Consider the following 144,179-nt stretch of genomic DNA (forward strand, 5'->3'; position numbering starts at 1 on the left):
TGATGTGTTGTTCTATTTGAAATTCGCCTCCCAATTCGCGAACACCTGATATCATCACTCTTTTACAGTGATTCATGGCTGCATGCCATCACAGCTGTAGATATTCCACTGAGCTTGAGTGGCTGTCCTCTAGCGGGCGGTGCAAGAGGGATGCAACATCCTGTTACGGATCTTCTAGGGGAGTGGATGTCTTCCTAAGGACAAGCACCTTTTAGTGGATCATGGAAGCAATCAGGACTTTGCCCAACAATCGTTTGACTCTGCCTTGTGCAGGGATACGATTTTGATATCAGAATACGGTTTTGTCGTTCAGATTTACAAGTCAGTAAGTCGCCAAGGAAATCTAACCCATGGTGATCATTGTAATTCTGATTTTTACTTTTAGTTCTGATCTTACTTTTAAGGTTAACATCTAGCTTCACCACATTATAGCAACATCTACTAATCCAAAATAAAGCATACTTTACTTTAAAATGTTTCCACTTATAGAGCCTTTTGAACTCATACATTATACATCATTAGATATTCTTCCACAGAATATCAATTTCTATATATTCAGTGTTTTTATGGGCGTCCTAAATGTTGGTAGTGGTTCATCCTACTAATATACATTTTTTTCGAGAGGTAAAATTCAGTTGCGGCAATTACACACATTAGGACGGCCAGAAGTATACTAAATATACAGGCGTTAATATTTTAAACAAGAAATGATATCCGAATATTAGGGTTTTTTTCCTTCATTTATTTTAAATGATTTAGTTTGATCTCACTGGGTTTTTTCTCTTTATTAAAATTACCAATGTCTTGTGAACATATTAGGCCCGTCTTGGCAATTTAATTATCGAATTACCGTAACTTTAATTTGAAAAAGAAAAACCGTTAAAATACTCGCCTATCTTTTGTTGTTCGGTATATTTAATATGTAATTTTAGTCATTAGAAAGTCTCTACTAGTTCAAAACATGTTACAATGGCAGCGAACTCAGCTGAAAAAATTGGCAGTATATTATTTTAGACATTTTTCTTTAAGTATGTTCATAAATAAAATAACAACAAACAGAAAACCAAACCCCCACACAACACCAACTTCGTTCGTTGTAACATGGCGTTGTGAGATGTTCTTAAACATAAACGATTTAACAACAGGTTAGAGCAAACATAACGACAAGTAACTTTATGAATCAACAACGTTTGTTTTGTATAACGACACCACTAGAGTACATTGACTAATTAATCATCGGCTATTGGATGTCAAACATTTTGTATTTCTGACTCATAGTCATCAGAGTAAACCCGCTACTGTTTTCCTAATGCAGCAAGGGATATTTCACATGCACTTTTCCACAGACAAGGAAACACGTACCACGGCCTTTGACCAGTTGTGGTGCACTGGTTGGAACGAGAAAAAATCCAATCAGTTGAATTGATGTATCGAGGTGGTTCGATCCTGCACCTCAAGCGAACGCTTAACCGACTGAGCTAAATCCCGCCCCTTATGGATGACCATGTAATGAATCTCAGCCCAATGACTTCAGTAGTTTTCATACATACACGTAAAAACAACAGTGTGCAAGATGTTTGTGTGTAGCATTGGTCAGATTTTCGCGAAACAATGGTTAAAAGTCATGTGTGATCAAAACTTGATAAAAGAATATGACACTGGCAAAGAATTACCAACAGTATAATGGTATTGACTGTGTTGATTATAATAAAACATGAGAGAGAGAGAGAGAGAGAGAGAGAGAGAGAGAGAGAGAGAGAGAGAGAGAGAGAGAGAGAGAGAGACTTCAGCTTTAAAGTCGCATATCCTAGTTTCAACAAGTGAACATGAAAACTAAGTTTGGTGAATCTACAAACTTGTAACATTTGGATAACGTTGCAATAGAGTGAAACCAAACTCTCTGACGTTGAAACGAGAAATGTTCCAGCCAGTGCACCAGGACTGGTATATCAAAGGTGGTGGTATGTGTTATCCTGTGTTTGATGGTGCATATAAAAGATCCCTTGCTGCTAATCGAAAAGAGTAGCCCATGAAGTGGCGACAGCGGGTTTCCTCTCTCAATATCTGTGTGGTCTTTAACCATATGCCCGACGCCATATAACCGTAAATAAAATGTGTTGAGTGCGTCGTTAAATAAACCATTTCCTTTCTTGAAACGGGAAATACCCTTTAAAATACACTAGACCTCGTCTACATAACCGTTACTTCTCAGAGGCACGTGCGTTTTCAAAAATATGAAAAATGCATTTCGTGGTATTAAAAACACTAAGATGACCAGAAACACTTCAGATGTATGGAAATGTTTCATCTAAACAATAAAATCTAATAAGCAATGTCAAAAATGGCTCTAATAGTGAAAAATACACCGTGGTGTTTAAAATATAGTGTCCTTCACTGTAAAATTAGCATAGCCACCATCGATATTTGCGTAATGAAACATTCAACATTACAGAGGCATACTGATAGTGAATAGTTTCGTCAAGGGCCTATTTCAGTCGCTGACTCCAGTAATAGTAATTTGTTCATTAAGTTAAATCGATTTATGACTGCTGGCGAACAGTTGGTTCTATGTGCTATAACGTACACTTATGAATTAAATACGTTAACTGAATCAGACATGACACCTCTAGAACTAACGCGATGTTTGGTGCAATAATGTAGTAGATAAAGAAGCCCTGTCTGTGGATGGCACCGACGTGGTAGTATATGACCATCTTTGAGTTTTATTATTGATTTGTGACCGAGTTTTATTTATTTATTTACGCAATAAAAGAATTGTGTTTCCAGGAAAAACAAATAAATTAGGTACGGTGGATCAGTTTTCTTCTCCTTTTTTTTCTTTCTTTTTTCTTTTTTACTTCATTTTTTTTCTATTTTCAACTACATATTAATAAAAAAAAAAAAAAAAAATGTATTAAAAACAAAGGGGCGGCCCTTGTTTTCCAGCTACGATCGGATTCCCGGAAACGCACATTTTTAAGCCATGTTTTTCCCCCTTTTTTCTCACGTATGCAGCGTATTCATGATTTTATCTTAGGATGCTACCCACATTGGTGACGACACCCCTACACTGTCTATTAATTGTGTTTTGGGGCAATAGACAACTATTAAATGTGGTGGTAGGGGAGGGGTGAGCATTGGTTAGGGAAGGACCTGGCCCCAAGCCGCAAACAAGGATCTTGTTTTGCATGAATATTTAATACACTCAATTTATTTTTATATCAAGGAATCTATACATTGCTTCCAGGTAAGATCGCAGGATCATGTCATGTTAGCACAAATAATTTTATATACATTACAATGTAAAGCTAGTATAATGCATGGACAAATATACGTCCGAAAATGTCGGGTCCAGATCCCGTGGACGCCCATGAACTGCTTCTAATAGTTATACAGAAATAGAAGGAAATGTTTTATTTAACGACGCACTCAACACATTTTATTTACGGTTATATGGCGTCGGACATATGGTTAAGGACCACACAGATATTGAGGGAGGAAACCCGCTGTCGCCACTTCATGGGCTACTATTTTCGATTAGCAGCAAGGGATCTTTTATATGCACTATCCCATAGACAGGATGGCACATACCACGGCTTTTGATGTACCAGTCGTGGTGCACTGGCTGGAGCGATAGATCCCAAACCGACCGCGCACCAAGCGAGCGCTTTACCACTGGGCTACGTCTCGCCCCCAATACAAAAATAGATTGCAAATGGATTTGTATGCTCGACCTTTGTAATGAGCGTTGGGTTCAACGGTTGGAGCAATGCAAGGGGGATAACTCATTTAAACAAAACCATTCAGTAAAAGTAAGTTACATTTCTCATTTTGACAACAGCTCTTGCAAAAAATGACCGGCCTCGGTGGCGTCGTTGTTAAGCCATCGGACATACGGCTGATAGGTACAGGGCTCGCAGCCCCGTGCCGGCTCCCACCCAGAGCGAATTTTAACGACTGAATGGGTAGCTATAGGTGTAAGGCCACTACACCATCTTCTCTCTCACTAACAAACACACTGTCCTCGAAACACAACCCAGCTAGCTGAGATGTGTACCCAAGTCAGTGTGCTTGAACCTTAATTGGATATAAGCACGAAAATAAGTTGAAATGGAAAGAATGAATATTCACTTTAATGTCATGTACATACTGTATAATATTATAATGTTATATAACAACACCAAATCTAAACAAAAATACCTGAAAAGAAACCTCGTCCTTCCCATAATATAAAGGAGACTTTTCTTCTTGCCCCCTCCCCCCCCCCCCAGTTATAGGGGCGGGACGTAGCTCAGTGGTAGAGTCCTTGCCTGAGGTATGGTGGGTCGCAGGACCGATTGCCATTATTTTCCACCCCTGCCACGACGGGTGTATAAAGGGCGTATTATGTACTTTCAAAGTTTCTGTGTGACGGAAGCGGGTTTCATTTCTGAGATTTCTGTCTATCTATCAAGGCTACATGCCCATTAGATAACCATTTTTGTTTTGTTCAATAATTTAATAATACATTATGTTTTGTGTATTTATTGTTAATTAAAAAAGAGAAAATATGTATGTACAGGTATCCTATGGTTTTTGTTGTTATTGTTGTTGTTGTTTTTCGTATTCGAGTTTCCATGCTTAATTACTGCCCTGCCACTCCAAAGAAAGGGAAAACACGCTGCGAACTAGCTTTGAAGCAAAAGGTGAACTTAATAAACGAGAGTGCAGGAAAAAGTCAACGCAAGCTTGCAGATACATTTGTTATTGGTAAAACTGCAGTCAATACCTGAATTATTTTCAGGGTCTGTATCAACAAGGTGTTTGTTGTCGTCCTAATGTTTGTAGTAGCCGAAACCGCATTTTACATTCCAATAATTTCGTACGTAGAGAAAAAATAGATATGATTATGTAAAAAGAAAAATGACTGCTATAAGCATTAGCATACGACCACTAACACATTGGGTATACAGACACTGGTATTCGTAATAAGACAATGTATATACATTATGTAATAATAATAATAACAATTAATATGTAATTTATGACACCAAAAAGACTCGGAAACATTTTGCAACGACTACAAAGCCTGGGTTGGGTAGCCTCTTTAAAATAGCATTCCATTTGTACGTGTCGAAATGAAGAATAAAATCTGTTTCATTCTTAATGATTAAACAGTAAAATATATTCGACATAACCGTGCGAGATTGATGGGCTAGAGCAAATCCTCAAATTCGTACAAAAACATTAGAGATTAGAGATATTCAGGCAAAATCACCTTATATATCCATCATTCCAACCACAATATCAGTTGTAATCCACACAGTGGAGGAACGGGGGGGGGGGGGGGGGGGGGGGGCATGGGTGCAATGCTCTCCAATCAAACCTTTATTTAGTATTAAATTTATAAAATCATACATACATACATACATACATACATATTGCCTCTCCCCCCCCCCCCCCCCCCCCCCACCCCCGCCCCATAAAATGCCAGTGAATCCATATAAAATGGCGTAGTGTTTAATTTGCAGCCCTGTATAGCTGTTAGGCAGTAAGTAAATGTTTCATCCAGATTTGGGAAATAATCAGCCTGCTTCACCCTCCATCCCCTCACCCCCACGCCTATGTGACGCGAGACGGCAGCTTTAGACTTAGAGTATTTTTACATCCCCCTAAGGTTTCAGGCATGTCCATCCAGGGTCCGGCAGGTTTAACGAGTTACTGGCTACAGAGCTGGCAGTCGTTTGCCGTCTTACCGTTATATCATTTGACCTTGGTTTTCATATGGTTACTGCACACCACGGTATATCTGAATGCTGTCGGCTGTCCACTGTTATAGTACACACGACAGAGTGTTGGAGGAATAACAGCACACCAGGGTAAGATTACAGCCATTAGCGTACAGTAACACACCTAGCCAGGTTATGGCCCGCGAAGTCGACAACTTGTATAAATGATCTTAAAATTGTGTCTACTTAGCGGGACAAGCTGAAATGTACCAGTGATGATCTGTCGATTTCCCGGTACTCATTAATTGCCGTTTTACCTGGTTGACGGTGTGCGCAGTCAAAAGGTAACAACGAGATGATACTGTACCGCAGCTATTACTACTACTACTACTACTATTACTACAATTCAATTTCAGTTCAATTTATTTATTTGCCAAAGTCAGCATGACTATAAACACAAAACAGACAAGAATACAGTTATAAAACAGAAACAGTTGTGTAATACAGGGCCGTACCCTGACCAAAATCCATCGGGGGGGGGGGGGGGGGGGGGGGCACTAAATTTTATAAATAATTTTTAACATACTATAAAGATTAAACATTTCTATGCTATTACTGGAGATATATAAAAAAAAAAAAAAAGGACAAGATTCTCGGGGGGGGGCAGCTGCCCCCCCCCCCCCCCCCCCCGGAGGGTACGGCCCTGTAATAGGTTACAGTATACAAATACAGGGGAAAAAAATAAACATAAGAATTAGGATAATAAAAATATAAACATATAGTTGTTATATATATGTAGTTACAAATTGAATTACATATTTATCAAGATTCCTTAAAGTTTTTATATTTTCTGAAGACAAAAGATTGATTATGTTAAAAGTAGATGGTCTTGTATACAAATATTTCTTTAAATATGATACTCTAATATCATTATAAAATAAACATTTTGATACAAAATGGAATTCAATTTCAATGCCTCCACTGTCACACACACTCACACACACACACACACACAACAAAAAACCAATGGGTCCACTAAGGAGGTTTGATCCTATGTGTCAAGTATCCCACGCGAACGCTTTACCGATCGACCTTAATCCCGCACCTACTAGTACGAATTCATATCGCTGGTTACGTTATGGGTATTACAGTACTAATAAATAAATAAATTAATTAATTAAATAATTAAATATATTGGCGTCACACATATGGTTAAGGATTACGGAGATAATAATAAGAAACCCGCTGAATGGGCTACTCTTACCAAAAAAAAAAACAGCAAGGGATCTTTTATATACAGTTTCTTTATATAGATTAAACCGGAAAAAGAACCAATGCACGCGCCTGCTCAATATAAGAGAAAGATAAATTTACTACCCAAAACAGTAATCCTTTGAATTGGTAGAGCATAATACGAGCAAATAAACAAAAAACAAAAACGCACAGGTACCTACTCAAATTAATGGAAGCGTAATTACAAATTCTACCCATGACAGTAATCACATAACATTCTATACCGTTGAAACAAACACGGTTCATACCACAAAGCAGAACATGCAAACCAATTAGATCCGTCTACTTCAGGGTTCTCATCTCGTTGTTAACAAAAAAGGCGGCTCGTAACTGCAGCGCAGATCTTACAAACCAATTAGATATGTCTCCGTCCCGGGACTTTTATTATTCTACGTCCCGGTACTAGACAAAATAGATTTGTCAACTTCCCGGGCCGACACCCCTAGCCACACACACACTCACATTCTGTCTGTCTGTCTGTCTCTGTCTGTCTGTCTCTCTCTCTCTCTCTCTCTCTCTCTCTCTCTCTCTCTCTCTCTCTCTCTCTCTCTCTCTCTCTCTCTCTCTCTCTCTCTCTCTCTCTCTCTCTCTCTCTCTAACGGACATGAATGTATTATTCTATTTTTTACATATCCTTAAGAACAAATATCAAATATCATAACAAAACCATATACCACCCTTAAAAACCAGGGGCCTAATTCACAAAGGTCTCTTAGGCTCTGCTAGACAACAAAGCATCCTCTTTGCAAGTCTTTTAGCATTGCACTGTGAGATCGCAAAGTTACGAGAGTTTAGTGAATTAGGCCCCAGGTTTTAAGCAAATTTTAACATGTTTTTTACTAAAGTTATTTATTGCCGTTGCACTGGTAGCTAACTTACGCGTCACAGACCCATGATTGTCAGGTTAACTATACGTCGTAAAGGGCGGGACGTAGCCCAGTGGTAAACGTTCGCTTGATGCGCGGTCGGTCCAGGATCGATCCCCGTCGGTGGACCTATTGGGCTATTTCTCGTCCCAGCCAGTGCTCCACAATTAGTGTAACAAAGACCGTGGTATGTATTATCCTGTCTGTGGGATGGTGCATATAAAAGATCCCTTGCTGCTAATCGAAAAGAGTAGCCGATGAAGTGGCGACAGCGGGTTTCCTCTCTCAATATCTATGTGGTCCCTAACCATGTCTGACGCCATATAACTGTAAATAAAATGTGTTGAGTGTGTCGTTAAATAAAATATTTCCTATACGTCATAATGTATCGATTTCCATCGCGTAGTTTTTCATTGGATGTATGGCAGTGGTGACCTGGGCCCGGTAACATAAAGCACTCGTAACACTTACGTCAGACGTACACCATGCATAATGTGAGGCGTACGTCTGACGTAAGTGTTATGGGTGCTTTGTGTTACCGGGCCCAGGTCATCACCTAGAAGCAGCCAGTCGTACGTCTTGAAATGTATGTAACACTGCTATTACAAATTCTGAATTCAATAACAAACATATTACTCTTTTCACATTTTAGTAGGCTTGTTTTAGTGCACATCGATGGAGAACCAGCTGCTGAAAGGAGAAGACTACAGCACCGTGTTCGAGCCTCTGGTGTACCTGGCTAACTATGTGAGAGACATCACGGGGCACGAAGACCAGGGACACTTCATGAAGTTTGCCATGGACGCGTTTCATAAAGCATTCTCAAAGGGTACGAGCATAGAAAGCAGTATATCCATCGCCTATTGTCAAGTCTACAGTGAGTGCGCGAGTGCGAATATGTTTTAACGTGTACATATACCACGAAGGTTTCGCGAACGCTAGTCAGGGGCTTAATCTCTGACATCGCCAGTGACTAAGTCCGGGCCAGGAGGGGGAGGGGTAAGTTTGAAGTGGGCTGAATTTGCAATAAAAATTAAGAAGTTAGGTCTGAGACCTAAGACCAAAATAAGCTGATTAATTTTGCTCATGTTTGGACAAAAAATTAAATTCTAAAAATAAATCAGAGTGCTCGGACAAAAAGGTTTTGAGGTGATTTGAGCAATTTAGACGGGATGTCAAAGTAAAGTGCGTCGGACTGTTTACAAAAAAACATAACACTTTGAACCGCGGCCGAATTGTTTTTAGAGTCCGACTAAGCCTAAAAAGGGAGGTTACCTATCCTACGGTGAGCTTGTCAGGTTCGGGCCCTCGTACTTCCTGTCGAATAACTTCACTGTAGACGGCGCTGAAGACAGCCTTGACGATCCTGTGGATGGTCTAGCTATCCATCTCCCTTAGCAGGATCGCTTGTCTGTAGGAGTCTCGGCGCCGTTGTGTCACCACTAGACCCGAGTGGCCAGTCTGCGTCCTGATGTTGTGTAGCTCAATCTGTGTTCCATCTGTCAGTTCTGTCCACGCTTGGTTGAGGAACTTGCCCATCAGCTTCGTCGGGTCGGTGATGTCCCCCTGCAGAACGCAATGCCAGAAGTTGGGTCTGATTTTCTTGACTTGTATTTTCCAATCATCTTCCGGCGGGGTACGGGGTGGGGGGTAACAGTACGGGCTGGCGGTCTTTCCCTGGCTGGCAATTAGCTAATCGTATATGGTGTATATGCCTTAAACGCAAGCCGCAGTCACCAGACGCAACATTCGGATGGCTCGCACGCGCTGCATCCAGTCTATAGGAGTCTTTTATTTAGTTAGCCGTCTATCAGAGCAGTTTTCTACCATTTTGGCGCGGAATACGGTTTTAGACGCAGTGCGAGCGTGGTTATATATATAAAAGAAACGCGCATGTATATGGAAACACTGCTATTGATGACCACAGAATTGAGGTTTTGATGCCTCCGATTTCCTTTTCCACGCCCGCGCCGCTTCTGGGTCATTTTCCATGTGCGCGGTTTATGGAGCGGTGCGGGCGCAAAAAGTGGAAAACAGACGCATCAAAGAGTAGATTCCTATGGTTATCAGTAGCAATATTTCCATAAAATAATGTCCGTATGTGAAGGGCAGTTAATGTTTAGAAATGAGCGGCGCGGTTTTTGCTAACCATGCCCGCGCCGCATAAAAAACGACGCACCTCGAAACGGCCCTAACAAAAAGGAAAAGTAGAAGGCTTTGCGTCACACTTTGGTGTGTTATGCACGACACTGCTTTGTGCTATATATTGTTGTATTTTTCCGGTCAGGGGAGGTGGTTTATTTGTTTTATGTGATTTTCCTTTACTTTTTAATGTTGTTCTTATTTAAGGGGGAGGGGTTGCGGGCTGCCACGCTTTCCCCCTGATAAACAGGTCTAAGGCCCTTGCTGGCATGAATTGTTAATACAGTAATTGGATTTCACGTTTTACTGTTATTCAGCAAACACGAAAGGCAGGCGGCTTCTAGATGTGGGAACTGGACCAAGTATTCATTCTGTGATCAGTGCCAGTAAGCACTTTGACGAGATCTACCTCAGTGACTTGTCCACGCGGAACTTGAAGGCCCTGGCGGAGTGGAAGAACGGGACCCTGCAGCACAGCTTTCACACATTCTTCCAGTATGTCGTAGAGAAAGAAGGAGAAGGGTAATTTCAATTGATCACAGTCATTCAGTGTATTAATTACAACGCGATTTCGTAAAAAAAAAATGACTCGAGCATCGTGTACTGAAGAGGTTTCATGCTTTCAAAACTGTATCCAAATGGTTTAATATTTTCTTTTGGGACCATGAAAGACATTTACTATGTAGAGGAATTGTTGTACATAAGTAGGTCATGCAGACTTGAAGTGTGCAGCACACTGATACTCACATATGGACCTGACGCTTTCTAATTGGTAGCGTGTTCACAAATAATACACTCAACTGCACACACCTATGTCAGCATAGGGCAATAGTCTGCACATCAGCAGCACAAAATTTGAACTTTATAGCCCATCAAGTGCGTCTGCAGTAAATTATGTAGTGGGGTCTAGACTGGCGACCCCCCCCCCCCCCCCCCCCCCCCCCACACACACACCGCACTAACGCCTGTAAATTATGTATACATAGGAAAAGAATGGACGTTTTAGCTAATGGATTAATATACGTTTGGTAAACTGTCCACAAATATATCTATAAAGAGTATAATACACACGTATGTAGAAGACTAATATTGTTCTTTTTCAGCGAGGATGCCACTTCAAGAGAGGAGGAAATGAGAAACAAAGTCAAAGATATATTATTTGTGGATCTGCTTTCGGATACTTGGTCAGAGCTGTCCTCCAAGCAGCCTTACGATGCTGTAGTGACGTCATTGTGTCTGGAAGCGGTCGCTCCCAGTACGGAAATATACAAGTCCATAGCGGGGAAAATAGTCGCTTTACTGAAGCCAGGTGGCGTTCTTGTCGTCACGGGTGTTTTGGGACAGTCCTTTTATATAGTAGGGGATCATGAATACTACTGCCTATCTATTAAGGAGCAAGACATTAAGTCCGTATGGACAGGCTGTGGTTTAGACATAGAACTCTGGGAGTGGAATCCAAACAACGATAGACGTCCTGGAAAGAGATCCGATTATGAAGGAATCTTTTTAATGATGGCAAGAAAAAAGTAGTAAGCCGTTGGCATGATGTCGTTATTTAAATATGGGCATATGCAAATGATGACCGTTCTTTGCTGGGATCACATACAGCGGACAGTTGTGGCATATAATGACCATGCACAACACTATTTATTTGGGATAACGAACAAGTTTTTCCTCTTTCAGACATTATACGTAATTTGTTGTCGATACTTGTATTCTAGGACATTTGTGGTCCTAAAAAAAAGTTTGTTTTGTTTAACGAAACTACTAGAGCACATTGATTTATTAATCACCTGCTACATTTTTCCATTAGTAGCAAGGGGTCTTTTATATGCATATCCCATAGACAAGATAGCACATACCTTTGATGTACCAGTCGTTTGACATCCAATAGCCGATGATTAACAAATCAATGTGCTCTAGAGGTGTCGTTAAACAAAATAAACGTTTTTTTTTTTTTTTTTTTTTTTTTTCTTAGTGATAAATGTAGTCAGGATCATAGTTATACCCTATGAACAAGTAACCTGAGCACTACACTGGGGTTTTCTGGTTCTTTTTTTTTAAAAAAGGAGCTGATAAATGAAAAGATTGTATTGACTATTAATGTAAAAGACAGAAATATTATTTAAGTTTTCATGGACCCGGGGTTGGGGGAGGACGGGATGTAGCCCATTGGTACAGCGCTCTAGAATCTATTCCCATCGGTGGGTGCATTGGGTTATTTCTCATTTCAGCCAGTGCTCCACAACTGGTGTAACAAAGGCCATGTAATGTACTATCCTGTCTGTGGGATGTTGCATATAAAAGATCCCTTGCTGCTAATCGAAAAAGAGTAGCCGATGAAGTGGCGACAGTGGGTTTCCTCTCTCAATATCTGTGGTTCTTAACCATATGTCTGATGCCATATAACAGTAAATAAAATGTGTTGAGTGTCTTTAAATAAAACATTTCCTTCCTCCCTTCCATGGACCAGATAGCTTATGTATGAAAAATAAGCTTGATATTCAATGTTCTCATTACTGGACAATAGAGGCAATTGAAATAACACAATTTGTATATCATAGTTAACAGGTATAATTAGGATTTCGAATATCTATATTCAGGTTAAAAGTTTGCTTTGTTTAACGACACCACTAGAGCACATTGATTTATTAATAATTGGCTATTTTCTAATATTGACATATAGTCATTAGTAGTAAGGTATCTTTTATGTCGCTGGACCCATTGGGCTATTTCTCGTTCTAGCCAGTGCTCCACAACTGGTGTAACAAAAGCTGTGGTCTGTACCATCATGTCTGTGAGATGGTACATATAAAAGGTCCCTTGCTGCTAATCTAAAAGAGTAGCCCATGAAGTGGTGACAGTGGCTTTCCTCTCTCAATATCTGTGTGGTCCTTATCCATATGTCCGATGCCATGTAACCGTAAATAAAATGTGTTGAGTGTGTCTTAACATTTCCTTCCTTCCTTCGTTTATGTGCACCATCCCTCAGAATAGCACATACCACAGCCTTTGATATACCAGTCATGGTACACTGGCTGGATGAGAAATAGCCCAATGGGAATTGATCCTAGACCAACCGCATATCAGGCGAATGCTTTATCACTGGGCTACGGTGCTGAGGTTAGTGTGGAATTACGATGTACATAAAAGAAATGTTCAGCATTCAAGCTTGGTGGAAACCAAATGTACCCCATTTTTTTAAGACATGACAGAAAATCATATTTTCTCTGATTTTATTAAGGCAAGGAAATATAATAATGATATTTCATATTCAAGGTAATAAATATAGTTAATTTGGTGTAAAATGTATTCTGATCATATCAACACTATTAATAACATGCAAAATGTAAGATAGTTCTAAGAAAATATGATGGCTGAAAAACACATATTATACACACCATTATCATAAGGTACTATTTAATAAAATTGAAGACGTATGTTATTATTATTAATTTATTATTATTATAAAAATTATTTTATATAAAAGGGGATGTGCATTTCTGTTTGGACTGGGATAATTTTCATGAGCTTGTTGGATAATTACATAAAATATTAGTTTTAGAAGCCTTTACGAAACAATATTGTTATTATAGAGAAAGCATTTCTATTGGATCTAACCTTATAACAAAAAATATGGCGAGTCATTTACTAAAATCACAAGTAACAAGTCATCGAAAATGCTCCAAATCCCTTCACAGTTTGGAATAAACATAACTGAAAAATGATGAAGTCTGTAGTTGTAATTTCTATTATTAGTGACGGTGACCCAGTGGTGTAGCATGGGTTGCCAGCACCCGGGGCAAGGCAAGTATTGCGCCCCCTAACCAGTGGACCATTAGCACTCTCCAAGTCCCTTCCACCAGTCCAGAATTTTGTGCCCGGGGCAACTGCCCTGGTGGACCCGCCCATGCTACGCCACTGGGGTGATCTTAGTCTTTGATGTAGAGAGGCAAATTGTTGCCTCGTCCAAGATTAAAAATAAACAAATCTACAAAACAATTTAAGTATAACGCCATACCCGTTTTACCCTCTGGCAGAAACCCTGTGTATATATAAGTACATATGAACTGAGAAATGTCACTACAGTATATTAGCATGTCAAATAAAAGCATTCACCTGAGGAAAGTTATTCAGCTCATTTGAATAAATACAATTAATTAATGCAATATTTTTTTCACATGTAACTCCACATGTAAATCACAACACATATACATAATAATCGTATGAAACAATCAGTACAGCTGGTACGATCTATGAACCAGTAACATAATGAGGTAACCGTTGAGCATGATACTCTTCAAAATCGTGACTGAATACAGGAGTCTGGAATATATGGAAGTTTTGTTATACACTCAAAATAAATATATTTTAAGAAATACTGGAGTATTTAGTCCAAATAAAAAACAAAACATATGCACATTAAACAAGCATTCTAAGAGTACTGCTGAAGCAATACATGGTGCCGACAAGACCCAATATAATTTTCTTATCTCCTAAGTTTAAGTGCCATAACTCTGTCAAAAATGGGTATGAAAGTCAAACTTGGTCTGTAACAGTACATGATAAAGCTATAGGCCTACATAAAATTTCAGCTCAATATCTCAAGGCAATGTGAAAAAAAAACATCCACAAAACTACATATGTGACAGATGACCGGACAGACAGAAGGACGGAGCTGACACCTATAGTTCCATCTGGTTGGACCGGTAGGGGACTAAAAATATGACAACTATTTTTTTCCTACAAACGTTTTAATACAGTAAAACCCCTGAAAACGAAACCCTCTATAAATGAGAATTCCCTCAACCCTGGACGTTTTCTTCATGGTCCCTTTATAAATATTAGTAGAAAACATAACCTCTGTAAATTGAATACCTCTTAACATTGGCCTTTTTACTTTGTCTCGTGAGTGTCCAGTTTAGAGGGATTTCACTGTAGTCACAAGTGTTAAATTCATTGACCTGCTTGTTATGCTGTAGTTAAAGGGAACCTGCTGGATATAAACATAATGCCTTTAATGGTGTTGATACGTTTAATGATGTTAAGCACATACTTTAACATACATATAATGATAACACCAACATCGCTTCACTTTTCATTGACATTTAATTAAACTTAAATGATACACAAGTTTATTCATAGGGCAAATTATTAACTTTGAATGTATTACTGTATATTGTCGTGTATTAGCCGATTTTTGAGTCAAGTCGGCTTATACACGGAGGCAACAAATTGGTTATCAAATTCTACCAAATTACTATATAGTTTTTTTTTTTTTTACTATACACACAGATATGTAATTAAACTATGTTTTCTCATTACAAGTAAATAACAACTTATCCACTATAAAATGAAACAACAAAGTTGTAGAGGTAGATATTACAGGTAAATGTCTGAGAACCATCCAATAAAGATGATTAACACACATGTAAACTAAATGATCTATCACATAGCATTTTATTGACTGCTGTTGTATCTTTTGAATGAGTGCAAAAGACAATATATTTAACTGTATCCAACTGCTGCAAGACAGTTTCACACCAAAATGGATGTTTAAAACAAAACAAGCTCTGAAAGTATACATGTACATGTTTAACAAAGAAAACCGCATTACACATTTACTGCCCTGTCAGCTTCTTGTCATTGATCAAGTAATCTCCCCTTTGTCCACCAGTTTTTGATACTAATTTAACATCGCTGATGACCATTTCCCTTGTTACTGCCTTACACATGTCATAAACTGCGAGTGCCGCCACAGATACCGCTGTCAGAGCCTCCATCTCAACTCCAGTTCTACCATATGTCTTCACTCTGGATTTTATAAGGATACACTCACTGTCTTCCAGCAAAGTCAACGAGACATCAATTTTCGACAAATTAATGTTATGGCAAAGTGGAATCAATTCTGCCGTTTTCTTTGCTGCCATGATTCCTGCAAGTTGTGAGACAGAAAATACATCCCCTTTCTTCATTTTGTTTTCCTTCACTAAACGAAAAGCTTCCTTTCCAAGGAAGACAATTCCCTGTGCTTCAGCTGTACGTTGTGTGTCTGATTTAAATCCTATGTCGACCATATTTGCTTTGCCCTGGTCATCGGTGTGAGTTAAACGTGGTTCTGTCTTACCTCCATCAGACTGATGATATTTTGAAGAATTTGTGCCAAGTGATGCCGACAAAAGATCAAAAGGGAACTTGTATTCTGCTCGGCCATTACAGTTTTCTGTATCAGCATCTTCAATAGTCATTTGTTCTTGAAGTCGTTGCTTTCTGCTAGTCTCCCAGTATTTCATGCTGTCATCAGACATGTTGCTTTCATTGTTATCCTCTTCCCATTTATTTTGTTTGTGGTGTAATTCCTCCAGTTCAGTTATCTCCCTTCTGTCCGTCTCCCAATAGTGTGTCAGATCATTCACACACAACAAGTGATTTTCACCATCACAACATCTTGTTCTCTTACCATTTTTGACAAGAAAGTTTTCAGTACAATTTTGCTTGCCTGATTTTAACTGCCATGATGTGGTACTAAATGGTCTAACAGAAATAACATTCCTGGAAGACATCTCATTGGTAAAAATGAAAGACTTATCACCTTCTAAAAGACTATGACCATTCTTCAAAATGGAATGCAAAGTCGGTTTCAAATTATTGCTCCTTGTTAGAATATGAGAAGGTAAAAGAACATTTGGTAAAACTGAACATGGCAGTTCAAAACATTTGTGCGATATCACAGTCTGGGATAAATAAAATAAATTACTAGCCGAATAATATGAATCTGAAAGACAAGGTTATAATACAATGAAAGCATAATTTATCAGAAAATCAAAACAGTCATTCAAGTTACATATGGATGGAATGATGATTAAGCTCCGATAAAGCTCAGTTACAGTGACTTTAAGTACCATCACAAACCTAACATACTAACTCTGTACAATTCTGTTCTCTAAAACCACAAATGTAGGTCAAAATGTTACTGTTGACATCTTGTCTCAAAGTTGGTGAGCCAATTGGGCTATTTCTCATCACAGCCAGTGAACCATGACTGGTATATCAAAGACCTTGGTATATGCTATCCTGTCTGTGGGATGGTGCATATAAAAGATCTCTTGCTACTAATGGAAAAATGTAGCAGGTTTTTTCTCTACGAACAGGGCCGTAGCTAGCAGAAAAAAATCCGGAAAAAATTATAGACACTTACAAAAAATTCTCTTTTTAACCGTTTCAGGAGTTTTAGACTATTAACGTATTCAGTTGACCCCCAAAACAAAAAATCCTAGCTACGGCACTGATGACTGTGTCAAAAATAACCATATGTTTGACATCCAATAGCCGATGATTAATAAATCAATGTGCTCAAGTGGTGTCATTAAACAAAACAAACTTGTCCGAAACTGCACTAACTTTGACATTCTGACATTCACCAACCACTCACAACCGAAATAACTTAAAGGGACTGCCCGGAGTTTGCTGCCATTGTTACATGTTTACGATTTACACTAACGGCTCCTTTTTGATGACTAAAGTTAAATGTTATTTTCCTGTTTCGAATACCAGTAACTCTATAAATAAGGTGGTTCTTGTTGTCCTAATGTTTGCAGTACCTCAAACCAGATGTTATCTTCCAATAATTTTGTATGCATGAAATATATATATATATATATGTATAAACAAAAAACTAAATAAATTTGTGGTCTCTGGTCAAAATGCATGTCAATTTTGACCTTGCACGTCTAAATTGTTTTTTCGTTTAATTTCCTGCAGTTGATTTTTGTAGCAGTAACCTGTGGGTTGTACAGAACCCACCATGCTACTGTTTAGGAAACTATTTAGACTACCAAGACAAAGGAGGGGGAACCATGGCCATTGAGGATGGACCAAGGCAAATGAGGAGGACATAAAAAAACTAAATATACCAATCTTTTCTGTGCAATCCATGCTTAAAAAAATTAATAAATAAAATTTAAAAAACCGCATCAATTCTGGAACTTTGGTTTGACCAGAGACCGACTTTTTTCCGGCCTTAGTCGGAAACATCTTATAATGGCTGCAAACTCACTAAGATCTACTTTGAACATACATACTTGACTGACTATAAAGACTTCACCCACCAATGAGAATCATGGGTCTGTTCTTCATCTTTGATAAGTTTAGCATGCCTGTGGTTAAAAACAACAACGTGTAAATAAAAAATTACTTTACTTTATTTGCTATGAAAAACTATTCCATTATTGGTTTATGTGAAAACCACACACTTTACTTAAAAAACTCTTAATGTAAGTTAAACATCCAGAATTTAATTTTGAGGCTGATTTCACAACCAATGTTTTGATTTTACAACACTTTAAGTATATAACCATCAATGGAAGAAAAAAAATCAAGAAAACACAGTATAAATATCTATTACAATGCAAAAAAATCAAGAAATTCAACCCTAGACCGGGTCTTAAATATAAAATTTTTACAGACCTGCACATAAAAGATGCATAGCCGCTAATTGAAAAAGAGTAGCCCATGAAGTGTCAGCAGTAATAACCTCGGTGTTTGACACCATATATAACTGTAATTAAATGTGCTGAGTGCATCATCAGATGAAACACTTTTTTTTCTTTCCATACCTGCGTGTTGTTTTTTCTTCCTTTTGACAGCTGCTCCAATAATATTAAGCATCTCTTCTTCATCTGTCCCACTTCTTAATGCATCCCTGAGAGAAACCTCTGCATTGCCATGGAGACACACCTGAAATAAAGTAACATTGCTATTCAAACAGTAACAGTGATAATAGGCATACTTTTTGTTGATAATTGCTTTTCAAATGATGGCATTGATATCAGTTGTGCTTTTTGTTGTTATCACAATTCATTGTGCTGTAAGAACTTAAACAGAAGTGTTCCATTACTATACATAATTCCCTTTTTTATCTTTTGACGGACCGTTCAAAATTGCGCCTAACTTCCTTCACAAAAATGCACACCATTTCTCTTTGGCTTAATCTTACAGGACATTCCATATTCCATAGCACCATACCACCCTCCACCTGCTGGTGCTCCCTTGCACCTTCCAGTGCAGACGGTCCCCCCCCCCCCCCCCCCCCCCAACCCATCACACACCTCTGCTGTCCTGGACGGAGGAGCCACTCAGGACAGGTGTGCGCTACAACAGCTTGCTCTGAATGTGTACGTTAAACTCTGACTTGACCTGACCATATTAACGATACTCCAGCCTGTTTGATATGTGCCTGCTACTGAAAGTAAACTGCAATAGGAAGATATGTAGAAACTGTACTGCCTAATTTTACAATTTTACCATCTTGTGCCGTTAAATATAAAAATCATACCCAGCTGTGATGTGGAGTACATAAAAAATCTTACCTTTAAATTGCCATCCGGTTTTATGCAGAGTACATCTATCACACATAAAAAAATCTTGCCTTCAAATTACCATCAGGTGTGATGCAGAGTACATCTATCACATGTCAAATATCATACATTCAAATTACCATCAGGTGTGATGCAGAGTACTTGCATCTATCACATGTCAAATATCATACCTTCAAATTACCATTCGCTGTGATGCAGAGTACATCTATCACATGTCAAATATCATACCTTCAAATTACCATCCGTTGTGATGCAGAGTACTTGCATCTATCACATGTCAAATATCATACATTCAAATTACCATCCGCTGTGATGCAGAATACATTTATCACATGTCAAATATCATACATTCAAATTACCATCCGCTGTGATGCCGAGTAAATCTATTACATGTCAAATATCATACATTCAAATTACCATCCGCTGTGATGCAGAGTACATCTATCACATGTCAAATATCATACATTCAAATTACCATCCGCTGTGATGCAGAGTACATCTATCACATGTCAAATATCATACCTTCAAATTACCATCCATTGTGATGCAGAGTACTTGCATCTATCACATGTCAAATATCATACATTCAAATTACCATCCGCTGTGATGCAGAGTACATCTATCACATGTCAAATATCATACATTCAAATTACCATCCGCTGTGATGCAGAGTACATCTATCACATGTTAAATATCATACCTTCAAATTACCATCAGCCGTGATGCGAAGTCGGTTGCAGGTTCCACAGAAATGTTCACTCATGGAGGTGATGAACCCAAACTGACCCTCAAACCCAGGAACCTTGTACGCCTGCAATATTACAACTTCATACAGTCCTCATCTCATTTTTACTGTCCTAATGTGGAACTAAATTTTTTAACAGATCTAGTGTTCTTGTAACAGATTTCATTGATGCAAGTGAAATATTTGTTGCCTTGGTTATTACTATAACTATTTATCAAAACAGAATTAAAACAAGAGTTTACGGTTATTGAACCTTGATGAATAAAAGCATAGAAATCAAGTTAAAATGAAACTGTTGCTCTATATTAAAAAGCATGAAAGTAAACAGAATTTGGAATAATATGGTAAGCTATATCTGCGAAACCAAACATACAATAAAGTACTGAGGGGGTTTTCATTATGTGAAACCAAAACAAAATATCCAACACATCAATAACTTTTTTACTCATTTTTATGACAGACAGAAACTAGAATGGCCGACATGTTACGGAGCATAACTCAAAAGAGTAAGTCTAAAACCACACTAACCCTGAAAAACTACAATATAACATTAGATAAACATGAATACCAAACAAATAAATATGTTCATATTCTTAAGCTACAGAGCACACACTAAATGATAATGCTAATACGTCAAGGGAAGTAACTCCAACATATTTAAACAGACTGACAGTCAATTGCATATATGTGCATCAAGAGAGAAAGAAAGAAATGTTTCATTTAACGATGCACTCAACACATTTTATTGACGGTTATATGGCGTCAGACATATGGTTAAGAACAACACAGATGTTGAGAGAGGAAACCTGCTGTTGCCACTTCATGGGCTATTCTTTTCAATTAGCAGCATGGGATTTTTTATATGCACCATCCCACAGACTAGTACATATCACAGCCTTTGATATATCAGTTGTGGTGCACTAGCTGGAATGAGAAACAGCCCAATGGGCCCACCGATGGGGATCAATCCCAGACCGACCACGCATCGAGCGAGCATCTTACCACTGTGCTACGTCCCACCTGTGTATCAATACAACACACAATTTACAGCTACTTATTTTGGAATATAAAACAATTTTAGACGTACATCCTACTTTTATTACATATAAAAATTATTTTGTTTTTCTGTTTCTAAAATGGATAGTGCTCCATCAAATATGCCTTTAGGTTAAAGGGACATTCCTGGGTTTGCTGCACTTTGTAAAATGTTATTGACTAACAACATGCCTTCTAGAATTAAATAAAATTCACTGGCCATAGATCAAATTTCACTTGCCCAATTTTTAAACACTAATGAAATAAAAACACAACAAATTAACTTAAACCACTGTTAACTTTATGATATTAATAAATAATTAAATATGTGATACATTAAAATATTCAAAATATAAAATGTTCATTAGTACAGGGTTTTATCACCTATGACCGGCCTCGGTGGCGTCGTGGCAGGCCATCGGTCTACAGGCTGGTAGGTACTGGGTTCGGATCCCAGTCGAGGCATGGGATTTTTAATCCAGATACCGACTCCAAACCCTGAGTGAGTGCTCCGCAAGGCTCAATGGGTAGGTGTAAACCACTTGCACCGACCAGTGATCCATAACTGGTTCAACAAAGGCCATGGTTTGTGCTATCCTGCCTGTGGGAAGTGCAAATAAAAGATCCCTTGCTGCTAATCGGAAAGAGTAGCCCATGTAGTGGCGACAGCTGGTTTCCTCTCAAAACCGGTGTGGTCCTAAACCATATGTCTTACGCCATATAACCGTAAATAAAATGTGTTGAGTGCGTCGTTAAATAAAACACTTCTTTCTTTCTTTATCACCTATGTTTCTAGACTCCGATAATGGGCACCATTCCTCACCATTCTCGAGAGGCCATGGCGTTTTTTATTCAAAATTTAGAAGTAAAATTCCCAATGTTAAGTTAAAGTAAATCTCATTCACTTGACAAACTTTCTCTCCCAATAAAGTTTTGTAATGCACAGTAGATACATTTATTTGAATAAACACAAGTACATGTATAGCATTACTTTTTAAATTCTAACTTAGATTAATAAGATGTTTTTGAAATGAAACTGAAAATGTCCAATCTTTGGTAAAATGACGCTAAAATTCCCAATGTCCAAGACATGGTTGTCAAGTCAAATTTTAGAAATAAAACCATGTAGTAATAATAACCCTAAAATAAAAAATATTATTAATTTAATATTTATTTCATAATATAAATTTATTCCTAATTAACTCAAACTCAAAATTAAGATTGTATTAATGTATGAATAAAGATCTACATATGTGATATATAATGAAGGGGTGGGGTAACACTATTTGTAGTACAGCGCGACTTTACTCCCCTTGAAATTATCGCACAAGTCTTAACCAACCCATGTCCCTGCATACATTTGTCCACTCGCACCGAAACACACAAACACAGTTTCATGCATGTACCACAAAGTGTAAGCTTTATTATAAAGATAACCTGAATAAGTTTTTATTCTATCATTCAACATTGTAATGCAAAGTCATCCATTCATGTTTACAGAGTCATGTGACATACACATTCTAACATGATTCACTAGCGAATTTGTTTCTACGATATCAAATGCTCATGGAAATTAACAAACCCAGTTTAAATGCTGAACAAAAACGTATTAGTAGCAAGATTCTTTCATAGGTGTACATCGTTTTGACAGAGTTTTCATATTGATTACAAACACCTCCCACAATAACAGTGTTACACTTCACACAAAGGAAATCGTGTTTTGTAAGTCCAATACATGGATCAGCGTAAAGTTATTACGTACAAATTTAGCGATTGAAATAGGAATATAGGCTAATTAAAATTGTGATACATCTGCTTCACACCGCTAAAGTGTGCTAAAGGTAGTACTAAACCAAATAACTTCCGGCTGGGTCAAAGTTCGAGGTGCACCGAACTTTTGATAGAGAAGTGAACACCACAAGTCCTGTGATTGGTTATAAATGTGAGTGTGTTGGTTGTAAAAAATAATAGTTTCATCTGGGTAAAAAAAATGTGCAATTTTATTTCATCTAGTACCAGTGTGTCAAGTAGCCTTGTGCTTGAAACATGTATGGGGTACCTGTAAAAAAAAGTACTAAAATTTTGTGCGAAACTAGGGTAGTCATAGACGCTACCCGTTATCTCAGAAACGAGCAGCTTGACCCCCATTTTTTTCTGATTCACTTAAAGTGTAAGGGGTGGTAGTATTTATATCCGTGGCGTTTATGTCGGTTGATACGTTGCAGGTAGGAGTTTTAGCCACATATGTTACTATTGTCGTCTATGGGATTTGATTTGGTAGTATACACCCTAAATGCTCTTCTAATACGTGGGCAATCTGTGTCAGTTCTCTCCGTTGTTTTGGCGAATAGTGGTAAAATTTAAAGATAGACTTGATGTTTGATTACAGTTGACATTAATTAATTTGCTGTTTCACATTGTTGTCAGGGTTGAATTTATATTAACCTGACTAACCGGAACAAATATGGTGACAAATCGAAAGTAGCAATTCGTTTGAATTTTTTTTTCTTTTCGGGGTGTTTGATTCGGGATTTTTTGTTGTTGTTGTTGTTTTTTTATTATTATTTTTTTCTGTCTTTTTTATTACTTGCCATCAGGAACAGGTAAATACATTTTTACACCGTATTCTAGAAGGCCTGCTAACAAAGACTTTTTAACAATGGTAATTACATACATCAAATAAATTTTTCTGCATAAAATATCAGTGACTGTATATTAAACATGTTTCTGATCGTTCTAATATTTGTACTACCGTATATCTTCGCCTGTAAGTCGATCTCGGCTATAAGTCGAGTCCCTAATTTCAAGCCCTGAAAACGTATTTTTTTATTGACCCGTTTATAAGTCGACCCATGAAAAACTACTTATAAATATTGAAATATTTCTTATTTTCAGCACATGAGAACAATAATATTTGAACAAAAGAAAATTATTTTACAAACTACGGTTTTCATGTTTTGTACATCGCAATATAATCAAGACTATTCCAATCAAACTATCATTATTACATAGCATCAAAACGAAATATTTCCTTAGTAGAGAGTGAAAGCTGTTTGACTGTTACTGTATAGTACTCTACAGATGGTTTTGTGCACAGACAACAACTTTATTTATAAACACTGACAACAGATCACTACGATAAAACTGAAAGTATCACGTTTTGCCGCCATATTAATACATGTAAGGAGGATAACTCTGGAAAGTACACTGGTTTTTGTACCAAATGATGTGTGTCCCATTTGTTCTAGATAGCGAACTGCAGAGATCAGTCTATTTTAAGGGAAAGCTCAGTAGTATTCATGAAGTTAATCACCGCCAAAACATTGTTTGAACAACCATTAATGCCAGTGACCAGATTTCAAAATAAACTCAGGCAACAGGTAGTTAGTATTGTTTACATTTTTACTATTAGTGATGACTGTTAATTTAACTAAGTGGACTGTTGTCTTGGCATGTGAGTGAGATCGTACGTCTTTTCGCATAACCAAAACCGTTCTAATGCCAAAAAAAATAGGTTATAAAAAATAAATGTGTCAAATTAACATATTTGAGTATAAATACATGGCATACTTCAACAATAAAACTTGTAAAATAATCCCCAAAACAGTAATTTTTTTGTTGAATTTTTTTACCCTCTTATAAGTCGACCCCCCAAGTTATAAAATAATTTTTGGGTGAAAAAAATTCGACTTATAGGCGAAGATATACGGTAGGTTAAATTTCATTCTATTTCCTGAAAAAAAATATTTTTGTACGTACAAAATTAAGTTTGGGCTTCTTATAAATATTAAGAGGACCAGAAACACATTGAATATACAGACACTGATATTCTAAACAAGAAAATATACTTAATATGTAAGTTTAGTTGTAGAAATATTTGATTAGTCGGAAACATCTTACAATGCAGCAAACTCAGGAATGTCCCTTTAAGTATCAATATCTCAAATTAATATTTCAAAGTCTATAACTTCTGAAGTTTTTTAAGTGTAATTGTGAGCCACTTTGTTCAGATGAACAGATGGTCAGACTACAATACCTTGGTGGTATCATTTGGATGGTCCTGTAACTTGTACATATCTGGCCACCTTGCTTTAACCATGTCTAACATCTGCTGATAGGAAAGCATCTTTTTGAAGTTCCACTTGTTTCCACCAAACGGCATGTATTCAATAAACCGCACATCAATATTCTGTCAAAGATAAACATTACGATGAAAGAAAAAATTGTCCATATACTTCACATAGTGTGAATAATAATCTTCATTCCATTCAAGCTATTGGACAATAATATGTTATTTCAATATGATTAATTAACACTAATGTTATGTCTTAACACTAATGTTATGTCTCTTGTCAGTGCTGAATACCTTGTCCATCTGTTGCTTCTGACTTATTTAATATTTCAAGAACAGTTTGTAAAATGCATTTTAAAATCAAAATCAGAAAAATAAATATGTGTAAATGCATTATGTTGTAATTTTGATAATACTAGTCGAAAAAGGAAGATAACAAAAACCTGAATGTATGTACCTTATTTTCAGTCATTGCAACAAAATCACAAATTTCATCTTCATTGGTTCCTACCATTGCCACACAGTTCAGCTGAAATATACAGAATCAACTAATGAAACAAAACATATGAGTGAACAAACCAAATCCTGAATATTATCATGTGTGATGTAAGTTGGGGGAATAGGACAAAAAGGAAACTTTTCAAAGATGGTCTTTCAACAGGCATTACATTTGAAGTTTATGCCTTAGATATTCACACTAGAGCTGTAACGATAAGGCGATACAGTATCGTATCACAATACAAGGGCCATGGTACAACACATCAATACAGGACAACTATGTCATGATACAATACAATACATTCATGTTTTGTTAAAAAAGCTGAAGCAAACATTTACGAACTAACGAACATGCACAGTAGAGCAATGAAAACGTAATTTCGACATTCAGTTGCTGGAATTCTGCAGCAGTTAAGGTGTTTATTAATAGTGCTCAATGTTGATATTGTTACATACACCATAGGTTAACATTTTTTTTTACGAAATATACTAAGCTGTCCTTTACTATGGTGGAAGACCAATTCAGTGCACTTTCCTATGCTTGCTACAAGTTGCCAAAACATATCTGTGTGTTCCCTCTATGTCTATTCCATCTCAAAGGGTTTTCAGTACAGCAGGGGTCTGTACTGAAACTTAAACATGTTACCAAAACATATCTGTGTGTTCCCTCTATGTCTGTTCCATCTCAAAGGGTTTTCAGTACAGCAGGGGTCTGCACTGAAACCTAAACATGTTAACAAGTTGCCAAAACATATCTGTGTGTTCCCTCTATGTCTGTTCCATCTCAAAGGGTTTTCAGTACAGCAGGGGTCTGCACTGAAACCTAAACATGTTAACAAGTTGCCAAAACATATCTGTGTTCCCTCTATGTCTGTTCCATCTCAAAGGGTTTTCAGTACAGCAGGGGTCTGCACTGAAACCTAAACATGTTAACAAGTTGCCAAAACATATCTGTGTGTTCCCTCTATGTCTGTTCCATCTCAAAGGGTTTTCAGTACAGCAGGGGTCTGCACTGAAACCTAAACATGTTAACAAGTTGCCAAAACATATCTGAGTGTTCCCTCTATGTCTGTTCCATCTCAAAGGGTTTTCAGTACAGCAGGGGTCTGCACTGAAACCTAAACATGTTAACAAGTTGCCAAAACATATCTGAGTGTTCCCTCTATGTCTGTTCCATCTCAAAGGGTTTTCAGTACAGCAGGGGTCTGCACTAAAACCTAAACATGTTAACAAGTTGCTTTTTCTCAATAAAAACCTGAAATTCCATTGAAATGCATTGAACAAGCATGTCATGTTCATTTATATTTTAAAACATTTTTATTTTATTTTATTCTCAGGTGACAATAGGTTACACAAATATTTTAGGCATATTCCCTTTTCAGATTAATAAAATCTTGAATTTGTAGAGGCCTCCTGTTCAATATAAGAAAACTTACCTTAACAGGAGAATATCCCAACTCCAGTGCCTTATCGATTGCCTGCAACACCCTGTCAAATCCCTTCCTCCGCGTGATGAATTCAAACTTGGCTGGTATCAACGTATCCAGGCTGATATTTAAATAGTCAAGACCAGCTTCCTTCAGTTGTGGAAGTTTACGAGCCAGCGTAATTCCATTTGTTGTCATAGCAATGGATTCCAGTCCTTCAGATTTTAAAGCATTGAGTCCCTCTAAAATATAGCAATATTGTCACGTTTTAAAACTGGTTTTGTAAAATAACTATAAATGCTGAAGAATAATGAAACAGAATTTTAAATAATCAAAATGTGTAATATAATGCAATACAGTTACTGATTTAATCAAAATTAGAATATATTGTAACTTGATATCTTCATAAAAATCACTTAAATACACCTTTATTAAACTCCATATTCTAGCTAAAATAATTATGCATGTTTTGTTCGGCTAAAATAGTAGTACATTTGCAGCAGTGGATGCTGGCATTAAGCCAATGCTAGTGAACAAACAGGTGTTCAAAACAATGTGTGAATTCATTTTATATGCTTTACTCCCCATATATGGGGTTTTTGAGAACATATATAGTAGATAAAACTATAAGTAATTGTTACCATTAGATGTAAAATTTAAATATACCGGTATGTATGAAAAGCTGTTTAAATTTTATTTATGTTTTGTAAAGACAAAGTTTAACACAAATCATAGTAGAGTAAAGTTTGTTTTATTTAACGACGCCACTAGAGCACACTGATTTTTATCTTATTATCGGCTATTGGACATCAAACATATGGTCATTCTGACAGTTTTTTAGAGGAAACCCACTGTCGCCACATAGGCTACTCTTACGACAGGCAGCAAGGGATCTTTTATTTGCGCTCCCCACAGGCAGGATAGCACAAACAGTGGCCTTTGTTGAACCAGTTATGGATCACTGGTCGGTGCAAGTGGTTTTACACCTACCCATTGAGCCTTGCAAAGCACTCACTCAGGGCTTGGAGTCGGTATCTGGATTAAAAATTCCCATGCCTCGAATGGGATCCGAACCCAGTACCTACCAGCCTGTAGACCGATGGCCTAACCACGACACCACCGAGGCTGGTCACAAATCATAGACAAGACCTGTTTCATCTCAAGACAGTATGACGTTAATTGGCACCACATTATTGAGTCATGGTGCAAAGCTATGCTAAAACTCACTACGTATAAAACATTGGCCTAATATTTCAAACATCACGTACTAATAACATTGACAAGGTCCGGCCTGACCAGAGGTTCTCCTCCTGTGAGCCTCACTTTGGTGATTCCCTGTCTGACAAACAGTCGGGAAAGTTCGAGGATTTCGCTCGTAGACAGCAAGTTTTCTTTTGACGTCAGGTCCACCCCTTCAGCTGGCATGCAATACTGGCCTTGAAAATACAACAGTGTATTTCTTGTCTATAACAAACAGGTTCGTAGAAATGAAAACATGGAATAAAGCTAGAACCAGATATAATTAATGATGGGTTAAAAATACTCTGGAAGTGGTAAATGTCTGTAAAATCCAGTTTGATCCACTAACAGAAATAATTCTTTAACAAGCATTATCAGACTGCTGCTAAAGCAATACATGTCCCCTACCTGGCCCAACAATTTTTCTTATTTCCTAAATTCAAGAACCATACCTCTGTTAAAAGTGGGTAAATCACCATGAAAGTTAAAAAGCTGATCTGTAATACTATGTGATAAAGCTGTATCTTCAGGCATTGTAAAACAAAAATTGCAGAAATACAGTTATTTTTTAATAAAATATCAATTATGACATGCAGTGTTTTCACCAGATTTAATTAAAATTCACCAACTATTTTTAAAATTTTCATTTGGCGAAATTGGCGATTGCCAGACCTAGCCCTGCGTACATGATTGTACCTGAATGTTTCTCCACATCTTCATTTAGACATAGTTCATATATTATTTGTTTTACATACTGTATTACATGATTACATGAGAGCAATGAGCTTGAGTATACATATATATATATATATATACCACTAGAATATTTACATCTTAAGTTACATCTCTCAGTCAGCGATATTCTCAGATATGTGTGCTGTCGACCAAAAGTATCAGTCAAGAAGTCAGAAAATGGACGAATAAAAGTTCCTTCTTTTATACGCTGTTTCTCCAATTCCAAATCATCAACCTACAAGAAAACAAATGAAAATTAACAACATATTAATTCAATTATATGAACACTCAATAATTACATATGTTCCTGCTGGTTGCACACCATGGGTGTATACACATACATGTATGTATGGAGCTTTCCATCAAACATGTCTGTATATATAGGGAACGTATGTACATTTTTTCCAGTACTGTGGAGTTTCATTACAAATGTACTATTTTCATAACATACGTACAATACAATCAAACCAAAAGGAAAGGACAGGAATGAAAGTTTAATGAAGCCTCAACACATTTTAACATTTATACATTGTTATGTCAATTGTGCATGAGTGAGAAAGCAAACCTGCTCTTTTCACAAAGACTAATCCTACAGAATAGCAGGGTTTAACAATGTTTTTGAAAAGTCACAGGGCTAGTGGGTTTGTAAATTCCACTAGCCCACCAAAATAAAGCACTAGCTAAACTTTATATAAGGTGGAAAAACATGTTTCTGGGAACCCAACCCCTATAGTATCTGAAAAAAAAAAGGCTGACTTTTTCTTCTTTATTTGTTGTACTATCCTATCTGTGGGATGGTGCATATAAAAGATCCTTGCTACTAATGGCAAAATGTAGCTGGTTTCCTCTTTCACACTATGATAAAATTACCAAATATTTGACATCCAATAGCCAATGATTAATGAATCAATATCCTCTTATGGAGTCATTAAACAAAACAAACTCTTTTTTTTGGTGATTGTCAGACACTTGTTGTATTCTCGTATGAGACGGCCCCTGGAAGATGGAATGGCTGAGTTGGCGATCATGTGTCACTACGTCACGATATAGGTCAACAAACTTAGAATTCTGCTGTCCAGAGTTTGCCAAATCTTAGCTGAATGTGGGTACTGTCAGGTTTCTGTCTGTAGTGTGTGTATTAGTGATTAATATCTGGATTTTGTTTAATTAAGGAACTTGAAAAAGATCAATGTAAATATATTTGACGTCAAGCATAGGATTGTTGTGGTCTTAAGAGTGGGGCTTTGACCACTCTTTGGTGGGCAGCGACTGAAAGAAAATTACATAGCTTGGTCTTTGACTGTAACGAGAGCATATAACTGTCCAAATGTCTGTTTAGCTCTCTTACAGTCAGAGTACTCGGACTAATGGATTTATTAATGATCGGCTACTGGATGACAGTTTGGTCATTTGACATATAGTCTTACAGGGGAAACTCACTACATTTTTCCATTAGTATAGAATGCACCATTCCACAGACTGTATAGCACATACCACAGCCTTTAATATATTAGTCGTGGTGCACGCAGCACTGGCTATGATTAAAATTAGTCCAATCATGTACCAATGACCAATGACTCAATGAGCCCACAGACGCGGATCGATCACATACCGACCACCATCAAGCAAGCACTTTACTGCCCCCAACGTCAATAATGAAATATGATTCAAATACCTTCTCGTTTTCCTGCGGTAACGTGGATGTTCCATAAATCGACGCAAGTCCTCTACAACACTTCAAAGTGTAACTTGAACTTCTAGACCTAAATAGTGGGGAAATATTTCCAATCTTACTAACCCAAAAATAAACCAATTTCGACATTTCTAGTCAAACAATTAAAAACTAACACTAAAAAAACGTAAATGGCAGCAAACTTTGTGATCTGAGGGTGTATTAAAACACTAAAAACAGCTGTCACTTAAGTTAAGAATGTTAACATTTTGTTCAACAACACCCATACTGAAATAAAACTAGCGAACTTTTCTATCCGCTGTGAAGCCAGCGAACAATAAGAGGTTATCGGATGTAATGTCTTTCCAGAATATAGTTCCCACTTTGAATAACTTTATTTTCTTTCTATATCAATAGTTTTATAGTTCTTTGCAATAAACAATTATTTCTTCCACAATACAGTGACGAGTAATATATTACACTTCTGAAATATGGTTATTAGTTTGGGTATTAATACGATATCCGGCTTCTCACCCCCTTACCTCTGCCATTTTGTTCGCTAGCTTCCTGGTTTTGTTCGCTGGGTTGAAATTGATAGATATAAATATAAAACAATTACTGCAATATTAATTTGTCATCACTTTAAGTATTTTAAATAATTTTGCTTTAGAATTTGTTTATTGCATTGTTTAATACTTAGTATAATATTGTTGTTTTTGTTAAATTAAATTGTATCTAATCATACTATTCTTTTTTCACAGCTACTAATATGTTCAGTCCCGCGGTTGCGAGGAAATTTTTTTTTTCTTGCAGATGCCAGCCGATCTTTCTCGCGACTGATCCCCTCATTTCGACGGATACAGAGGCCTACCCGGTTTACTGCTAGGAATCGACTTCAGCAGGCTCAGCCTTTCAGGTTACTTAGAAGCTATCTCTATCATATATGAAACTGAAATTGTCTTTTTCATCAGGTATTGCATCAATGCATGGTATGACATAAATCCCTATGTAACTAAATGATGTGACATGAGTCACTATGAATGGCTGATACCCTATTATAAGGTAGAGTTAGGAACTATATAGCCAATATTATCACGAAAACAGGTTTAAGGGCTGTAAGGGTGGGTATTGGGGTTGTATGGGTCCCAATTATAATTAGTTGTCGCCTATTTTCAGGCTCTATTTACAGACAGAACTAAATTATGTGACATCAATCACTGTGCATGGCTGATACCCTATTATAGGGTAGAGTTAGGAACTATATAGCCAATATCATCACGAAAACCGGTTTAAGGGCAGTAAGGGTGGGTATTGGGGTTGTATGGGTCCCGATTGTAATTAGTCGTCGTCTATTTTCAGGCTCCATTTACAGACAGAACTAAATCATGTGACATCAGTCACTATGTGTGGCTGATACCCTATTACAGGGTAGAGTTAGGAACTATATAGCCAATATCATCACGAAAACCGGTTTAAGGGCAGTAAGGGTGGGTATGGGTCCCCATTACAATTAATCGTTGCCTATTTTCAGACTCCATTTACAGACAGAACTAAATTATGTGACATCAGTCACTATGTGTGGCCAATACCCTATTATAAGGTAGAGTTAGGAACTATATAGCCAATATCATCACGAAAACCGGTTTAAGGGCAGTAAGGGTGGGTATTGGTGTTGTATGGGTCCCCATTACAATTAATCGTTGCCTATTTTCAGGCTCCATTTACAGACAGAACTAAATGATGTGACATGAGTCACTATGTATGGCCAATACCCTATTATAAGGTAGAGTTAGGAACTATATAGCCAATATCATCACGAAAACCGGTTTAAGGGCAGTAAGGGTGGGTATTGGGGTTGTATGGGTCCCGATTGTAATTAGTCGTCGCCTATTTTCAGGCTCCATTTACAGACAGAACTAAATCATGTGACATCAGTCACTATGTGTGGCTGATACCCTATTACAGGGTAGAGTTAGGAACTATATAGCCAATATCATCACGAAAACCGGTTTAAGGGCAGTAAGGGTGGGTATGGGTCCCCATTACAATTAATCGTTGCCTATTTTCAGACTCCATTTACAGACAGAACTAAATGATGTGACATCAGTCACTATTTGTGGCCAATACCCTATTATAAGGTAGAGTTAGGAACTATATAGCCAATATCATCACGAAAACCGGTTTAAGGGCAGTAAGGGTGGGTATTGGTGTTGTATGGGTCCCCATTACAATTAATCGTTGCCTATTTTCAGGCTCCATTTACAGACAGAACTAAATGATGTGACATGAGTCACTATGTGTGGCCAATACCCTATTATAAGGTAGAGTTAGGAACTATATAGCCAATATCATCACGAAAACCGGTTTAAGGGTAGTAAGGGTGGGTATTGGGGTTGTATGGGTCCCGATTATAATTAGTCGTTGCCTATTTTCAGGCTCCATTTACAGACAGAACTAAATGATGTGACATGAGTCACTATGTGTGGCCAATACCCTATTATAAGGTAGAGTTAGGAACTATATAGCCAATATCATCACGAAAACCGGTTTAAGGGCAGTAAGGGTGGGTATTGGGGTTGTATGGGTCCCGATTATAATTAGTCGTTGCCTATTTTCAGGCTCCATTTACAGACAGAACTAAATGATGTGACATGAGTCACTATGTCTGGCTGATACCCTATTATAAGGTAGAGTTAGGAACTATATAGCCAATATCATCACGAAAACCGGTTTAAGGGCAGTACGGGTGGGTATTGGGGTTGTATGGGTCTCGATTATAATTAGTCGTTGCCTATTTTTAGGCTCCATTTACAGACAGAACTAAATGATGTGACATGAGTCACTATGTGTGGCTGATACCCTATTATAAGGTAGAGTTAGGAACTATATAGCCAATATCATCACGAAAACCGGTTTAAGGGCAGTAATTTATTTTAATTTTTTAGAATATTTACAGGTGCTGTATGTGATGTTGCAGAAGTGACTTAGTGTTTTATGTTATACACAACCCATTCTGAACATTGATGTGTATCTTGTTGCAGAAGTGGGTTGGTGTTTCATTTAATTGATACAAGTCATTCTGAACATTGCCACTTAGTAATGTGTAAGTTGTATTTACCATAACATTATAAGATCAAAGGTTCTTTTTCTTTTTTTTTAATATTTGGAGATACCTAAAGATGGGTTGAGAGTCTAGCTGGGTTACAGCGACCCCAAGATGATCAACCTCTTGATACATAACGTGTAAAATGTGTTTTTAGTTGCTTTTCATAATATTGCTATTACGTTTTTTGGGGGGTATTACTTGATTTAATTTTTTTAGAATATTTACATGTGCTGTTGGTAATGTTGCAGAAGTGACTTGGTGTTTTATGTTATACACAACCCATTCTGAACACTGATGTGTATCATGTTGCAGAAGTGGGTTGGTGTTTCATTTAATTGACACAAATCATTCTGAACATTGCCACTTAGTAATGTGTGAGTCGTACTTACCTTAGCATTCTAAATTAAAAGTGGTTTGGGGTTGTTTATTTTTCATATTTGGAGATTGCTAAAAATGCAATTATCCTTAAGTTCATACCCTGTGTCACATGCCTAATTATAGTTTTTATATTTCAGGACATTGGCTACAATTATAAAGTGAACTTGGTACCATACGTTGCACATAATATATATGTGTATTGCTATTCGAAACGAGTGAGAATTATAGATGAGCAATAAACACCTGCGAATTGAAAGGAGTCATAACCATGGAATAATGACATTCTTCATTATTTCATTACATTCTTCATTATTTGGGTTAAAATGTTTACTCCTGTACAAGGATACATATATAATTGATGTGTTTAATTACATTATTGAAATATTAAAAACTTATAACACCTACAGATACTTTATATATATTTGCAAACATTACATTTCAAGTTCATATCATTTGGCAGTGTCTGCATATAAAAAAAAATATATGCAGGGCTTCTACATTATGGTAGCCCCACTCCCATGGTTAGTAATATTCAGTGTTGGGCTAGCAAATAACTACTGTCTTATTTTGTAAATATGAATATCCTGCCCCCTCTTGTCACCCCCAATCTAGGGGTTTTTAAGGTCTTATCTGTTTAGACAACATATATGATTATTACTATTAGTGAAATTGTATATATTTAAAGTGGGGCTAGTTAATTTTTAATCATGGATAGTACATTTTTAAAATCACTGATCCATGGCTAAGGGATTTTTTTTATAACATTCTAGAAGCCCTGAGTATATGTGAACAACAGTTTCACTAATTGTTGTATGGATAATTAAATAATTAATTATTAAATGTAATGGTTGAAAATCTAGCTGGGTTACAGCGACCCCAAGATGATTGACCACATTTTATAAGTCATTGGGAATCTGGGTTTAACTACTTTCAGTTAATACATTATCGTTCTGTCAGTCAAGGTGGCACTAGAAGAAGCGTCTTTCTTCTTGAATGCAAAATAAAACTTAGTAATTAGAAAAACCTTTTTGTTCTCATACCCTGACTGATGACCAGTTATGGTTTTATGTATAAAAAATTACATGAAAGGCCTATTGAGAACAAAAATTATTTTAGAAATGCTGACAATTAGGCCGAAACCTTTTGGGTGACGCAATATTAAAAGAAATTGAAATTGAATGTGTAGGTAATATTTTCAATTTTCTACAATATAATTGTTTTTAAATTAAAAAATTCAGTACTCCATAAATTATTCAATGGATTGTCTTTTCTATAAAATTAAAGTAACAGTATTGTACTTTTAAGTTAGTGTGTATGTACACTTGACTTACGTCACCACAAAGGTATCAGGGTTGATGCATTTCAACAACAAAAATATGTAACGAAAAGTTTAATACATACAAGATGCAGAAGGTGAGTCCCACCCCCCGACATAAACACACCAAAAAACACCCCTAATCAACAAAAACAAAAAACAAAGCAGAAATACAAAACAACCAAAGGTTACAAATTAAAACAAACAACATGTATGCTTTATTGCTAGCTAGTAAGCAAGACGTATTGGATTGGGGGGTTTTCAAACCAATATAAAAAGGGGAAATAGTAAATTTATTTGATATCAAAGAAATTAATTAATAAACTTGATAAATAAATTTTAAGATAAATATATAACAATTACAGTACGTTATGTTCATATACAAGGTCTCTTTATATTCATTTGTACGATATACCATTAAACAGAGCTCATTATTGGTATTGGGACAATGTCGAAACATTTACGCTGGTGCTCCAAATAAAACAGATGAATGTACAAAAGTAATAAAGAATTGTCTCCCTTGACAAGCTTTTTTGTTTTACCAAGCGATAACTTCCGGTCAAAAAAGTTCGCTAGAATCACAGTAGGCCTCCGACCACAATTAATTTCGCTATATGTTTCTATATAGCCTTAGTGGCTATAACATTTTTATTAATATCAGCAGGCCCGTGAAGTTTTGTATGTACCTTTGCCTGCATGGGGGACACATACCCTGAAAAGGACAACCCCTGTTGTCCAGCTCTTTCTCCCAGCATATTGGTTTAAACAGACACACCCTCTAAACCAGGCCGGAGTACACCCATTTTACACAAAAAGCACTACTTTTGCATGGGCCGGAATTACCACAAACAAGTCTTCAATGTCAACAAGTTACACATGTTTACAAACTACATGCTATCCCCTGTCACTTCAGTCAAACAGTTGCCACTTCATAGCTGTCTGCCATGAAATAATCACAGTCAAACAGCAGACTACTTGCGCGGTGAAACTTCCGGATTTTGGACAACCAAATGGGAAGATAACTGTAATCTGAGGCCAGTAGCAACACCCATCCATAGCGGATTGATTATTTTTATTTTCCTCCTTCCTTTAGAGCTCATTATTTTTCTCTCGCAGGTCAAGCTCCACGTAGAAGTTTGTTTTGTTTAACGACACCACTAGAGCACAATGATTAATTAATCATCGGCTATTGGATGTCAAACATTTGGTATTTCTGACTCGTAGTCATCAGAGGAAACCCGCTACATTTCCCGTAATGCAGCAAGGGATCTTTTATATGCACTTTCGCACAAACAGGATAGTACATACCACGGCCTTTGATATACCAGTCGTGGTGCAGTGGCTGGAACGAGAAATAGGCCAATGGGCCCATCGACGGGATTGATTCACATCGACCGCGCATCAAGCGATTTCGAGCGCTTCACCACTGGGCTACGTTCCCCACCCCCACCATGTAGGAAACGTCATCAGTTCCTTTTTATTATAAGGTCCCATGTCCATTGCACCCGTGTCACATTGTCTATAAGGTGAATGTGTTGAGTACCTTTTCTAATGACCAACAAGAAAACATTAAACATAGGCATATGATAACAGGGCTCGAAATAGAAAGTAAAAGAAAAAATATGGCCTGATGGAAATAAGACAGCACAAGAGGAGGGAAGGGTTAAGGACAGTGTGGAAAATTAGGACCTCTGGCTCTGAGGTGTATTTCAGAGCATTATGGAATTAATATATAACAGAATCACAAGCTAAATAGCAGTTGAGATAATTCAACTTACATAATTATGTCTCTTGAAAAATTACCTGCGATTTTTTGTTAATTTTAGCAGTATCATTGAGTTATATTTGCCGTTCCATCAATCTAATTAAAATTAGCTCCACTATTACATGTGGATCTAAAGACAGCCAGTTGGAGCTCATGTCCACCAATCAAAACCTTACTTGCAGAATCCTGCCAGTGGTTTAAAACTAACAACACTGCGTAGTCCCCAATGGCCAGGTAACATTTCGTCTGTAAATAATAATTTAAATATTGACCAATCACACTTCGCCTTTTATAACGTTATTTGGGAGCATACAAATTCTAAAAATATCGGGCGAGTCTATTTTAGTGGCCGCAGTACAGCGAACCATACCAATACGTACGGGCTGGGTTATCAGTCTTCAATTTTACATTAAAAATTATTTATTTATTTATAAAATTAAAAAAAACTAAATCAGTCTTCAGTTTTACATTACAAATTATTTATTTTATAAAATAAAACATGTTTTAAGGCATTCGTAATTCACACAAAACATGTCGTATACCCTCAGGATAATTCGGAATGTTTTCAAATTATTTTTAAATCACTGGCAGGATTCTGCAAGTAAGGTTTTGATTGGTGGACATGAGCTCCAACAGGCTGTCTTTAGATCCACATGTAATAGTGGAGCTAATTTTAATTAAATTGCCGTTCCATACAATGCGCCACAACTGCCGTAATGTTCAAAGACCGTGGTATGTTCTATCCTGGCTGTGGGATGATGCATATAAAGATCCCGTATCGCTACTGAAAAAGAGTTGCCAGAGGAATGGTTGTGTGTTTACCCCCCCCCCCCCCCTCTCTCTCTCTCTCTCTCTCTCTCTCTCTCTCTCTCTCTCTCTCTCTCTCTCTCTCTCTCTCTCTCTCTCTCTCTCTCTCTCTCTCTCTCTCTCTCTCTCTCCATTGGCGGATCGAGGGAGGTCACAGAGGTCCCGTTACCCACTTTTAAATATTTTAATATATACAGCACTAAACACACACCCCTCCACCCCCACCCCCAAACGCGTCTCTCAGTATCTTTATTAAAAAAAGAAATGTCCAGGAAGCATGTCCCCGAATCCTCTTACAAATATTGCTCCTTTGAGAGCTCGGATCATTAAAACTTACACTTGTCAGAATTTTGCGACGCCCTTTACAAAATCCTGGATCAGCCCTTGCTCTTATAAATTCGGCAAATGTACACAAAATATTCCCAATTTAAAATATACTAGAATGATGTCTGTAAACACAGAGGCCAAAGCAGAAGTGGAAATGTTGTCATATGGCCACTTAAGCCAAATGTTGACACTGACATTATGGAAATCGTCATTAAATGATTTTATTCAAATTGACTCGCATTGCATGCAAACCAAAAAGCATGCCTTAGTTTTCACCCTTGGCAAGCGGGGCGTTATGATCATCTTACAGTTAGATCTATTCCCTTGGATTCTTTCTTGTAATTAAATATACGATTTTAAATGTGTTAATAGTTTTGTAGTTTGGATTATAATAATTAATTACATTTAAAACATGATCTGTACGCAGGATTTTAATTGGAAGGGGGGGGGGGGTGCGAATTCCTCGTGATGGGACCAACAATGGCAAAACAAAAAAAAACGTTTACGCCTACGTAACGTTAACCGTTGATAGAAAAAGGTGGTCCCCCACCCCACCTCCCGCGTACGGGCATTATTTAGACGATGCAATGCCGAACATATTGCAAGACCCCAGTCTTTTGAGCCTTTTGGTTCAGTATTTTCCGAACGCAGTCAAATGTAAGGGAGGTAACCACTGAGACCTTAGAACCAAACATTGCCATAATAGGTCTACAGTATTTTAACGAAATTAATACTTTTATGTTACATTTACCACATTCTTCATGAGTACAAAATTGTTGATTTAAGATTAAAATATTTTAAAGACGTCAGAACAGGTTATATGATGGTCTATCCATGCTATTTCCGTTTTAAAATTGAAGAATATTTCAATTTACCTAACAGGGGATGCCTGCAGTCTTATTAAAGAGACTACCACGAGTTTCCTGCAGTTGTTAAGATGGCGCTGACTAGCAGACACTTTTAACTACTGTAATTATTTATTAAATATGTATTTTGCATAAAATATTACTGGCTGAATATTAAATGTGTATCTATTTGGTCGACTCGTACGTATAAATTATTTGGAGACCAAATTCAGTTTGGGCTACTTACAAACATTAAGACAACCAAAAACTCATTGTTCAAATATACAGTCACTGATATTCTAAATAAGAAAATATATTTAATATGTAATTTTAGTCGTTAAAAGATTTTATTAGTCGCAAACATCTTATAATGCAATAAATCAGACAGTCCCTTTAAATGTACATTTGTATTATAAAACACTGTGCAGTATTTTTCACTAATAAGAAATTGTATGGACAAATTAAAGTTTGTTTGGTTTAACGACACCACTTAGAGCACATGGATTTATTAATCATCAGCTATTGGATGTCAAACATTTGGTAATTATGATATAGTCTTAGAGAGGCAACCCGCTACATTTTTCTATTTGTAGCAAGGAATCTTTTATATGCACCATCCCACAGACAGGATAAAACATACCACAGTCTTTGATATACCAGTCGTGGTGTACTGGTTGGAACAAGAAATAGCCCAATGGGCCCACCGCAAGGGATCGTCCCCAGACCGACCGCGCATCAGGCGGACGCTTTACCACTGGGCTACGTCCCCTCCCTTTATGGACAAGATGCAGACAAATAAAAATAAGAAGAAGACGAAGATAAATACATAGTCAAAGAAAATGAAGACGAAGAAGAAGAAGAAGATGATGATGGTGTTGGTGGTGGTGATGATGATGATGATGATGATGATAATGATGAGAGTGTCATTAATTATTGTCGTTTTAATGTGTGTAAAAGTAGAAGACCAAAACAGTGTTTTCACTTCAATATAATATTATATTAATATTATGACACTGCCGTATATTTTCCCCAGTCACAAAGCTTTAAGTATGTCGCTATTAAGTAAATCACAGACTTCCGTTATCCGTTTTAAGCATTATTTATATTATTTATCCCTCGTGAAACCCCTACCCTCACACCGTTCTGTTAAGTCGATTATATTTGTTTTGTGTATTTTTCTTAAGTATTAATAAATATTTGATTTTTGAAAAAATATCATCTGTAATAACAAAAACGTGGTTATGGTTACAGGTGCATGTACTTAATTAATGAATAAAAACTGCATATACGGTGGCTTTGAAACTATCACGTAACTAGTAACACCTTCCTCTCTCTTCTACCTCATGATGTTTTACAGAGTATTTCATGACCTCCTCACCATAATTGTTGAACTATCTCCAATTGTTAAAAACAAGAATATGAATACCAAGATCATTACATAGGAGTTTATGTTGTATCAAATGTATTACACAGGCGTTTGTGTTGTATGGAATTTATTTCCCGATGCATCCTGCGTGAGAAAGTCAAAACACATTTTACGATATTTATTGCACGCCTGATTTTGAACTATAAGAATAATATTGTTTGAAGAGTCGAACGACCTGTCAGAATAGCTGAGTTGTATTTAACGACCACATTATAGATATAATAATATTAACAAGAAAATGAACGAATTGAAGAACGAATGAATGAACAAACAAATGAACAAATATATACATGTAATTGGATTATTGACATTTTAATCTTGGAAGCATTAAAAGTTACAGTATTAATATATTTTGAGCGATGTACTCTTTTTTAAAGGTATAATACCTTTTAATTGTGAAACATGTAATATAAACAATGTGAAAGTGATAAAAGTATTAGACTTAAAGCAATATTATAATCACATTATTAAACTAATTAATCTGTCATAAAAATAATAGTAACCAGTCTATTTTACCCCAAACGAAACGTATTTAAATCAACAATGCATAAAATTAAGTAAAGCCGCCTGATGTGTTCTTGTTTTTGTTTTTTTTATCGAATCGATACCCACCTTCACCAACTAACTTTTCTCTGTTCCAAAGCGGTGATGAAGTCCCCCGGGTGCAATCATCTCCCATTCTCGAAGTACATTATTCTATGAGTTTGAAAACGTATTTTAAAATTTTCATAAAACCAATGAGCCAAAACAAAATCATTTTCCATAATACATTAAAGTTACATCAGAGTGAGATACATATTTGTATAAATGACGTTTCTAAATTTAAATTGGCTATTTTCAGGAACAAGTAATTTTTGTAATATGATATCTAATGAAAAATGCTTTTAAACTGATATCCTTGATCCAAATAAAGCATCTGTCATGCAATAATATTTTACACAAAAATTAATACCATGCGTCATAAACATTTAGCTAATACGTTCTATTATAGATGTGACGACGATTAAATATTATGGGTTCACGTTATTTCTCAGTTACTAATTTTAGCAAGTAATGTAAATCATAAAAAATAAAATAAAAGGACAAACTATTTATTACACTGTATTGTTGTTCGAGGTTATTCTTAAGGTAACATATTTCATATACATGTAAGTAAACAGAAAACAAATTTTGGGGGAGAAATAGAGAAAACATGAAAATAAAAACCTAACAGATTATTCTTGAAAACCGGAGGAGAGGACATTTGTTAATGTAGACACATATATGGAAGAACTTCATCCTGTTTTAAACAGGTCAGGACAATTTTCAAAGGATGAGACACTTGACAAATGTTTCACAATTATTAACACAGTTTTGAGATCCACTTTAGGCCGTAAGCATAAATTCGAAGTCAAACTGTAATCTTTGTGCCTCACCAGCACGCTTTTTTTAATGGTCTTGTATACATGGTTAAAAAACCCTAAAAAAACAACAACAAACAAACAAACAAACAAAAACAAACCAAACAAACACCAGAAACAAAACAAAAGAAAACAAAAGAAACATGATAAAATAATTGCAAATGTTTACTATACATGTAGTTTAAATTACTATTGAGAGACTATATACAGTTAGAAATAAGCTAGCATCATTGTATTACATGTAGTTTAAATTACTATTGAGAGACTATATACAGTTAGAAATAAGCTAGCATCATTGTATTTCATGTAGTTTAAATTACTATTGAGAGACTATATACAGTTAGAAATAAGCTAGCATCATTGTATTTCATGTAGTTTAAATTACTATTGAGAGACTATATACAGTTAGAAATAAGCTAGCATCATTGTATTACATGTAGTTTAAATTACTATTGAGAGACTATATACAGTTAGAAATAAGCTAGCATCATTGTATTTCATGTAGTTTAAATTACTATTGAGAGACTATATACAGTTAGAAATAAGCTAGCATCATTGTATTACATGTAGTTTAAATTACTATTGAGAGACTATATACAGTTAGAAATAAGCTAGCATCATTGTATTTCATGTAGTTTAAATTACTATTGAGAGACTATATACAGTTAGAAATAAGCTAGCATCATTGTATTTCATGTAGTTTAAATTACTATTGAGAGACTATATACAGTTAGAAATAAGCTAGCATCATTGTATTACATGTAGTTTAAATTACTATTGAGAGACTATATACAGTTAGAAATAAGCTAGCATCATTGTATTTCATGTAGTTTAAATTACTATTGAGAGACTATATACAGTTAGAAATAAGCTAGCATCATTGTATTACATGTAGTTTAAATTACTATTGAGAGACTATATACAGTTAGAAATAAGCTAGCATCATTGTATTTCATGTAGTTTAAATTACTATTGAGAGACTATATACAGTTAGAAATAAGCTAGCATCATTGTATTTCATGTAGTTTAAATTACTATTGAGAGACTATATACAGTTAGAAATAAGCTAGCATCATTGTATTTCATGTAGTTTAAATTACTATTGAGAGACTATATACAGTTAGAAATAAGCTAGCATCATTGTATTACATGTAGTTTAAATTACTATTGAGAGACTATATACAGTTAGAAATAAGCTAGCATCATTGTATTTCATGTAGTTTAAATTACTATTGAGAGACTATATACAGTTAGAAATAAGCTAGCATCATTGTATTACATGTAGTTTAAATTACTATTGAGAGACTATATACAGTTAGAAATAAGCTAGCATCATTGTATTTTATGTAGTTTAAATTACTATTGAGAGACTATATACAGTTAGAAATAAGCTAGCATCATTATATTTCTGCGTTCAAACGTGCGTGGCTTTTAATCAAACCGCTAATGGTTGTTCCAGGTATGTACTGTAATATAGATTTTGTCACAGTATTATTGCGGACATGTAAATGCATTAGTTACAAGTTTCCCATTCACCACAGAATGACTTCGTACGATCATGTGCATTAACTAACTTGACGGTTCTTGTTATTCTGAAATATGCTATTTTGCAAGTTATTTTTTTTGCGCTAGACTGGAAGAGGCTTTTAAGGCCAGAAGTTTGCAATAAATGATGATAAAAAAAATCGCAGTATTGACAACGCATGACGTATTAAGATTATGTATTCACCGTGAGTCAACATACTTTACTTATAGTAGCATCGTGATTTACATAAATGTGAAGTTCTTGAAAACAGTTTTAAGAGGAATACCTCTTCTAGTGTGCTTTGTTTATTTTTTAATATTTCAGGGAAGTGGGAATCAGAATAAGCTCATTAGTTCATCAGTATCAAAATATTGTCTTCATATTTATCAGCAGTTAAAACTTCCATACTAATTACGATCGGTAACTGAACATTTCCTTCACCTCAGTAAGCCTACTCTTAGAGCAATATTTAAATGAAAACTAAAGACAGGATCTAGAGTACTGTTTTATTTAACGACGCACTCAACACATTTTATTTACGGTTATATGGCGTTAGACATATGGTTAAGGACCACACAGATAGTGAGAGAGAAACCCGCTGTCGCCATTTCATGGGCTACTCTTTTCGATTTGCAGCAAGGGTTCTTTTATATGCACCATCCCACAGACAGGGTAGTACATACCACGGCCTTTGATATACCAGTCGTGGTGCACTAGCTGGAACGAGAAATAGCCCAATGGGCCCACCGACGGGGATCGATCCCAGACCGACCACGCATCGAGCGAGTGCGTTACCACTGGTCTACGTCCCGCCCCAGAGAGTACTATTGACGTTATTTAATACTAGAAGAATAACTCATTGGCTCAATTACCTCTCCAGCATTGACAAACACCGTTCATTGAATGGTTATTTAAATTAATACCTTAGGATTGTTAAAGAAATACCTAAATACACTTTTTAAAAGGAAAAGTTTGTTTTGTTCAACGACACCACTAGAGGACATTGATTTATTAATCATCGGATATTGGATGTCAAACGTATATAAACTTCTTCCATTAATAAAAACTGAAACGAATTGATACTGTTGTAATGGAGTAATATTGTTATGTTAATATTTTTATATAGATTTATTGAAATAATCATTGAGACATTGACAATATTATCAAGATTATGAGTCGGAAGATGCCAGCAACGGGGATGGGTGCCATACATATACCCTTCGCCCCACTCCCCTCCGCTTTCGACGCTTATAATAATACTTAGAAGATGATTTATTTATTATTTACAAAACCACATGGCCAACGTAGTTATGTTAATGTATATGCGTAGATCAACGTTTTCTGATTATATTTTGACCGTTCTATTATTTGTTCATACTCAAGAAGTTTTATTGTAAATAGTAATTGTAATAATAATAATAATAACAATAACAATAACAATAATAATAATAATAATAATAAATAAATAAATAAATAAATACTAACCAATTATGAAATAAATGAATGAATGAACATATAGGCCTATATGTATAAATATATTTTAAAAAACATCGCTGCTGCTAAAATGTGGGTAACCCCCACCACCCACCCACCCACCCCACCCCACCCGCTTCCTACGCCAGTGAATAAATACATAAATACATAAATAAATAAACAAAACAATAATAATAAAGAAATAAATAAAAATAAGCAACACACCGTTACAAACGTTTACGAGCAAATCGAAAATCATAGCCCAAGAATTTTGTTCGCATTTTAGAAGGTTATGGTCAAAATGTTTGGAAATCTGTAACCTATAGAGTCAGGCGCGTGTGCAGGGGTGTTTCGGGGCGTAAAACCAAGTAATGATTTTGTTCATTATGTTTTCCGGTGGATTACATCCACTTTGAATGGCACTTCGATAATTTCCGTATATTGCGGACGTTGCCGAAAACATACCTATTACGTCAACAATACGATGACGTCAATATGTTTATGGACGCCAAAGTAGCTCTATGAACATTCATCTGAAATTAGCTTAAATTCGGATATATTATGTGAACGGTATCGCTATTTGACGTCTATGAGCATATTCAACGTGTGGAAGAGCATTAAATTACTTTTATACTATATTAAAGATGGCGAAGCTGTCAGCACAGTTTAAAGTTCTACAACAATATGAATATCACCAAGACTCTTCAAGGGCAAGACAGGTCAGTGCATTTTTTATATACATCTTAAGCTAGCAACAAATATATTGGGGCCGTTCAAATATTACGTTACGCTATTTTTGTCAAAATTAGACCACACACACACACACACACACACACACACACACACACACACACACGCACAAACACACGCACACTCCCATTCATAAACAAGTCATGCGATGGGTGTAATGTAATTTTAACGTACTGTTTTGCAATATGGAAAAGTGCAGATACGGATTTATAATCCTTGTTGTATACGTTTACTAGACTAGATATAACTACCTAGGCCTACGTTAAACATTGTCGCTGTGACAGAGAGTTTATATAATAATAATAATAATAATAATAATAAAAAGTCATAATTAAAATAAAATGCGTTACGTAACGCTGTTAAAGACACCTACCCACCCCATGTAATGGCATATAACGTTTGGACATACATCCACCCGCCCCTTCGAGCGTTACATAATATTTCAATATCCCCAATCCGTACACTGATCCGTTTATCGGATTAGTTTAACAGTACGCATGCGTTAAACGGATACGACAAATCATAACACATATCCGAAATCATGGCCGTAAAATATAAATGCTAATTGTGAGTCTTCACAATTAAATGATAGCAATTCCCCAGCCATTGTTTACCGAGACTGGAAGACTACAATTTCCAAATACAGGGTTTTCCCCAATATGACGTCATAATATGGGAATCCTTGCTCTTTTACTGTGTGACAATCGGATCCGACAAATAAACGTTATAAAATATTTATTAATGAAATAATAGTATTGTTATTTACCAGTAAAGATACCGTTTCAGGTACGGATACAGGATTTTAGAGAGGGGTGTAACGTTTAAAAAGGATTCCTACAGTATTCGGGGAGGGGCCCAAAGTTTAAAACGGGCACCTACACGGGAACCGGAGAGGCGATACTATGTTATAGAAGGGAACCTTCAACATACAAAAGTAAACCACAATGCATTATATATTGGGGAAGTCTTCCCTAGGTACACAATCCGACCAATCGAACATATTATTTTGCAGAGTTGTTTGATTTAAATCATTGATTTAAATCATGATTTAAATCACTGCAAAAAAAAAAAAAGCATGCTTTTTTTTTTTCGCTTTTTTTAATTATTATTATGTTTCATTTGATTTTTATGATTATTGCATTTATTTTTATTGATTATTTTGTAAACATGTGATTTATCAATTAACTTGCAGTACAAATGATGAAGTGTCATTTAAAATCAATTGTTACTTACGCTAGATAATTATTTTTACATATATTTATAATTGAATTGCAATTAGATTTCAATACCATGTAGTCTAACAAGTCATACTGATCAGTGACAATTCCCCCAAATCTATGGTTGGGATGATCCTGGGAGATCAACACAATAGAAGGTGCCAAGTGAAGCCACTCTGCTTCAATGTGGTAAATTGGACGAATTTGGGGATGCTCTAGAGTCAGATCTAACAGATGTGACTTGAAGTTACTGACTTCACGTGTCAAATCACCTTATATAGCCATCCTGGCTAAACACCAAGTACTTAAACATTAACTCAATAATCCCCAAAATGCATTTTGTTGCCTCATTTCTAGATGTTCGAGGTATTTCCTTTCAGAATGCAGTGAAGCTTCCAAATCGTGTATTTAATAGGGAGCAAGTATTCAATTCAGAAGCTCCAAATTAAAGTAAAAATTTAAAAAATCAAATAAATGTGATTTAAAAAAAAATAATCAAGATTTTTTTCAACCCTGTTATTTTGTCGCCGACTAAACACAATCATTGTCTTGTAATCTTTTGCATTTTTCGAGGCACTTCGTGGGGGATGTGCACCCCCCAGAACCCCTCTTCCCGAATCCGCGACTGTTTTTGTTGTTTATTTTCTCGTAGAACTTCGTAATGATGTCTTCATTCTTCCTAAAACCTCCGAAACATGCTCACCACTCGAATGTTTTCTACATGTCCCAAATTAACAAATTATTCATTCCTCCTAAAACCTCCGAAACATGCTCACCACTCGAATGTTTTTCACATGTCCCAAATTAGCAATAATGTTTCTAAAATATTTTGTGTGGATATACATTTTTAATATATACAATGTCATGCACATGCAATTTTCATTAGATTTTGTCAAGTTACTTCAACTCTTTTTGGCGTTCATGTTGATTGCTCATTTTTATGTATCGTATTTAATAAATATTAACAGGATTAACGAACATATCTAATCACGTTGGTAATTATACGAATAGTTTAAAGGATGCAAGAAGGAAACAACAACAACAACAACACATTTTGGCGTTCCGGAACAGAAGGGCCATATTTCAATTTGCAAGATACGAACAAAACACAAACAGGATTTATCTTTTTGTGACATGCAGAAGTACCCAAATAGTGAAGCCCGTTTGTTACACGAGGCATCCAATCAGCATAGACCAATAATTAACAAATGCTTAAAGAAAATCGTTCTTTACACGGTCGATTGTTTGGAGTAATGGACGAGACAGGTACAAGCAGCGGACCAATTCATAACAAACCAATGAATAGCCTCGTTTTGGGTTCTGTGATAAATGAGAATCGTCGATTGATTACGCTTGTCTCCAAGGACCTAACTACGTTAACTTTGGTATGTAGAAATGGGCGATGTCGATACTGTAGTGTCAAAGGTCACGGACTGCATTTGCCTCAAAACACTTGGCGCGTTCATCATGGCAATACAGATGTTTACAGAAACGCCACTATTAATAACAATTAATTTGCTGACAAGCTGAATTTTCAGTCTCGAAATCGAAACGAACGCTAACTGATTTTGAAAATAATTCAATCGGTTATGTGTGTCAGATGTGCTTGTTATCACCTGACACACATCTCGGGTTCAATTATCATTAATGCGAAACGAGACAAATATAATTAAGGATCACTTTATTGAGAAATTTATGAGATAAAGCTGAGAGCAAACACATTAACAAGTCTTGAACACGATTAGGGAAATGAAGAAAATATATTGTCGTAATTAATCACAATAAGAAACCATATTATTGATGCATCAACGTAATAGATCTTATTTACTGCTTGTGTGTGGGGTGGGGGTGGGTGGGGGTAGTGCGTATAGCACTGGATCACAACTGAATATCTTAGATTCACTTAATAATGTTCATATAAATATAAAGTGACCTTTTATAACAATAGCCTGCCGCATATTATAGATCTGCCGGATACGAATAAGGCGACTTCTTACGTTAAGGGACTATTTTATAAAAGGTGCCCTCCCCCCCCCCCCCCCCCCTTTGAAAAGATTTAACATTATATTGTTGTTGTTTTTAGACTACACATTTTACAAGTGACTGTATTTGATGATTGTGATTAAGATTTACAACTCGTGATGTGTTGTAGTGTAACGAGATATTGTTGGCTTTCTTGCATTATACACTGAACCGTCGTTCCAGGTATCATGCTTGACACTAAAGCTTAGTAACTGGGCTACTTTTAATTCCAGCCAGTTCTCCACAGCTGATATAACAAAGGCCGTGTTATGTATTATCCTGTCTGTGGGATGCTGCATATAAAAGATCCCTTGCTGCTAATTGAAAAGAGTAGCCTATTGCCTGGCGGCAGCGAGTTTTCCCTCTCATCTATTTCAAGTTCAAGTTCTTTATTGCTTTAGGTTTTAACAACTTATCAGCAAAATACAATCTACAACAAAATAATAAATATATACTGGATATGTACTGGATTATGGTGGAGAATGATTTAGTAACATAACAACAATAATAATAATAATAATAATTGTATTAATAATAACAAATAAATATATTAAGGTTCTATTGACTTATATTATTTAATACATACAAGTCATTATTAAATATACTGAGAGATACATGTATTGTTGATTTAATATACTTTTAATCGAATAGTAGTATACTGAAAACATAAAAGTAATGTTAATATTAACCAATTTTCCCCAATAGCTGATCTCTAACAGCATTTGCTCTAAGTAATTCTCCAAGATTATTAAGATCTTTAGCATTAATCGTTGACCGTATGTCCGACCCCATATAGCCGTAATTATAATGTGTTGCATCGTTAAATAAAACGTTCCTTCTTTCCTTCACAATGTGCTGGACTCATGTTCAACATCAAATCCTTGAGGTTGGCTCCCTACTTGGCCATCTTACAACATTGTACGTTATATATGTTTAAAACTTGGTTCCTTGTTAACCTATATGAAATAACTGTTTTCACATCTACTGGTGCAATCTCAAACATCCACACGGCTTTCTAGAACCTGGTATTTTAAAATCTCATCTAGAGTCGCTTGAATGCTCATGTTCGTGATCTATTGACATGTTCCTAATTAACACCGTCCTCGTGATTCAGCAGGAGGTATTTCTAAAAGATACACGCAAACACCCAGTATCATTAAAGGAAATATCCTGGGTTTGTACCCATTTAAAACGATTTTCCTTAAACTAAATATTTTTGCATTATTAAAATTACAATTTACTTGCATTTTCTTGCTTAAAGTGACATACCCTAGTTTTTAAACACTGCGGCGTATGTTTGACAATTATAGCCGTTTTTGATAACTGAAATCATAATTTATTTAGATTTTATGGTTTAGATTATCCATTTCCGTACTTTGGAAGTGTTTTTGGCCATCCTGGTGTTTTTAATATCACAAAATGCAGTTCTCATATTTCTAAAAACGCACGTGAGTCTGAGAAGTAACAGTTATGGAGTCGAGGTTTAGTCCATTTTTAGACGGCATTTCACAATTTCAAAGTCACAGACTCAAGTTTCACTCAATTGTAACTTTATCCAAATGTGTTACAGGTTTGTAGATTAACTAAACTTAGTGTTAATTTTCACAGGTTGAAACTAGGGTCTGTCCCTTTAAAATATGAATATCTCCATAACCAATGCATATCGTAATCTTTTGTAACATCTCAGTGTCAATTTTTGTCCAAAATAATTTCGTATGTACGAATTTATTATTTCATCTAACGGCTAAACGGAATTTGAAACACTTCAGCCAAAGGTAAATCCAAATATATGTATTCTTATAGTTTTATATTTAAAAGATGTCTCTAAATGGATAGTCTCATAAAAACTGCCCTAACCTTTTGTAAACATTAGGACTGCCAAGACCACATTGGATGGACAGAAATTAATATTCTCTGTTAGAACCTACCGGCCTCGATGGCGTCGTGGCAGGCCATCGGTCTACAAGCTGGTAGGTACTGGGTTCGGATCCCAGTCGAGGCATGGGATTTTTAATCCAGATACCGACTCCAAACCCTTAGTGAGTGCTCCGCAAGGCTCAATGGGTAGGTGTAAACCACTTGCACCGACCAGTGATCCATAACTGGTTAACAAAGGCCATGGTTTGTGCTATCCTGCCTGTGGGAAGCGCAAATAAAAGATCCCTTGCTGCTAATCGGAAGAGTAGCCCATGTAGTGGCGACAGCTGGTTTCCTCTCAAAATCTGTGTGGTCCTTAACCATATGTCTGACGCCATATAACCGTAAATAAAATGTGTTGAGTGCGTCGTTAAATAAAATACTTCTTTCTTTCCGTTAGAACCTAGCCTACGTTCAGCTAGTCATTTCCCGCTAAACGTTTGCAAACTATTTTGACTGGTTCTCGAAATGGCTGTTCGGTTTAATGTGTAGCGCAAAAATCAGTCTTGCAAACGTTAGTGACAAATGGGGGGGGGGGGGGGGGGGGGCTGAATTTACCCTCGCGATGTTTAGTCAGAGGTGCCATGTATTGTTTTTATTCACCTACGTACCTTTAATAAGCAACATCTACTGAGAATAGCGAAATTACTGATAATGACCGACTGTACCTAGTCTATTGACTGTACACACATTCTACCTTCTGAAACTAATCTGACTGAAGACTCCTATCTACCAACAGTATAACCGCAGCACATCAACTAGAGGCTTCAACACATCTGTTCTGTCCACACTGATCTCTGCCCATTATCTGGTACGCTTCCGCTTCCCTCAAACAGCTATTCAAGCAGGCCTGTTGTGGGTATAACCTCTGACTTGGTCAGAGTGTTCTGTCCAAGGCAGGAAAGGTTGATTCAGGGCCATCGTACTTATCTAGCAACGTACCATATCTTCCTAAGGTTCAGGTACGTCTAACCCGGGCACAGCCTCTGATTCGGTCTGTAAACTACCTAACTGTGTCACCGTTTGGTGATCTGAGAGAAATGACGTTCTGTTCTGTTCTGTTCACAACAGTATGTCCAATCAAGCTTTGCAAAACAGAAATGCTTGAACCTTAATTGGCTATAATCAGAAAAACCAAATTATCAGCATGTACCGAATCCACTCTAGACTGGTGAATGTACATTTTATGCTCATTACACTCTCGTTGATGACTGTACTCAGTCGGTGAGGTCGCCATCGCTGCCACTACCGCACGCCCTGTTGAAATCAGTTATTCATTTAACGGGCTCTAATTTGTTTTGAGTATTCCAATTCCAAACTTAATATCTTGCCAACATTCAGCCCCAGCATCGTTGGGATGCTGCTGAAGAAGATATTGTTCTAGCATTAGCATTAAACGAAAGCATCTTACATCACATAAACAGGCTGGAACTTTAAGGTAGGCACTTAATTGAAATCCAATTTACAAACCAGTGGGTAAATGACTTAGAGTAAAACCTTTTAGCTCCCGGCATCATTTGATTGAAGTTCAATAGTTGTGACTGTGGATTGGTTCCAGCCCCTACACGCTCTGTTGGCACTAAATACCGCAAAGTTGGCCCATAAAGCTGATGGTAATTGTTTGAAAGCAGCGGCTGTTTTCAGCTAGAAAGCCAGTTAAACGATTTCTATGATGGACACTGTTCCTATGTCCATTTTTCATTTGCAGCTAATATTGGAGACTGGGTTAATTTTCAGGACAAGCATTAAGGTATCAGTTATCCAAACATACAGAACAGTCCGAATTTTACTGGTAAATGTCTTCGGGTTTTTGTCGATTCAAAGTTACAATACAGTCCAGTCAAAAGCGTGTTTTTGTTTGTGCTTTTTTTTCTTTTCTTTTTAAACTTATTATTTATTATAGATTTTTCTTAATGAAACCAAGGGTTACATAGGGGCAGCATGAGACAATTTATGATTTTGTCTCATGGGTGTGCAGAACTATTTTTATATGTATACTTCATTTAAGAACATTTTATTAGTGATTTTGAAATTAAAGATTTGTTTTAAAAACAATTGAAACAAAGGTTTTGTTTGAACTAACATTGATTCTTAATACGTTTTAATATAATTTATATTTCATATAGAGTGGTTTCTATGACAGATACTTTGTTGGAAGGTGTCGTTTTGTTTTTGCAACCACCAAAAGACAGAAAATTACTAAGTATAAAACCTTGAGGTACTAATATTCCAATTATTATTCGACCTATATACGTTCTTTCTTTTCTTTTTTAATTTTTGTTTTGTTTAATGACACCACTAGATCATATTGATTTATTAATCATCAGCTATTGCATGTCTCACATTAGGTAATTTTAAAGAGGAAACTCGCTACAATGTTCTATGTGTTGAGTGCGTCATTAAATAAAACATTTCCTTCCTTCCTTCGCTACAATGTTCTATTAGTAGCAAGAAATGTTTTAAATGTACCATCCCAGAGACAGACTAGCACATACCACGGTCTTTGATAAACCAGTCATGGTGCACTAGCCGGAACAAGAAATAGCCCATTGGGTTCCTACGACGAGGATCTATCCTAAACCGATCGCGCCTCGTGCTAACGCTTTACCACTGGGCTACGTCCCGCCCCCCCCCCCCCCAGGCATACATATTGTTTTGTCATAGTGTCGTTTTTTAGAATTAAAACTTGAAACACAGGTAACACTACAGAACGTCAATTTGTCATCAAAGTTTGCTTAAACAGATGAATTGCTCATATTAAGAGATGTGTGTGTCTTCTGTTGATCGTTGGGTTTACTTTTGTAAAAGCTCAGTTCGAAAAAAATAGCACACTCTGCAGTTTTGCATCTAATTGGCGTCTGCAACTAATGATGTCATGTTAAGAAAAACAAAAGAGGTTGGAAATAAATCACTACCGAATAGCCAAACTATGAAAAGATTTATGAAAAATCCTTAACTTCAACTAAAGAAGGTTTTTAGCTCCCTTTATATTACAACAGCACGTGTGTAAATTAAACAGCACTCTCATATTCTGTTATGAAAAGCAACAAAAGATCTACGTATTTACGCGCTTGAGAGAAAAAAAATCTAAACTTTCATAAATAAATATGCGTCTAATTCCGGTTTTTCGTCTGCGTTTACTTTTAAGTAAAAACAAACTTTCAACACAAAACCATCACTCCACTTGAGAACACGAACAGCACGTGCATGTTGGCGGACTCGGCGGATATGCATGCTGGTTCCGTGCACGAGTTTGAACGAACCGTCTCTTGTAAGATCACTAGCGTGAATCAACTCACATGGCAGTTAGAACCAGATTCAGATCCGAAATGGAATCATTGTTCGCGTTTGGCCTGAATATATTTATGGATGTTTGAAAACATACTGTTGCGTTTATACCTGACAGCACATTTCCTGTGAGTATGTATCGAGTCGCAAACGACTTCGCTGCCATTGTGTGGGCTAACCCGGCTCTGTGACAACTCATGTACCGGATCTCGCATTAAGGAAGCGCCGTTTCTGTCATTAATAAATCGATCTAGCTAATACATAATCCTTTGTAATGCAAGCCTTGGATTTCTCTCACATTTTGTATGCGCTTTAATGATCAATACATGTTAAATGCTTCGCTTCTTTTCTATGAAAATCTCTTTTGAATGCTAACATTTCGTGGCACAGGGAGTACAGTTGATGGTCATGAATCAAAGATTACATATTAGCCGATGTATTTTAGTTTATTAATGTCCATAATGTCTATAAAGCTGAGAAAAAAAAGCAACATGTTTACAGAACTGCAGCCAGATCAATAGATAGATATGCTGGGCTTATCAAAGTAACGTGTTTGTTTAGTCCACCCAACAAAACATACCGTTAGAAGAATAACACATTGTGTAGCCAAATACTTTTTAAATGATAGTATATCTTATAATGTACTATTTAATGCCATGGAATATTAAGTTAGATAAGTTCGGTAAAAATAACAAGAAAACAAATCACACTAAAAGCCACATACAAACACAACGAATGAATATACATTGTTAACTATTTTGGAATTATGTTTTAGTATTTTTAAAGTCATAATCCACAATATACAACACTAAACTTGGCCTGAAATCACGTCTCTGAGTATCTTTATTTGAAACATTTCTGAGGAGCATGCTCTTAAACCCCCTTTCATATATTAGTCCTGCAAACAGGGCCACCTAAATAGGGGGTGTACCGGTACCGGCAGGGTAACATTAGTTCTCATTGCTAGACTTGTTCATTATGGGGTGAGGAACATGTAACTATGATGACACGTTCAAAACCGTGCGTTTCGCACGGCGGCCATTTTTCAAGATGGGTGCCGCCACATTAAAGAAAGCCATATCTTTGCCAATTCTTCACATATTGAGGTGATTTTGCTATAACAACATACGTTTTGGGGGGTGAAGAATATGAAAACATGATTCCAGACCAATTATATGTATTTTGAACCATTTTCACAACAATTAAGCACTTATCACTGTATTCTAGACACACTAATATACTAACAATGCTATATACAGATTAACATTTGCTATTTAGAAAATTAAACAGTTCCTCCATATAATTTTAAAATAGGTTTACTTGAAGCACGTGTTTCAGAGAGATCTGAATGGGTTCAAACCCAGTGACCGTAATAGTACAGAATCTGGTATATTATACAAGCTAAATTTAGTCATGATGGTTTCTGGGACTGTTCTCTCATAACTTCTGGTATATTCCTATACACCTAATTTTAATTTTGATATTTCCTGTAATTGATGAACCTTATTATATCAATTATTTAGTCATTGCGGGTGATTACAGTTAATATTTCTGCGACAGTCAATTATGGAGTTTCTTAATCGATCACCATACCAATAAAGCCAAACTTGAGGTCGCGAAGACTGTCCATGTATGCTTAGTGGGAGTATAATTCCCGCTAAGGTGTTGGCTGCAGGGCCCGTGGGCATAGAAATTAGGGCGATGAGTGAAGTGGCTGACGAGAGACTATTTCTAACGGGGGTGGTACATTGTAGATATAGGGTCAAGGGAAGCCTCTATTGGGGGTAAGGCGGTATTAGGGACAGCTCAGTTGTGAGTGGTGTCCGTGATGTTGCGATAGCTGCAGACGGTAAATATAAGGATAGAGGAGGTTGCACATCCCAATCTACAGGATGTAGGGCCCGTAAAGTTTGTCCGGGAAAGGAGGGGAGGGTGCATAAACTGGAGGTTCAGGGGTTGACGGTTCTACGGATTCAGTTGTATGCACCAGTCATCAAGCCTAAACCAGTGAGGTATTGATCACATATACTTGGTGCATGTATTGAGTGCTGGGTTGAGTCCAGAGTAGATTCTGTCAAAATGGCGGGTTATGAGTTACGAATGGAGCAGCCATGTTCGACCTTGCCCAGTTGACCTTGAGTGGGAGGGGCTTTGAGAGTCAGTTGTACGTGACACACATCAAGGACAATATATTGTGGGGTCTCAATTTTTAGTGCTTGTGAAGCAACATTAGACTGTTGTTTTTTTAATTTGGGTAAAAGTTACACCAAATATATATTCCTAGTTGGAACAGCCACCGAGTTATGAATGTTAAATTTTGAGACATACGCCATCTTGAAAAATGGCTGCTATTTTTTTCGCACATCTTTCCGTGACCACCTACTCTTTTATGGCTCCGTTTGTAGGACTATATATATTTATTTATTTACCATATACATGTATTAGCTAGCATATCCAGTGTAATCACAGATCACATACTTTCAGAATTTGATAATTTTGCAAATTAGATGTAAATTAATCGAGGTCACGGCACTACGTTTATTGACATTTAAGCAAACTGCTACTATGCATTCATAGTCATCATTCAAAAACATTTCAATAGTAACCTTATATTGAAAACTGCCCGGTGTTCAAAAAACAAATAACGTTAAACACAAGTTTATTTTTATGTAAAGATATCCAAAATTACGTCATTCAAATTTGACGTCATTTCCATTCAAAAAGACACCGCGTCACATATTCATACGTATTTGGAATATCTAGTAATGGCGGACTGGAATTAAAGTTGCGTGTACAGTTTACAAAATCACGTTGTATTAAGCTTGAGATTATGCTCACTGGTAGATAAATAACGTCCTCCGCTGAAATTTGCCAACAGGAGGGTGCTTGTATTGCGTAGTAACGAAAATGCTTTTGCTAAATGTTATGAGCAAGAGCAATGGCATCGACTTTCGTTGCGGTCCTTTAACCAACTTCCACAGTCTATGTGGAGAGGTTGCAAAGATGTGGAAGTTTGATGGGTTCATACATGTCGATAACTGTAAATGTCTTTCTTATCCAGACTTTATGACTTTTGAATTTGTACACCTCGTGACGTCATGGGTGCCTGTTGTTAATATAAAGTCATGGAAATCCATACTATTTTGGCGTTATTGTTTTTATACCCAAAGTAATACAATAACAGAGAGGTGTTCTTCGTTAATTTCTTAATTCATTGCTGAGTCACATGCAGTTCAACTCAAGTTTCTTTTTTGTTTCAGTATATGTGCATGTAATATATTTTATCCAGCCATGTTTACAGTATAGGTTGCTCGAGTGCGTGACACGTACGTCATTTTAAACGGCATAAATTTGCACAGATTACTTTGAGCTTTGCCAATATAGTTCACTGTGATAACAGCTGCTTGAACAGGTCTTAAATGTATTAATAAATATAGTGTCGCACCAACGAAAATATATCTCGTTCAGTGCGGTAAATAACACGAGCTACAATATGTGCATGTAGCAACCTTTCTTGCATAATAAATTTAATATTTAAAATACGTTTCTCAAGGTTTGTCAATCATTTTCAAAACTGGCCACGTGTTTGTGCTGTTATCTACAGAAAAAAAGGTTATATAAACATGTATGTCGTTTGTCGTGTCCACTAGTATAATCGCCAATAAAAAAAATAAAAATTCACAGTAAATTAAAATTAAAAACATAATTCTTGGTTACGGTAACATTTAGTAAAATAAAACAATAAAAATATTTTTAATATCTGATGACAACAAATAATATAATATAAAATTGTGCGTCATAAAAATGTAAGTATTTGGAAATATTATTTATACAAGTATGTAAATACACAGTGTAAAGAGCTGTGTGGACGAGTACAATACAATACAAATATCACGTTAAGTATATTTTTAAATTTTGTATAGAAATCAATGTGTTTTAAAAACTTTAAAAATTAATTCAGGGTGATATTTAAAAGATTCGAAAACATTTCTGTTGCCAAATATATCATTCCTCGTAGACTTCAGATGACCACACTCCACCAAAATGTGGCGTACATCAGTGTACACTGACAATGTTCAAACTGAGGAGAAGGGTCCTTCTTTAAAAGATGACAACAAATAATATTCCATAATATAGGTTGCATGTTTCAGAGAATGCTACTGTGACTACCTCTAATTGGAAATTTTGCATTGATATAGATGTAAGTAAGAGGAATTACAGTGCAGCTTGCTGTTGTTTTGAGGAGCTAGAATGTTTGATCTTTAATCTTTTTTACCTACAAATTTATTATTTATTTTATTTCATTATTATTATTTTATTATTTTGTTTTATTTTAATTGTTTTGCTACTGTAGCTGTGTTAACTGGACATTTAGTTTTAACACTTTATTACTACTGCGACTGTTTTGATTACAAGCCGTGTCATGTTGGTTCTGTAATCCAGTCTACACATCTCCCTTGTTTCGCACAAGAACCATTAAATGACTGCGATCTCGAGACAAGTTGTCTTGCCAAGTGACTCTCTAGCTCGAGTATACTCTGGAGGAGCCAGTCTTACGCGTACTCGTGTGGAGAATACATCGAGGACTTGGATGTTCATTATCTTGTTAACCACTCGCAAATGAAAGCCTGCTGATCAGTCCTAGCACTTGGCTCCGTGGCAATTACCTCAGGTGAAACAGCCATCAAGCGCCATCATTGAGTGATCCACTAAGTTTACTTAAAGACCAAATCGGCAATTCATCGATCCCGTAATCACCGTATCTTTTACACGGGCACTGCAGTCCGCATAGACCATTCACGCACAACTTTATTTGTGCATCCGATTTAAGACAAATCTAAAAGCTTCGAAAATATGATACGATCAGACAGGTTTCCTGTCACTGGTGGAACCGGATGTGGCGCCATTTGCAATCCTTCTGTCGTATTTGGCCAATCGAATAGAACATTTGCTGAATCCATTTGGCTTATATCCACATTTATCGCACCAACATCCGGTGTTTGCTTAGAACGTATGACAATACCATTATTTCTAAATATGTAGACAACTGTAAATACTCGGACGTGACATACAGCGATTTGTCAAAAATTATCTCGACGTTAATTCTTTCTCTTTTCTATTGATCTTTACTTTCTGCCGTGAAAACAATCGTGTCCATTAAATTTCACTTCCCGGTGTCCATGGAATAAACGGAATTCTGAGATACTTCGACTAATTAAAGAAAAATATTAGCATAAAAATAAAGGAAAACATATTACAACTGCGTGGTTTTTTGCCTGAAATCATCTAGAACTACTGGTAAGACTTGGTCAATATACTTATTAACTTCAGTTCGTCTATTTCGATGTTAACTTTTCGTTTGGCAAATTATGTAAATTGACATTAGCATGCAATATCATATTCCATGATTTAATGCGTTTACTAATATAATAAAGAAACTGTTGATGTGCTTCAACAGATCAATGAAGCAAGGTGTAATGAACATTTAAGGATTACTTTTCTGTACAAGCCTGACTTCTGCGTAATGCTTCCTTTTAGTATAGCTGTTACATGTAAATATTTTTAAACCTTGGTGTTTTATTCCCACTTACACTAATAAGTTAATGCTGGGTTTTTTTTATAGAGGATTGTTCGCATCGTCTGTATCTAAATTGTCTGGACATTCTAATCAATTTTCATTTAATTGTAAAACGTTTGTGTGACCTTAAAAACTATATGTTCCAGTTTTGATCAGTTGTTGTACCATTTTTATAACATTTGAATATCATGTCACTGAAAATGGTCTTCTTAGTGTTTCTAATAATTCAAAACATTTTCTTTTATATATTGTTTGTTAAACAAATACATGTGAATTTTAAGAAATTTGTCGAATTCCAATGAATACTAAGAAAACTCAGGACTATTAAAATGCATATTTGGTTAAATTTTGTCAAGGTGAATGCCCAACTAATGACAAAACAAAATCAGTGCTAGACCATTTCGATCAAATGTTTTGCGAATCTAACTTTTCATGTTAACAAAGGCAGTTGTTTATGATATCCCATTACCTTACATACGTTCAAGTAAATTTCTAGTAAAGTACTAACAATACAAAACCGATTAGCATACATGCACAGCTATCTCGATATTGCTTTTAGATTTTATTTGACCTCTATGGATATCAAGATAGAGCCTGAATCACTGTCTTAAAATAATGTTGAACATAAATGTATTATTATACATGTATGATACATAAATATATATTGTTAGAGTAAATATTTCAGATTTAATGTACATGTTTTACGGAGAGAGAGAGAGAGAGAGAGAGAGAGAGAGAGAGAGAGAGAGAGAGAGAGAGAGAGAGAGAGAGAGAGAGACACACACAGAGAGAGAGAGAGAGGGACACACACAGACATAGACAGAAACAGACAGACACACACAGAAAGAGAGAGAGACACACACACATAGAGAGATAGACACACACACACACACACACACACGGACACACACTCATACAGAGAGAGACACACACAGAGTCACACACACACAGAGAGAGAGAGAGAGAGAGAGAGAGAGAGAGAGAGAGAGAGAGGGAGAGAGAGAGAGAAAGACAGAGAGACAGAGAGAGGGGGGGGGGGCAGTGAGTGAGACACAGACAGACAGACAGATAGAAAAAAGAACTAAGATAGGACAACGAGATCTGTATCAGTAGTAACAACAACAGTTATTTTCAAAGTTCCAGGGTAATAGTATCCCGAGTAAAACGGAAATAGTTTGACGTCGTGTGGGCTTTGTTATACCATTTGCTGGTTTCTTCATTCAGGTTTTGCACCTCGCACACTAAGCGTAGACATTTATGGATTCTCCCACATACCAGTTTCCAAGCAATGTTTACGTTCAAACACAAGCATCTCTAGAATATTTTCGTATTTTTATACTAAGCCATTTAAGAACCTTTAATAGCAACGCTTTGTTCTCAAATTTAAAAGAATTCTTTCTCGTAGCGTCAATCACGAAAACAAAATCAGTTCGTATCTTTGTTTTGGGAAATAACAAAATATCGAATGCGTTCCCAACTGAGTTGCACAGCCCATTAGTCCTTTTTGTACCATGGTGACATTAATGGATCTTATAATACAATTCTAAGTACGAAGCTCTTAATTTCCGACAGCGTATAGCACTAGACTAGAGATGTCAAATACCACGCATAAAGATGTTAACTGCAGCGCGCTCTAGAGTCTACAAACCACACTACTGGTACGATAATACTGAAAATACGTTGTTGAAAAGCATTTCAAGGTAAAAGGGTTCTTCGAAATAAGTTAATGACAACTCTCGACGATTCTTTGGTAATGTATATATTTTTAAGTTGCGTTTTGGTGCATACATGTGTATAACTGTTGCAGTTATTTAATTCCACATAGGCCCACTTGGTCGAAAATGTTCGTATGTTTGTCCTACTCTATATAAATAAAAATTAAAATATGGCTTGTGCACCCCCAACCCACTCACTCCAGATATCGTTCCTACTAGGCTTGAAGGGTGTATACTACCAAATCAAATCCCATAGACGACAATAGTAACATATGTGGCTAAAACTCCTACCTGCAACGTATCAATCGACATAAACGCCACGGATATAAATACTACCACCCCTCACCCTTAAAGTGAATCACAAAAAAGTGGGTGTCAAGCTGCTCATTTCTGAGATAACGGGTAGCGTCTATGACTACCCTAGTTCCGCACACAATTTGAGTACTTTTTTTTACAGGTACCCCATACATGTTCCAAGCACAAGGCTATTTGACACAGTGGTACTAGATGAAATAAAATTGCATACATTTTTAGCCCAGATGAAAGTAATTTTTTTTACAACCAACACACTCACATTTATAACCAATCACAGGACTTGTGGTGTTCACTTCTCTATCAAAAGTTCGGTGCACCTCGAACTTTGACCCAGCCGGAAGTTATTTGGTTTAGTACTACCTGAAGTAAAAACAGTTATGAAAACAATGGAATCTTTAATGCCAATGGTAACTTAACAAGGTCTGCTGCTGCCGATGTCAAAATACGTGCTGCTGGCTTTGCAAATCCTGCTGTTGTCGCTGTTTGTGACCTAGACATCATATTTTGTAGAAATGGATCATTTATTAAAGATAAAAAGATGTTTATATTGCAATCTAAGAAAGGAATTACTTTGCCAAAAATTAGAACTAGAAATTTAAACTTACCAATATACTGACATTTGTGCATTTTTAATAGTACTATTATTTCCAATTCTATTGTATTCTTCAGAAATATGGCGATTTAGCAATAATCAAAATATTGAAGAACACAGTTAAATGTTTTAAGACACTTATTGAAGGTTAGAAAAATTGCCATACTACCTATGATGTATAACGAACTGGGTGCATTCCCTCTGGATATTAAGATCAAAACAAGGATGCTTAGCTTTTGGGCCTCTTTGATTGTTGAAAAAGCTTCTAAAATATCCGCAACATTATATAGAATTACGATACACGAAACTGTCAAACATGGATATAAATTTAAATAGTTAATTAATATTAAAGATACTCTAACCAAATTAGGCTTGGTCAATTATTGGTTAAATTAAAATATATTAAATAACAATGCATTAGTTCATATTTCTCATTACAGCCAGTGCACCACGACTGGTATATCAAATATCGTGGTATTTGCTATGCTGCGTGTGGGATGGTACATATAAAAGATCCCTTGCTACTAATGGAAAAATATAGCGAGTTCCCTATCTAAGATTATATGTCAAAATTATCAAATGTTTAACATCCAATAGCCAATGATTAATAAATCAATGTACTCTAGTGGTGTCGTAAAACAAATAACTTTACTTTCGTTCATATTTTATTTCAACGGTATATTATATTATATATATATCACGTCTAGAGTACACTGCTGTTTTCAAAATTATTCTTATGTTATAATTATACCCATTTATGTATTATTGCTATTATTATATGCCATAATTAATTATCATATACCGTAATGCGTTCATAGTACACTGTAGCTGTAAATATATATGTATGTAACCCACCTCAATGTATCACCGTTTGGTTGATCTGGGAGAAATAAAGTTCTGATCTGTTACTCTATTGCTGCTCTTGGGTGTAGCGTTGTCTAGATCTGGTGGCTTCGAATAAAAACCTGGCAGACTTTTTTGTCTACATTTTCTTGGACACCTATATGAATAGCTTAATATAGCACTGTACAATACGCGTCCGAAACCGTAGCCATTTGATGAAGATGACGATGCTTTTAAGTAGGAGGATTTGATATAAAATGTAATGTCAGGAAGGTGTGTGTGTGTGTGTGTGTGTGTGTGTGTGTGTGTGTGTGTGTGTGTGTGTGTGTGTGTGTGTGTGTGTGTGTGTGTGTGTGTGTGTGTGTGTGTGTTCCTTCTACCCATTTACAAGATTTTTTTTTCTCACGCAGACCAAAACCCATTATGCAGGAGGTAGAACGCTGGCCGATGTATGTGGTTTACATTTCCCAGATGAGATACGAACCCAGTAGTTTCAAACCTCAAACCGGATGATACAACCACTAAACCACCAGGCCCTATTAACCAATGGGACAACACCGCGTATCAAAATACGAGTACTCAGAATATTTGTTGATGGTTAAAACGATCGGTGTCTGGGCACCTTGGAGTAAACACCGACGTCTCAATCGAATTAGTTCCGTTTTAATTGAACCATCTCTCGCGGCACCGTACGTTGTTGTAACCCGGCGCCTCGTCAAGCGAACGGGTATTGTGACGTGCATCTGTTAGCACGCGCCTTGTCGCGCCACGGCAATGGAAGCGTTCACGCCACAGAGAATCGACCAGTGATCCAATTATATGCATAATTAAGCGCCTTGGTAAATGATATTCTTAATTCATGCTGCTTTGCCTCTTTAGCCAAATTAAAGTGCCCAACTGAATTAACTTCAGAACCGATACTCTTGTGTCGGGTTTCGGCGCATGAATTTGACGATGTTTTCATGAACAAATTAGTCCTAATTTATCTCATTTCAGTAAGCAAAGAAGTTTTATTCGTCCGGTCTTAGAAGAGGTGATTTTTGTGAAGGGTAACTGGTCTTTTTAAATGTTTAAAAAGGTATTTCATGGAAGCACGTATATTTCAGATATACTTAATGTCTAGAACAACTATATGTGACATATATATTTAGTTACAATCTACTCATGTAATTTAGTTTTGTGCTTAAATACATGTGCCTAAGATTAAAATAAATTTTATCTACGTCCTATTTCAGTGAGACTTTATTTGTAGAATACTTCATTTACCAAAAGCTGTAAAAGGCTATACGGATACAAAACAAGATTATCATTTAGGTCTTACTACATAGTTGACTTCCGGCTGAGAGTTTATTCATCACCACTACAGTTCTTAATTGTGACACGTTATGGTTCACATATTCACTTCTAGGAAATGGTGAAGAATTAAAACAATACGTATGTTTAATGGTAAGCCTTCTGGTTGTATTTTGCCTATGTTATTTTGTAATATTGTGCATTGACCAAGCGCAAGAGACAGCCAGAGTGAATCGGTTAATGAATCACCTCTTCGGGCCGGTACTACAGCCAGATGTGGTCATGTAGCAATAAACTGAAATGTTATCAATTTTGGAGTGAAAATAAATGCTTATATAATGTATGTTCGCAATGGTGTATGTTGTTAGTGCCAACGACAACCCGTTCTGTTAGCAATCTTCGTTTGAAGTTGGGCAATTTAACACGACTTTCAATGGCAGATAACATCTGTGTAGTGAGACCTTAATCCTTTAAAACAAATCTTCCACGTTATATTTCCTTCCCATGATACGCCATTCTTTGGATGCAGTTGTTAATTGGCGTCACAAAAAGAGTATTAATTGGCCATACTCAGCGATATTTCCTGTTTACTGTAAAATTGTGTATTACAAAAACATGACAGGATGCTTTTTTGTCGTATAAAAGTTGTTCACGATATATACTATATACGAAAACAATGTTGTTGTTGTTGTTGTTGTCGTTTAGCAATTTTTCAATAGGAAGCAAACGTTATTTTAAGTGTGTATGGGGAGTCGAGGCTATAGCTTGAATTATTTTATCTGTCTCAGTATTAAATTTAGTTTTGAGTTGTTAATTCTCTATGAATCAAAGCTCGGCTATCGCTAAATAATATACAATTCTCTTGAAGCAGTTAAACAATGCTTAGTAGTGAGACATTCAGTGATGGAAATGCCTTTGAAGTAATTTTATATTCGACAAGAAACTTTTGAATAATAAAAACGACCACATAAAAAGTGATGATTGTGAGTTTTTTAAGTGCAGTACAGGAAACGGTCAACTGAGACCATATTCATCGAAACATCAGTTTAGACACTCAAATAATTTAGGCAAGCATTAGTGTTTGAAACAGTTTTCAAATAGCCAGCTTTCGGAATCAATCTTCGAGTTATAGCTTATTGTTCCGCCATCAGAATTTGTCCAGTCTCGGACAGATGCACCAAACAATCAACGTCTTAATCTGCGAGGGACAATGAAGTGGCACTTGAAAGGTCCGCGAAATGCTCAAATCCGCAATATTTGGAGGCTAGCTGAAGAAACACCCCCACCAATGTCCATCTTACGTCTTTGTTTGCATTATGTAGCGGGGAACAATGCAGCAGAAGTTTGGGCTTGCTCAAGTGCCCACCCTTTTTCCCCTACGACATGGCCCCTTTTGTCGCCTGACCTTTCGAACTCATTGACGTTTGTCGTGATGGACTTGGCCTCAGTTGTGAAGAAGCTAGTATTGGGCAGTTAAGACCATGGAATGAGGCTTTTATAGCTGACAACGGCGCTTTGACAACATGTAGTCCATAATCTTTGTTACGATTCTAGGTGATAAAACGATGGTCGAACGAGATGCGCCAAAGGTGCGGCTTCTGAAGCTGTCTATTGATGGAGCCCATTTATATCGAATCACGATCCTGTGGGCTGGCTATAATTGATTAAATTATTAGTATCGCTTAACGTAGGCAAAAAAAGAAGATGAATGTACTGCCAAATTCTCCAACAATATATAACAACATATTTACATAGAAGCCAATAAAACGAGAAATATGACTGTGTTTTCCAGATGATAATAATGGCCTCTTGAAATGTGTCGGATGACCGCGACAAGAAAATGATGACTCTCTTCAAATATTATATATGTTTGCGTATACAAAGCGTAACTGAAACGGGTGGCTGGCACACACAAATAAATAATCAAGTATTTAGCAGTTGTCCCCTTGAGGATGTCAGTAACTGCAGCCATACATCAAAGGTAGTGATGGCACACGCCTAATAACAGTTTCACAACACTCACAAAGACTTTAGCACCATCATGTGAAACATCTGCCTGCAACTCATCGCAAATATATTAGAAAATAGTTTGCCAGTTTACTTTTTTTTTTAAATCGACAAGTAGAGTTAAAATTTCAAATACCTGTGTAGATAGTTGAAAAAATTAAATCATAAATCTAAAATGTTTTATGGGCATATTTTATTTTAGTTTGATTATGAAGTTTTCTTAGCATATGATTCAGTTAAAGCTTTTTTTCTAAAATGGATCAACAGATACATTTCGACATTTTAAAGCTCCTTTTTTTTCTTCTTCTTCTTCTTGCGTTTTCCTTTTGTTTGTGTCTCTCTCCACTGAAATGCATCTAACGCATTTGATGGTTCATTGAGATATGTTTCTGGACATGAAATATTGTATTAATTCAAACATAATTTGCCTTAACTTCAGTCTGTATTTAGTCTTAACAATGAGCCGAATTTACGAAGCCTCTTTTTCTTAATCGCAGGTGTAACACATAAACAGGCTTTGTACATTCGATCCAGTACGTAACAGGAGTTTACATGCAGTAAAAAGAGGGATTTTAAACAAACCCCATTAATTTTAAGGTAGCTATTAAGGAACACGCAACTATTTCAAATGAGGGAAGCAAGTTCAAGTTAATTCCATTAAGTAATGATTAGTGGCTACAAACATAATATGTACGATATACTAAATACTCTAATAATAATACCACAAGCACAAATAAAATATGCAAATGAGGGATTTATATATAATATACAGAAATGGGAAACGTTTTATACTCTTCCTTTCCATAGCGTGAAATATACATTTTTAGCATGGTTTCAATATAGAATTTTGCACAGAATCTTGCCGGCTAACAAAATTAATTCTTACATATGATTAATTATATTGATTATAATGTTTATTGCTTTTGTAACAATTATCCAGAAACGCTACAACATTTATTTTTTAAATGTGGCAAAGTTCATAATTTATGGAAAGAAGTAAAATCAAGGATTCTATGTAAAACACAAAACGAAATGAATTTCAGCAAAGATATTTGGTATAACTAATAGCAAAACAGTAGCTTCAAAAAATGGTAAACTGTAAACATCAAATATTATATTTACAGTATGAAAATACATAATTTTTTTAATATATACATAGCGTTAAAAATATGTTTGAAACTAAATTCGATATCAAAAAATATTTTATTTAAAAAAATTGTAGCTATAAAACATTCCATTAAAAAAAATGGATTCCTTCGCTTGAGCTTTTTATTTGAATGAAACTTAACTTAGATTTCGTCCAAAGCAAATTTTCTTAATTGTCTTTCATAATATCGCCTTCTTTCAATGTTTTTCCTTCTCTTCCATACACAAAATGTTTCTTAACTTTCCATGCACTCTATTTTCTTTCCATCTTCTTTTAATATTCTGTTTTAATTTTATGTTAAAATTACATGTTATACATTATCCCTATACGCGTGAAATAATAATACAGTAGTAGTAACGATAATGTTTTACATGTAACTATGGTCATTATTACTGTTCGATTACAGTGATATATGTACATGCACTTATGTACAATGTTTAACCTATTATTTCATTTCAACTTATTTTCGTGCTTATATCCAATTAAGGTTCAAACACGCTGTTCTGGGCACACACCTCAGCTATCTGGGCTGTCTGTTCAGGACAGTGGGTTAATTGTTAGTAGGTTTGTGGTTAGTGAGAGAAGAGAGTGTAGTGGCCTTACACCTACCCATTGAGCCCTTAAGAACTCGCTTTGGTTTGGAGCCTGTAGTCCGATGGCTTAACCACTGCGCCATCGAGGCCGGTTAACCTATTAAATGATTGTAAAGTAGCGATAGCAGGACCCCAACCCTGATACTACTATATACTAGATACTACTAAAAAAAAGCAATGATTGTTTTAAAGCCGCACATCCTAAAAAAAAAAGTTCCATCCAGCGAAAATAAATTATAATTTGGTTAATCTACAAACCTGTAACACACTTAGATCACGTTTTTATCAAATGGAGTGAAAAAGCAGGTTTTATATCGATAAATACCATGGGAATACCTATGTCCCAATTGCTTGAAATAATTTTGAAAATTTGTATTCTGATGTCACCGGTAGATGTCGCTCGAAGCACAACAATGCCTACGTCACGACAAATTTCACAGACTTGGGGTGCGTTCTTTTCACCTCTCCTGGACATGTTCCAACTGTTCTGTCCTGGTTGTATCCCCTCTCCAGATATCGTAGGACTTAGCAAAATTATTGGTTTTAAGGGTTTGTAACGTTTTGTATTGAGATACTTACTTGATTGAACTTTATTGTTACTGAAAATGTTCACGAACTGAGAAGAAAAATCTTACAAATGAACAACAACAAATCGGATGTTGATTGCGCGAACCGTGCACGAGAAAACAAACCGAACCAAAATGATAACGGTCACGTGGTATACCAACGTCTGTGACATTGAAATGGAAATATCCCGTCTAAAAATAGATTAGACCTTGTCTGCTCAACGGTTTTTTTCTCAAACGTGCGTCCGTTTTTCAGAAATACGAAAAATGCATTTTGTGGTATTACAAACACCAGGATTACCAGGATTACCAAAAAACACTTCAGGTGAATGGAAATGTATATTCTAAATATTAAACGGTAAGTAAAGTGCAATTTTATTTGTGAAAAAATGGGTTTAATAGCGAAAAACAACGCCGTAATGGTTAACAACTAGCCGTAACTAGGGTGTGTCCCTTTAATGAAAAAATAACTGGCATACCACATCATTAGATCTTTTAACAAATTGAACGTCTAACAATCAAACGGTTGATACATGACAGTTGGGCTTATAATACAGTTTTATTTGAATAAGGGTTCACCATTTTCCTTACAGAAACGAAATATAACAAACAGCATTGGTTTTCCTAATATAGGTCAATGCAGTAACCAGCTCAGGAGAATACAATTCAAACAGGTAGTATATCAAGGCACAATAGCTCAATAAATTTCACCTTTAATGTACCAGCAGTCAGTTTGCATATCACATTTCTGCGTCACGTTTTCCGGAATACATGATAAGATGTAGCAACTTCCGTGTTGAATTTTACTATGCATTGTTTCATATTTAAATAAAACCTCCGAAATCCTGTAACAATATTGTAGTACTTTTATCCTCGTTTTTTGTGTATTTTTTTTAACTTTATCTTCCTAGCCTGTTACATCTCGACTGAATGTAAAAGTTGTAGCGTGACTAACGGATCGAGATTAACGGCGAGAGTTACAGTAACGGGCAAATAACCTTTGAATCATGCCCCCGGACCCCCCAGATACCTCGCGCCTTCGGTGCTCGTTCAATTGCCCACCGACGGGGATCGAACCCAAACCGACCGCACATCAAGCAAGCGCTTTACCACTGGGCTACGTTCCGCCCCGCGAAATAAATAAAACTAGCAATAAAAGCAATTCCTAATTCTGAAAGAGCAGATAAGGTTTTATTGCGTATCCGAAGTAAGTGTGAATTCGATTTGCCTTGCCGGATATGGTTTTGTTTGCCAATGAGCTCGGGCCACGAGATGCGACACCACGTGGATCATGACGTGCCTGTCTACACGCCGCTCATGATCTGCGCGACGCCGGCATTACTGCTATCGTGTTTCTCCTCATCTACACCTCTTGCTCATTGACTTCAAATAAACCAGTCGGTGTAGAGGTAAATATATATACCGCTGCATAATGCCCAGTTGTTAGTAATATTTAATTTGATTTATTTATTTATTTATTCATGCATCACCGTGGTAGAGTGGGACGGGACGTAGCCCAGTGGTAAAGCGCTCGCTTAATGCGCGATCGATTTGGGATCGATCCCCGTCGGTGGACCCATAAGGCTATTTCTCGTTCCAGCCAGTGCACCACGACTGGTATATCAAAGGCCACGGCATGTGCTATCCTGTCTGTGATATGGTGCATATAAAAGATGCCTTACTACTAATGGAAGTATGTAGCGGGTTTCCTCTCTAGGGCTATATGTCAAAATTACCAAATGTTTGTCATCCAATAGCCGATGATTAATAAATCAATGTGCTCTAGTTGTGTCGTTAAATAAAACAAACTTTAACTTTACTAGTTCCCCAGGACTGGTATATTAAATGCAACGATATACATTGTCTTATCTATGGGAAGGTGCATATAAAAAATATCTTGCTTTTTGGACGGAGTATCCTCTTTGGCGACACCGAGTTTCCTTTCGTTCGACCAAAGTGTCACAAATAGCTATGTTTTAATGCTTAAGTATAGTTCAACAAATATTCCATTCCTTTCTATTGATTGGTATGTTTGTCTGTTTTGCTTATGATCAATAACTGCCATACGCATAACCATATAGTGTATCTCCGAAACCTAATTATTATGCATCACCTATGTGTGAGCTGAGTAATGCTCAGATGCCTCAAAGATATAGATCTTGTTAAAATGCAAATGCGTATGCAGTTTAATTTGCCAAAGTTATCAGTCCGGTGTAAACAGTTGTGACCTGAAGGTTATAGCATTGTCTGGCGATATTTCCTTTGATTTTTTTATTTTTTTTATCAGCGTCTAGATTCGGGATTTGCATTTCGGGACTCATCCTAACCAATGTTCTACAACAGAAATATCAAATGGCTCTGTATGTGCTGCACTGCCTGTAAAAAAGGTACACATAAAAGATCTTTGTTGCTATTCTAGACGAAATGTCAGACGCGTGTTAGTCGTAGTTTAACACGGATAGCAGCTTTCTATTTCTCTCCGTTAAAGTCCAAGGGACAGTTGTTCAAACGCTCGTTAGCTTAACCAATGGTTAACTTAAATTTTTATAAAGTCCATGATTGAATCAACATCAGTAATAATTGAAAACATAGTGTTGAAACTTGATTTAGAGCCACTAAAGGTATCCATACACAATCAAATCTAAAGTTTATTTTGTAATTGCGCACACAAACATTGAAAAGAAAATATTACACTAACCCAGGGTTGAAGTTAAACTAATCTTCGAACCACTGGATTCTGCATTGAAGTGCTGTATGGATATGAGTGGTTGTAAATTACTTCCAGATATCTGCAAAGACATTATTTGATCATGTTATTTAACAAAATAATGATAGTGATTTTACAAAAGAATCCGTCAATGTGACAGACTGTCTGAAATGAGATCTTACTGCCACTGATTCGTGGTGCCGACGTAATAAGATATGACATTAGTCAACATCATCCATATTCAGGTGACCTCTCGTCGCTAACAGTCATTCCGAATGCGTTCCCTTTATCTTGTTGAGCGCTGTTACCTTTATGCCAGCGGCGTTCTGATTGGTCGAATCTAAAGTAGGGTTAATCAGAAAGGATTTTGACAAACAACCAACAACAAACAAACAAACAAAAAACAAACAAAAAAACGTTCACTAGACTGATTTTTGTGCTTAATGTTAACATGCATCACCACAACGGGGATCAGCCATGTTGTTCAAGAACGTCAGTTTTGCCGAATGTCGCTGAATGAAAACCTATTTCAGCGGGAATGAAAGATCCTTAAAAACATTAAGAGAAAGGAAAAATATCTGATATGAAGGGTTTTCAAGCTGAGTGTATTGTATTGTTTATTAGCCAAAAACCTCTGTTTATAGGCGTACACAATGTTTGTACAGTTGAAACATGGTGGCAATAATTATAACGTTACATAATATAATAATTTGGCAGAAAAAAAAACAGAGAACAAAAACCTTAATATGGATGGACAGAGTTAGTATTTGTTATTAGTGAATATTGTAAAATACACTGAAGTAACATAAATAGAATCATATTAAAATCACAAAAGAGGCAGCAGCAATAAAAGAGTGGTATCTAAACGACTGGTTATTTGTTATTTGTAAGTCGTATCTTTCAGTCAGAGTGGTATCTAAACGACTGGTTATTTGTTATTTGTAAGTCGTATCTTTCAGTCAGAGTGATATCTAAACGACTGGTTATTTGTTATTTGTAAGTCGTATCTTTCAGTCAGAGTGATATCTAAACGACTGGTTAAATTTTATTTGTAAGTCGTATCTTTCAGTCAGAGTGATATCTAAACGACTGGTTAAATTTTATTTGTAAGTCGTATCTTTCAGTCAGAGTGATATCTAAACGACTGGTTATTTGTTATTTGTAAGTCGTATCTTTCAGTCAGAGTGGTATCTAAACGACTGGTTATTTGTTGTTTGTAAGTCGTATCTTTCAGTCAGAGTGGTATCTAAACGACTGGTTATTTGTTATTTGTAAGTCGTATCTTTCAGTCAGAGTGATATCTAAACGACTGGTTATTTGTTATTTGTAAGTCGTATCTTTCAGTCAGTGTGGTATCTAAACGACTGGTTATTTGTTATTTGTAAGTCGTATCTTTCAGTCAGAGTGGTATCTAAACGACTGGTTATTTGTTATTTGTAAGTCGTATCTTTCAGTCAGAGTGGTATCTAAACGACTGGTTATTTGTTATTTGTAAGTCGTATCTTTCAGTCAGTGTGGTATCTAAACGACTGGTATTTGTAAATCGTCAGTGTGGTATCTAAACGACTGGTTATTTGTTATTTGTAAGTCGTATCTTTCAGTCAGAGTGGTATCTAAACGACTGGTTATTTGTTATTTGTAAGTCGTATCTTTCAGTCAGAGTGGTATCTCTGGATTTGGCGAGATATCACGAGCCACTTGTCATGTAACGCCTGTCACGAGTACAGTATTTATAAGTGAAGTGTTCTGAAGCATGAAGTCAGTAAATTTGTCCAATGTGAAATGCCACCAGCAGACTGCGATTACAAAAGTGGTTTGCTGTTGCAAATTCTTAGTTGTACACTAAATCTGTTAACAATGGGATACACATTCTAACAATATATTAGTTTTGTGGATACAATGTATTAAAATTCACTTGAGGAAATTTTTATTTTTAATTAATTAGAATTCGCTTTCTTTAAAAGGCATACTGTCACCTTATTTCTCTAAAAATTAATAATAAATCAAAATTACATTAATTTTCACAGACCAAATCTAGCTATTGCATCACTTTAACTAGACCATGATGGAGTGAAATCCATGCCAACCCTCTCAGCAATATTAGTTTTTGAATTATGGACCATTGTCATAATTCAATTATTTTTACAAAATATCCTTAAGTGGAGTATCGTGGTTACGTAGATGGTTGAATAAAGTGCATTTAGGGACAAATCAATTATATATATAGTGCATATATATATATATATATATATATATATATATATATATATATATATATATATATATATATATAAGTAATACTTTGTTAGACCATGTAATAGGTCAATGGTCTGTGACAATATATTATGCCTTTAACAAGATTATGTGATATTTGGTAGGTCTTTAAAATGCATTTGAAGGTAAAAGTAATACATAATGTCATAATGCAACCATGTAAAAAATAGAAAAAATCAAAGACATAAGGCGATATCAGTGTCATTTGATCTGTAAATTGGCCATGACGATGACTGATGATGATTGATTTGATTTTGTTGCTGCAATAATCACGGTGTTTATGTCCTGGGTATGCTAAACTGGGTGTACACCGGCAAAAATCGATATGAACAATCTGTTGATGTATTTGTCTCGACTGGTCACAGATGCCCGTGTTTACCCTGTCAGCCCATTATGGTACGCGGTCAGATAAGGAACTGATATCCAAATCTGTGTGCCGCTGCAACTTCCTGTCAAGATAACCCACCTGTGTTCCACGCTATCTGGTGTTAACGTCTAGTGTTCCCGTGTGACGCTTGGCTATTAAAATTAGTTTTTAAAACTGTATTATTGTTTAAATATAGATTTATCTTAACGAGATGAGATTATTTCTAGAAAAACTAAATTTAAGGGTGTGAGGTGTATGTTAATACTATCATATAAAAACTATAAAAACATAAAAAAATAAATAAAATAAAAATTATAATTTAAAGAAATTTTGAGGGGGTTTTCCTACCACCCACAGAATACAATTTTATTTAAATCACGTAGAAAAAAAAAATGTTTACAGTACCTTTCTAATACCCCATGTAGTAAATCCCTGAACTGCCCTGACATCAAGCCCCTAATTAAATGATTAAATGTAAATACAAGTACATATATATAAACATAATAATAATACATAAATGTGGACGGTATAGTCCAGTTTGTGTATTATAGTTATTATAGTCTCTGTTAACGACACCCTAGCCTACTATTAGTCGCTAGTTATTAACCGTCAGGTATAGGGTAATTTCCACAAGTAATATAACATTTAGCCAATGCCATCATTTCCACTAGGATAGAATGAGCCGTTAGTAGAAGCTCTTAGTAGCAATAAATAAAAATTGGTGCTTAATAGTAATAATACATATCATTCAAGTTTAATCTATTGATATTAGTTTTGGAAAAATTGAATTCAAACTTGCAATACCTTAAGTTTGAAAACAACTAGTCACTAAATTACGATATACACAATATTTATTAGCAGGCTATTCCGTAAATAGGTGCAATTTGTAGTCTAAATCTGAATGACAAAACTGTTATCGTAATCAAAATCGTATCTTCACACTAGGCAGAGTCGAAAGGGTATTTTAGCATATTTTCACTGTATGTTGAACTTGAGATCTCAGTTTCCAGGAGCTAATACACTCTTGTTTTGTATGTGTTTGTTCTTACATTGCAGCTCATAAATAAAATTACTTTTATAGTTACATGTTTAACAACTATGTTGTAACATTCCTTCGTGTTAAAACATATTTTATTCTTTACGGTGTCTACACTAGTACATATTTGATTATCAATATTACAGCCAACATACGCGTTTAGCAGGCCAACTGCTAAAATACCGATATTTATTCCAGATAGCTGAGATGTGTGGCCAGGACAGCGTGCCTGAACCTTAATTGCATATAAGCACAAAAATAAATTGAAATGAATTTCGGCACAAGGCAGAGTCAGAAGTCAGAAGGGTGTTTTGACGGCAGTCTTAAGGTTGAAAAGTTTTACTTCTGAAATATGTCTTTCGTTTTAATATGAAATATAGTGCAATTATTTATCAGATAATACTATAACCAGATGTCACAAAGCCTTTAAGTAAAATGATTTTAACAAATATTTGTTGCCAAAACACTATTATAATGTGGCACGTTGCATCGATTATACCTTTTTTGTACCCGGAGTGGCACATGTTCATAAGTCACTGACGGTGTTTGTTGCTATACCAACAGTGAAATTGATAAGAACGTCAGCTGTATTGTTAAAAAATCAACAGCTAATAATATTATATACGGACTTATAAAGAATAGGTTTGGCAGCACATTGTATTATTGTTAACATGTTTTGATTATTTTCTGTTTTGAATAATTATTATATGTAGTTTTTGTATAACTTTTTTGTAGAAAAAAAAAAGATAATTTAAAAGCTAGTCTTTGGACCGGAATTAAATACTTCGTCTTTCATTAAATATATCTAATAATAGTAGTAGTTGCAGTATCAGAAGCAGAAGCAGCAGAAATAGCAGCAGCAGTAGTAGTAGTCGTTGCTGTTTTGTTGTTGTTAGTTTTACATTTGTCATTTTGTATAGTCCCATATTGTTGTAAACATTCGTATACGAGTACAATGAAAGCAAGTATATTCATTGAGTTAAATATTCATTTCAAACTTGGTTTGCTTTTCATAATATTATTTTGTTTCAATATATTTTAAGAGCATTTTACCAACACCAAAACATGTTTCACTAAGATCAATAACATGTTTACTAAAATCAGAAATATATTCACTTAAGACCAAAAACATGTTTTGCTAAGGCAAGAAGCAATGTTTTACTAAGACCACTGACTTATCGAGCTGAAAAGTAACAATTAAAATAGGTTGTAGCGAGATCAACCTCTTCAATCTGTTTTCATGTTTAACCACTGTCAATTTCCAACAGATTTCAACGTCAGTGGGGAAAATTGAAAGCCATCATTTACGTTGTAGTCGTGTCAGTAAACATTCAACGGAAAAGTTTAAATGGAAAATCTGCTGTGGTGACAGCTAATAAATGTTTGAAATGGTGTGACCAATAGCGATGAATATTGTTCCGCCTGTCAGTTGTGTTGGCCGCCAGAGCTGCCCTATGTTTGGCGGACACCCAGTGTCTTGTGAGAGGCTGGGATCTTTGAGCTCTCGCCATCTTTATCTGCGCCATCAATGCGCCGCTGTTTGAAGAACACTTCAGATCTGGTTGGACAACAAATCTGCCATTCCGCCTTCTTGTTTGAGAAAATAAATGGCCAAATGAGATTTCTGTTCACAGTATTGATTGAAAATAAAGGCGAAGGGCTTAATGCGTTAATTGCTTCGAGTCTCCTGTCCATATGAAAATGTTAAGTAGAGAGAGAGAGAGAGAGAGAGAGAGAGAGAGAGAGAGAGAGAGAGAGAGAGAGAGAGAGAGAGAGAGAGAGAGAGAAGAAGAAGAAGAAAACAAAAAGAAAGAAGAAACTATGCGTTTATTTCAGTAATCATAATCAGAACAAAATATGTATTAAATGCTATTTTTAATTAATAGTCCTGGTGTATACTAGTACTATAAATAGTTTAAACGTTAAGTAAAACTTTCTGTTGCCACGTAGAGTAATTTTATTATGGAATCTTGTTAATTCGTTTGTTATTAAAACAGTTTTTAGTACACTCTAATGTATTTAGGTTGAAACTCAACCCTGATTTGACTTGATAAAAACATCATCACTAAGTGATCACTAAATACAAAAACCTAACCTCTGGCTCATTAGGTACGAGTAAAATCCCCACACTTTACTAGATATAAACCACAATCCCATTCTTCTCTAACAAAAAGCAACCTTGTGAGTATACAACAATCCCAGATTGTATTACATAAAATATATCTTAATTTATTTAGACTATTTTCAAAGTGTATTCACTCCCTGTCACTCCTCCCTCTCTCCGTCCCTCACCCTACTGATTATGGATCTGCCCTACTGTATCATATTTTGTTAAATGTCAACCTGTTCATTGTGTGTTAATTTAATGAGTGCCACATCAGACTGCCTCAGTTTGTGTTTACATCCGTAGTTCCGTCGAGCTGTTATCTGAGCCGGCTGGCTTGATCAGGGGCTTAGCTTAACAGCCCAGCAAAACTTCATGCTAATGAAAGCTTTCAAAAAATTATTGTAGGCAAATTAGAGATCATTTTTGATATGACAGACTACTGATTGACATAACTATTCTCATTCAATACCCTAACAATGAGGCGTTTTTATGACTATTTGCGAAAAAGGTCGACGGCATTGCATTGTGGTTTTATTTATTTATTTGTTATGTTTAAGAATACATTTAGCTGTACAAGGTGTATAGGTGTGTATGTGAGAAATCTGCTTTGTTTATGTGTGTGACTATGACGACTGGCGGAAACATATAGTTAAAGATTAAAGTTTGTTTTGTTTAACGACACCACTAGAGAACATTGATTAATTAATCATCGGCTGTCGAATGTCAAACATTTGGTAATTCTGACACGTAGTCATAAGATGAAACCCGCTACATGTTTCCTAATGCAGAAAGGGATCTTTTATATGCACTTTCCCCCATACAGGAAATCACATACCACAGCCTTTGACCGGTTGTGGTGACTGGTTGGAACAAAAAGAAAACCCAATCAGCTGAATGGATCTAACGACGTGGTTCTATCCTGCGACGCAAGTACCCCAAGCGAGCACTCAACCGACTGAGCTAAATCCCTCCCTCAGATAGAGGAGAAATACAGGGTCTAGAGAAAAAGAAAACAAAATATAGACATACCGACTGACAGATAGAAAGATAGATGGATGGATGGATGGATGGATGGATGGATGGATGGATGGAAAGAAAGAAAGAAAGAAATGTTTTATTTAACGACGCACTCAAGACATTTTATTTACGGTTATATGGCGTCAGACATATGGTTAAGGACCACACAGATTTTGAGAGGAAACCCGCTGTCGCCACTACATGGGCTACTCTTTCCGATTAGCAGCAAGGGATCTTTTATTTGCGCTTCCCACAGGCAGGATAGCACAAACCATGGCCTTTGTTGAACCAGTTACGGATCACTGGTCGGTGTAAGTGGTTTACACCTACCCATTGAGCCTTGCGCAGGACTCACTCAGGGTTTGGAGTCGGTATCTGGATTAAAAATCCCATGTCTCGACTGGGATCCGAACCCAGTACCTACCAGCCTGTAGACCGATGGCCTAACCACGACGCCACCGAGGCCGGTGGAGGGATGGATGGATGGATACATACACACACACACACGCGCACACACACACACACACACGCATACATGCATACATACATGTATATAATATGTGCGTGCGTGCGTGCGTGTGTGTGTGTGTGTTTTAACAGCTGTATAGTCGATTCTTAGATTCTTGAAATTTGTGATTTGGCACACAACTTTCGAGTTACGTCAGTAGTAGTCTTCTTTGGGTTAAGTGTACAATCCTACCTGGGGCCGTAAGTCCCAGTAATAGCTTGAGGCTACATGGAACTAACTATCCTAAATATTTGCTATCCCCAATCCCTTTACTCTAAATATCATTTCTAATCGTCTGTGAAATAGATGATACCGCGGAGGCCCACTGTTTAACAAATAGGTGTCGCTAAATGGCTTTCAACAATATAGAAACATCTTTGCAGAATATTTTCTTAAAATGTCGCCTAGAGTAGCACGTGTTGTTGCTTTACAGTAGATACCCCATTGGTCGTGTTCACTCTCCAGAAACATGTGTAAATACCAACCACACTCAAGGAGGTTCAATAAAATGAATAATGTATTAAAAAAGACGACGGGAAATATTAAATTTATTATGAGAACATATGGCTTTCTTTGCTCTGTGGCTAAACCGGGTTAACAGGAGCCCAAACGAACCGCTGGCATATTACGGAACCTGTTTTATGAAATAAGGGCAAAGAAGAATTATTAGCGAAAAAGTCAACAAAAGGACGACAAGACGAGCCGAGGGCGCATAATACTTATTGAGAATAATTCTCAGATCAGACGTCTTGGGGAGCTGGGTCACCACTCGAAAAAAAAAAAAGAAAAAAAAAAGAAAAGAAAGAAATCTCCACGCAACATGTCAACATTAGTAAATGAGTCCCGGCCAATTTACCATGTTTGAAGGTAAGTTTGCTTTAATATAATTAAGTAGCAACGCTACAAGCGCCTCTTCAAAAGTCGAGCGGCTCTTAACATGTTGCGAGTGATTTTTCGCCACCAGCCACTTGGTGTGAGGGGTGCCGAGAAGAGCGGTTATCAAAATATCAAGAGTTATCTTCTTCAGACTGGGCGACCAAAATGTTGCGCCGAGCGGACACTTGTACGTTGAGGATATTCGACCCATAACGTGAAAAACAAATCAAACAGTGGTTTTGTTTCGAAAGGACAGTTTAGGAAATTATCAGAGGAGTGTAGAGTGGGAGGTTTCAGATCGGTTGTATTAGACCAATGTTCGAAATTTTAACATATTAAATTATTTAATTTTATTTAATTAATGTAATATTATATTATATTATATTATATTATATTATAATTATTACATTCGATAATACTATCTGTGTGCTTATATCAAACTAAGGTAGGAAGGAGATATGAACCACCTGTTCTGCTTGCCCAAGACAAATATGAATGAATAAATGAATGAATGAATGAATGAATCAGTGAATGAATGAATGAATGAATGAATACTTAATGACAACCCAGAACACCCCGGGTGTCAAACTAACTTATGTGATGATCAACATAAATGTAAAATTTTAAAACAAAAGTGAGTAGACATCATTGAAAGACACGCATTTGTGAAAGACACAATGAAGCATATTAGCATTAAATACCAAAACAAATCTCTAAAAAGAAAACCAATCAATGCTATGTTCAGACCATGAAGAGAGTATGTGAAGCTGTGGTAAACAAACCAGTATTGGACCGAAGTATCAAAGCTTAAAAAAAAGATTTGAAAATATACAGCTGCGAACAATCAACACAAAAATAAAATCTTAAAAACAAAAACAAAAAAAGCGGCTGTGCTCATACCATGGAGCTGTGGTATAAAAAGCAATATTGTGCAATACAAAAAACCTATTTGAACACATTATCACCGATGATGCTTATAGCAGTTCTTTTAAAATGTCCAAGAGATGCCGAATATATGCTATATTCGCTACTCTCAGGGAAACCCATGAGAATGTCGCCATCCCTACACCACGATGAGCAACAGCACACGCAGAGGAAGACAAATAGGATTGCTTTAAACAGACAAATAAAATATGAAGCCGCTACATCACTATTTTGACTACCGATATCCAGTAAGGTTCTCTGTGCACTTACCACGGAGAGGTTTTGATTGGAATTAAAACAAACTATGAGTCCACCGTCGAGGGTCGACCCTACGATCTGCCGCGTCTTAGGCAAGATCGTTAACAACTAAGCCACACCCAGCTTTTCCATTTGTATCCGACAATGACTGTTTAATACAAGGACCATCAGGGGAAACAAACAAATGTTAAAGAGCTGAAATGTTTTGGATTTTTTAAAATAAAAAATTAAAAAGGAGAAGAAAACCCACAAAGACACAAAATGAATTCTGGTCGGCTCTTCAGCTGCATCAAGTTCAAGAAGAATATGTTTTCAACCGTTGTGGTAAATATTAACTTTCAGTGGGCTTTATGGACTTCTTTTTAAACGGAAAGTGTACAAAATGCCTTTGTCTTACGCTCGATATTTGAGTGTTTCTCTTTGCTTTTGTTGAAACTGAAAGCGTCCCTCGAAGGCCACGGATGACAATAAAAACAATGGCAGAGCACGTACAACAGAAACGGTCCCCAACCAGAGACACATACAAAATATTATAAAAGCGAAATGTTGTTTTACGAAACGTACCGAATGTAACCCCGTGGTCCCACCTCTTAGTTTAGTTAAGATAAATTCACCCATTTGCTGGAGCACAAATGGGAATAATAGTGAAAGCCGCATCAGAGGGAGACTTCGCTCTCCAGTTATGCACCTGTAGGGATTAAATAAATTCACTCATTCACCAAACTCTGAATCACTATTTCACCTCTGGTACAGCAAGGCGTGTCTTTATGTTTGTCTTTCGGGTTGTTTTTTTTTTTTCTTTTTTTTTTTCTTGCATTCACTGTCCACGTCGAATAGATGTCCGCACAGGTGCCCTTTCCGTGACGAAGGAAACAACAGACCAAGAACGCAGAATACGTAATAATGTAGTGAATAAATATTATTTCTGCTCTGATAATTTGCACGGCTTGGTTTTCAATACAATACACGGTTTTTAATATTTTCCTTGTGATCAAATACTGGGTATTTGAATACCAATTCTAAAAGAATACATTAACAGCTGTCTTCATATAAGTGAATTTGAATATTCATTAAATAACCTGTCTATAACAATCACATACATGTATATGTCATAAGTTTTACAGATTAAAAATAAGTACTTAAGGCAATAAAATATAAAATAAATAAATTTCAAAATCTTAAGGTGTATGATGCTTCTTCGAACAGATTTTTTTTTTTTTTTATTATTATTATTTTTTTTTTTTATTAATTACCCGTCATGTTTCCCATTAATCAAATTTTACAAAAATCAAGTAATTTTCTGCACCTCGTGACTAATTCTTTTTAAAACTCGTCTTATTTTATACCACATATATTAAGCGTGGGACATAGGCCAGTGGTAAAGCGCTCGCCTGATGCGCGGTCGGTTTAGGATCGATCCTTGTCGGTGGGCTCAGTGGGCTATTTCTTGTTCCAGTCAGTGCATCACGACTTGTATATCAAAGGTGGTGTTATGTGTCATCTTGTCTTTGGGATGGTGTATATAAAATAGTCCTTGCTACTAATGGCTCAGTCGGTTGAGCGCTCGCTTGAGGTGTTTACGTCGCAGGATCGAACCACCTCAGTGGATCAGTTCAACTGATTGCGTTTTTTCTCGTTCCAACCAGTGCACCACAACTGGTCAAAGGTCGTGGCTTGTGCTTTCCTGTCTGTGGGAAAGTGCATATAAAAGATCCCTTGCTACAATAATAAAATGTAGCTGGTTTCCTCTAATGACTACGAGTCAGAATTACCAAATGTTCGACATCCAATAGCCGATGATTAATATATAAATGTGCTCTAGTGGTGTCGTTAAACAAAACAAACTTTCTTTCTGCTACTAATGGGACAAATGTAGCAGGTTTTCTCGCCTAGAATAATGCCCGAATTACCAAATGTTTGACAGACGATGATTAGTAAATCAATGTGCTCTAGTGGTGTCTTAAAACAAACTTTAAACAATATATTTATGATATATAATGATATAAAACATCATATATAATAAGCGATTTATTTGCAAATTCAGTGGGTACTGTTAGTGATCTAAAATGAATGTATTATTGTTTTCTCTAACCAAATTAATTAATGAACCATGTCTTGTATTTGGTGACACAACTTTAAACAAATCAAAAACGCATAAACATTTAGGTTTAACTTTAGCAGATGATGCAAAATGGTCTAGTCATATTCTAAATGTATGCACATCAGCATCGGTAATGATCTCAGTATTAAGGAAATACAGACTGTTATTAAATCGTCAAAATCTAATACGAATATATAGTACCGTCATTCGTCTGAGATGGCTGTTCCCAATTAGACGCAGATAATTTAGAAAAGATACAACTAGAAGCTGCAAGGGTAATCAATGGCATGCCTAAAGTTGCTTCACGTAATTCGCTATATATTGAAACCGGTCTTACAACACTTAGTGAAAGGAGAAAAACAAAAAAATTGTGTACAATGTTTAAAATAATGAAAGGAATGACTCCCGATTTCTTAACTAATTGTATTCCACAAAGATTAGAAGAAAGGGTTCCTTATATGTTAAGAAATCGGGAGGACATATCTACACCTTTTGCTAGAACCTGCTTATTAAAATCGTCATTTATTTATTCAGCAATTGATTTATGGAATAATTTAAGCCCAGCAATTAAAAAGTGTGAAACAATATCGTCTTTCAAAAAAGCAGCAACACCAGTGGTAAATAAAGTTTCATATTATTTTTCCTGTGGAAAAAGAATAGAAAATATATTGCATACTAGATTACGACATGGATGTAGCCCTTTAAACGCCGATTTGTACAGATGTGGACTTACCACAGACCCTTCATGTAACTGTGGATACAGATTAGAAAACAATATCCATTTTTTCTTACAATGTAAACAATATGAACAACAGAGATTGATTCTGTGTAATTCCTTACAACTTTTTCAACCAATAGATTTACAGTTACTGTTATATGGTAGAAGCACATTAAGCGATGCCAATAATAACGAAATATTTACTTATGTTCAAATATATATATAAAAAACCTTCATCGTTTTGATTAATAAACTATTATTTAAATTACCATAAGGATTATTTGTAAATGTGATAGCGAATTTAACTGCACATGATGTACTATTTGTGTAATCTTTTGTATCATAATGTTTTTTTGTTTTTTTTTTCCTTCACATTCTTTTGTATATAATACATTTCCTTCCACTGGTTATCCTTGAATGTATACATGTAGTTCATATTTACAGCTATGTAATATAGGTCGCCAAGTATATTGTATGAATATAGAAGAGGGCCTCGTAAGTTGTCAAACTTGTGCCCAATTCTTTTGTTCTTTGTACAATAAAATATGTTTGCAATCAATCTAAAATGCCTTTTAAATTAATGACAAGCAACAAAAGGGCATCAACTCTAAACATATTTAATAATCAGTAATTTAAATATACATTTTTAAATATATATTTCATTTAAACTATGTCTTTTAACCATGTAACATTAACAAGATGATATCAATTTAATTAGAATTTTTTAACGTTATAAACAATACAAATTGATTTGTATCAATCCGTAATTGTGCAAGAGTTCAGATAACGGACATAACCGACATTACATCCTTTGTCAGGAAATACATTGTTTTGTGATTATTTTTTAAAAAGTTGTTTTTACTAAAAAAATATTATTGGAAACAAAAGATAAAATTTCACATATAATAATACTTATTTGAACCGCGAGCAAACATTTTATTGCCGTTAAAATTTACTTATTTTAAAAATTATTGTCTTTCCTACCAACTACAAGAAATATAATACACTGCTTACAAACTACGATTTCCACACAGTGTATTACATTTTATTTCCATATTTGAAATGGTCATAATAAGCTATAATATACACACGTGTAATGAGACTTAAAACGCCGCCTGTCGATGTTTGCATACCTATTTATAGAATTTCAATTGAAAATGTCATAGTTTGCGAGTGTTCATGGGTACCATAATGTTGTAATGGTGAGTGTTAAAAAAGCTAAAATAGGAATACATTTGTTGGTTTTACAATGTTCACTCTGTATGTTAGGAAGGTATCTTTAAGCATAAATATAACCTGCAGTCTGAATAAGAAAATGTCCCGTAACCCTCTTAGCGCATTAATCATATCACATCTCTAAGATGGTAGTACGGCCGTCTCGCAATGTCACCCATCACAGTTAGTTAAACTGAACAGCAATGAAACCCTCAGCTAAACGTGTCCTAATCGCCCGAGTGACACGGGTGACGTACCCTGAGAGCAGCGTGTCCTTACTTTAAATGGTGGCATAAGACGTATTAGTGGTCCGGATATACCACATCCGTGTGGCCGCATATTAGTCTGTGGACTTCCTCTTTTATTTTAAGAAACGCGATCGGCCACCATATTGAGTACACCTCCACATATGGGGAGTCGATTTATCTGTGTAAGAAACTCAAAGTACCAATATATCAATGAGTGTTGCGTTCCTCTTCAGTAGTGAAGTAGATGTTTTACTATTCCCATGTTTATGGTCTTTTTGCTTGGAATTATAATCCATACTTCCCTCCTATGTGTTTCTAGTCATCGTGGATACTGGTTTACTGCCACTGACAGGTGTGACCGTCTTAGCGTTTGTATTGCCAGGAGTTTCTGGGAATAAATTGTCACATTTTGTGTCACTTTAATATCTTGGCCAGGAGATCACAAATTGTACAGAATTGCATCTAGAATTGAAGTGTGGATTTTTTTTTTTTTTGGTTTTTGGTTTTTGTTTTGTTTTGTGGTGGGAGCGGGTTAATAGTCATGCTAGAGAAGATATCTTTAAAGACTTTCTTAAGCAGAATAGTCAGGGCAAACAATATACACGACATTGTGCATACCACGAACTCATATCTAATACGATGTTTATACAAACCCCATTTTCCACAATGTACAGTTATCAAATGTCATTACCATCAATTACATTATATGATCCAAAACAAATCAAACAGAGGAGGCTGAAGAGAGCTCGTTGGACTATTTTTGTCTAATGTTAAATGAATGTAATTAGGATAATATGGAAAACAGTCAAATTGTTTGCAAGCGCTTGCCTTCCTGAACACGACACATATTAAAGGACTAACACAACGTTACACATTGGAGGGAAAACATCAAATTCTATAGAATGGTGTTATCTGATTTACGGTATGCTGACAATGGGAAAAGAAGATTAATATAACTCAAATCTACACCAAGCCTAGACAATGAGTGGAAAAACAATCTATCGTTTTAAAGGCTCTTTTTACAGATTAGCAGAACAGGATCTTTTGTATGCAGTCTCTAACACTTTAAAAAGTTAAAAGAAGGTAGTTTTTTATAAAGAAAATACTACAACACATTGAAATTGAATATCAGTTATTTGATCATTCTTACTCAGTCTTTAGAGAAAACACTACACATTTCCCATTGGTCGCAACGGATCTTTTACATACGTTTTGCCAAAGACATGACATCGCATACTATTATATTGTCACTTAATCTTAAACCAGGTTTTGTCTCGACAGACGAGAAAGATTAACGTTTGGGTAAATTAGCCATAACACCTTATAGAATGTATTAAACGTGGTCTCCCAGGGGTGACTTAATCCGCTAGTGACACAAAATGTCCTTTTTCAAGTGGTAATAGTCTTCTTTTTACACACGAATATCATAGAGGTTTGGTGCGACTACACCCGAGTATTACCGTCACTCACTGCCACCTGTCCACGATAAGATACAGCAATTAAACGTACTCTTTACTGTACTGATCCAGCCAGTGCACCACGACTGCTATATAAAAGGTCGTGGTATGTGCTATCCTGTCTGTGGGATAGTGCATATAAAAGATCCCTTGCTGCTAATGGAACAATGTAGCGGGTTCCCTCTCTACGACTATATGTCAGAATTATCAAATGTTTCACATCCAATAGCCGATAATAAATAAATCAATGTGCTTTAGTGGTGTCGTTAAACAAAACATACTTCTTTACTTTACATATTTTCAGAGTTTAACTGATGTTGGCGATTGAGGAGCGATTGGTCGCCGAGTCGATCCTCAACAGTGAACTGGTAGGGATTTTTCTTTCCAGCGCATGATTGTGCAAATGAAGCAACCGTCGTTGTTAATCAAAAGTTGCAAATATCACCGTATTTGAGGGAGTTTCATTGTTTAGATAGTGTCGTAATTATATTATGCAAGATACCTACTAGCCGCCACGTAAAGCTGTTCATTCGATGATAGGTAAAACTGAAAACTAGTTTTAATAAACTTATAGGTTTTTTCTACCAATGAATATACTGTCAACTGCCTTGATACGACATGCTTTCGCTGTCAGAATTTGTAAAGCGTCACGGAAAAAAGTTTAAAGTGACTGGTCTATTCTAAATGAAATATTAAATTATAATCCAGAACACAGATTTAAACAAAGTGCTGGAGTGTTTTTAAACAAACATTCATCCTTAACAGTGGCGGATCGAGAAATTACATTTAGTAGGGCCCAATGACATGTTCCGAAGGAATTCCTCTGATTCTCCAACGTAAACATGGAACATTTTTATTCCGGTGTGTGTGTGTGTGTGTGTGTGTGTGTGTGTGTGAGAGAGAGAGAGAGAGAGAGAGAGAGAGAGAGAGAGAGAGAGAGAGAGAGAGAGAGAGAGAGAGAGAGAGAGGGGGGGTATATATATGAGGTATTCAGTTTAGACAGGTTCTCTTCTGTACAGATATTTAAAAAGGGGCCGCGAAACATTTGTGGGAATTCCGGTTTACAGAAGGTCCGGTTTTGAGAGGTTTCACTGTGTTTATATATATATATATTTACAAACATGAATGGAAAGAAAGAAAGAAATGTTTTATTTAACGACGCACTCAACACATTTTATTTACGGTTATATGGCGTCAGACATATGATTAAGGACCACACATATTTTTTGAGAGGAAACCAGCTGTCGCCACTACATGGGCTACTCTTTCCGATTAGCAGCAAGGGATCTTTTATTTGCGCTTCCCACAGGCAGGATAGCACAAACCATGGCCTTTGTTGAACCAGTTATGGATCACTGGTCGGTGCAAGTGGTTTACACCTACCCATTGAGCCTTGCGGAGCACTCACTCAGGGTTTGGAGTCGGTATCTGGATTAAAAATCCCATGCCTCGACTGGGATCCGAACCCAGTACCTACCAGCCTGTAGACCGATGGCCTACCACGACGCCACCGAGGTCGGTAACATGAATGGTGAAGCCGCAGTATTTCCATTTCGGTATGGCACTACTTGACAGGGCCGTGCTCCACGCTTGCTGTCAGTTAAGCTATCTCTGTATCACCCGAACCCGGGGTACACAGAACCTGCAGTGCATGTCGCGTAATCACCCCACCCCACCCCCCACCCCCCACCCCCCATGTTGGGATCATACATAATCGCACTCGTGAAGTGGACTTGGCAACACATGTATACTACTGCCTTTGATGTACAAAACAGAATATAAATAGTAAATCAATCGGTGCCCTTTTGTCACACTCAGACATTTTTCATCAACAAATTTTATACAAAATCTACATTGACCTTTTGACCCAAATTTGAAACGGATACAACCTTTTGGTTGTCATTTGGTACATCAAATTCAAAACACGGAAATCAACCGTTTGCATATCTATCGCACGACGATGTTGTCCTCTGTCTCTCTGTCTGTCCGTCCGACCTTTCGTTTCCCTGAATCCCTTTCGTGTGTGAAGTTTTGTTTGGATATTATTAAAGACAGTTGTGGCAGTCAACTCCGTTAGACACAGTGACCCTTTAGTGTCGTACTTCCCGAGAGCGAGACAGAAATGCCAGTGTTAAATGAAGAACAGACATACACACGGGGATTTATATTCTCTCTCTCGGCTCCACGCCGGCTCTTCCTGGGATTACACCATCTGTGTTTTTATACACTCCGAACAAACTGTAGATTAGGTATCGTTTAATGTATGAAACGGCCAATAATAAATTATCATGTTTATCTTTATGGTGTAATATGTATTAATGTTAATGAAACGAATATAAACCCTAGTATGCTGGAGGGTGGGGGGTCAGACTATTTTCAGGATATGCAATACACGTTCATTGGAAAGATTGTTTTGTCAGATATACTAATAGAATAAAACTTAATTTATAAAATTGTAATAAAGGAAAGAAAGGAATAGTGGTATAATGACACTACAGCACAGTTTACACTACGGATATACTCCACTTTCGCGAACACCTGATATCATCACTGTTGGGACAGTGATTCATGAGTGCATGTCATCACAGCTGTACTTATTTTAATGATCTCTGTCCGGTGCTAGGTTTGATTCAGTAAACTAGTCTTGGAGTGGCAGTCCTCTGTGGCGATGTAAGAGGGATTGTCACGGGGATCCTATAATACCCGTAACTGAATAAAACACGATTATCCAACTATCTCTCCTAACTGTATATCTATTAGATCTCTCTGTAACGGGCAGTCCAATACCAGCGTGGCTCGGTTCTAGGTATAAACAGAGATAAGATCTTATATATAAAGTATATAATATAGCACGTTTAGTTCACTAGAAAACACAACAAAACACAATATACTTTGAAATCTGTATTAATACTACGCTGACAAATGTACTGCCGCAGTAGTTAATTAACAACAACAATAATAACAACCCAGAACTGATCACTTAATTAGTTAATCTCTAGGTGTCTAGTTTACACAATATTCTAATCACTTCACCGTGACACAACACCCACACGTGTGATAATTGAGAAACGCTGCCAGGGGAACTTAATTAATAAAGGAATTACACTCTATTCCTAACTGGTTAATTTTTAATTAACCCTTAACTACTCATTCAGTAACCTTATAATACAGAATTAATACTGGTACCTATCACAATAAAGACAATAACCTACAGTTTACCTAGGTCCTCTAGGATAGCTGGCTAAGCTTTATAATTTTTAGAACAATGAATCCTACAGTTTACTTCGTCAGATTAGCGGAAACACTGTCTAAATAATATTGGTATAATACAGTATTAAAATATTTAAAGTCACATCAATCACATCAAGGTTATACAACAGAGCAGAAATAAAATATTTACCAGTCCGGACGGACAACGTTCCCTGGGAGCCTTCCCATGTTTCTCCCTGATATCTCTAAAACCCTAGCTATTTATTATAAAACCGAATATCGCCTGGGGGTACAAGGCGGCACCGAATACCTACAAGTGATCTTTCCACAGCGACCAAGACGACATTTTTCTCTTAGATGGCCAGACTTACTGTCGCCTAGTCGCCAAAATCACGGTCGTAAAACCCGCACTCGCGGAGCTATTACGTAACTACTGGCCACATGGCCTCCGCACCTGGTCTGGGTGTGTATTGAAAACAGCTCGACCACCGTCGCGAGGAGGTATTACGTAACAAGGTGCCCACCTGGGCTTAAGTGCACATTGGGACTGCACACGGCCCTCTAAAACAATTAATATCGCCACAGGCGAAAATAATTTAAGACCATGGTCCGTCACAGGGATGAAATCCAGTAAAGGATCTCATCGGGAGTGGCTGTCCTCCTATAGACAAGGCACTGGATAGAGATTCATGGAATCAACTACTATTTTGCCAAATGACCATTCGACTCTGCATTGTGCGGAGATGCAACCCTGATCATGTTTTACCGTTTTGTCGTTTAGATTTAGGTGTCTAACTTTTTGTTGATAGAGAGAAAGAGAGGAAACCCGCTGTTACCGTACAGACCACTTATCAATAAAGCAGCAAGTGATCTTTCATATGCAGTTTCCTCATAACAGGATGATGCATCACACGGCCTTTGAAATATCAAACATGGGACACAGATTGGGACGTGATAAAGCAGGATAGAATATAGGCGGTAGATCCTGCGACTCATCGTACCTTAAAGGAGAGCTACACCACCACCACCACCACCACCCCTTCGCAATTTTAGTAAAGTTGTGCTATACTGCAAATCAAACGACCAAAGTTGTATCTCTGTATAAGAGAGTCGAATGCGCCAGGTGATAAACAGATTCGTTTAGTCACTTAATAAAATCACATCAGCAATGTTGAGGCATAAAGCAGACGTGGATGCAGGAATTTGCATAACCTCTGCACCCCTCTTTTAAATTAATCCATCTAAAATAAACTTTGTAAATCATTTAATGTTTTTGTGTATATATAAAAGCAAAATTAAAACTATACACCAGATATAAGCTAAACGTGACCAATGAGATACCAACTAATATAACTTTGTATTATTTAAAGCCCCAAGATATAATCAATGGCAAAATGCTATTAAAGACGAAATGTCAAATTGATTTGTTTGTTTTAATCGATAATCTCGAGGGTTTAAGATATAGCAGTGTACACAATTGTAATTTCGTGTCAATATTTCTAATCGAAAAACGTTTGCTTTTCATAACCTGTAAGGGCTAGATTCTTAAATCTCGAGACGACGAGATTACGCCGCGAGAAGACCGTGGAATGCCAGCTATCAGTTCAAAAGAGCCGCAGAAACGCCCAGTCGACACGTGTACAACGTAATGCTATGTTGCTGCTTTCTCAAGTGCGTTGGTGTTAAACTTTTACCTATCTGTGTGAAATGTTTTGGCTTATTTTGTCTTGTTTGGCTTTTGCCAAGATATAAACATGTCAGTATTATTGCGAAGAGGTATAAACGGCGCATCATTGTCATTAATGTACTAGTATATTAGTACGTCATTGTTCTGTACTACATTAATACAGTCATGCTATAAAATATATGCTGTTCCAGCCTTCCACTGACTGAGCAAAACACCAGTATAGATATTTGTCAGTCTTACATTCAAGTAAATGTGATATTAATAAATAAGAACGATTTGTAAAATATATTTATGTATTCAACTGTCAGAATAAATAAATATATATATATATGTGTGTGTATATATATGTATGTATGTATGTATGTATGTATGTATTGTACACAATATTCTCGTAATATATAGTTTAAAGTAAATGCACATAATTGCTAGTATATCAATATACAGTGATTATTATAAAAGCAATTTAATATAAATGGTGGTGCAGGACGATGTAGCATTGTAATGGTGTTGCGGAATAATAGAGCAATTTAATGATGGTGCGAGACAACAGAATAATCTATTAATGGTATTGAACGATCGGATGGTGATGTAGAAGTACAGACCAATTTAATGGTGGTATTGAAAAATAGAACAATTTAATGGTAATTTGGGACAATACAACCATTTAATTGTGGTGTAGAACTACAAAATAATTTAATGGTTATGTGGAACAATAGAACAATTTAATGGTGGTTCGAAACAATAGAATAATTTAATAGTGGTTTGAAACAATAGAATAATTTAATGGTGGTTTGGAGCAATGTAATGGTGATGCAGAACAACAGCACATCTTATATTAATGGTGGTGCTGAAGTATAGAGCATCAACATGGTGGTAACGAAAAGAAGACCGCTTTTAAACTTTCGCTTATGGCACTCTTCAAACTTTCGAGGATGTAAATTCACACTCTTCGAGAATAACCGTGAAGGACTCATATCCTTGAACTTAATAACTCGGGTGATATTCAGTTAAAACCAACATGTGTAAGAAAGTTGTTTTCATTACTGCGAGTTGCAATTTCTAAAACGTCTTTTCAAAATATAAATACGGTGTTTGCATTCATTAGATTAAACTAAAAATGGTGAACATGCGTGGCTTGATAACGACTCGATCTGATCGTTTATTGTTACGTAGAAGGATGTGGCAATTTAGCGTTAGTGAAGAATCGTTCACAGGTACAAAACAACTCTCCTTTGAAATATACCCCATGCTTATACTTTTCAAAACGACAACACGTAAAATACTGTTTATTGGTTTAGTGTTTGCTTTTCAGACACATATTTGCCAGTCATAAAATACTGTCAACAATCTTAATACTACGCTTAATATATGGCATAACTGGGGACCATCAATTAAGTCTTATATCAGGTGTGTTGTCGAAACCCGGCGTTCTTCCCCGCTACGCGAGCAAACAGCGTTGGGGAGCGTGTTGGGGAGGTAAAACAATGAGGTAACATTCCACTTGAGCCAACTCTCACCTAGATCGGCTCATCAAAGCTTGGCTTGTGTATCCAGAGATACCGGCTACAATATATTAGCAGGCGGTGAAAACGTCTTAACAATCTCCCACCCTCGACTTGGAGTGTCTACCTGATAATATACACTAAGGGGTGAATAGAATGAAGACAGGGAGTAAATAGTCTCGATATACTGCGGACGAGTAGTAGATACAGTCTCGATACTGTTGGTGTTTGTAGAAGAGTAGCGTTAAAGATGAGGATCCATCGACGTGAGTAGGATCATGGTTGAGACGTTTGTTGAGTTAAATATCCTATCGCATATGAAAGCTCGGGTATACTTTATTGAAGGCTTAAAAACTGATAGATGTGTTCACTGGGTAAAGAGGTCTCACCGCACAATGGCATATATACATGATATGTACACACACACACACACGCACACACACACACACACACACACACACACACACACACACACACACACACACACACACACACACACCGCTCTTTCTTATCTTCTTCCGGTGTAAGCTTTGTTGGACAATGCGCAATATTCTGATATGGTAAACATTCGTTGAACAATAAATATGAAACAATGCATGCAAATACACCTTTACAAAGATCGAGGTGTGCACACTAGAGGTAAATCTACTATGTTTTTGTACAGAGCCGTGGCCAGCCTGGGACATGAAAGGAGGGTTGGGGAGAGGAAGCTGTTGCTGTTTTAGCTTTTCCATAACTGATCATATTTTTCACCTTGCAAGTATCTGAAATATATAATACATGTACTGACCAGGGGTCTAATTCACAAAGCTCTCTTAGGCTCTGCTAGACAACAAAGCATCCTCTTTGTAAGTCTTTTAGCATTGCACTGCGAGAAGTTGCGAGAGTTTAGTTAATTAGGCCCCTGTGTAATTGCATATTTTACTTCTGTCGCACATATTAGTAAGCTTATGTAAACGATTATAATGTGGCCATAGAAGACAAGTAAACTCGGAAAGGATCGGCCGGCCAATCTTTGCCAAATTGTTTAATAACCCATAAAAGTGCAAACTGACAAATTCTCAGAATGCATCAGATGCCATATTATCGAGCTTCTGATAGTTCAAAGTTCAACATTCTTAATGCATGTCCGTAAAATCTTCAAAATACTTATTATTGTTACCCTATTTTCAATATTCTACATAGTCTAAATTTTCGTCCCGCCATAGCATGAATACAGACATCTAGTCACAATTATAATACGTGTATACGTACATACTGTACTTTATTGTTTTAATGTTATCACCCTTCGTCATGTACAAAAATCAAATGAAACGAATATTTGTGTAACAACACCTCAACACATTATAAGCATAGCTACATGTATATGGTTATTTCGACACTGGTTTGAGAAAACGTGAGAGAGAACAAAACCTGCTGCCGCCACACAGGCTACTTCTGAAAACAAAAACAGTAAAGGGTCTCTTATTTATATGCACTTTTCCAAAGAAGGGCCAGCACATATTATAGCCTTTGATGATCCAGCTGGAGTATTTGATGGGACGAGAAACAATCCTAGTACATCGAGGCTGATCCATTCTACAGCTGATCACACTTCGTGCGCACTCTCTATCACTGTTTTTTTTCTTCTTCTTTCTTACTTTTTTTTTTTGTTGGTTTGTTTGTCTTTTGTTTTGGTCTTCTTTTTTAACGACACCACCAGAGCACATTGATTAATTAATCATCGGTTACTGGATGTCAAACATTTGGTAATTCTGACAGTCTTCAGAGGAAAACGGTATTTTCTTCATTAGCAGCCAGGGTTCGTTTACATGCGTTTTCCCACGAGCAGGACAACACACATACTAAAGAATCTGATATACCAGTCGTGGAGCACTGGTTGGGATAAAGAGAAATCCCAATCAGAGAATGGGTCCTCCGAGCGGATTCAATCTTTCGAACCAAACACCTCATGCGATCCTTCTATCGACCGAGCTAGATCCAGCCCCTCTATCACTGAGTCCCCTTCTCGCACAGACGTGGGAGTTTGTATGGGAAGGTCGCGTTACATTCGTCTTGGATGTAAGCATGTGTGAAACGATTAGGATGGTATACAAACTGCATGTGTATCATACTTTTCATAAATATAGAAAACTGCTGAGGCTGTTGAACCAAGCTTGAATGATAATCTTAAGTAGACACGTCGTCCAGGGCTCACTATTATCATATTTTCCGGGTGTATACCGACAGACAGATAAATCTTTGTAGTAGAGATAGCAAGTCTTAAACGATTTGCAATAGGTGTGCATTCCGCCGGTGAAAGGACTTTTAAGATGTGTGTAAGAGAGTGTTTAGAATGAGCTGTTTACCTGTGTGTGCTGCTTTCTCTAAACATAGTTGCGTGTTTTATCACTGTCAAGTGCGTGGTTTCGAGTGCAGGTCTTAAACGGGTGTATGTGTGGATTTAAACAGTAGATCGCGAGAAAAAATGATTTTAGTTAGCCAACATCTGTAAGTATTCGCCTTGATAGCATTATTGTTAATCTTATTTAGTAGGCTATAAATAAAAAAGATACCATGTTTTCGTTCTGCAAAGAGGTTTTCCATGTAAACTAAAAACGTGTGACAAAGTTATAGTCAAAGAAAGAATTAACTGTTTAACAACAACCCACCACATAATTTAAAAGTACCAGGTACTTTTATTCTGTATGTTTGTTCTGTCTAAAATGTACATTATTTCTTGAAATAGTAAATTTTTACATCTATGTTGGAGAAATTTATACTGAACAACAAAAGAAACGCGAACTTTTTAAAAGTTTGTTTGTTTGTTTAAAGGCATACTGTCACGGATTTAAGGACCTTATTTCTTTAAAAATGGATAATAAATAAAAATTACATTAATTGTTGGAAACCAAATCTAGCTATCGCATCACCTTAACTGAACCATGATGGAGTGAAATCCATGTCAATTCTCTCGACAATTTTAGTTTTTGAATTATGTATCATTGCCATAATTTAATTACTTTTACAAAATATCATTAATAAATGGAGTATTGTGGTTATGAAGATGGTTGAATAAAGTACATTTACGGACAAATCAAATTATTTTTGTTCTGGTAATACTTTATTAGACCATTAAATAGGTCAGTGGTCTGTGACAATATGCACATTGATTTATTAATTATCGGCTGTTGGATTTTTTTTAAAAATCGGTAATTTTGACATGTAGTCTCAGAGAGGAAACACGCAACATTTTTTCCATAAGTAGCAAGGGATATTTTATATGCACCATCCCACAGCCAGGCTAGCACATACCAGTCGTGGTGCACTGGCTGCCAATTTACCTACCGACGGGGATCGATTCTAGACTGACGGCGCATCATTCGAGCGCTTTACCACTGCGCTATGTCACTCCCATGCGAATATTTTAATCCTATAGCTTGCCCATGATATCCATGTCGTAAACCCATGTGACAATTTAGTGTATTAACCCGGTTAATAATGCAAATTTAATTTAAAGGTATATGCAAATTTGCAAGGTATTTAGTTGCTATGAATGGGTCATTTGCTTACAAGCCAACAAGACCTGTATACCTGAGCGTAAGGTTTTCATAACATTTATTTAAAATGCATGACGTCAAACTAATTTGTGCTGATTGTGATGACGTCATATTACCGATGGAGGCGACTTTAGTACTGTAATTTAGTAAATATGGAATGAAAATGTTATTTTAGAAGTGTCATAGGATAAATAGAATTCGCTACTCGTGGTTTTTAATATGTAAAATATCAACCTCGTCTCTCGGCAGAGCCTCGACAAATACCGATAAACTCTGTTGATATTTTACATATTAAAAAACACTCGTGACGAGTCCGTTTGTAAATGGTTTTTCTGACACGAGTCTCACAATACATTTGATAATTTTAATAAACACAAAAACTAATGGGATTCAAATTCAATAATTTAAACTAAACTAATCAAAAACAAATTAATAGTCGCGTTTGTTTTATTGTTCAGTATATTTCAAATTAGATACGAAAATTCAGAACTGAAAATGTTCAAATGTTATCTGGATAAGAGTACATGCTTATGTTCTCGACCAGATAAAGTGTTTGTGATCTGTGACACATTCTCATTATTCAGTAGGATGTATGTCCAAATTTACAAAACCTTAGCACCATCAGATAACTGGCGCGCGCCAAACCGTTAGGCCCTACATCACGATCAAGGGCGGACAAAGCAAATAGTTTAGGGAGGGAACCAGGGACAAAAGGGCACATGAATCAATTCTCTGAAAAGGCACTTCCGAAAAAGTGGCACTTTATTTTTAGAGAGATAGGTCCACCTGGTTCTGTTCCTTGGATCCGACCTGGCAAGATGCTTCTTGGACTAGAACTAGCAAGCATGCTTGTTTTAGTTCCATGACATTGTTAGGTGTCAAATATATGACAGTTTTAACACATGATGTACACTTTACCAGTCGTAGAGGCCTGCTTGGAACAGAAAGAACCAAACAGAATTTCACGGGAAAGTCTGGTGTGCACTGAATAGTTCCAAACCTGCCTGTAATGAGATGTTTGCAGAACTGTGGTCGCCAGTTGGTATATCAAAACGTTAAAACGTTTTGTTGTTTTTTAACGACACCACTAGGGCAAATTAATTAGTAATCATCGGCTATTGGATGTCAGACATTTTGTACTTTTGACATAATAATCGTAGAGAGGAAATCCGCTGCTATTGTCCATTAGTAACATGTGATCTTTTATAATCACCACCCCACAAACAGGATAGCACCTACCAGGACATTTGATATACCAGTTATTGTGCATTGACTGGAACAGGAAATAGCTCAATGGGCCCACCGACAAGGATCGATCAGGCGAACGCTTTACCACTGGGCTACGTCCCGCCTCTCGGTGTATCAAATGCCATGGTACATGCTGTTCTACGAGTAGCAAAGATCGTTTGGTGCAGTTCGATGGGATTGGCTTATGTGGCCATAATAACCATGTTAACTGTAGGAAATGTTCAACAAATTAGGTGGTTTTTTCCTTTGGAGAGTGTAATACGTCTTAATATATGTTGCTGGTTCCTGTTACTAGTATATTAATACTTGAAATATTCGAAAACATTAGAAGGAAAGGAAGAATGTATATGTCAATAATGATATGACATATATAAAGCATTGTTTAAAATGATGTCTAGGCCCAGTTTACAACGATGTTCTAATCACAAATTCAATTTTGTATTATTTTTCCTTTATTAAGCGGCCCTGCCTGTCTTGTTACTAATGGAAACCTTTAGCAGGTTTCCTCTCTTGGACTATATGACAAAATACTTTACAATATGTGTTCGACGAATAAAAATAGTGTTTTATAATAGCATAAACCCTGCTTTCTTACACACACACACACACACACACACACACACACACACACACACACACACACATATACATACATACATATGCGTGCGCATAATAGCGCAAATCATAAACATAAATATGTTAAACTGTGGAGCATATTTGGTGAAAGCAACTATATATCTATATAAAAATTATAGTTGTGTAAAATCATTGTCGAAGTACGTGGGGTGGGGGGGGGAATACTTTATTATAACCATGTATTACGCGTTCCTTATAAAGCGCACCGAAGTGGACGTATACCTCAATGAATGCGCGTGTGATGTTTCATCTGATAAAACCACCCGCCAGTTACTTAAAGAATTTAAAACTGGAATCAATGATAAAGAATGTTTATTTGCTGTGAAATATGTCCCTATAAGACTTTCCACCTAACCCTTTTACGGCTAAATGTCAAAAGACCAATAGCACCCGGATATTGATAACCGAAACGCATTTGAGACCCTATTCCTTTTTTATAGCAGGGATAGATTTGTGTACTTTCTTAATGGAAGAGTTCGGTTCTTTGTTGACACCGACTCGGCTGAAATAAAATTGGACAGCCTGTTTGTTGCGCACGTTACCTTTACCCAGACAGATTTTTATCGCAAGACTCTTTTTCTTCTCCTCAACCCCAGTTCAATCCTCAGCCACACGCTCGCATTATTCGCAGTTTTGTGGTCGCCAAAAACTGACGCATGTGCGGTGATATGTACACAGACGGGGCCGGCGTTTAAACATGACTTTATCATCAGTTAGTCAAAATTCTTGGCCGTCTTAAACACTCACGAAAAGTTGTCATCAACACTGTATAAACACGTCACTCTGCCGCTAGTAAGCCAATATCTGTCCGGCCGATTATACGCTGATCGTAAGCGATATTCTTCGTGAATAAATTTTGTTTGGAATATGAACGATGCGGCGCAAAACGGTCAATTGAAAACTATATTAGAAACCACATTAATAATGATAAAGGTTCGGCGTTTGACTACTCACAATTGGATATTGTGTTTAATTATATGTGTTAAAGGCACGACCATGTAGTCCCCACAATAGGTCAGCTTCAATTGTCTTGTGATCTTGGGAAAGATCTGGGGTCATTAACGGGTAGAGTGCTCTCTGCACTAACTACCGTCAGGTGGCGCTTTTCGGTATTTCATACTCGAATGGCAGTCGCTGGGGTTTTTTTATTGGTGCAAAACTGTGAACTACAATGTGTAATTTGATCACACGATCCAGACTAGAATTTGTTTGTTTTTCCCAACAAAATATGCAATGCACTGCTGGTAACAGGTCTAGATAGCTTATGTGCCGTCAGAATGTTACCCTTGTTTTTTATAAATCTGTATGGCAAAACCATAGACAAACCCATTGCATCAACATGTGCCGTCCACAGACTGCTCATACGACCGAGGCGGGTAGTGTTATGTGGGCGTCAACTTTATGTCGATATGAATAAAGAACACAATAAACGTTGTCAATTATCGCCATCATCATGACCACAGTACCCTGGTCACTTCATTTGTTATTACCTTTTAGTGTTTGTATTTTATTGTGGGGTTTTGTTTTGGGGGATTTTTTTTTTTTTTTTTTTCTTTTGGGGGGGGGTTGTTTGGGGTTTTTGTGTGTTGTTGTTTTTTGTGTGGGTTTTTTTGGGGGGGTTTTTTTGGGGTTTTTTTGGGGGGGGGAGGTTATACTGCACGCAAATAATTAGTATGTAGTGCATTCATATTTAGACAACACAATTAGATCACATCGGTTATTGGATATCAAACATATGTAGATGGTACTACATTATTTTATAAACAAAAATTCTATGAATAATATTATTTGGCAAAGCAAGCATTTAACACTTCTGCAAAGCTGGTTAATTTGCATGGATAGAAGGTACAAGTTATCTACTTTAAAGGGCCATCGTCTGGTAACAGCAGGATGGGGAAGTGTGGCCAGCATAGACAATAAAATAGCCACAGAGACAAATCCATTTTAAATAGATGTATATGATTACTCCACAGCTTTACCAACACCCACCCCCGTGTACACACCGGACATTAAGAGCAACGTGATTTTTATAGTGAATACACCAATTAATACTGGTATTCTATTAGATGTTGGAATTATGAAACAATACTGGCAAATACTGCCTATCTACAGAATCAATATATTAATTGACACACTATTGCCTGAATACGACTTCCCACCCGCTGGGACAAAAAGAAGCCACTCAACGAAATGGCACTTAATGTTCATTTTAGACATGCTTCGCTTTTTTCGTTAAATTATGATGTTCTTGCTTTTATGCCTTTTCTCTGCCGTTTGTGGTAAAAGCTTGTTCCGGAACACACAAAAAAAACAGTCGAACGAAATAAACAGGTTATGGCATACTAAATAAAGGTAAAATAATAAATATTTCTAAAACTAACACTTGAATAAAATTTAATGGTTATCTATCAATATTCTAACATAATTATATAAAGTAAAGATTTAGAAACGTCTGTAAATTCATGGCCAAAATATTCGCTGAAAACACTTGTTAGTATTTGTCAGTGAAGAATACGTATTGAAGTAAAACACAAAATTATTACTATCAAGTCGTTTCATATTATAAGGTATGTATCATTATGACTGTGTTCTTTTTGTGATTTTGTAGAATATAATATTTTAATCAAACAAAAAGTAAGATTATCCTATTTCGTTAATAACAAATAAATTATTGACTGGAAAATAAATACTAGTATATTTTAAAAAAAAACACATTCATTTTCTTTCAGTTTTTGTTTTTAATATTTTAGTATTTTATTTATTTATTTATTATTTTTGCGAAGTTTAATTTTTATATCAAATTTATATGTGTTTAAAAAAAATGTAATGTATATTTATCATTAGTTAGTGTCTATAATTATAACACATATGTAGATGCACAATATGAATGTCTAAGTGTTTTGTTACGCTGTTTCAAAACGTGTTCAATAATAGTTTATCTGTAAAATAATGTTAGGGACCTTCGCATGTCCGGTGAACCGATGCTATACCAGTGAATAAATGATATTACATGATAACATAAACATGTATCTATGGAAACACCATTGCTGTATGATTTCGAGTGAAAATTTAATTTTAAAACAGAAAACGATATTTTCTCATTTATAATGGTATTACTGTTTTATTTTAGTTTATTTCATGTAATAAACTATTTTAATGAAACAATATTACATTACATGTGGACCACAGCGCAATTGTGTTGGTAGAGATAGACTAAGATTGTACTATATACACAGACTAAAATCGCACATATAATGGCAAGCGGTAAGTTATTTAATATATACATACTAGAAGAATATTATTTTATTTTCTTTCTTTCTTTCTATTTGTATACTCGTTTTATTATTGGTTTCTTGTGGGGGTGTTATGTGATTTTTGCCATCCATTATTAATTATGTATATAATAATTAGCTTATTTAATATGTTCCTTGATTTCTGTAATATACAAAACGAAAATCCTGAAACTGAAGTTAATCGAACTGTACGCATAACGCGCCCTTTTCTGTAGTGATACTAGCATATTTAGTGACTTGAAATGGCCTTTTTCGTGACAGAGAATGCTTTGCTTGATAAATCTACTTCGTCAGAGTTCTCATTTCATTTCAATTCATTTCAACTTATTTTCGTGCTTATATCCAATTAAGGTTCAAGCACGCTGTCCTGGGCACACACCTCAGCTATCTGGGCTGTCTGCCCAGGACAGTGGGTTAGTTGTTAGTTTGTTAGTGGTTAGTGGTCAAAGTTGTATGTCGTCCACGCACAATATCATCCCCGTCTCGCCAATGTTATCTTGCCCGTCCCAACTGTCATCTGACAGCTCCGAGAGACCTGTCCATCCTACCCACATGACTGACCTAATGTCAATATTTCCTGAGATATCCGTTATGAATACATTAACATAAAAGACCCTCCACTATATCCTGCAAGCGCTAGAGTCATCGCCCAGAGAGAGCGCACTTCAGGCTGGATGGTCTCATTGCTTCTTGCATCAACTACACTACTGCTGCAAGAGAAGAGCCTGGGTCAGAATGTTTGTCCAGGGACGAGGGTTCTTCAAGAGGGTTTGTTTAAGATCAAGCATTCTACATACTGAGTGATAGCCGACTCGAGAAATATATCCTCCTTACTAACAAGAGCATATTAACGAGGAACAAGTCGAGTCAAACAGAAGGAAATTGAGTAAGAAGTGCACGCTTTGGATCAAGTTTAAGAGCGGGGATAAATGTTTGTCAGTTTCATTTCGTAGAAGAGTTCTAGCGTGTAGAAATTAGTTAAACTCGGCTGTGTTCGGCTTCTTACGGGAAACAGAATCCCCCGTGTCGCGGATTAATCGATTAAGGTCCCGAAGTGAAAATCCCTGTCATATGGGAGTCAACTATTCTAGTCAAAATCTCCATTAATAATTAATTATTTTCATTTTATTTTGTGTTTCAAAACAATCTCATATTTGGTTGTTGGTGGTGGTTTTCTTTTCTTTCTTTTTTTCTTTTTAAAATTGTATTGTATATTTGTTACGTTTATTTCGATCTTACTTATTTTTTACAATTTGGTTTTATTTCTTGTCCTTAAGGTGTTAGTATTTTACTGATAAAACATCGATAGTGTTATTATTTCTTTAAAAATTAAGTGGTTAAAACAAAATTAATTTAATAAAATAATACAGTTATTTTTTATCAGATTTTATATCATATTTTTCTTTCCCGATTTGTAGCGTGGAGTTCAAAAGCGATTTGTTTCCTAAATCAAATAACTACCCCATCGAACTAAATGAGCGAAATAGTGCTTTATTTATCCACCTCTCGTACCGTGGTCATTCATTTCCTCAAGTTGTGATTAAGCGAACACACCTGATCAACCATCAATCATCTCGCTGAGGGTGGGACGTATTTCGAAGATTAGACCAATGGCTCTCCATTTATCGATCGCACAAATTTTTGCCTGAACAATCTGCTAGGTGTATGCCGGTGCCCCGCCCCTTCCGACGATGGCCGCGGCCTATCGGACGTTTATTTCACGCCATAATATTAATGTTCACAAAGGGCGCACAATACACTTGAATACACCTTTTATGTAACCAAGTCGCCGTGTGTGAGAGAGAGTGTCGCCCTCTAATCGGGATCTGTGCTCGCGAACCCTCCTGCATTTAACTTAGCGGAAAATTGATTTGTATTGGCAGATGGATATTGAGCTTGCCATGAACAGCACGAAGACGTCCAGCAGCTTCTCTGTTAAGGACTTACTAGATCTCCCAGAAACCAAAGTCGCCAAGGCCAGCCCCAGGGACGGGGAGGGACTCGACCTCAGCACCACTGTCAGCGTCGTCACTGCTGCTGCCGCCGTGCACGGCATGTCTCCTGTGACACCGTACTTCGACAACAGCGACAACCCCTACACGCGCTGGCTTCAGACCAACGACACAGCCCACTACGCACACAGTAAGTGGTACTTGTTAAAAGACGACGTCACTGGATATATGTGTGTATATATATATATATATATATATATATATATACCTGTAAGAGCTGTCGAGAGTATCTCACATGAGTGTGTGAGATAACTGTAGTAGTGGGGGTTTAGAAAAGAAAAGATGATGCACGTATAACATATTATATCTAAGTTTAAGAGCCATGTCTGAAAAACTGTTGAAGAGTTAAAGGGGTGTCTACAAAATGTATCTTGATTTAACAAACCTGTTGGATAAACACTTTAAAGGGGAAAATTGGGTACACATATATAATTGATGCTTGATATTGGCAAATACTTATACTTGAAGCGGAGAGGGAAGTTGGAAGTCACATGTATTGAAAACGTTTTAATCGTCGATTTGTCTAATGTGCCATCTGGTATATTTTAAATCAGATTTAAAAAATCGAAAAATCATTTTAAACCTTGATTTTCCTCCGACAGTCCTGTATAATTGTAACTTTTGTAATTTTTGTAATATTACCCGGGTTAATTAAACAGGCTGTCATGAGTTTGCTGTCTTTGTACTATGTTTCAGATTAATAATATATTTCAACGACTAAAAATATATACTAAATATCGTTCCTTGTTTAGAATACCAGTCTGTATATTCAATGTGTTTTTGGTCATCCTAATGTTTGCAAGTAACCGATACAGGATTTGGTCTTCAAATAACTTCGCACGTACGAAAAACAAATATATATTATAGAAAATATATATGAAGCTTGATCTGATACAAATATTAGGACGATCAGAAACACATTTACAATACAACCACTGATATTTAATTTACAAAAACACTATACACATGTATTTAATATATAATGTTAGTAAAAGGTCTCGTTTAGTCGGTAACATCTTAACAATGGCAACCAAACTTAGGACAGTCCCTTTAAGTTATATTATGGTAAATATTGCAGTAAACTGTTATTGTACATGTACCATTATTGTACATGTACCGAGTTATAGTATTTTAGGATTACAGTGTAATGCATAACATTTAATTTTACATTAAATGATCAGTATTATTACTACTTGACAGTAATTTTGTTTAATGGATTTTTCTTCACACATTGTCCAATACGATAGATAAAGTAATGTACTGTAGATAGAGTATATGTATTAATTATTTAGTCTACAACGTAAAGACATTAACAAAAAGAATGGCATGCGGTCTGGCATCTCTCTCTCTCTCTCTCTCTCTCTCTCTCTCTCTCTCTCTCTCTCTCTCTCTCTCTCTCTCTCTCTCTCTCATATTAGTGATATATATATATATATATATATATATATATATATATATATATATATATATATATATATATATATATATATATATATATATTAATGAGTAATGCGTTAATGTAATTGTTGTATCAACTTTTGTTCTTTATTTGCTACTCCACAGAGGTATTTAATATCCACCATCATTTTCCGGAAATATTAAATACACACAGTGCATGTATATCAAACATTCATAACTTGTTAAACGTTAAAGTCTGTATGACATAAAACACGATAAGTTGGTTTTCAAGTGAAAGACAAACAAACTGAAATACAAAGGAAAACTTCGTTCCATCTTTAGTCTGCATTAATAAATTTACAGTAACCACATAGATTATAGACGAATAGGTATCGTCTGAGGTATCATATCTAAAAATAATTATTTAAAAAATACAGAATCTTTATAAAAAAAAAAGTTTAATAAAGATTATTTTACAATATATATTTCCTACATTTTCAAATAATAAGTGTGGGTTTTTATTAAGAGGAAACGAGCCCACATAGTTTCTAAATTAGACCAATGGAAACATATTGGAACGTACTGGACTCAGGCAATGGCGGTTCCAGAATGAGAAGCACTGTAATTTGTATTGTATGTCTGGTGGGTTTGATATATTGTTTCTCTCTACAAACATGTACTCACTTCAAATATAAACATTTTATTTTGTTAATGGCTAGTATGTTTTAACCTAAATTACAAACCAACCCCACACTGCCACCCTATTCTAAAACAGTCCTAAAAAAAAAGTTTTCAGAGTTAACTACCATGGGCTAATATCTTGGGTTCGTCACTGACTTCATTCCCAGACTAAATAAACGTGTGAAGTAATATTGCTCTGTCTGAAAGTATAATAAACAGCTACCTGAGTATCTGTGCCTGTTTTATAAGCACATTTCTTTTGTCAACTGAATACACTTAAGAGTATGACTAAAATATGACGCAACGTCTGTCTCTCTATAACAGAGTACTTAACGTTTCATAAGTAACTGTTGAAGGTTATTTCCTCATGTTATTTTGGTGGTGAGTTCACCTACTTTATAGGCTTGCAAGGCTTTCAACGCTTTGTCAATTCTTGAATTACAACAATGGTGTGGGAGGCATTACATTAATAATTTATGATTTTTGCTCTGCTGGGAAATGTTTCAGTACAAATAATGTCAAAATATGTCATTATAGTTGGTGGGTGCAAGACTCTGTGAAGACATATCCCAGTTAAACACTTACGAAAGTTAGTTTATTACCCACCTGAACATTTAGGCGTGTCATATTAATATAGGTGCGTTCAACTTTCACTTTCACATCAATACAATCTAGCCACATTAGCTGTGATTTTTGTAAGTTAATTTTTCTCTGCGCCAATAATAATATGTACTTCTCTTTTGTTCGGTCAGATACTGTGAAAGTTAGCTAGTTTCGTAAACATTATATCTAACGAAAATTAGTATAGTATTCTATAGTAATAAGAACAATGGTCTTTAACGACGTTACATCTGATTTTTTTAGTCATTCTGTTTACTTTAATCGTAGTTTTACCATGTTTGTATATATATATATATATATATATATATATATATATATATATATATATATATATATATATATATATATATATATATATTTTTACTTTTTTATAAATATCAAACATATTCTAGTATTTGATTAAACCATAGTTTGATTTTTGGGCAACATTTTGAGGAATTGGGAAATAAACAAAAGGAGATTTTGTTAAAAGAAAATGAAATAAAGTAAATAAATTATTATGTCTCGTCTACACTTTATTAAAACTGCATTAAAAAAAAACATTTTAGCAATTGCTCTGATTATTTATATTTACTGTGTATGTTCATCTATTTATATTAGGTTGATATTGCTTCTGTTCTTACCTATGTGACCACGAATATTACAATTTAAATACATATTTTACCATAGATGACTAGAGGTATGTATTTTTCATGACTACTGCAATGTGACAGAAAAAATGACACTAGAAACATCTGTAAAATAATTTGCATGTGTAGTTCAGATAATTAAGAAAATAATGCTGTATATGCTAAAAGGTATGCAATGTTTCTTGAACAAACCAATGTAAACGTATTCAAAACTAATACTGTCTTTGTGTATGAATCAACTTACATGTAAGTGTAAAATAAGTTTGAAAAATGTAATTTCTACTTTAAAACGCAGTGTTGATTTAATTTTCAGTAAGTTAATTTTGTATATCATTTGGACGCTATAAAAATATTTTCGTTACTGCTTCTGATACTTTTAATAGAACATAGATTTGTGTTATTAATTATGTCAAGAGGCTTTCATTTCAACAATCAAGACAGTAAATTGTGTTCATACCTTTTTATTCAGCATATTAGGAACAGTTTAGCAAAATTGTACAAATATTATCTGATATTATTATTATTATTATAACAACCTCGGTGTTAGGGGCCGCCCATAATTTTCAACATTACACTTTTGACACCCCCCCCCCCCCAAAAGTGTACATCCCCAAATGAAAAATGTTGATCGACATTTTCATTTTCAAAAAAAGCGTACGCTGGCCCCTTAACCCCTCCCCCCCCCCCCCCCCCCCCCGCCTACGGTTTGTACGCTCGTGAAAATGTTGAAAACTATGGACGGCCCCTCCGTTTGACATATTTCTTTAAAGTTCATATTGTTCTTATTTCTGGTGATTTAGAGGAAATGTATATTCACAGTGGAAGAGTTTCATTTGTTTGCGTTCTGTAACAACTGAAATTGTTTTGTCATCATTTAGTCAGTAAATATACTACTATTAAAGGGGAAGACCCTAGTTTTTAAACACTAAGGCATATTTTTCACTATAGAGTCGTTTATGATCACTAAAATCAAATAGTGCTTATATTTTATTGTTTAGATTATCAATTTCCGTACATCCAAAGTGTTTCTGGTCATCCTGGTGTTTCTAATACTACACAGTGCATTTTTCATATTTTTAAAAACCCACGTGCGTCTGAGAAATAACAGTTATGGAGTCGAGTTATAGTCTATGTTTAACGATACTTCACCGTTTCAACGTCACAGACTCTTGTTTCACTCTCTTGTATTTCACGACATACAATCTCTGCTATATGACTAGTAATGTAGTAAATAAAAAAAACATTATGGTTCCATAACTAGTTTTTATAAATAAAAATGCACCTTTATAATTTTGTTTGGTGTGAGGGTTTTTTTGTAATTGCCTCTTCTTATATGATGTATTTGTAAATTAATTTTTGTCCATGGACAACAAAATAGAAAAACAAAATAGAGTTATTTATCTGTTGTTATTTTTAAACTGTATGTAATTTAGTAGATGTAAGTGCAATTTTGTAACTGCTGAGACAGTTTTATTTTTATAATACCATTTTATTTGAAAACACAATGTAATTGTAAACTATATGTGGAGATTGTAAAGTAATCTACAGCTGTGTTAAATAATCATATAGTGTACATAAGTACTTCTTTTTATAATACCATTTTATTTGAAAACACAATGTAATTGTAACTATATGTGGAGATGGTAAAGTTATCTACAACTGTGTTAAATAATCATACAGTGTACATAAATACTTCTTTGTATAATACCATTTTATTTGAAAACACAATGTAATTGTAACTATATGTGGAGATGGTAAAGTTATCTACAACTGTGTTAAATAATTATACAGTGTACATAAGTACTTCTTTGTATAATACCATTTTATTTGAAAACACAATGTAATTGCAACTATATGTGGAGATGGTAAAGTTATCTACAACTGTGTTAAATAATTATACAGTGTACATAAGTACTTCTTCACACTTGTGTATGTTGACGAGACCTATTAGTTGACCTACAGATTATTTAACAGTCGAGAATTAATCGACATGTAACAGGGACGAATACGGTTTTTTCTAGGGAGAGGGTTGAACGTGTAAACATGGGCATGTAGACAGTATTACCGAGAAGTATCCATTCGACTAAGATATTAAATGCCCCAAATGAAATTTGAAATGAAATTGTATACATTCGTTAAACACTGAATTCCCGTGGCTCGTCACAGAGCGAGGTGTGGTTAGCGGGGGGTGGGGGGTGGGGGTGCGCATCCCAAACATATCCGCCCTGTTGTATCCCCGCCGACGTAAACGTGACAACCAAACTGATTACTGATTACGTAAGAAACAAGGGTTGATTTTCTAAATTTGGAAATAGACATACGGATATTTGTAACAGATACGGTTTTATTGTCATTGATATTGACATAAACATCCGATACAAGTGATTACAATTAGGTGTCAAGAAAAGCATGTATTATCAGATAAGGGAAAGACAAAATGATTATAAATATTTATTTTAAATCCAGAATTGATAGGTTTAGTTATAAAAAGAATATAATCTCTCAAAATAAATTTACAAAATTATTTAATCTTACTAGATTAAAAGTGATATAAATGTTCTACTTAACTGCAATGTATAAATAATTTTACTTTCATTTAAATTAAAAAGACATTGAACCTAAACTTAAAACTAATTTCTCTAAGTAGTGCCGTAAATACAACATTACACTGTATGTAAATAGATTATAACTAACCTGATAAATTAATGTTTGTATATTTTGAAACGATAATTTCTCACCGACTTTATAAAATTAATTTGCATACTTTTTAAAACAATATTTTTAACATACTTTATAAATTAGTTTGTGAACACGTCTAAAATCGATTGATCGCAAAATATTTAAACAATGAAGTCGCATTAGTGACGTTTGACGTTTAACCCAATATTATCCCATCTGTATAGTTTCTATAAGTACTGCCACTACTCCATTACATGAGCACGAATGTTTACCTAGTTAATTTTCGAGTTGACAACAAGATATCTTAGCCTAAGTGAGCTGAAAAATCGTCAAGTGTCTCGTCAAAATTCAGTTATTGAGCGCTCGTTTATTCATCGCCGGAGAGGTTTCGTGTCGGTAAACACAGGCAAAAGAACCGTCTCTTAATCTTTCTGCGCCCTAAGATCTACGCACAATCGTCCATGTTAGTGGTCGTTTGCTTTACTTTAACTTCAAGTGGTGCTTTCCTTTCATTTGACGCTTTATTGTCGAGTCTTTACCTACACCTTCTGATATAAAACGGCCGAGGTGACCGTGGTCAGCGAATAGACGCGCTGTGTAAACTTCTTCCATTCTTATATCGAGTACTTTATGGACTAACTCGCTGAAACGTTCCTCCCTGGCAATATTTTAGGACGTTATTACCGCTGTTGAGGTAAAATATACAAAAGGACGACAATTTATTATATTGATTAATAGCGATATGCTTTTAGCCTGGGACTCTTGTGGTAAAACACGTGTATGGGGTAGCTGTCTTTACAGACTTGCAGACGAGGCGCGAGTTTTTCAGATGGCATGGGTTATTTGCAGATCGTGCAGTTTTGAAAAAATAGAAATGATTGTTTCACCTATGTCGTCCTGGTAGTCGCGTGCGGGATAAGAAGCATTCGGGGCAACATCGTACACCTTTAACAGACTTTGAAAATACAAAGTATGTTTAAGATTAAGGCATGTACATTATTAACATCATGTACGTGCTTAAAACAAATACAACATTACAAAAATTACTTTAGAAGTTAAGTAGCATATTTTAAACCTTAAATCACTAATTGATAACAGAAGTTAAATTAAATATATGATTCATAGCGTTAAAAAAATGTATAATCTTTGTGCGCATGTCACTGCTTGATCGAGACTGTAAACTAAACAACTGTACATACAGTTGTTGTTATCCTTTTGCTTTCCATACCCGACCACACATGTATATTATGATATCATCTTCTTGGTACATACAATAATACCTCGGATTTATCATATGCTCGTTGTTTTGGGGTTGTTGGGGGGCGGGGGGGGGGGGTGTTGTTGGGTTTTTTTAATGCCAATCTTGTTAACACGAAGTCAATGACACAATTTGCAATGCATAACAGAAAAAAAATGTTTTATTTGACATCCAGTTAAAATGATAAATTATTTAAATTAGTACAAAATAATTCTTATGATATGACGAGTTCGTCAGAATACGAGCTGCATATGTTAGGTTTCAAGCCGGCATATTTTGTTAGGAAAGCATACAAATATAATAATTGTTGCACTAGGGTGGAGTCTACCTACCACACTGTACGCGGGCGCATTTCTAAACTAATATTGTGCACGGAAATATCTTCATAAAGAGATATTGGCTTGAAAAGAAATCCGGATATGGAAAATTCAAATACTGTGTGTAAAATGTCGAAACTACCACGGAGTCAGAGGGGAATGTTCTCCACTCACACCCAGTCATATTACAAACAAACTTGCAATGTCTATACAAGTAATGTGCCTTTGAAACATCTTTCGTGTGAATGCACCCTTCCTCATTTGCACATTGCACTTGGCTGCATGTCGGGTCGATACGTAGCCCAGTGGTAAAGCGCTCGCTTGATGCGCGGTCGGTTTAGGATTGATCCACGTCGATAGACCCATTGGAATATTTCTCGCTCCACCTAGTGCACCACGACTGGTGTATTAAAGGCCGTGGTATGTGCCATCTTGTTTGTGGGATGGTGCATATAAAAGATCCATTGCTACTAATGGAAAAATATATCGAGTTTCCTCTCTAAGACTGTATGTCATAATTACTAATTGTTTGTCTTTTATAGCCGATGATTAATAACTCAATGTGCTCTAGTGGTGTCGTTAAACAAAACAAACGTTAAACTGCATGTCAGCCTTCTAAGGCAGCTATGATTTTGATCTGTTAATGATTTTGTTTTGTTGTGGTTAATATGTTATTATTTTGAAATTTCTGTTTCACAAATCTGTTACGAAGTTACATTCAACTTATTGATATTACATATAGTAAATGTAATTGCTAATAAACCTTTGGTAGGTAGAACATTATTTCTAGTCACATGTAGTTGTTAACATTTATATTTATATAAATATTTTTAATCATATCGTTTCTCTGTTTTGTAGCAGTAGTTTTATTTAATTTGTATTTCAAACACAACATTATGACCTTCTTTTACAAATGACATTCTTCATGACTGTGACACACAATCTTCACCTCGCACCCTTTTTGATAACAACTGTACTAAAATTCTTAAAAACTGATAAATTTCCATGGATAAATATTAGCATCCCGCATGACTAATGCGTTTGAGATTACGATGGTCCTCAGCTAAAACTCATCTGTTTGTGAATTGTTTTGCAATATTAGGTATCATGCGGTGATACTACTATTAAATGTCAGTTTAAGTTATAAAACTACGGATACAGAGATTAATAATTTTATACGAACATGTAGTCCTAGGACATATTAACATAGGTGTATGTTGGGATCCGGTGTGTTACTCGACTAGCGAATTGAACTTTGTACAGGACAAAAACTATTTTAAAAGTAGATCCGTTTGATACAGGGACGTAGTCTGGGGGAGGGTTCAGGGCTTTGTTCGAACCCCCACACTGCAACTAAAACATTTTATACATGTATATTAAGCTATTTATATAGGTGTCCAGGGAAAATAGGAAAAAGGGTCCACTTGGTTCATATTTAAACAGCTCGATCCACCCCGATTCAGACCACGCTACGCCCAGCTGATGTTATTTGTTTTATTATTTAAAAAAAAAATAAAAAAAATTGGAGGGGGTATTGCTAGAGGTCGGTTAGAGGGGTGCTTGTTACTATGTATGTAATTTCTCTACGTTTTATGTTATTTTATGCTACATATAGTCCTTATGCGGAAATAATATCCTCTGCATATCAAATATGAAACGTCTTCGGATCTCATACAATTCTTAAACCTGTTTGTTAAATTTTGTATACTGCATTTGTAGCGTGATAACAACATTAATGTTATATAATAATAGCACAGCTATTTTGAACAAAAACTATGAATAAAATACATTTCTCTTAGAGGACGCCAAACCATTATAATCGTGTAAATCTTTACTTTAAATTGTGTGTCCCTTTCTAATTTTAGATATCAGTCACGTGCCAAATGGTATTATGACGCCGAACGGTGACTCTCGCCATGGTAACGACAGCCGTCTGAGTTCCCCGGACAAGACCTCGGACTCGATCAAGCACGAGCCGGACGAGAGCGACTGCAGCGACGACGACAAGGAAAAGGCGGACTCGGACTCCGGCAACGGCCAGTCGACGAACGGCGACGCGCCCAAGAAAAGGAAGCGAAGAGTTCTCTTCTCCAAAGCCCAGACGTACGAACTGGAGAGGAGATTCCGCCAGCAGCGCTACCTGTCGGCTCCAGAAAGAGAACACTTGGCCAGCATAATCAGACTGTCCCCCACCCAGGTGAAAATCTGGTTCCAGAACCACCGGTACAAACTGAAGCGAGCCAGGGCCGAGAAAGGTCTGACAGAGTTGAACCCCTTGCCCTCGCCGAGGCGGGTAGCGGTGCCCGTTCTGGTGAAGGACGGAATTCCGTGCCAGAGGCCCAGTGTGAGCATGGTCAAGTCGCAGGACCACCTGCCCATGCAGGGAAATATAAACAGTATGAACATGGGTAACGGATTGAGTCATCACCACGGTTCCTACGGCATGGGCAATATGAACTCGTATCACCCGTCCATGGGCTCGGGCATTGGCGGGGTCAGCTCAACGTTAGCCAGCTCCATAGGTATGAACATGAACATGAGCTGTGCCTACAGCATGAGCACCGGCTCCATGAACTCCATGAACCTCAATGTGCCCAGTGTGAACAATATGAACGTCCTGCCTGGCTACAGCCACCCGCTCATGCAGTCTCAAAACTTCAGGTGGTAGCGCCCTCTAATTTGAACGCCGTGCCTTCATCATTGTGTGTTGTGTGTGGACTTGTCTGACAATGTTCCATAACTCTTATAGATCTCCGTCATAATCTACGTCATAGGCATCGTTGCCACATTTGCATAATACGTCATTGAGAATACGTTCCATGAAGTGAATGAACAACACATGATAAAGGAATATGCAACAGAATATTTAACGCTATGTCATCCATATCTTTAATCAGCGCATGCAATATACGAGTATACAACAATGTCATTTTCTCTCACTGTTACGTTTAGTTCAAGACTGTAGGCATGAATGTTCCGACTATTCTGGGTTTGGGGGTTGTAGGACTAATGGTGACACTAGACCTCAAGTTATGGTGGTCTTCCATACGTATTTCATTAAAAATAATTACAACCCAAATTTTGCTTGTAAAAGTTAACCTTGCTTGTTCGTGGTATATAGTACAATGACAAATTTGCCACTATTGGTACGGAAGCCTGTAGCTTGAAAAAAGCATGTTGCCTATTTTTTAAACACAACTTTTTGTATCTTATGAAGTAATGGAAACCATAAACGTAACCAAGTAAAATTAATGCCGAATATGCTGGGGTCATTCAGTCACATTATTTAGTTTTCCCTTTATTAGTGTCCTGATGTGGTATGTATTTTTGTTTCGTTAGCTGCCATTCTAGTTTATAACTGAATTTAAAACAACACAATGGTGTTATAGTGGTTGCATATTTCTTTATTCGTGTAATCTTCATACATTAGATATTTCACTGGGCACGTTGTTTTCATTCTTTTTGGTTGTGATCGACATATTTTGAGCGTGGAATCATTTTCTTTATGTGGTTGTCTTTTAACGACCGAATTAATGTGAACTATTTAAACATTGCAGTTTTCTTGTTTAATGTACTTTACAAAACGGTGACGTAAAGTCCTTTGTTGGTATATTTTTGCAATATAATGTTTGCAGCTGTTTTATGACTATTTTAAAATATTTATTAATGTTTGAGTGCTAGATATACTTTAGTGTGTACATAGAAAAAGGTTAACCCATTACCCACTGGGCTGACATATGTCTGTTACGTACCGTCCGCTGACGAAATGTCACAATGCAACCAACAGACAGACTCTTAAACTGAACATATGGCTCAGCATGTAATACTGAAAATACAGTTCAGCATGTAATACAGAAAATATAGATCAGTATGTAATACTGAAAATATAGTTGAGCATGGAATACTGAAAATAAAAATTAGCATGTCATACTGAAAATACAGTTCAGCATGTAAGACTGAAAATACAGTTCAGCATGTAATACTGAAAATATGGCTCAGCATATAATACTGAAAATATAGTTCAAAATGTAATACTGAAAATGCATTTTCAGGTTATATTAAAAATGCATTTCAGAATGTATTTAGAATGCGTTTCAACGATAATCATATTTCAGGACTAATAGAAGAACACAGTTCAAGTGGGTGCAACAAGAGTGCATTTCAACATGTTACACTGAAATATATGTCGCAACTAATTTCAGGTTGTACCATGAATGCATTTCATGTTATACTGAAAATGCATTTCTGAACAGACATGATCGTATAATAAATAATGAATTCAAATGCCTTTTGGTTTGTCTTTTCAGATAAATGATTGAAGCTTTGTTGTGACCGTCAAACAATACATTAATGTGTATCATTTAGTTTGTAATTCTTCTCATGCAGATGCAGACATAAATAAAGAGGAAATTAACTTTTAGTGGATGAATGTTTTAATATTCATATTAACTAATTTAACAGATATAGAGTATTTAACGGGCTTCTGTTTTGTGTCAAGTTTATGTTCTTTGTGAAATAATTTTTAATATATATTTCTCACCAACTTTAGCGAGTGACAAATGGAAATTATTTCACGTGGGAAATAAACCTGAAACAACATGGTAATGAGTTTAGTGTCATTTTTATTGCCCAAAAAACGAATTTCAAATAATGTGTCCCAGTAAAACTGTTATAAGAAATTAAAACTAACAACGTAGTACGGTAAATCTATTCTTAAATATACTTGTCAATTTACAGTGACATATATTAAATATATCAAGAAAACACAATCTCTAAAATCAAAATGGTAAGCATACAGGTGATTGTGTAATAAAAGGTACCCTTTACAACTGTGTATCTAGAAAACTGTCCTAGTAGGACATATTTTTTGCTTCTGTACCAAAATATTCACTGCTCATACAAGTTTATTAGTTTAATTTATAGGCCTAGCCGTCTTGTGTACGTTCTATAAGTGGCCTTTAAAATAGGGTAACTGTCCGTTGAATTAAGAACTTTGTTCAGTCACAGATTTCGTAAGGAACCCAATAGGCCCGGGCCTTCCTATTTTTTTTCAAGTAATTAATTTTCCACTTAAATAAAGTTAGGAGTTTTGTTTTTTAACATAACTAAACTACATTGCATTAATATTACGACCCCACCCAATTAAAAAATCTTAGATCTGCGCCTAGATTGGTTGTGTTTAAGCTTAGTTAACCCGGTGACTGGTGTGGGACAACACGTCAATGACAACGCCATGAGATGAGTCTCACAGAGTATAAAATAGATTACATAACTATCAGTCACTGCCCAGAGTTTCTCACACGCCAGCCGAGGATGTTCCGAGCACGCAGGGTCGACTATCAAGTTGCTATGGACGAGATTGATAAATCTCGGCAAAATCTGGTCGAACGTGCACCTTATTGTGTACACGGTAACCATATCAATTTATTACAAACATAGTTCATCCGGATAACGTCACCTCCATCGAGTGCTAGATATGGTCCAAACCATGTCACTTTGATCTGTCTGGCTGACAATCGCTACAGATGAAACTCTTTGAAGCGAAATTCAGAAGATTTTGTTTTTAGTTAATTACAGCTAAAAATGAAACGATAAACGCGAGTGAACGAGGAAATGGAACACTTCATGGTACTGCTCTTTATTTATTAAGTCCTAGCTAGCCGTCAATTTGTTGTCAATGACTTGAAACGAGAAATGATGAAAAGGCCCTTTCAGCAAATTCAACTTCTCTTTACCACCTCCGTCTACCGGGTAAAAAAAAAACTCGCATTGGTATGATGGCAAGAATCAAAAGATCAGGTTCCATTACATGTCTCTCGGGGCATATAGCCGTATAACATACTTTCTGTCTCATGCATTCAGTGAACGCGTCATTTCTATAGATGATGGCGATCCGTGATAAAAAGAGGTCTTGCTAGGGCTCTGATTGATAGCAATGCCCAGCACAGGTGTCCATAAGGTATCATCAATGACATTTTCTGCTCCAGTGGGTGAATGGTAAAACAATGACGACCTCACATCGCACTGGGAAGCTGGGATTGTTTGCCGCGATCTGTCTCTTTCACACCTTTACGAACAAGAAAATTGCTTTTCGCTTACTGATCACAGGCACAAAAGGTGGCATGGCCGCCTTCCGCCACACGTGTCGTCGTTATGTTGTAAAACGAGCTGCCGAACACCAGATTGAAAACGTCGTATCGACAATCGGAACATCGCTAAACGACAATTGATACTATTACAAACGACAGTTTGAACACGGCGAGGAATAACATTCGCAACAAATGATTGTCGGTGCAAACGAATGGCATTTACTTACCATCAGAAACACGTGTTAGTTTCAATTGACAAAGTCTCCTTTTATGCGCTGGAAAAATTCTCTTTCAATCACAGTGTTATCACTGCCTCGGCGCTTTTAAATCAGTTCTGAAATAATCATTATTGTCTAGTCGTAGGAAAAATATCCCTAGGGATAAAGTACTTGTGGGTCAGTTTGTACAAGCAATGCTATGTAAGTGCATTTTTGCTTGCAAGTTATTTTCAGCAAGGTCTGTACCAGAAGGACGTGTCATGCTTTCAAACCGCCATAAAGCGGTTACAGTAATTCAGAAGATCGCAATCATGTGCAATAAAATTAGACAGCTCCAAGTTTATTAAACTATTGTTTTTTTCATTTGTATTAAGTAATGTTTTTTCTAACCAAGCATTTTGTGTCTGTATGTCGTATGGAATAATATCCCCTCTCTCTCTCTCTCTCTCTCTCTCTCTCTCTCTCTCTCTCTCTCTCTCTCTCTCTCTCTCTCTCTCTCTCTCTCTCTCTCTCTCTCTCTCTACCTATGCTCATAAGTGTCGACATGAAATAGTTAAACCACTATTTCTCGTTTCAGCCAATGCACCACGACTGGTATATCAAAGGCCGTGGTATGTGTTATCGTGTCTGTGGGATGATGCATATAAACGGTCTCGTGCTACTAATGGAAAAATGTAGTGAGTTTCTTCTCTAACAATATATGTCAAATTGCTTTTCGCTTACTGATCACAGGCTTTCGTTAAAAATATGCATTTCGAACTGTCATTTTCTGACTGTCTCGCTGCCTCTGGAGTTGGGATGTAGCTCAGGGGGAGGATCGATCGATGGACTAGGCCGTTTCTCTACGTCCCATGAATGTGCTTTCCTTTCTGTGGGAAAATGTTCATGTGTCTGCATGTTTTTTGTATCTGTGTGCGTGTCTTCCTGCATCTCCAGCTATGTACTGGTGTGTGCGTGTGCGCGCGCGCGCGTGTGTGTGTGTGTGTGTGTGCGTTTATGTTTCGTTTGTGTGTATCTGTGCGTTTGTATATGTATCTATGTGTTTATATGCCTGTTTGTGTATGTGCGCGTGCGCTTGTTTGTGTGTGCATGTATGTGTGTCATGTGTGTGTCGTTTAAAATATTACTAGAATTTTGAACAAGCAATAATACGTCTAAGGACAGTGGAACACATTGATTTACGTTACATACTCTTTTTTTAAATGTTTTGTTATATTACTTTATAAAATAATGTAATCATGGGCTTGTAACCCACCAGCGTCATTATCGGTGATACTAAGGCGCTGAAGGTGTGGGATCTGGACTTTACCCCGAAGGAAAAATGAACTCATTCAATCGCATACACACACACATGCATGCACACATACAGACACAGATAAATCAGCAAACATACCTGTCCAAGTCGCAGCTAAACTGAAATTGTCCGCTCAAGATAAAATAAATGTAATGGCTGTAACAGTGAAAAGTACCGTCTTATCGTCTGCTGTTAAATGGTATAATGTAGGATGAATGTAGCTCAATGTGAAACTAGTCCTTGTTATGCTTTCCATTGAAAATCATACAAAAATGTAGCCTGTTTTTCAAATTCCAACTAATATGACACAGTTATCTTAAATGTATTGTAGTTTTCGTCTGCTGAAAGTCAGTACTTAGGAATTCTTAATCTCCGTATATAATTATTTTAATAATTTGGAGGTCCTGAGAAAATTATGTTCTCTGTTTGTAAAGCCCCCCCCCCCCCAAAAAAAAACTTTAAAAACACTCTGTCTTTGTGAGAAGGTGGACTTCTATAATGGTTAAGCCATCGGACATAAGGCTGCTAGGTACAGGGTTCGCATCCCGGTACCGGCTCTTACCCAGAGCGAGTTTTAACGACTCATTGGGTAGGTGTGAGACCACTACACACTCTTCTCTCAGGGGCGGGACGTAGCCCAGTGGTACAGCGCTCGATCGATGCGCGGTCGATATGTGATCGATCTCCGTCAGTGGCCCCATTGCGCTATTTCTCGTTCCAGCCAGTGCACCACGACTGGTATATCAAAGGCCGTGGTATGTACTACCCTGTCTGTGGGATGGTGCATATAAAAGATCCCTTGCTGCTAATCGAAAAGAGTAGCCCATGAAGTGGCGACAGCGGGTTTCCTCTCTCAGTATCTGTATGGTCCTTAACCATATGTCTGACGCCATATAACCTTAAATAAAATGTGTTGAGTGCGTCGTTAAATAAAACATTTCTTTCTTTTTTCTTTCCCTCTTCTCTCTCACTAACTACTAATAACTAACGTACTGTCATGAACAGACAGCCCAGATAGCAGAGGTGTGTGCCCAGTACAGCATGCTTGAACCTTAACTGGATATAAGAACGAAAATAAGTTGAAATTAAATGAAATATAAGGTAAGACACATTATATTAACAGTATGACATTAGAAGAGTTAGTTTCTAGGTTGTCCGTTACATACAATTACATATCATACAAGCTGATCTCGTAGAAGTGTATCCATAGGTAAGACACATTATATTAACAGTATGACATTAGAAGAGTTAGTTTCTAGGTTGTCCGTTACATACAATTACATATCATACAAGCTGATCTCGTAGAAGTGTATCCATAGGTAAGACACATTATATTAACAGTATGACATTAGAAGAGTTAGTTTCTAGGTTGTCCGTTATATACAATTACATATCATACAAGCTGATCTCGTAGAAGTGTATCCATAGGTAAGACACATTATATTAACAGTATGACATTAGAAGAGTTAGTTTCTAGGTTGTCCGTTATATACAATTACATATCATACAAGCTGATCTCGTAGAAGTGTATCCATAGGTAAGACACATTATATTAACAGTATTACATTAGAAGAGTTAGTTTCTAGGTTGTCCGTTATATACAATTACATATCATACAAGCTGATCTCGTAGAAGTGTATCCATAGGTAAGACACATTATATTAACAGTATGACATTAGAAGAGTTAGTTTCTAGGTTGTCCGTTATATACAATTACATATCATACAAGCTGATCTCGTAGAAGTGTATCCATAGGTAAGACACATTATATTAACAGTATGACATTAGAAGAGTTAGTTTCTAGGTTGTCCGTTATATACAATTACATATCATACAAACTGATCTCGTAGAAGTGTATCCATAGGTAAGACACATTATATTAACAGTATTACATTAGAAGAGTTAGTTTCTAGGTTGTCCGTTATATACAATTACATATCATACAAGCTGATCTCGTAGAAGTGTATCCATAGGTAAGACGTTTGGCTAGTATTTTCTAACTCTTAGACCATTACAAAATAAATCCTACATTTTTATTGGCCAAATATATATAATTATATATATTTTGCAAATGTGTGCTATTTCCAATGTCTTGAAAATATATTTTTAAAAATAACATTTTACCTCTCTAGCCCCGATTTTGAAAATAAAAATGGGTGAAAATCTAGCTCTAAAAGTATAATGGCAGTAATTATAGAATAAATTCTATGAACATTTATTACATTCATATAATCATTATACATATTTTAGTTGAAAAACAAAAAACATGTATTGCCCGATATTAAATACTTCTATTTTAATATAGTATATTTATGTCCAATGCATGTCCATAAATTATTTATGGTTTTGTGTCTTTCTAGAACTGTTTTGAATTGTAAGTTACGCTGATATGTGTGGTTACATTATAAAGTCGTATAATTAATTAATCACTGGCGTTGAAGTATTCGAAGCTGTTTTCAGCCACTGTCGCCGCACCATTTGAGATCAATACGATTCATTAGTAACCTTTTGTTTGATGTTGTAATGTTTGGAGTGGAAGCAAGCGCAAACGCCGATACACGGTTAAACATTTTACGAGTGCTGTAATCATGACGCGGACTTTCTGGCCCGGGGCAAGTTCCAGTTCGCTTTAACACCAGCCATCGCCATAGCTACTTGAACAAAGTTCCGGCAACACAATCATACCATGCGCATTTCAACACTAGGCAAATATTTACTGTGCTTATAGTCTGATTATAAGAATAGACGTTCAAGCGAGCTAAAGTTAGCAAGCACTTTAGCCATCTATCAAGGGAACGTGTAAAGCAACGCTCGCAAAGGAAATCCGTATCTAGGTCTGTATATTACTTTTAAAAACCGTTACCCTATTGTGATGGTTGTGTTTGCGATGTATTGGGTTAGCGGACACTGTGCAGCGATTGAGGAGCAATGAGCCATGATGGACATAAAACCCACACCATCGCTTGGATGAACAATACACTATACGCGTTCAACATTCGCTCTTTCCGATTGAAATGAGACGGGAACATATGAAAAAAATTATATTGTCCAGTGTGGCTGTCACTAACTACCATATCTGCAGTGAATGGTCTCTTGATTCCTTAGTATTCCGCGCTTGTCCAATAATGCTTTACTCACAATGCCGTATCCGGCGCACACACAATTGATTACTGCGGCTAAACGTCTAAAAGCCAACATGATACATAATTTTGAGGGCATTTTTTCATCACGGATAAGTGAAGTTGTGGCAACTTACATTATAAATAGGTAAAAAAAAATAAAAAAAATAAAAACACCCACCAATTTATATGTTCGGGTTTCTTCAATTTCATTCACCCTACAAAAAAAAAAGGCTCAACATGGGCAATTAAAGTCAGCTATCAAATTCGTGGATGCTGTAAATAAATAATTCTAAATCACTAAGCAGTCTATTTTAGCAAACTGTTCCCTTAAATGTACTTGGTCCTCTTACAAAACTATGTACCGGCCTCGGTGGTGTCGTGGTTAAACCATCAGACATACGACTGATAGGTACTGGGTTCGTAGCCCGGTACCGGCTCCCACTCAGAGCGAGTTTTAACGACTCGATGGGTAGGTGTAAGACCACTGCACCGACTTCTCTCTCACTAACCATTAACTAACTGCTAACCCACTGTCCTGGCTTCTCTCTCACTAACCATTAACTAACTGCTAACCCACTGTCCTGGCTTCTCTCTCACTAACCACTAACTAACTGCTAACCCACTGTCCTGGCTTCTCTCTCACTAACCATTAACTAACTGCTAACCCACTGTCCTGGCTTCTCTCTCACTAACCATTAACTAACTGCTAACCCACTGTCCTGGCTTCTCTCTCACTAACCACTAACTAACTGCTAACCCACTGTCCTGGCTTCTCTCTCACTAACCATAACTAACTGCTAACCCACTGTCCTGGCTTCTCTCTCACTAACCACTAACTAACTGCTAACCCACTGTCCTGGCTTCTCTCTCACTAACCATTAACTAACTGCTAACCCACTGTCCTGGACAGACAGCCCAGATTGCTGAAGTGTGTGTCCATAGCAGCGTGGTTCAACCTTAATTGGATATAAGCACAAAAATAGGTATAAATTAATTAATTAATGCAAAATTATATGATATTTTTGTCTCGAACTTAGATTCTGACTTAAAGTTACATTCTCTGGTTACCATCTTATAGCATCACGTACAAATATGAAATACAAGCTCAAATGCACTTTTAAAAAACTCATGTGTGTTCGCTATGAACGGAGACCGTCAAAAGTATACGCTTGATTCGTCGCCTGTCCCGCCATAGCTCGGCAAAGCACAAACGACAGCCTGTTGTCAGATTCAGTTAACACGTGCGTTTGCCGATTTCAAACTGTAGGGTTCGTCTCAAAAAATTAAAAGAGAAATCTTGCGCTGTACGAAGAACGGTACTAGTCTTTCGTTAAAACCGGTTTGATCTTGACAACGTATTATCGACAATCGTACCTTCCTATTTCAGAATTAATATTTTATAAAATGTTAGTAGGACTTTCAAAGTTTAGTTTGTATACTAGTAACACATTAATCATGTATATATTTAAAAAATAAAATATACTAAAGTAGACAATGAACGTTTTCACTTCTTAATTTTACGTGTTAAAATCGACAAATTCAAATAAATATTATTTCGTTTGGAAAGGGTAAAATTGGGGGGGGGGGGGTATCGACATCAAAGATAAAGCATATTGATTTAATAATCATCCGACCCCATACAACCGTAAATAAAATGTGTTGAGTGCGTCGTTAAATAAAACATATCCTATCCTTCCTTCCATCTGCTATTGGTAATTTTGACATATAATCTTAGAGAGGAATCGGGTGCATGTGCAGGGGGAGGGTATTGGAGGTCGAAATCCTTACTTGCCCAAGCTGAAATCCCTGCACACTCGCCTTGGAAACCCGCTACATTTTTTTTAGCAAGGGATTGTTTATATGTACCATCCCACAGACAGGATATCACATACCATGGTCTTTTTGTATACCCGCCGATGGGGATCGATCCTAGACTGACCGCGCATTTCCAAAAAAAAACATTTTTAGGTCTAAGTAATGAATAAAAATAACATATAGTCTTGAAAAATTTTACGTAAATCGAACACAGTACCCTCTTCCTTTACCCCTAGAGCGTTACGTAATTAGTAACACACCCTTACATGTAACGCGTATGCCAACAGCTGGCCACTGTCAAACTGTCAAGGCAAATCCCCCACTCACCGACCGCTGGAGAGGCGTTGTACCATATCTCTATGGATATAAATATGTTTTGGAGATATGAGACGACCCCTCAATTAAGACAGTTAAATTTGTTCAAAAATTGCGAAATCTCACGTGATCTCTTGTTGGGGAATTCTATACTCGTGATAAGCCAATGAAAACCGAGATCGGTACGAGCCCATCAAAAGTGTACCACTTTCAAAATCATGGCTTTGTTTTTGACCTGGATAATCCAGCGTAGTGAAACCAATGCGGAGTGCGGCGTCATATATGCACCAAACGTAATTGGATTTTCTGTTCTATATGCTTAAATAATAAAAAATAATCCAGGGAATGTAGTTTTAAATAATAAAAATATTCCGGATATTGCCGCTTTAAAATAGCAAGCTCAAAGGACCCGGCAGGAGACAGGTGTCCTGTGCCACCATTTCTCTTCCACTTGAAGATGAAAATGAACAGGGTTTTTTTTTTACAAAGATAAAAATCTAGCTTGTGCCCCCACCCCACCCCCCCCCCACCCCCCACCCCCCACCCCACCCCGAGATTGTGTCCCACCATTCCAGGTTTCGGAATCGTTTTCACATCTAGTCACATGAGATTTACTTTTGAATGTATAAACTACTAACAAAGTCATTCGGCACTAAACATTATCTGGAAACTAGTAAATACGCATGCTCGTTATCAGTCTAAGTATTGACACCCAATAGCCGATGTATTTTTTTGTGCTGGGGTGTCGTTAAACATTCATTCATTCATTCAGTCGAAGTATTCTGAATTCTCACAAACCAATGCTGGCGAATCGCTCAGATATTGGAAAAAAAATTTATATTCATAAACCACACTGACCTGAAACAAAACGTGGAAAATGTCAATTTATATTAATCGTATCACATGGAATACACACTGGCGACGTTTTACTAACAAGTGTAATAAAACCATTATGGCTCTCATATTGTGTACTGAATACTAAAACGATAAATCAATCTACATAAGTGCCAAGTATTGTTAAAGGTGAGGGTGCATAGGGAGCATTGGCCTATTAAATCATACTCACCATAACATCATATCATTATACCAAGTATCTATTAAAATGAATCAGAGTGAAATGTATATACTTAGAGAAACTTTAATCAAATTCCAAACCACATTTTAACAAAGTTTAAATTCATTTTAACCCAACACCGCCCCACTCCAACCCGGCCTCCCCCAAAAACGGCTTACAAAAGAAAACAGAAACCAGAAAATACTCTGCAAATTCATTATAAAACTCCACAAGAAGAAAACCCATGTCTTTAAACGTGAAAAGCTAGGCAGGCGTCATTCTAACTTGACTAATACACGGTTCGTACCAGTTGTTAGGTCCGTGTTAAACAGGTGACACTGAATGAGGAAGGTGACCTACCCTCTTCTACCAGAGAATTAAACATACCTTAGTCCACACAGACGTCTTCTGGTAACTCAGTATAGAGAAGCTGACGAAATATTAAAATTATATCATAAGGAGATCCAGTGAGCTCTTTACGCGGCCCAGCTCCAAGAGTGTTTCACCTCTTAAGATGGTCGTACGCGGGTAAGAAGATCCCAGACCCCAACAAGAACATCGAAGGTTTGTCCTTATCTAAGCATGGAATGGAGCTGATATCCAAGCTATGCTGATAGCAGGGCTGGACTCCAAAACCATCCGTAGGATGGACGCCAACACCATCCATATGAAGGACTCCAATACCATCCATAGGATAGACTCCAATACCATCCATATGAAGGACTCCAATACCATCCATATGAAGGACTCCAATACCATTCAAAGAATGGACTCTAATACAATCCATAGGATAGACTCCAATACCATCCATATGAAGGACTCCAATACCATCCATAGGATGAGTACTCGCTTGAGGTGCTTGCATAGCAGGATCGAACCACCTCGATGGATCCATTCAACTGATTTGGTTTTTTCTCGTTCCAACCAGTGTACCACAACTGGTCTAAGGCCCTGGTATGTGTTTTCCTGTTGGTGGGATGGTGCTTATAAAAGATCCCTAGCTACTAATGGAAACGTGTAGCGGGGTTTTTCTGATGACTTACATGTCAGGATTACCATATGTTTGACATCCAATAGCCGATTATTAATTAATCAATGTGTTCTAGTGGTGTCGTCAAACAAAACAAATAAACAAAACCAATACCATCCATAGGATATTCGGGGTCTTATTGAGGACATTTTATCTATCTTTATAAAACTTATATTTATCTTTAGGTGACCAGTACAATAGTTTATGTTGGCAGCATGTCAATATTGTCAACATCTTCTGAAAACCATTTTCCTCGAGTAATTTTTTTTTTTTTTTTTTTATCGTTTGGCTTTATTTGATGTCTGGGCATGGCTATATCCACTGGCAATATCAGACCTGCTGGTGGATGTAAGTCTATTAACGGTTTTTACTTGTACAAATATATTTAGGCACGTCAGCTGCTGTAGTAGTAGTAGTAGTAGTAGTAGTAGTAGTAGTAGTAGTAGTAGTAGTAGTAGTAGTAGTAGTAGTAGTAGTAGTAGTAGTAGTAGTAGTAGTAGTAGTAGCAGCAGCAGCAGCAGCAGTGTGTGTATGTTAATAGTTTATATGGTTTATTCTCGCAATTCTTTCTAACCAAGTGGCCTGTTCAGGAATCGAGCGATCGCGGTCTCTCGCTAGCCTAATTTTTGGGTCTATCGTTGGATGAATTTGATGTGATAGAAGACGAGGGTACCAGTCGAATTGTTTGTGATCGCTCGGCCTCTTGAACACGCTGAGGCTCTTTTTCTTCCTGTCTCTTCTTTTCGATACCAATGAGAACATAGTATGTCATTTGCATAATTAATGTACTAGTAATATATCACTGTATATGTATACTCTAATTGGTTATATTCTTGACATCAATTGTTAGACATTCAATGCTCAGCTTAAAGCGAATAACGATTTTAATTCCAATTTTAAACAAAACCTATACATCTTTGCAATTATGAGACACATTTGGAAGTTAGTTATTGGAATACGTGTAACCTGTATAAAAAAACAAAACATAGGATCACATTTCACAGCAATGACTGATGACCTTACGATGTTTTAAATAACAGATTCTCCATAATGAAACAGGCATATTTCCCAGAGGTCATGTAATGTTCTTGCATAGCTTCCGTTCGAGAGAACAAAGTCGATGTTTGCTAACAATCGCGCGTTTCCCGCCTCGCCTCATTATGGCGTGGCGTGCTCCACTAACGCAATAAGAGACGACCCGCGATCAACGCCATCTCAGATTAAGTGCCGCGGTATTGATCATTTATTAACGTCCAGAGTGGTTTATGCAAATCCTCGGGGCGCAAATGGCGCTCATTTCCTTTAGTTTTCTTGCAAAACTGTTTACCAATTACATCTTTTAATAAACTCGAACAAATCGTAAACACGTTTGCATGCAAACGATATTGCCCTGAAATAATAGCAACAAGGAAAACATTGGCGTTCTGACGTTCCTGGCGATTTGACAATTAGACGAGCCAATATCACGAGCAAGCGACGTCGCCTGATTGCGCGTGATCGATGTACGCCCAGGCCTCCTCTGTTTAACGTAATTGGGGATAAATAACCGTTGAGTGCAGCTGTAGGCTTTAATGCGGTGTTTTACTTTCAAGGGGTATTACGGTTATTAGACTACAAGTGAAGGGTTCAGAAATCTGCGCTCTCTCGTGCTAACTTATTCGACAATTCGTTTTGAAGAGCGCATTCTCACTTGGCGCTTCATTGGGTGTTAAGTGAAAGCTGGTCCCGAAACGTCACACTATGAAGCGTTTCACAAGACGGAGACGAAGTCCAGCTATTGGCTCTGTTTTTACAACGTCACTTGTCGTTTCATGACCAGCAATATTCTTTCTGCTCCAGCTTTTTGGCAATTTAGCCGTTAAGAGAATGCTGGTCCAGAAACGTCACACTATAAAGCGTTTCACAAGACGGGGAAGTCCAGCTATTGGCTAAATTTTTAAAACGTCACATGTCCTTTCAATCCCAGCAATATTTGTTCTGCTCCAGTTTTTTGACCACTTAGCCATTAAGTGAATGCTGTTCTCAAAACGATACACTATGATGCGTTTCACAAGACGGTGATATCCAGCTATTGGTTCAGTTTTTAAAACGTCACTTGTCCTTTCATGCCCAGCAATATTGTTTCTGCTCCAGCGTTTTGGCCATTTAGCGAGAATGCCGGTCCTAAAACGTCATACCATGTTGTGTTTCGCAAGACGGAGAAGTCCAGCTATTGGCTCAAGTTTTGCTTTCATACCCTGAACTACTTCTGCTCCAGCTTTTTTTTTTTTGCTATTTAACCATTAAGTGAATGCTGGTCTCGAAACGTCACACTATGAAGCTAGTGGCTCAATTAATTTTTATAACGTAATTTGTCGTTTCATACCCAGCAATAGTTTGTTCTGTTCCCGCTGTTTGTTTGGTTTGGGGAGCGGGGGGGGGGGGGGGGGGGGGGGGGTATGTGGGGTTTGTTTTGGGTTGGGGTATTGTTTTTGTTTTGTTTTGTGGGGTTTTTTTTGTGGGGGGTTCGGGTTTTTTTCGTTGCTTTGTTGTTTGTTTAGTGTTTTGGGGGGGGGGGGGGGGAGTGTTGTTGTTGGGTGTTTTTTCATCTAGCCACTAACAACTAACACATAACCTGTGTTCTGTACAGACGGCCTAGGGAACTAATTTGTGCTCTGGACAGGTTAATTAGGTTTAAGCAAGCAAATAAAATAAGGTTTCAATGAATAAAATGTGTGTACATGTAACTAGTCTATAAGTGTTTTACGATTACGTTGTAGCTACCTCTGTGACAGAGTGCGCCCTGAACTATAAAGGGTCACAGGATCGATTCTTATCGGTAGGCCTGTCGTGCTAGTGTCCTGATCAGTGTCAGATCAGTGTCGGGCTAGTGTCATGATCAGTGCCACGCGACTGAAGTTATAAATGTTGTGGCGTGTGATGTCCTGTTTGTGGGAAACTGCTGTCAGTAAAACATTTTAATAATTTGTATGGTCCCCAGACTATTGTGATTGTGTCAGGGTTTGGGTGCACTGATTCATCGCCTTAAAAGTATATGCACAAATATATTTTTATTTAATTGATAAAATATATCACACAAACTTACGTACACACGCAATACTTATTATATATTGGCACTAATGTAGCATTAAGGAATGCCTTGAAATATATTTTTTAATTATATTACACCTGTAGCAAATGAGGGATTACTGACGTAATGATAATTACATAAATATAGAGGATAATCACCGAGTGTCTTGTGATATCACAATGTATCAGCACGAGTTGATAAAAGTATTAAATTCGAGGCTTGCCGATGATTTTTATACTTTTATCAACGAGTGCTGCTAAATTATGATATCACAAGACACGGGGAGGTATTCTTTTTATCATCCATTATTATTCTTTCCATTTGCGACAATTGTAAACAATGTCAGTAATGTGGGTTGAATGTCATTATATTTGGCAATGGTAGACTCGTTACCAGAACGACAGTAACAAAAATAAGCGATATCTCCTAGGAGAATATCACAGGAGATATTGCAACTTATAGTGCCAGTGATATCTCCTACAAAAGCCTATAATGGATGATAAATATAGATATGTACAATGAACAGTATTACATATATAATGACATATATAATGATCTTATTGGACTACAAACTCGCGCGTGATAAGAGCTGGTACTGGGATGTGACTTTAGTACTTTAATGGCTTGACCACTGTGCCACCGAGGCTTCAAAAAATATTTATTCAAAGTTTATATTAAATTCGGTACGGATGTTTCCTATTTCCATACACTGGCTACATACTCAACGACTGCAACGACAAAAAGGATATGCACAAACAGTCGCGGCTTTGGTGAAACAGAACATAGGAAATTTGTCGTCCCCAAGTCCCCGGCCTGTCGCTGAAGCGAGCGGGTATCAGAGGCTGGATATGGAACCTGCCGTGTGCTAATATCATTTAGATTACACAGCCCGCTGCATTGATAGGAGCCGGATCCAGACCGGAAGTGAGGCCATTACTCAAGCTATCAGCAGCCGACATTAGAAGGTTGATCAGGGGGAAAATTCGACAGATAATCAAACGCTGTCATTGTACTGAAGCTCGTGTTCGCCATTGTTATTGATAGATCTTTACAACCGGTGTCACCTTTTTATCCCCAGAAAAACGCATTTATTTGCTTTTTAGCGCAGCAGACCGACTTGACATTGTTAGGGGATTAAGCGCGCTGCAATTTATAGTCCGCAGAGTAGAAAATCTATTACATAGCGTTGTATAATACGAAGCAACGTTGTTTTAATTTAATTTCACAAAACATCGGGGAAATATATGAAGGCCAATGAATGGAAGGTGGTTTACAACAGGGTGATTATGTTGGTGTTTTCACATGATGTAGCGACATTTTGGAAATAATGTGGTTATATTGAAAATCTGGCAGCACGGGAATTGAACTGTCTCGTTATTGTTGCGACTTCTGTGAAGCTATTCTGCGATTCTGATTCATCACTGCCATAGTGGGTGGTCCACAACCTTTGCCGTTGTTGATGATGATGACGTGATGATATAACTTATTTTCGTTCTTATATCTAACAAAGGTTCATGTACGCTTGCATGGGCATGTATCTTGGTGAGGAATGAGTTTAACGCATTAGCGTATGACGTTTCCTGCTGCCAATATATCCAATTAGTAACATGGACTGTTTTTGTACACCAAGCTATCAAAGATCGAGAAGCTAACGAGAAATAATTCTTAAAAGCGTCAGCATTATGGTGTAAAATAGTTTTATTAATTATCAACTGCCATTGTTGGTCTGTTTGAATATATTAAACATTTTAAAATTTAATATTAAACTATTGTTTCCTTTCGTCTCCTTTCCTTTTACTGTTCTTGATGTTGTTGTTTTTGTTGTTGTTTTGTTTCAGATGTTTTGGGGATTTTTTGTTGTTGGAGTTTTTGTTATTGTTTTGTAATATGTTTAAAGAACGTGTATTATCTCCAGAAAACAAATACGGTAGTGCCAGTGTTGTGGGCCCTGGTATGATTACCTTACACTAATGATTGTTTGCTTGTTTGTTCACCTTATTCATGTATGCCGTCTTAAATATTGATTTTTAGCAGTAATTAGGATAGTGCGTCCTAAGTTGAATAACTTATGTCCAGTCTTTTTGTATACAGTTCATATTCAATAAAGAAAGTTTTACGTCAATTTTGAAGACAATTTGAATATTCATGTTTAATTTAAAACACAGTAAACATAGGTATATGAAACAATTTTCATAAATAAACCAGTTATGTAATATTTATAAAATTGGCTATTCAAAGGCGGACCCGAGGTAGGGGACCAGGGGGGACCTGTCCATCCCCCTAAAAACTTTATTTGCCCCTTTTTGAACAATTTATTAACAATCTTCATTGAGGTGCCCTTTTCAGGGAGTTTCTCCATGTGCCCTTTTGCTCTTAGTCCCCTCCCTAAAATGTTCCCTGGGTCCGCCCCTGCTATTGGGTGTGATACATAACTTACTAATCTGCATCGCTTTCGAAAAACTGCGTGTTGCAAATGAGCTTAGACACATTTAATTTTAAATAATATTTAGCATATGAACTGTTATGTAACTACAAGACTGTGTCCAGGAAATACGTCTTACAAAACAGTGACCTGATTACGGATTTAACGCAAAACAATACTATTTTAATGAAGTTGCTGAATAAATTAATTTATATTGTTATAGTGTGGTGCAAGGCAATACATTTTTTTAAATGTCACAGACCACTAACCTATTAAATGGCCTAACAAAGTATTACCTGAAAAAAATATATATTTGATTTGTGCCTAAATGTACTTCATTCAACCATCTACGTTACCACTATACTTCACCTATTAATGATATTTCATAAAAATTATTGAATTATGGCAATGGTCCATAATTCAAAAACTAATATTGCCAAGAGGGTTGACATGGACTTCACTCCAACATAGTTCAGTTAAGCTGATGTGATGGGTAGATTTGGTTTCCACAAATTAATGTAATTTTTATGTAATATCAATTTTTAGAGAAATAAGTTCCTTAAATCTGTGACAGTATGCCTTTAATGGATGACTTTTAATTTCGGCTGATCTTGTATGACTATTTATTTATTCATCAGTTATATCGAAGACAAACAAACATGGAATGCATCTTTGTATTTATTCACAATAGCTCTATTGAATAAAGAAAAGAAAAAAGTTTGTTTTGTTTAACGACAACACCAGAGCACATTGATTTATTAATCATCGGCTATTGGATGTCAAACATATGGTCCTTTTGACAGTCATAGAGAGGAAACCCGCTACATTTTTCAATTTGTAGCAAGGGATCAGAAGACATCTGATCCCTTTGTTTTAGAGTATTTGTCACTTTACATTTTTAGAGAGAGAGAGAGAGAGAGAGAGAGAGAGAGAGAGAGAGAGAGAGGGGCAGAGAGAGAGAGAGAGAGAGAGAGAGAGATGGGAGGGAGGGAGGGAGGGAGGGAGGGAGATGTATATAGAAAAAGAAAGAAAGGAAGAAAGAAAAGAGGACGTCGAAATGTTGAATGACTGTAATGCGACTCTTCACTTTTAAGTAGGCGGGACGTAGCCCAGTAGTAAATCGCTCGCCTGATTCGTGGTCGGTCAATGATCGATCCCCGTCGGCGGGCCCATTGGGTTATTTTTCTTTCTAACCGGTGCACCACGACTGGTATATCAAAGGTCGTGTATGTGCTATTCTGTCTGTAGGATAATGCATATAAAAGATCGCTTGCTACTAATAGAACAATTTAGCGGGTTTCCTCTCTAAGACTATATGTCAAAATTATCAAATGTTTGACATCCGATAGCTGATGATGTATAAATCTTTTAAAGTATTCATTATTAGTAAAAGAATTTAAATGTTTCAAAACAAATGTCCACAGGAAGTTCCTTTGCGCCTCTAGCAATCTGCGCTTCCGTCGCCCATTACTGCGCCTGCGTTGCACAATGATAATGTGGAGATGGTTACCCACCTGCGGATGACACGTGATGCTATAAGCGTCTTTCACCCCATCAGTGATTAAAAACATATTTCACTGTGTAACTGTTGTTGTTAGTCTACTCGAGGCACTTACACGATAATCATTGAGATTATCTTCATCAGTGCCTTATGACAATTATCTCGAGATTCATAACACGTACAAAATGCATCCATCCAGTTGTTGAATTTAAATTAAAATTGACTGGGAATAATAGGGGATTCGTAACACCAAGCCGAAACCCCTTGACGCATACTGAAGTATTGGTGCAGGCGAGTGGAAAATGTATGACCACAGCTCTCCTAGATACTCCAGATTAATCAGGCGAAGAAGAGCAAAGTCAAATATGGACGAACACTCCGTAAGGGGGTGAAATGGAGTGTGGATGATCACATTAAACTTACATGGCTTGATGGACGGCCACAACTGAGCACCGCGGTCGGGCCGCACAAAGCACACACGTGCGTCTTTTTCTCGGCTTCAGCTTTTGAAATCTCCGTCAGTTCTCACCAATTCATCATCAAACCGATTTTCCGGCTCTGCACACCCGAAAGAGGTGCGATATCAATTCGCCTCGCCGAAAAGCTGGCGGTGAATTCAGTGTGTGAAAGGTACCTCACAGGGAGATCATACCTAGACCTAGAGGTGTTCTAAAGTGGTCGATCCTATATTTTTCCTTTTATGTCAGCCAGTCAGGTTCTCGGCGATCCGTGGCGCGAGTTTTCTTTCAGATTTTCCGCCTCAGCAAGCCGCCAAATGCCTTTTCACGGTTTATGTTGATGACTTCAATTCTTACATAGTGCATAAACAATTTGGCTTGAGGTTTCACCTCTTCTCCGCTAGAATGGTGTACGCACTAGATTTTCAATGACGGCTTGTCTTTTGAAAGCCCCTACTCATGACAAATCTCGTGAGTTTTACTACTTCTTTATGGTTGTGAAGAAATAAAACAAATCTATATGTTCTCTCCACCTGGGATTTTCCTGAAAGGGGTCTTCACAACAGAACAGACGAATACCGAGACCTCCGCCTTAGACCGTTTCTTTTCACAGGTTGTTTCTCATCATAAAACTATATTATTGACCTTTCAAAGAGTGGCCACTTATGTACAATATTACTGACCAAAGAATCGTTGATTGTGCATAGAAAACCTACAACGTTATGCTTACATTGCGCTTTGACCCGCTCCTCATAAAGACTACTTCACCTGTGTGTGCAAGGTCTGGCCTTTCTTAAGGTACACGCTGTACTAATAAAGACCCGTACATGTACACAAGTAATGAAGATATCAAATCGTGATATGTGTGAAAAACAAGATACATTTCGTATCAAATATAATTCCTCTATAACACATATTTGTTTCAAGTCAAATGTAACAACTGGTAATATATATTGTCAAAGACGCGTGATTGTATATATAAGATCGAACCTAAGGTTTTTTGGGGATTTGTTTTTTTAAAGTTATGAAATGACATCAAAAATCGTACGTCTCTATTTCGCTAGGCTAAGCAATGCCATATACTACAATAGTGTAGAGTTACACACTATCGTCATCATCATAATCATCATCATCAACATCATCATCTTCATCATCAACATTATTTTATATGATTATGGAAAATAAAAAATTAGTTTAATTATTACAATGTTGTTGGATACAATTTTCTCGACACATTCTCTATAAAATGATTTAAAAATCAAGTACATGTATTCCTGAAGCAGTAGCTTAAATATTCCATTAGCCCTAACAAAACTGGTAGCTAAAAAACCACCATGTAGAATTACAAAACTCCCTCTTGTGTTAACCCGGAAATGCAAGATGTGATCTAAAACGGCTGTAATTGTCTTATTTTTTCGAGAACTATTTGTCATCCTGATAAACATTTCAGATTTGGTGTTTAAATGATTGTCGATATATGCGAAAATAATTAAGAAAATGATTAACACTTTTGACGCAGATCAGAGTTCGCTGTTAAAACGGGTGTTTGCGAAAATTAATTTAATATTTAGAGGACCTTTTTCTAATTTTGTTCTACGTCGTTTGATTTCTCTGTTTTGTCTGTTTATTAAAGTTTTAACTTTGTCACCAGTTTCCTCTGTACCTTGATAAATTGTGTCCTTTGATTGTTACTATAAATTATGCACAATGTTACTTTAATTTTCAGTCATAAGCGTAGAGATGAAATACTGTGGAAATATAAATCATTTCGAATATGTTTATACCGTTACTATACCTAACAATGAAAGAAATGAAAATATTAAGAGAGAGAGAGAGAGAGAGAGAGAGAGAGAGAGAGAGAGAGAGAGAGAGAGAGAGAGAGAGAGAGAGAGGTTATTATAAGAGTGTTTTTCGATATCGTCAATATCATATATTGATTGATTTCAACTTATTTTCGTGCTTATATCCAATTAAGGTTCAAGCACGCTGTCCTGGGCACACACCTCAGCTATCTGGGCTGTCTGTCCAGGACAGTGGGTTAGTTGTTAGTTTGTTAGTGGTTAGTGAGAGAGAAGAGGGTGTAGTGGCCTTACACCTGCCCATTGAGCCCTTAAGAACTCGCTCTGGGTTGGAGCCGGTACCGGGCTGCGAACCATGTACCTACCAGCCTGTAGTCCGATGGCTTAACCACTGCGCCACCGAGGCCGGTTATCATATATTAGGAATATAAATTGTATTATGCGAGCCTTTTCATTCCTAATATATGATATTGACGATACGGAAACACGAGAGGGTAATACTCGCTTTATCATATAATCTCAAGCTGAATACAATGTGTTTTTGTAAACTGTATACGCAACTTTAATTCTAGTCAGCCATTGCCCTATATTCAAATGCGTTAAGAATATGTGACGCGGTGTATTTTTAAATAGAAATGACGTCAAACTCGGATAATGTCATTTTGGATGTCTTACATAAAAATAAACTAGTGCTTAACGTTTCTTGTTTTCTGAACGCTGGACAGCTTTCAGTGTAATGTTGTTATTGAAATGTTTTTTGTTTGATGACTATGAATACATACGTCAGTTATAGAATGGTACCGTGATACGTTTGTTTAAATGTCAATAAACGTATTGTCGTGACCTCGATTAATTTACATCTAATTTGCAACATTATCAAATTCTGAAAGTATGTGATCTGAAATATATTAAATACATATATTAACATGATACAATTCATTTAATAAATAGACTGTCAAAATGGACCTAAAATGTTTAATAGACAAAAGGACACAAGCTGAATAATTTTAAGTACATTTTTAAAATCTGTACCACAAAACTCTTTCTAGTGCCTCGTTTATAAAAAGGACAACCACTTCCGAGATCTTTTACTGGAAAGTACATCCTTCATGCACCGTTCAATAGAGGACTGCCACTTTCAGACTAGTTTACTCAGGTCCAATATATTTTACATGCTCATATACCATTCGCGTTCGCGAAAATTAACTTAATTTTACGTTACTCTTGTTGTTCAGTATACATGTATTTTTAAATATGGGAAATGCATTCCTGTCTACAACAACCATTGTGTTAAATATGTGTACTGCTTATTCAATGACGCAATTACTATAAAAATAGTAAACTTGTATGCATTTATTTTACAATAATCATAATAGCAAAACAAATGTGCTTTGTTTTATAAGTAAAACACAATTGTATTAATTTATAATAGTATAGAAATAATGCAGGATATTCGTTGAACTGATTCAAAATACAGCCACATGTCTTATTACATAAAAACGGTTAGTTCTGTTTTGTTCTGTTTTACTGTTTACTGGATAGAACGAACAGAAGGACATTGTTGTGTTTTGAATAGACAGAGGTAAAGAGGCAGAAGGGAGTGAGTACCAGTAACTAGACCGTACCACACACGTTACTATTACCAATTCCTTGTTACGGCATATCTATTCTCCGCTCCATTCGGCTACCAGTCTAATGAAAACACATCTGCTTCTGCAATATTTTATCTTTTTTATTTGATTTGAAGCGACTTGTGTGGGGTCACCTAGCGTCGCTTTTATCTTCATTCAAATCAAGAGAACCCAAACGGCTTTATCCTTTTTTGCATCTCAATTTGAACACAAAAAAAACAGCTACAAAATAGCTTTTGATATTTAGTATGGTGCACAAAACCGCAACAGCAAATGAAGCGGAAAATAGCACGTTGGACACACTCGCACACTCCATTTTTGCTTAACGTCGGGCATAATCGTTTGAATTTTACATCAGTAAAATAATATTAAAATGTTTGTGGTAAACCGCAAAATTTCCACCTGGTAAAAATCCCATCAATCAACTGGAGGAAAGAGGAAAAATCGCCCCGTGACAAATTTATCCGACCTTGGGGACAAATGCGAAAAGGGAAAGGACTAATTAAATCATTTTTGAATTGCGATTTGAAAGTGCTTCTGTTTCCATTTTACACTGCCGACTATTGTTTGAAGTTTCGCGTATTGCGTTTTCAGACAATTGGGTTTGCTAATGCTAATCGTTAGAGTGTGGTTGCGGGTAAGATAACGACAACCTACCACCAATACCACAATCCAGTGGGGTGAACTTAAACAGTTCGTGAACCGGGCCTTTTAATTTGACAGCTAACGTTAGCTATATATATATATATATATATATATATATATATATATATATATATATATATATATATATATATATATATATATATATATATATATATGGGTCAGATCCAGTGATCTCTTTGCCTTAATATGGAATCCCTTGCTGCATTAGGACAAATGTATAAGGTTTCCTCTAATGATTACGAGTCAAAATTACCAAATGTTTGACATCCAATAGCCGAGGATTAATAAATCAATGTGTTCTAGTGGTGTCTGTAAACAAAACAAACGTTTTGTTTAATATTCCTTACAAAACAAACCAAGAAAAAAGACTGCATGCTTACAGTTCGGGTTACAGCATGTACATTTTTGTAATAATTGACATGGATGCTAAATATAATTTCATTATAATGTTATCAGTGCTAATAAATGACGAGCATATAGTAGTTATAGAAGATTGTTTCACGATAACAAAATCATGTTTTCATTCGTTTCTATAATTTTATTCTTATCGTTTCTTTTAATGTTAATATGTTTTGATTTTCGATGTGTTTATTGACTACTAAGACTTTACATACTTCTATATTCTTGTTTAATGTTTGAATACAATTGTCTGACAATCATTTTATTTATAAAATGTATTCGTTGGTTTCGTTTGTCTTATATGTTTATGCTCTGTTTTCAGACAACTCTTGTAAGCGCCAGGCTGGATAACTATTAAAACTCGGCTGTGTTCTTAAGTGAGTGCTGATGCACGCATGTCTGTATGGACCTTTGGTTTTGTTTCTTGGGTCAGATGTTATTTTCAATATTTCAAACTGCAATTTTTTTTTAAAACAAAATGAGGTGTTGGCTTTGTGGGTTTGTCCAACACTGCTTACTGTTTGTGAACTGATGTAGGTGGACAGCTGTAAAGCTGTAACCAACAACAGCTAAAGACATATTTTTGTATTTCCTTTAATAAAAATTATGTTTACTCTACTTTGATTAATATCGCTCAGACTAATTATTATTTGATCGGTGGGACATTTGATTGAAAAGTTAAGATCACGAATAAAATGCACATAAATGTATATTTCTAGACTGATAATTCTAACTAATTAAAGTAATGATGTTTGATTCTTTTTAATTAAACATAAATTTCTTCTGTCATGTTTTGTCAATTTATGAATCAATTTTCTTAAAATAATCGTTGATCCCAAAATGTATGCCAAAATCAGTTTTGTATAAAACATCAAGGTAACATTTTGTTCAATCTAATTAAAATTAGCTCCACTATTACATGTGGATCTAACAGCAGCCCGTTGGAGCTCATGTCCAGTTGACCTTTCATTCGACCAATCAAAACCTTACTTGCAAAATCATGCCAGTGATTTGAAAAGAATTTGAAAACATTCGGGATTATGCCGAGGGTATACGAAATGATTCGGGTGAATTACGAAGTATGCCGGAAACTAATTTCATTATAAAATTTTATATAAAATTAGTTTCAAGACGAAACAAAAACCGTGATGGTATAGCCATAAAATATGTTTATGCTAGTATACAATCCAGAGTTTATTACTGCATTTTCCCCCCTGTTTCTTCAATGTTGAAATAGACCAACAAGTTTGCCTATTGCATAAATAGTTTCGACCGATATTTTTAGAATTTGTATGCTCCCGAATAACGTTATAAAAGGCGAAGTGTAATTGGTCGATATTTAAATTGTTATTTATAGATGAAATGTCACCTGGACATGGGAGTCCATGCAATGCTGTTAGATCTACTGGTGAGACCAGTAGAGCTAATTTTAATCAGATTGCATTTTGTTTCGTGATTATCTACCTCATATTTAGTTCTTATGTTAGAATTTCTTAATAGAAATTACAAAATATATTACATTTGTCTTTAAAAGTATCTTAAAATCTTTAAAAACTTCAAAAGTTCTAAGGGAAATGAAATAACAAAGTGCAATAAGATTAAAAACAGACTAACACCAGGTGAACAGTAAAAACATCACGGCGTAAGAATTCCACTTGTAACCACCTACTATGCACCCCTACTACCGGCGGTCGTTAGTTAGTGCCGTGGGTCAGACCAGCTTTATTAGCGGCAGAGGACGAGGATGCCAGATGGGTGCAGGGAAATACACAGAGACTGCACCCGTGGAGGAAGTTGAGACAGGTGGGCGGTGGTATAGACAGCTCAGAAGACAGAATCGGAGGAAACTGACAGAAAGGGTCGAAACAGATTCAAACAGTGGGAGAAATTGGAAAGTATTTTTTATATTAAGATAATGAGAATGATAGGCAGAGGATGAAAGATGAGAAAGATGAATGAATGTGTGAGCCAGCTTTGACAGGATTTGAACCACTGTCGTCAGCTTGATTGTCCAGCAGCTTATCCACTAGACCACGGAGCTCACTATGTTATGCCTTCCTGAAAACAAATTATCTGTGTAAACTTTTAATTACTGTTTGTAAATAGTATGCGTTGTCTGTATAATGTTTTGTTTTATGTAATATATGTTTGTAAACTGTACCATTGTCAATATAAAAATAAAGAATTAAAAACAAAAGAAATATAGCAATACTTGTCGACCTCTAGGGCCATATCCGGGAGTGGGCAGTGTAAAACAAAAATGATCATGGCTTCTTCAGCTAGAGAAAATGGGCGCTTGTAAACTAAAAGTGTCCATGTTCGTACTGGTGGGGGGAAGCTAAATGACCGCTTGCACCTCTCTTCCTTCCTTTAGTACAGTCCTGAACTTATCATCATAGCGATAGCCAAGACTTTAATTCACGAAATATCAGGATATATTAACATAAATTTAGGACCTACTTAAGACAGCAGCTGGAGAGAATTAGACGGGAAAGCTACACCACACACGGCGATCCGCCCTGGCTGACAGCGTACGCTCCACGTACGTTGTATCCGAGACTCCGTGGTGATCAATCAATTTCCCCGTGATCAGATATCACGCTAAATGTACGTATTAAATATGGAAGACAGTGCACGAGTTGTCAGTTAACGTAATGGATTGTTTGCTTTTTTAGTTGGTAGGAAAACGACACTGGCGACAAATGAATAAACGGCCATTACACAATGCATTATAGGATGCCGGACGTGTACGGGAATCAGTGGCTGGGAGATTTCTCAATATTGGCAAAGCAAATCTCCATCAGTGTTTAAATCTGGTGTGTCACTCCTGTCGAAAGACGATACATTCACTACAGAGTTGTTGGCTATTATTGAATACTTGTAGTTCAAGATCGACTACGATGAGATGTAAAACTGACTATAGTGCAAATCAAAACCATAGCTAGTTTTGCTTTTTGTTTTGTTTTCAGGGGTTTTTCCCTCTTGTAATTATTATTCCATTATTACACCAATCTTGTTTATTTTGGTGTTGTTTTGGTGTTGTTTTGTGGTTGTTTGTTTTGTTGGTGTTTTGGTTGGTTGCGGGAGGGGGGGGGGGGGGTCTGTTTTGTTGTTGTTTTGTTTGTTTGGTTTTTTGTTGTTTGGTTTTTTTGGGGGGTTGGGGTTGGGGTTTATATATATATATATATATATATATATATATATATATATATATATATATATATATATATATATATATATTAAAATGTTCAGTGGTTACACACATAAATACATACATCGTATTAATGCGCATATATGATACATTCTTCCTATTATTTCTAGGGTTGGGTTTTTTCTTTCTCTTTATTTTGTCACCATTATTCCTTTTTTTTTTTGGGGGGGGGGTATATATATATTAAAACGTTCAGTGGTTAAACACATACATAAATATATACATGGTATTATCGCGCATATATGACACATTCCTCCTATTATTTCTAGGGTTTTTTGTTTCCCTCTCTCTCTATGGTCGAACTCGAGTTAAAGTGTTTGTACGTGTACTCACATATATAATTTAATATTTTATAATCATGAATCTGAGTTTTCTGCATTGAGAAACATCGGTCTGGTAATATATATCAATGTGCAACACTAATCAAATATTCTTATTCCTGATCTACCATAACTGATAGAGTTTATTAACATTTATGGGACTCTTTAATCGCTATTTTGACAGGAGTGTATTTCTTACTCTATCATGTACGTGGGATATTGGTCATAAATATGACCGCACCTCTTGGAGATTTTATTACGATGTGGTCGTAAACTATAGGGTATATATTTTCAACGACATCGGACTTTGCATTCGACAATTTGTACAATGGACACCAAATATGATTAGAATATAGATTTATAGTGTTGTGATAAGTTGAGAAAGATTTACGGTGAGTCATCTCATGGTGGATGGTACCCGGTAGTGAAGAAGCAAACAAACCTGAAAGACTTTTCACTTAAGTGTTTAATAAAATTGTGTGTGTTTGTGTGTGTGTGTGTGTGTGTGTGTGTGTGTGTGTGTGTGTGTGTGTGTGTGTGTGCATGCGTGCGTGCGTCCCGAGGTTCATGTGAATTGTGTGTAACATTCATTCGAAATTGGTTCACATGAGCATTTAAATTCAAATGTAAGAATGATTAAGATAAATATGTAATTATATTGTTGTCAATAGATTTAACCATATACTTTATGCATATTAAAATATTTAATTTTTTAATTGTATTTGAACTTTTTTTTGGTTCAAGGAACATTTAAAAGGCAACAATCCCGCTCCACTAATGATACTCTATAGTGTCCATTATTGTCATCAAAATGATGTATGGATGACATCACTATGACAACATTATGGCATCACTATCGTCTTAAAACCGTGATCTGATAAGTCTTGGTATTGATTCCAATATGTAAAATCAAACATGCTGTCCTGAACCGAAATGTTAGCAATCTGGGCTCTCTGTTCAGGACGGGTTAATTAAAGTCCAGTGAGAAGGAAGCTGTTGTACTAGAAGTAACTGTGCACCTCCCCAATAAGTCGTTAACATCCACTCTGTGTTCGAAGCCAACATTGAGATTCGAACTCAATACCTACAAGACTAAAGTCGGATGGCCAAATCCACTATAACACTGAGTGAAGCAGACATTTGTAATGTGAATCGGGTTTAACTTGGTTTCGTAAGAAGATGGTCATAAAACTGCCTATCATGACGCGAGCAAACACTGCCGTTGACGAACTACAATGACTTCAGAATGACAACGAGGAGGGAGTCCCAGTCTTCAGAACTGATGCCAGATCAGGCAATCGGCGATACATGCATAATCCTTTTATTGACGAGTTATACACTCCTTAGTTAGATGTTTCCCCAATCAATCTTGCCCCAACAAGTGTGTGAGGAGTTGTAGGTAAACAAGTTCTAAAACTAGTACGAGGGCTTTCTTTCAGAAAAGCCAGTAGGCCTTTCTCTCTGCTGTAGAGTAAAGCAAACAGCCTCACGCTCTAAATCTTCTGTGTACACAAGTCGTTCGACTCTGGCTTGTCTGCTATTTGCAGCTAGAATATTAATGGTGCCAAGGTTAAACGCTAACAACAGAGATGTCACCTCTTGATTTGACCCGGACCAACATCAAACCTTGTCTGTCCGTCTCCCAATAGACGGATTTACCTGTAATGACCAAATAATTTCTTCACACCGCGGCTGTCGGCTGCAGTCATTATGATGGGAAAGAGAGCGCGAGCTTTTCACGCGGCAGCTGCAGGCGACCAACTGGTCTCTCTTCCTTCTTTCTCGCCCAAAGAGCGCTACCAGCAGACGACTTTTCTTGTTTAATATTTTTCCTGTTTAAAACTGGAATGGAATCTTTATGCAAATGAAGAGCCTCTATAGTTATGGCTCAAGAGGGAAAATTGGACATTTGGGATTAATCTCTGTCACCAATGAATCCAACTGACAATCGCTATTCAAACAACAGTAGACCGGGAATTGGACAAGTCATAAATCCGATCACATCCTTCTCTGTGGTTTTGATCGCGATAAAAACTGTGACAATGTTGCTCTAGTACTAAGCTTTTTATTGAGTGATCTTTTGGTCCAGGTTTAAAGTGATTGGCAAAATGGTGAAAGCTTCATTCAGACATACATGAATGACCGTCGCTGCCCACAATAATGCGACGACTGTCAGACGTCGGGGCGGTTTGTCTAAAGCAGACGACCACGAGGTGATAGATG

General features: G+C 36.5%; 3 protein-coding genes and 1 long non-coding RNA gene across 7 annotated transcripts; 3 read left to right on the forward strand and 1 right to left on the reverse strand.

Moving 5' to 3' along the window:
- Positions 1–5,748: 5,748 nt before the first annotated feature.
- On the forward strand, positions 5,749–11,854 carry LOC121371564 (indolethylamine N-methyltransferase-like). The gene is made up of 4 exons (XM_041497558.1): positions 5,749–5,858; positions 8,520–8,696; positions 10,327–10,531; positions 11,113–11,854. Exons 2-4 carry the CDS (start codon positions 8,543–8,545, stop codon positions 11,537–11,539), a joined length of 786 nt encoding a protein of 261 aa, XP_041353492.1. The 5' UTR covers positions 5,749–5,858; positions 8,520–8,542; the 3' UTR covers positions 11,540–11,854.
- A 1,385-nt stretch (positions 11,855–13,239) lies between these two features.
- On the reverse strand, positions 13,240–36,340 carry LOC121371565 (molybdenum cofactor biosynthesis protein 1-like). Of its 4 annotated transcripts, XM_041497560.1 has the most exons (11): positions 36,295–36,340; positions 30,813–30,900; positions 29,234–29,372; positions 28,432–28,599; positions 27,173–27,405; positions 25,696–25,767; positions 25,203–25,355; positions 20,087–20,197; positions 18,625–18,745; positions 18,118–18,165; positions 15,100–16,784 (listed from the first exon to the last, which is right to left on the reverse strand). In XM_041497560.1, exons 1-11 carry the CDS (start codon positions 36,315–36,317, stop codon positions 15,631–15,633), a joined length of 2,310 nt encoding a protein of 769 aa, XP_041353494.1. In that variant the 5' UTR covers positions 36,318–36,340; the 3' UTR covers positions 15,100–15,630. The 4 variants fall into 4 exon arrangements, with proteins under 4 accessions (XP_041353496.1, XP_041353494.1, XP_041353493.1 ...); XM_041497562.1 differs by lacking the exons at positions 15,100–16,784; positions 36,295–36,340 and adding an exon at positions 13,240–14,335 and having other exon boundaries at positions 18,091–18,165; positions 30,813–31,088; XM_041497559.1 differs by lacking the exon at positions 36,295–36,340 and having other exon boundaries at positions 30,813–31,088.
- On the forward strand, positions 31,337–35,639 carry LOC121371567. The gene is made up of 2 exons (XR_005957807.1): positions 31,337–31,725; positions 34,431–35,639. It is a non-coding gene; the product is annotated as an uncharacterized LOC121371567 (long non-coding RNA).
- Positions 36,341–45,681: 9,341 nt separating the features above from the next.
- On the forward strand, positions 45,682–115,826 carry LOC121371568 (homeobox protein Nkx-2.2a-like). The gene is made up of 3 exons (XM_041497564.1): positions 45,682–45,895; positions 103,831–104,089; positions 113,408–115,826. Exons 1-3 carry the CDS (start codon positions 45,821–45,823, stop codon positions 114,208–114,210), a joined length of 1,137 nt encoding a protein of 378 aa, XP_041353498.1. The 5' UTR covers positions 45,682–45,820; the 3' UTR covers positions 114,211–115,826.
- Positions 115,827–144,179: the final 28,353 nt, after the last annotated feature.

Source organism: Gigantopelta aegis, chromosome 4 (genome assembly GCF_016097555.1).
Source record: "Gigantopelta aegis isolate Gae_Host chromosome 4, Gae_host_genome, whole genome shotgun sequence".
NCBI lineage: Eukaryota > Metazoa > Mollusca > Gastropoda > Neomphalida > Peltospiridae > Gigantopelta > Gigantopelta aegis.

Bases quoted from the DNA above. Each gene is read 5' to 3' on its own strand.
- LOC121371568 (XM_041497564.1), top strand. From the start codon at position 45,821: ATGGCGAAGCTGTCAGCACAGTTTAAAGTTCTACAACAATATGAATAT. The intron at 45,896-103,830 runs GTCAGTGCATTT...TTGTATTGGCAG, and splicing joins ACTCTTCAAGGGCAAGACAG to ATGGATATTGAGCTTGCCAT. The intron at 104,090-113,407 runs GTAAGTGGTACT...TTCTAATTTTAG, and splicing joins CACAGCCCACTACGCACACA to ATATCAGTCACGTGCCAAAT.
- LOC121371564 (XM_041497558.1), top strand. From the start codon at position 8,543: ATGGAGAACCAGCTGCTGAAAGGAGAAGACTACAGCACCGTGTTCGAG. The intron at 8,697-10,326 runs GTACGAGCATAG...ACTGTTATTCAG, and splicing joins TCATAAAGCATTCTCAAAGG to CAAACACGAAAGGCAGGCGG. The intron at 10,532-11,112 runs GTAATTTCAATT...GTTCTTTTTCAG, and splicing joins GTAGAGAAAGAAGGAGAAGG to CGAGGATGCCACTTCAAGAG.
- LOC121371565 (XM_041497559.1), bottom strand. From the start codon at position 30,959: ATGTCGAAATTGGTTTATTTTTGGGTTAGTAAGATTGGAAATATTTCC. The intron at 28,600-29,233 runs GTAAATATTCTA...TGTATTTTCAAG, and splicing joins TGAGAGATGTAACTTAAGAT to GCCAGTATTGCATGCCAGCT. The intron at 25,356-25,695 runs GTACATACATTC...TATCTTTGACAG, and splicing joins TTGCAATGACTGAAAATAAG to AATATTGATGTGCGGTTTAT.